This window comes from Vigna radiata, chromosome 1 (assembly GCF_000741045.1).
Source record: "Vigna radiata var. radiata cultivar VC1973A chromosome 1, Vradiata_ver6, whole genome shotgun sequence".
Lineage (NCBI taxonomy): Eukaryota > Viridiplantae > Streptophyta > Magnoliopsida > Fabales > Fabaceae > Vigna > Vigna radiata.
The window spans coordinates 2,055,146-2,199,324 of record NC_028351.1 but is presented as its reverse complement, the minus strand read 5'-3'; the positions used below and the strand labels follow the sequence as shown (position 1 = coordinate 2,199,324).

The window sequence follows — 144,179 nt, the reverse complement described above, 5'->3', positions numbered from 1 at the left end:
AATCATTACTAAACATATATGAAAGATTTTAATTTAGAAATATAATGCAATTTATAACTAATCCATATATAGTGACAACTTATAAATCTAAACAACGGTCTTTTTCAATAAATAGAAATATATATTTTTAAAATAAAGGGATTTATTAACTACTAAAAATGTTATATTATTTTTTAATCATAGAATTTGATTGAATATTTTATTAATACTGAAAAATCAAGGGTTAAATATGTTTTTCGTCCTCCAACTATTGGGCGTTTTTGTGTTTAGTCCCTCTTTCAAAGTATAGTACAATTTAGTCCTTCAACTTTAGAAAACTATGGTTTTAGTCTTTTTTACCAAATTTTTTAAACTTTATTTGTTCTTTCAAGCACGTTACATTATAGCATTTGAATTGTTTACACATTTTGACACATTTTTGCTTCAATGTTAACTGAAAAACGTGTTTGAAACAGCAAATAAAATTAAAAAAAATTGGTAAAAAGGACTAATACCAGAGTTTTCTAAGGTTGAAGGACTAAATTGTACTATATTTTACACAAAAACAGCCAATAGTTGAGGGACGAAAAACATATTTAACCCAAAAATCAATAATAGAAAAACAGTAATCTACCAAGGGACTATTATCAATTTTATAATCACCGTTTACATTTATTATATCCCAGAAAAAGAGTAACAAAAGATAGCCACGAGTTATGAAAGATATTTATCATAATTTTATTTTATGTTTTTGGCACGTAACTGGTTATTTAAACTCTATTTATTGCATATGTTGGTATGCTTTTGTTTTCAAGTTAGATGAGCTTTCACAGTTTTTAATTATTCATTTGGTTATTCACAGGAGAAGATACGAAAACTTCAACTAAGGTTGAGACATTTAAAGAATTTGTGCAATCATATTAATTCTAATGGGTTGAAAAAATTGAAAAATAAAACATATTGTTAATAAAAAAGTTTAAAAGCTTTGTGTTGCAAAAATTGATTTTGTATTTTCTTATTTCATGTGTTTTGAGTTGAAAATGTGTTCAAAGATTTTTTAAACTTGCAATAAATTAGTTATATATGAACACCAAATCATGATAATATGTACTATTTACGTTAACTAGTTAACTAATATATGTACTTATGATATTCAACAATTTTCAATTAAGTTATGTTTTTTAATAATTTAATATTTATATCAAAATTCTTTTTAAATATATTAGGTTTAATACATATTTTGTTCCTCATTTTTATCTATTTTGTTTAAAAGTGATTATAAACTTTTTTCACCATTGTTTAGAGTGGTCCTAATTTTTGTAATTTTTTTTTAATTTGATCCTTTTCTTAGACATTTAAATTAGGATTATTAATATATTTTTATCTCTTAATTAAATCTACATAATTCTAGAAATGAAAAATTAAATTGGTCCAAAATTTCGAAGAGGGACTAATTTTAATTTTCACTTAAAATTAATGAAGTAAGAACATATTTAACCTTAAAAATTATATTATACTTGATTGAAATAAAAAAACAACAACTAAACTAATAATAATTAAAATTTAGCATAGATGTTTTATCTTTTAAATTTCAATGTATGTTGGATAATGATAAAGAAGATTCATGACAATGATATTAGATTATTGTATTATAGTAAATAATTTTTTTAATACAATTGTATTGTAGTGATATAATTATACCTATGAGGGAGTAAAAATAAATATATTAAAAATAATAAAAAACAAAAAAAAATAAAGTATAATAGAATAAAGAAAATAAATTTTTATATTATCTTGTAAATCAATAATATTTTGTAACATTTCAATTATGAGAGTCACTTAACCGTGGCAAATATAATTTTTTTTTTCATAAACCAGTATTGACTATTTCATAAGTTTATAAACTTAATTACAACTTTAAAATAATAAATAACTAACTTTGGACACAATATAAAGTGTTATTCCCACACATTGAACTTTTACACAAATATAACAAATCTTTATAAACTCTCATAGAAGGTTCCAACTCTCATGGTTTACATAGTTCCAGAATCATCTGCATACCTATCTGCTCTCATATAACACATACATTATACGATCATGGCAGTAAAACACAACTAAAACAAACAAATGTATGGGTAGACTAACAAAATAAACATCAAAATACATACCACAATTATATCTCAAATGTTTAGTCTTTATCCCAATCCTATAACACTTATAACATGTTTAATATATCTAACACTTCCATCAACACATAGTAAGACTTTAACAAGAAACACAATGACCACCCAAACATTCCCTTATAAGGAATCATGACCAACCCACTAGTTCTACACATGTCCATGAAAGGTAACTCGTACCAACACTAACCATCTATATAAACATGTGTCTTTTTCAAAACTTGACTGCCTCATCCCTGTTTATCAAAACAGGACAATTTGAGTGGTCCTGCACCACAACTTTGGACTTAATCTCCCATACTTCTCAAGCTGGTCACATTAGCTCTAACTCAACTTGAGTTGGAACCTTATGGGCAAGACATCCATCCCTTTCTACCTCATTGCAAGAGGAAAGGACAACACTCGAATCCTAGTCTCTTCTACCGCCCTTCATGGACGAAGAGACTAATCTCTTCCATCGTCTCTTAAAGACGAAAAGATTCACCTTTCTACCTCTTCTCAAGTGGAAATGTGACTACCTTTCTACCCCCTCAAAAGAGGAAAAGTACAACCTCAGATTAGCAGAGTATGACAATAAGACATACTAAAGAAACGTAATCACCACCATACGGCGTGTTTGGTTCAACATCGTGACTCGCTCACTAAGCAAAACAATGTTCATGAAAAACCATTATCGCTCTTATCGTAACCTATTTTCTTCCTTAGCCTCGCATGGCATAAATGCCTCTTCCCACTTCATCGCAATAACAAAAGAGAGACCCTAGCTTCAAGGGTATCACTGCCAACCATGCTAGATCACTTCCTACTCTTGACTTACACAAATCTATCTATCTCCTATCCGCTCTTAACCCTTTCTACATGAGTATACCTAATGATACTCAAGTAAATATACTCCCATTATCACTTTGGTCAGTCTTCAATCAAACACATACCATTACAACACACATCCAATTAAAATCAACATCTCGACAACTTTCATTCATTTAAACACCTACACCGCAACCCACGTCCTATCATATCATTTTTGAAATGATAACAATATAATTCAGACCGTTATAAGTCAACTCCGATAACATTACATAGACATATTCCACAAGCCCATTACAAATTTTACATCTTTATTAATGCCCAAACAGGATTGCGTCACAATTTTTGACCTACAATGATTCCCACCAGTTATACAATACTCACACCATAAAGCTACCTTACAATATTAACAGTAGTTATTGTCAATCAAAAGATACTCCAAAACAACCATTGATCACAACTTTTGTCCTACAATCACACTACACGTCTGATTCCAAGAATGTACATCAAGTGTTAACAATCACAACAATCCTTAAAATCGGTATCCCATATTACATAGTCAATTAGAACTTATAAAGTTTATCCCAAGAATACTTAAGGATTGTGGGTACCTTTCCCTGAGTCCAATTATAATTTCATAAGATAACTCAACAACTCCATTCTTTTACATCCATGACAATACTACATATAAAGCATCATAAAGTGAAATAAAATGCTACCAATCCGCTACCTCTTTCATGCATAATTCTAACTCCAAAATGAAGCATACATTATGCAAAAGTTATAAGCATTTCAACCCAATTACCAATTTATTCTCATAATAAACAAAGAGCGAAATAATCAATAACCAAATCAATCCATTATCAAAACCAACAAACCAATTCTAGATCACAAGTTATCTACCAATGTCGTGTTGCATCAAGAATTGCACACTCAAATCGTTAACAACAATACAAACAAGTTAGCTCCCCAAACCTAATTTGCTTTCCATTTTTCGACTCACTGAAACTCAACCTCGAAACCCTAAATCCTAAAAAAGGGTTTACTTTGCCACCCTTCCTACGCTGGAACTCTCTCCCTCACACTGCTATTACCTTTCTCTTAGAGTGAGGGAAGACGAGGGTTGGCTCTTAAAGGAAGAGGAGAACGAGTTCTCTCCCTCACGGGGTTTGGACGTAATTTTGACTTTACCAAAATTCGAGCCCTGATCCTGCATGCCACACACAACAACACACTGGACATACCACTAGACCTACTCAAAGTTGATGATGATATAACCATTTAATGACATTTTAAGTTATTATATTTTACTTACACCATATTTTACACATTTTTTAATGCAAACCACCTACAACAATTTTACCCCACTCCAACAACCTCTAACTAATTAAACACCTTATACTTAAATAAAATAATTCTTATTTCATTAACCAATTAGGATACTAACTTATGTATGGAATATATTAATTTCTCATGTCTTACACTTTTACTATTAAACATTTAAATTGATAGTTAAACATTCTCACGTGAAAAATAAACATATTAAAAAAGAATAAAAATATTCAAATATGAGACATAATTTTTTTTTAATTTATATACATTACTTGAATATAACTTCTAATAAGAGAAAAAGTATCTTTGAGTATCATAGTAAGTGAAATAATTAAAAAAGAAAAAAAAATATAGCTAAAAGAAAAAGAAATATTATAAGACTAAAGATTGAGGATAATATATATAAAAGAAATGTTTATTATATTGTATATCATATATATTAGAGAAAAATTGGGTACAGTGAGAAAATCTCATGAAAAACGTATTTTTTTTATTAGGTTGTCTTCTAATTCTTTTATAAATAAAAATATATGTATTACTATTGTAAAATTTTATTTGTCAGTATGAAAAATAAGAGTTTTATTATACAAGATTTATATGTATTGAAGCTATATTACAATTAAAAAATTTAATTACATAGAACTGAAAACTGTAAAACCCTTACAGTTTATAGTTTAAGTAGAATGTAAACAATTATAATATATGGGAAGTCTTTTCCCATCATTTCTGATATTTTCTTATATTTTTTCACTGTTTTTTACTTTTTTTATCAGTGTTTTTTATTATAAATTTTGTATTTAAACACTAAAAATATTGTAAAAAATAAAATAAAAAAATAATTTATTTATGTTAAATAAAGAATTTCTATTTTAATTGCTATAGATTAAAAATATTATTAAAGAAAAAAACAAAAAATAAAATTATATTATTTCTATTATACATATGCATAAGTGATCAACTGCGTGCATATAAAATAATGAAATTATAATTATAAAGATAAATATAAATAATATTTACCATTTAAATTTAAATGTAGCAACTTTTATTTATTTTGTAAATGATTTTTTGAAAAAATATTAAATTTAGAAAGAACAATTGAATAAAAAAGTGACTTGAAAGACAAAATTAACAAAATGTGAATAGAAATAAATCAGTGAAAACACATTATCAAATTTTTTTATGATAAAAATAATAAATTATTATTAAAATTATAAAAACAAGTATAAAAATAATACAAATATAAATAAATTTATAATTTTATTGTAAATATTTTTTACCTTTTAGATAATTTTTTATTACAGGTAATTATTTTAATTTAAAAAATATTAAATTTAGTAATATAAATTTGTATATTTATTTATGAATAAATTACCGTAAAAATATTTCACAGACCAAAATATAAAAGCTGTAAAACCAAAAAGTAAAACCCATAAACCAGAGAACCAAAAAGGTGAAGAAGAAAAAACTATGGGCTTGGATCAACCCACAATAAAGTCCAAAAAAAAAAAAAAACTCAAAACACTGAAGGAGCCTCCAACAATTGGAATAATAACAACATAAAAACACGAACACTTCCCTCGGTCTTAACATAAATCACCATTTCCTTTCATATATTTTCTCTTCAGCATGTTTTTTTTAATTTTTGCCTTCTGACTCAAATTTTGAGTTTTTGAGTATTCAGAGTCTGCTTCTTCTCTTTACCCGAATTCTCTCTTTCTCATTCTCTATGTGTATTTTTGTCTCAATTCTTGTTCCAACTTAACTCAAGAGAGGAGCACAAACACACCCAACCGAACCTATTGTTTTCTTTTATTTTGTCTGATCAAACTCCTTCAGTGGTTTTCTTTCTCCTTGTCCTCGGAGATCTAGTCAACTTGTTTTCCAGCAACTTTCAGAGGAAAGCAATCTGGGAAACTCTGTAAGGTTCAATTTTTTTCCCTTTTCACTTTCTGGGTCATCTTTGTTTTTGCTCAATTCAAATGGTTTTATGCCAAAAACCATGCTTTATTTTTGTTCTTGTTTTAATTGGATTGGTTTTGATTTTTCAGGGATGAAGAGGACAAGGGATGATATGTACTCTGCCTCTGCCTCTCAATTCAAACGCCCCCCTTTTTCTTCATCGCGTGCTGATTCGTATGTTTTTTGTTTCTTTTTTCTTTTTCCAATTTTTTGCCCTACCTTTTTGTGTGTCAATTTTGTGTTTATCCCTCTGTAATTGGTAGTTTGCCCTATTTTGTGCTGCCTAAATGGAACCTGGACTTGTTGTTAAGTTTGTGTTTCACTTGTTGGGTTGAATTCATGCAGAGTTTACTTAGGGTTGTGTTCAATTTAACCTGAATTGACTTTGAAATGGACTATCTTGTGGGATCATGGGTTACAAGAAATGGATGTGGTAGTTAGGTTATTGCTGAGACAAATTGATTTGTTAAAGCTGTATTCGAGAATCTTATCAGGCAAGTAGTATGAGTAGTGTTGCAAAGTAGTATGAGTAGTGTTGCAATTGTAAATTACCTAATTTTTAATTTAGAAGAGGCATAGATATGTGGGTTCTCTTGTTTCAACATGATGATTAAGATATCACAACTTTGGTCAGATAGTTTGTATGTTGAATATGTGGAATGTTTGATATGTTGTAGAGATTAGCATGCCCTGATTATTAGTATTATGGGTATCTGAAAGTGAGTTTGTGTTCTGTGCATGAAGCTATGGACAAGTCCCTGGAAATGGAGGGGGAGGGGGTGGAGGAGGTAGCAATGGAGCTGGTGTTGGTGGGGGAGCAACTACATCCCAGAAACTGACTACCAATGATGCCTTATCCTATTTGAAGGAGGTCAAAGACATGTTTCAGGACCAAAGAGAGAAGTACGACATGTTCCTTGAGGTCATGAAAGATTTCAAGGCTCAAAGGTAGATTCTTGTCCCATTCTTTGGTGTTTGCACTGTATGATGATTTTGAATTGCAGAGTTTTGTAGATAAAAAACTATTTATCTCAATCTTTCTTTTGGTTATTTCCAGGACTGACACAGCTGGTGTCATAGCAAGGGTGAAGGAATTATTCAAAGGGCACAACAATTTGATTTTTGGGTTTAACACATTCCTGCCTAAAGGTTATGAGATAACATTGGATGAGGATGAGGCTCCTCCCAAGAAAACAGTTGAATTTGAAGAAGCAATCAGTTTTGTGAACAAGATAAAGGTGAATGAGTTATTTTGGTGGTTTTGATGATATGGTTTATTCCTATCTGTAATCAATATTTTTTGCTTTTACAGAAACGGTTCCAAAGTGACGAGCATGTTTACAAATCATTCTTGGACATTTTAAACATGTATCGCAAAGAGCACAAGGACATTGGCGAGGTTTATAGTGAGGTAATATGTTTTATACTTTTTCAGAGGCACATTGATGTTTTTTGTGTTCTCTTTAATAGAATATTTTGTTGGAAATTTACACTCTTTCTTTTAAACAAAATTTCTAGGTTGCCACCCTCTTCAAGGACCATCGAGATCTGCTTGAGGAGTTCACTAGATTCTTACCGGATACTTCTGCTGCACCTTCCACACAGCATGCTCCATATAGTCGAAATTCATTGCAGCGCTTTAATGAGCGGAGTTCTACAGCCCCAATGATGCGCCAAATGCCACCAGACAAGGCAGTAAGATTGATCCTATCCCACTTATATATGAATCTTGTAACCTGCCTTTTTTAATGAGTGGGTTGTGAGCATTTTTCTACAGCAACGTTATCGAAGGGACAGACTTCCTTCTCATGATCATGATATGAGTGCTGAACGTCCTGAGATGGATGATGACAAAACAATGTTGAACATACACAAGGAGAGGAAGCGAGACAGTAGGGATAGGAGAATGCGTGATCAGGATGAGAGAGAACAAGATCTTGATAACAGCAGGGATTTGAACTTGCAACGCTTTCCGGACAAAAAGAAATCTGTCAAGAAGGCTGAAGGTTTTGGAATGGCTTCTGACTTTCCTTCTTATGAAGACAAAGATACCTTAAAGAGTAAGTAAGCTTCTGCATTTCCTACTTAGGATGACATAGATACCTTAAAGAGTAAGCAATAATGTTATGCTTTGTGCAAATGCATATGTTTCTTGGTTTTAAATTCATATCTTATTTTAACTTGGCACTAAGATATGGGTTTCAATATATAGCAGACTTTTATCTATTTAACTAGTGTGATAATATGCACAATATTGAAGCAAACTTCCACTTAAGAAAACCAAAGAGGATAGGAAACTATAATAGCTTTTCTCTGGTGTCAAACATTCAACTGTAAATACAGAGTAAATCAGTGTAATTATTTAAAATTGGTTGTAAAAGCATCACTAAAAAAATTGGAATTTGAGTTGACCAGTCTGTGCAGTGTTGTAATATAAGATTTAGTGCTTATTTATAAACCCTTAAGTCTGGGAAAATAACTGCTTATTTTTCAAAAGTTTTTGCAGGAAGCTAACAAAAAAATAAGTGATTGCTTCTTCAAATCAGGCTAAACCTATCATGAACACAGTTCAAAAAATTCTTAAGCATGTTAAATTTGATCTTCACCAATTGATCGGGGTTCATATAGTTCCTTTCTTAGGATTTATATTTCTCGATAGCGTCTTTCTTGCTTAAAAGTTTTTCTTCCCTTTGATTTTAAATAGACTTGGGGGAATGAATAGCACTGGGATGATCATATTGACCTGTGGTTTTCTAACCTGTTATTATTTATTTGTTTATTTTCTATTCATGCCAGGCATGTATAGTCAAGCATTCAGTTTCTGTGAGAAAGTTAAGGAGAAGCTGAGCAGTTCTGATGATTACCAGACATTCTTGAAATGCCTTCATATTTTCAGCAATGGAATAATTAAAAGGAATGATTTGCAAAATTTGGTATGTGCCTGCTTCTGTGAGTCACATGCTTAAAAAGTCATGCAAGAAGGCATCTGTCTGCTTTTTCTCGTATACTTCAATTTGGGTATTCTTGCTGACATTGAGTTATTTTAGTTGTTACTTTCACTATTTATTTAGGAATTCCATAATGTTTCATTAATTGAAGTATGAAGGTTAGTTTGTGTTAGTTTTACTGAGAATTCTTGAAGACGGTTTAAAACATGCTTATCAATTCTCATGATAAACTGTTCAATGCTTTGACTGATGGTATATGGTGTTTCAGACAGTTAGTTGTTATTCATATTTTGAGTTATGTATATGCTTATTCTTCGGACCAGTGTTGGTATTTTTTGTTGCCAGTATTGACATGAAGGATTTAGCTGAAAATGAAATGAAAGGGATTTAGGAAGCTTTTGGTCCAAGAAAAATGCATGTTTCATGGTAGACAGTTAGAGATGACAGAATACAAAATGGTTGTATCCAAAACTCTTAGGACTGTGGAAAAAACGGGGTTAGTTGATACATTTAGGGTATTGATTAGTTAGTCTCAGGGTTAATGTGTTAAATAAATAGGTGGATGTAAGGGGAAAGGGGGACGGATATATGTAGATTGATCATTAGCTCTCTGTGAAAGGGAAACCATTGGCAGAGAGACTGCTCTTCTCGTTCTTCTCATTCTATTCAATAATTTTTTTCCTTTCTCCTTTCAATTCTTGTTTCCTGAGAAATTGGTCTGGATTTTGAGTTGCATGGTGGAAAGTCAAATGTGCACTGTGGAGAAATGGGCCGGCAAGCATGGGAAGATGCTTAAAGATTTGAAAACAATCATGGTTTTCATAAAGGAGAGTTTGTTTCACATTTCAATTTGTGGTTCCTAGTAGAAGCGCTATATATTTTTAGTATCACGCAGAATAAATAATCAATTCATTTGTATGATTGCATTAGAAATACAATATGCAGAAACCATTTTCATAGTCTTAGCTTTTGACCCTTTCACACCTTCCTTAGTTTTTTTTCACTTAAATAATAGATGAGATCTAGGTGGGAAGGTTTTTTCACATGCTCTCAAATGCTTTCTTATGAGTTTTTGTTGCCTCTTCTTGTCTTAATGTATATCATTTCAAATTTACATTTTAGGTAACTGATTTACTTGGAAAGCATTCAGATCTTATGGATGAATTCAATGATTTCCTGGAGCGTTGTGAAAATATCGGTAGTTTTTTAAATTTTTTCTTTTCTTTTTCTTCTCTTAATATTATTATTTTTTATTTATTTTCTCAATACTTGAGATAATATTTGTTTTTGCAGATGGATTCCTTGCTGGTGTCATGAGTAAAAGTATGTTTATATACAGTATATATATCTTATCCTCCTTGTGTTTATGCATTTTTTTCATTTCTTGTTTTGAGGAGGACGGAATTACCATTATCTTCTTTTAAGAAACCTTTCAAATTTGAAACCTAATGTTGAATCATGCTGAGTATTTTAAAGAGTTGGGGGAAGGGGAGTGTTGTTTCTTCCCATATATTAATGGTCAATATTGATGTTTCGAGTATTTTGATTTCAGAATCACTATCTACTGATGCTCATTTGGCAAGACCGTCAAAGTTGGAGGACAAAGACAGAGAGCACAAGCGTGATATGGATGGAGCCAAAGAGAAGGAAAGATACAAGGAGAAATACATGGGAAAATCCATCCAAGAACTTGACCTTAGTGACTGCAAACGTTGTACTCCCAGCTACAGGCTTTTGCCTGCAGATGTATGTAACTTCTATTTGATTCCTTTACTTGTTGGCTTTGTCAAAAATGTATAATGTTCTATAACTTGGTTTCTCCCCTCACATTTTGCAGTATCCAATTCCTACAGCTAGTCAGAGATCCGAGCTTGGTGCTCAAGTATTGAATGACCACTGGGTATCTGTGACTTCTGGAAGTGAGGATTACTCTTTCAAACATATGCGGAGAAATCAGTATGAAGAAAGCTTGTTCAGATGTGAAGATGACAGGTAAAACTTATGCAGGTTTTTTGTGTGTTTATCTCTTACTTTTGTTAGCACATTAACTTTTTATCTTCCTTTTCTGGGATCCAACTAATTTTATTTGTTTTTGTCATCTCTCCTGCCTCCTGGTTTCAGTGTTCCTTTTGGAGTTATTACTTTGTCAAAGATTTGTGTATTGAATCATAGGATGATGATATATTTTTTTATTTCTGATGTAGATATGAGCTGGACATGTTACTAGAGTCTGTGAGTTCAGCTGCTAAACGAGCAGAGGAATTGTATAATAACATTAATGAAAACAAAATCAGTGTGGAGACTCTGAACCGTGTTGAAGAGCACTTTACTGGTATGTGTGAGAATAGCGTCAATCGAAAGTATTATAGAATTATAATCTCTATATATATGTATGTATGTATATATATAATTACTGGTATGTTATTAGATCTTTATGAATTGATTTTGTCTGAGGTTACGAATTGCAGTTCTAAATTTAAGGTGCATTGAACGACTCTATGGTGATCATGGTCTTGACGTAATAGACATATTGCGGAAAAACCCAACCCATGCCCTTCCTGTAATATTGACTCGACTGAAGCAGAAGCAAGAGGAGTGGAGTAGGTGTCGTTCAGATTTCAATAAAGTATGGGCTGAAATTTATGCTAAAAACCACTACAAATCACTGGATCATCGTAGCTTCTATTTCAAACAACAAGATTCTAAGAATTTGAGCACAAAATGTAAGTTTGTTTGCTTTTTTTTTTTTGTTTATATTTCATGTTGAAAAGGTGCTTATGAAATAGTAAGCGCTTATAGCTATATCATATGCGTGTCAGAAAGTGCATGTAATTCTTAAATCGTAATTACCTACACATACTTCAACAATTACCAATATTGTGACACTGGCTGCTTTAAATAAATAATAATATTTTGAAGCTAACCATTGGCATTGGCATAAGCATGAATTAAGTGCTTATGCAGGAAGTGCAAAATTGATTCTAAAATGATCATTTATATCATCTACTCTTCAACTTTGGCTTAGTCTTACCCAAGTGTTATTTAGAAAGTTTGAGATTGGAATATCCTTAGCGCCTTCTGCTTAATGTTCTTTGAAACTGTGTTAAATTAGAAATACTAAATCATAGGCTGGGTCTGAAAAAGTAAGAGATAGATAGAGAGTGCATATAACTGTAACTCATGGCTGTATTAGGCTGCAAACATACTTCATGAAAAACGTCTAATTACCTCCAGGTATATCTAGCAGTTGCTATGCTTGTTGCAGATCTCACAGGATTTTTAAATAAACGAGTTATAAATTGTTCTTGTCAGGCAGCTTTTTTTAAATACTCACACATCATTGCATGTTTCAGTGTTATCTTTTTAGTCAGTTCTAAGATTCTGTGTTTGACATTATACAGCTTTGGTTGCCGAGATTAAAGAAATTAAAGAAAAACAGCAGAAAGAGGATGATATTATTCAGTCTATCGCTGCGGGAAATAAACAGCCTCTAATTCCTCATTTGGAATTTGAATATCCTGATGCTGCTGGGATTCATGAAGACCTGTATAAACTTGTTCGATATTCATGTGAGGAGTTATTCTCAAGTAAAGAGTTGTTAAATAAAATTATGAGGCTGTGGAGTACCTTTTTGGAGCCAATGCTTGGTGTTCCTACCCAGTCTCATGCAACAGAAAGGACAGAGGATAGAAAAACTGGGCATAATGTTCGAAATTTTGGTGTACCAAGCATAGGGGGTGACAGAAGCCCTCACGGAGACTCTCTTTCAATGAATTCAAGGTTACCAAAATCTGATAAGAATGAAGCTGATGGTAGACTAACTGACACAAAGAATGTTCACCGGGCTAATATGGCAACCAACGATAAAGAAAATGGATCTGTTGGTGGTGAACACGGTTGTAGGGATGATCCATTGATGGAGAAAGGACTGAAAAATGTAGAATGCAATGACAAAGCCTCCGGGTTTAGCAAACCATTTACCTCTGATGATCAAGGTGCTAAAAACAGTGTGTCAATTGCAATTAGAGGAGAAAACAGCCTGAACAGGACCAACTTAGCTGCATCACCAGGTAATAAACTTGTTAAATCAATGTACTCAATTCAATTTGACATTTCTGTTTTGATTAATGTTATTATTGTAAGAATCCTAAACTTGTTTATTTTTCTAGCGCGTGCCCTTACTCCATCACAACCAACTGATGTTGATGATTCTGTAGCCAAGTCTCAGGTTGCTAATGTACCATTGGTGGAGGTATGGGTTCTCAATTGAGGCAGATTTAACATGCTTTAGATGAAACGCGCATAGTCAGTCTTTGATCTATTTGCTTTCTATTTCTTTTTTTTCCCTCTTCTTTCTACCTTTTCTGAACCCAAGGGTTTTTTTATTTTTCTCTAATTGATAATTCATGTCTCTGTTTATCTTCGTATTTCAGGGATGTGACATGGCAACTCCAGTACCTGTGGCCAATGGTGTTTTAAGTGAAAGCATTAAAGTTAAAAATCACGATGAATCTGCTGGGCCTTGCAAAATTGAAAAGGAAGAGGGAGAATTATCACCAAATGGTGACTCGGAGGAGGATAACTTTGTTGCCTATAGAGATTCAAATGTGCAGTCAATGGCTAAAGCAAAACACAACACTGAAAGAAGAAAGTATCAGTCTAGAAACGGAGAGGATGAATGTTGTCCTGAGGCTGGAGGTGACAATGATGCAGATGCTGACGATGAGGACAGTGAAAATGTTTCTGAAGCTGGTGAAGATGTCTCAGGCAGTGAATCTGCTGGTGATGAATGCTTTCGGGAAGATCATGAAGAGGAGGAAGATATCGAACAAGATGATGTTGATGGTAAGGCTGAGAGTGAAGGTGAAGCTGAGGGGATCTGTGATGCACAAGCTGGAGGAGATGGCACATCTTTGCCATTGTCAGAAAGGTTCCTTTCATCTGTGAAACCTCTCACAAAGCATGTATCAGGAGTTTCATTTGTTGAAGAAATGAAGGATTCAAGGGTGTTCTATGGAAATGATGACTTCTATGTGCTTTTTAGACTTCATCAAGTAAGGATAATGTTTTTTCCTGGTGTTTGATATTGAAATATCTTCCTTGGTTCATGTCATAAGCTCTTTTTGAACTCGGCAGACTCTTTATGAGAGGATCTTATCAGCAAAAACAAATTCAATGAACGCAGAACTAAAATGGAAAGCAAAAGATGCTAGCTTACCAGATCCTTATTCAAGGTAAGTTTTCACAACTTATTCGAAGTCCCCCCACCAAATCAGTGTTCATTACCCCATTTGGATTAATTGTTCGTACTCTTTAGATTTATGAATGCATTGTACAACTTGTTGGATGGATCTGCTGAAAATGCAAAGTTTGAAGATGAATGCCGAGCAATTATAGGGAACCAATCATACGTGTTATTCACCTTGGACAAGTTAATATACAAATTGGTTAGACAGGTATATTGCCTTATCTTATTTTCTACTTTCTTTTGACTTGTTTTCCTTTGAAGGTTCTAATTTACCTTTTCTGCAGCTTCAAACTGTTGCAACCGATGAGGTCGACAGTAAGCTTCTCCAATTATATGAATATGAAAGGTCTCGGAAGCCTGGGAAGTTAAATGATTCTGTATATCATGCAAATGCTCATGTCATCCTTCACGAGGATAATATATATCGGATACAATGTGTAGGTCCTTTGTGCCAAGTCTGAAACCAAAAAAAGAAAAAAAGAAAAGTCAGCTTTCTTAACAGGAGCTTGAGTTCTCGAGGTTAATATTAATTTTGTTGTCATCTTATTGCAGTCCTCTAGCCCTTCACGACTATCCATCCAGTTTATGGACAATATGAATGAAAAGCCTGAATTGTTTGCCGTTTCTATCGATCCAAATTTCTCCTTTTATCTGCACAATGATTTTCTATCTGTCTTTCCCGGCAAAAAGGAACCCCATGGCATCATACTGCACAGGTACAGATTCTCCAAGATTAATCTTTTTGGTTTATTACTTCTCTTTTCTGTAATGATAATTGGGGTATTTGTTTTAGTAAGCATGAATAATCTTTAGCGACATGATAATATTGCCTACCTTTTCAACTGTGTAACGCTGAGTTTCTGCTTCTAATTTTGTTATGCTCAGAAACAAACGCAAATATGGAAACTTAGATGAGCTTTCTGCAATATGCTCTGCCATGGAAGGTGTTAAAGTAATTAATGGATTGGAATGCAAGATATCTTGCAACTCATCCAAGGTATGCTGTCTTTTAATACTTTTTGGTTTTCTCTTTTTGGAAATTACTGCTATATTTACAATATCATGGACATAATCTTTCCTCCTTTATGCTCATCTTCTCTCTCTTGATAATGATATAGTCCCACCAACGGTTTAAGTTGTAGTTAGTGTTGCAGTGTGGTTGTGCTGCAATCAGAAAAAACAATGGTGTGGATTTAAGAATTTTGTCTGTCTATCTAGTGGCAAAGCACCACACACTGACAAGGCTATTGAATTTATTCTTCTGCTTTGTAATTTCTGTGAAACAATGGTTAGAACAATGTTTTGTTTTTGCTTATTGGCAAGTTTCATCTGCAGATTTCTTATGTTCTTGACACACAAGACTTCTTCTTCCGGCCGAGAAAGAGGAGACGAATGCCGGCAGGGACAACAACTTCCCAGTTTCGTAGGGACAGAGAGGAAAGATTCCGCAAATTGTTGGAATGCTCGTAATTTATATCTTCATGAATATTTGGTCTCTAACATCACTATTGAAAACCAGCTGAAGGGACTCACATAATTTGATGTTTATAAGAGTCTTGGTGAAGCAACTTAGGAACCCTTTGGGTTCACAATTTTATCTGTTGTTATAGGAACTTGAATTTTCACATGTAAGTTAAGGAGGGGAATATAGATGGGATGTGTAATATGTTTATGAGGTCTCATGTCATGTGCCCTTCTTTGTAAATAGTTTGCTATATATATCTGTAGAATATTTGTTTATCAAATTGTTCATTAGTTGTAACAGTTACTTGGCCCTAGTTTTATACTTGATACTGTTCTTTCATTTCTCATGTTTTGTTCTTTGCTGTTTTGCTATGTTAGCCTCAAAATGTGTTTTTGCACTTTTATTTTTGATCATTTTGTTTGTAACACCATTTCTTCAATTGTTGGAGAATAAATTCTAACAGTTTTGGCTTGGAGAAAGACTACACAATTGTGACATTTTTGTAGTTAGCTTTAACAGAACAGGGTTTTAAGTGTCTTTGTTTTAAAATCCAGTAAGTGATTTTGAAAAAGATTAATTTGAATCATTGAATATCACCTCGATTTTAAAATTTGAAGTGAGTTGTTAACAAGATTTAAGATATCTATAAAAAATTACTGAACATAGAAAAGTTATTTTCTTTTCAATAAATTAAATGTGTGTTGATCTCTTTTTTGTAAGACAAATCAAACCCGATTATTTGTTATTAGTAAAAGTAAAATGTTTTTATTCTGTCCTAATAATCCCTTGAGTTAATGTTTGTAATTTTTTTATTATTTTAATAATATTTGAACTTTCTTTTTTATTTATCATTATATTTTATTTATTATATCAAATCAATAATTTTTTTTTAGTACAATATGGTAATCGACATAAACGGTAGTGTTGATGTAGATAATAACAAATAATTAAATTAAAATATTTAATTTATTGGGTACTCAAGTTTATAAAAGAATATTAAATATCGATAATAAAAGTCGATACAAAAAATAAATTACTCATTTAAAATTTATCACCTTTAATAGCAAATGAAACATGTCACTACTTTTCAGTGACAAAACTGACATTCTCTGTACCTTAATTTGTGAATTAGAATTTGACAGTACATACTTTAAAAATATAAGTTAATCCTACTTTAAAATATAATTTATAAAAGAATTGGTTTTCTGTATGATATTTTATTACTTCTTTCAAACATTATTATTTTTTTATTTATTTGATAAAGGCAAATAAATATTAAACCTTAATAATCAGGATAACTTTGGCAAACTGAAAATATTGTTTTCAAAAGTTAATAAATATTATTGGACTTTGAGATTTTTTTTTCTAAAATAACCCTCTTGGAACTTAAATAGATATTTCTTTTAGCTGAAAACAGAATATCCCAATTACACAAAATGTGATAGACACTTATAAAAATAAAATGGTGACCGATAGGTTTTATATTAGGATAATGATATTTAGACAACATTTGAAGTCAATCTGTGATTGATTAACACAGATTGACACTTAGTCAATGTTCAAATGTTGTAAAAAAAATATTGTCTAAATATCATTATCCTTTATATTATTATAATTATTATACTTGGTTATTGATCGATAAACTGACTAGTCTTGGATAAAAAAAAAATATTTTATTAATTATAGTATTTCTAAATTTCAGTCAGCTAATTTACCAACTATAAATTTATAGTTATAAAATGAACTTCTATCAAGAGTATATTATCTGTTCATCAACTGAATTATCTGTCATCTGAGAGTATCTATTGTCAAATAGGAACTTAGTTGCTAAATGTTGCCCAAAAGAACCTTAAACAACACAAAATCAAAGTTGTACTGTTTTTTTAACAAGAACAAAATTTTAACCTTTTTGTTCCAATCAAAGTTCTAATATCATATGGAGGTTATGGTGATTACTAAGCCACGTTGATGCAAACACAGAAATAGAAGAGAATCAAACCATCTATTTGTAACTTCCACTCCCTCCCTATCTTCCTCACCTCTCTCTTTTTCTCTCTGTCCTTCCTTTTATCACAATCTATCTCATTCATTTTAATGGCTTCTGCTTCCATATCCGATCCTTCTCTCTCCACGAAGAAGAAAAGGGTAACCTTTATTCCTCTCTGACTATCCCATTTCTCTGTATTTCTTCAAACAATTTTCTCACCTAATATTTGTAACCTGTTGGATTAAAGATATGAATTTTTTTTAACCCATGAAGGCATTGATACATTGCACTGCTTTCTCTTTTGTTTGGCTTAAAAGGGTAGCAATTTATTCATTCATCTTTTTTTCTAGTTTTTGGGGAAAAAATCTTTTTCTTTTTCTTTTTCATGGTTTGGAAAATCTTAATTTTACCATTTAATTGGCCTTTGGCGTTGTGAATGTTCAGACAAATGGTATCAAAAGTGTAGCAATTTACTTTCTGGCATTTTCTGCTTTTGAAATTTTTATTTTTTTAGCGTGGTTGTGATTTTTGTTATGTTTCAATTTTTTGTTGGTTTATGACACTGTGATTGATCAGACAAATGGGTCTGCGAAACTGAAGCAAATCAAGCTTGATGTTCGGCGTGAACAATGGCTTTCTCGAGGTACCTCTATGATCTTCATTTTCACCTGCAAATTTTTCATCTAATGGATGCTGTTTTCATGTTCATAATTAATCCATCATTGATATTGAATTTACTGTATTGTTTTTCTCCCTCTTCTAATGCTGAATGTCTGAACAATTTTATACAGACAGAATCAATTTGCAGATTCTTTTGTTTCTGTTAATTCTCTACAAGTGACATCGTTTGTCTCTTTTTCTTGCTGCTGCTTTTGTCTTTAATTTATTGGTTTCATCTATGGTTTCTTAATCTGGGATATGTTTGGATTAAAGTTTGCAAAGTACCTTTTTGGCCTATTCAAACTTTAATAAAAACATGCAATCGAGGCTGATACAAAAAGAAAAAAATCACGTAGTGGTGTGCAAATGTCCTGAATTGTTTAAAAATATCACCAAAGTACTTTTAATAAACTTGGACGTGTTCCATTTCTTATAGAGTAAATTACACTAAACACTACAGATGTTTCATGAAATTATACAAACTTTTTCTTCGTTTTGCTACCATGTAGCTTAAGTTGGAGGTGAAGATAAGTGGATAGTGTTGTATTTCATTTCCAACAACTTTTTTGCTCTATCAATCTTCAAGGTTAAAGTTTTTTTAATGTAATTACACACATATAATATAGATAGATCTTCTTTGTATGAACTTTTAAAATGTAACCTTCAAACTGAGAGGATCTTCATAGCTTGGCATGGTTAGGTTATGCAGGGCTGGTGCATCTTATCTGACATATTTGAAGCATCATGTGACCATGTTTCGTATTTCACTATGAATATGAGTACGTGAAATCTAAACAAAGTAAAGCTAGACTGAATTTTATTCATTAAAGGAGTGTGAGAATGTTCATATTATTATATTTTATCTTAAAAGAAGGTATAAACAATAATTAATTAATTGTTTCGAAATCTTTTGGAAGATACTAAATTTTATTGTTCATCTGTCTGTCATTGTTACATTGTTCTGTGTTAGTCAAAAAGGGAAGTGAAGTTGACTCAAATGGAAGGCTTGATCATTGTCCTTCATCAAAGAAAATTGTCATTGAGGAGAATAAATCATCATTCAAGGAAAATAGAAGGAAAAGAGGAGAGGACATTGAAGGTTCTTGCATTCAGGGTAATGATTCAGAATCCATTATAAATAGCTCCGTTCAAAATAGTTTTGATCTTGATGAGTCAGGGAGTGATTTTTCTGGGAGTAGCAGCAGCAGCAGCAGCATGAATGCTTGTTTATCAGGGAATGTCAGTGACAAAGAAATGGATGGAAGCCTAGATGACTGGGAGGTTGTTGCTGATGCTTTATATGCAAATGATAATCTGTGTTATGTGGTTTCAGAATCTTCTCCAGTTCAAGAGGCTGCCAAGAATCTCACAGCAGATTTCACAAACCCAGAGTTCAAATCAGCAGTTCCTGAATCACATCCAAACCGTCGAGCGTGGAAACCTGACGATGTTCTTCGGCCTCAGGGTTTGCCAAACCTCTCAAAGCAACATGGTTCTCAGTTAAACACAAACTGGCATGGTAACCACAAAACTGTACCTTTTTCATGGCAAACAATAATGTCACAACCTCCTCAATGTCCCATCTGTTATGAAGATTTAGACACGACAGACTCAAGTTTTCTTCCTTGTTCATGTGGGTTCCATCTCTGCCTATTTTGTCACAAAAAGATTGTTGAGGCAGACGGCCGATGTCCAGGCTGCAGAAAACCGTATGATCATGCAGATGGCAATGTTGGATTCGACATGGGAGTCAAGGCTTTCCCCTTTGCACAATCTTTCAGTATGAGTACAGGGTGCTAGGTTCTAGATGACAGATTTTGTTTCTGGAAATCATCATGTAAATGTTATGTTTCTCTTTTCACTTGATTTATAAGATCAAGTTTCATCAATCAAGAATATGAGTATAATAGTCAATAGGTAGAGGTTTAAACCAAGCAGATAAACGAGTTAGATCTTTGGGAAGTTTGATTTGCATTACCATTGTTTTTGTTATATGCTAATGCAGAAAACATAGTTAACTTTGAAGATTGAAATTTGAATGATTCTTTCTTTCTTATTTGGTTGTAGAATTGTAGTGTTGCACTATGTACCCAACTTCAACTTATATGAAAAATAGAACTTTTTTTTTATTGAGTTTATGTGAAGACCGTGCTTAGTTGCTTACATATTAAACATTATTCTTCAGTTATTTGTGTACCGTATGACCGTTAGAGATGTTAGAACTGGATGATCCCACATGTTAAGAACCCGGTCGATTAAGCATCATGAACTGAACGATTTCATCAGTTAAACCTTAAACATGGTTTAGAGCTAAAGACGATTATATTAAACTAAAACATAATTATTATAAGTTGGGTTGTAATTAGAACGGTGTTAATCTAAAGTCTACTCTAAAATATATAAATATAGATTTGAGGTATTGTAGTAGATTGGTTATATTTAATACACGTTTATTGCTGAACTATCGAGTATATGCTGACTTTGACATTGGTATTTGGTCATCTGAATGGAAATTACATTCGTAGNAATATAAGCTGAAACATCTCCCGATTGAGTTTCAACTATTGGTATAGCAATCATACTTTCTTCGCCTAACTAAGAACTTAATTTAGCAGCTCTTTTCAAAAGACGCGAATGTAAATAAAAAACATCCCGTGGATAAGCTTCGCGACCTGGTGGTCTTCGTAATAGAAGAGACATTTGCCTATAAGTCTGTGCTTGTTTGGAGAGATCGTCATAAATGATTAAAGTGTGGCGTTCACAGTATATAAAATATTCAGCCAGAGCTGCTCCTGTATAAGGCGCGAGGTATTGTAACGTAGCTGGAGAATCCGCTGTTTCAGCTACTACAATAGTGTATTCCATTGCTCCTCTTTCTTGTAAAGTAGTCACCACTTGAGCCACAAAAGATGCTTTTTGACCAACAACTACATAAACACATTACATTTTGTCCCTGTTGATTGAGAATTGTATTTGTGACTACTGCTACCTGTTTGTTTGTCTCCAATAATTAATTCTCGTTGGCCCCGTCCTATGGGGATCATCGAATCAATAGCAATAAGTCCTGTTTGGAGAGACTCATATACCGAACGTCTTGAAATAATACCGGGAGCAGGAAATTCTATTAATTGAGATTTCGAAGCTGAAATTTCTCCTCGACCGTGAATTGGTTTAGTTAGGGCATTTATAACACCACTCAAATAAGCTTCACTTACAGGTATCTGAGCAATTCTTCCTGTTGCTTTTACTGAACTTCCCTCTTGTATCAGCAAACCATCACCCATTAATACAACACCAACATTTTTTGATTTCAAATTCAAAGCAATGCCTATAGTACCTTCTTCAAATTCCANCAATTCACCCGCCATTACTTCATCAAGACCATAAATACGAGCAATACCATCGCTTACTTGAAGTACGATACCTGTATTTACACTTTTGACTTCTGTATTATATTGCTCAATGCGTTCACGGATAATTTTACTAATTTCATTTGCACGAATGGTTACCATGAAAATATCTTGAGTTTATTTTTTATAAGAAAAAAATGATGCCTATACTCTATTTTATAATAGAAAGCCTAATCAGTTATTTTTTTATTTCATCATTCCAAACATTCCAATATTAGCACTAACAATATGTAAATGTAGCTCGTTGTTCAAGCAACTATTTAGAGTTCCTCGTTGTTCAAACAACTATTTAGAGTTTCTCGTTGTTCAAGCAACTATATAGAGTTCCTAGAACTCCCTGTAAGGCTTGTTGTAAAACCCGTTGTCGAACTTGATTAATAACTCTTTGTTGTTCAAAATCAATGGCTTCGTTTTTGTAATTTTCTAATTGTTCCAAAGTTGTTTGAATAAATTAAATTCAATTTTTCTCGTTTGATCTCAGAATAGCCATTCACCCAAAAAAAATCTGCTTCTGTTTCAACTTTCCTTAAGCGAGCCTGGGCTTTTTTGAGCTGTTCAATGGCGTTTTCCTGTAATTCTTTTGAGTTTCGAATAGTTTTCCAGATTTTCTGTTTTTGATTATCTAATAAATCACGTAATGAAAGTAAACTCTCTTTCCATCCATTTCAAAATGTCTATGATCTCTTCCCGAACCAAACATGAATCTTTCGATTCATTTGGCTCTCACACTCAATTACTTATCGAAAATTTACCAATTTTTTATGTAATGAGTCTATCCTCTCTTCTCTATTCAAAGTGAAAACAATTACCAATATAAGACTAGAATATTCAGAAAACTCTTTTGACTAAACAAAGTTATTTGCAGGTAACTTTTAAGTTTAACCAAATGGTAACGCAAGTGAAATGAACAATAAATAATGAATAATGACTTGTGCAAAGAAATTAAATGAACGAAGTAAAATGCACGTAATCTTCACTCCACAAACCGAAACAATTTGTATTAAATTAACATTGGCTAATAACAAGAACTATTTGTGGGCAAAAACAATCAAAATGGAGAAAGCTATAGTTTCAATTCAAGAAAGTGGGGTTGTTAGTCTGTTTGGGGTCTTGTTATAAAATTTTAAAAGAAAAACTTCATTCCAAGTCTAACACAGATTAGTCTATTCTATCGCTTGATTAAATTTCTGAAATCATGTAGTTAAAATATTTAATCATGGTTTAAGACCAAACATGATAGTTAATCTTTCTACTACCATAGTTTTAGACAGAAATTCCATGTTGCAGCTGCAATTTTGTCAAACATATTAGTTAAAGAATAAACTATATTTTCACCCTCTTTATTTTGAGATCCAACAAACATTCTAAGAATGAAATTACACTTTTAGATTTCTTTTCATTTTTATCTATGGCTTTTGTTTACTATTTTTTTTTTCATAATTTTATTTTTCTAATACTAGTTAAACACTTTTATTACGCATAAATATTGAGTTTACAATTTGAAATTTTATATTATTATAACTTTCAATAATTTGTACATTACATTTCAACTTTTCATAAATATATGTTAATAGAAATATTCTTTTTAATATAGACAATGTATATTAACAAACATTCGAACTATATCTTCACAAATATGATTTAAACATGATAGCTTCATAAATATATTTTTCATATGCAAATAACTTAAATATCTACACAATTTTAATAATAATAATAATAATAATAAGTATTTAAATTATATTTTTATTACAAAGAACATGTTTCTATAGTGAAAAAGATAAATTAACTATATGACATTTTATTTTCTATTATTACATAATTTACTTGTATGACTTTATGCATATACATTATTGATGTTATTTTATACAGTTTTTTATCACAGTGTTTATTTTAATTTAGGATAATAATATTTTGACAATATTTTAACATTATTCATGTGTCATTCTCTTATTCATTCATGTTAGTATTTATAATTATTATTATTAATTATAAATTAATTTTAGACCAATCATCTAAGATTAGGTAGATAATGTTAAAATATTATAAAAAATATTCTCCAAGCTACTGACATTTTTATAATATTTGATAAAAGCAAGCACACAGCACGTCGAAATGCACATGTACATAAAATTAGTCAGTCAGACAAGTACAAAGGTTTTCTCATTGTACATAGTTGACTGTTATGCTTTGACATTTGACGAAACCTATGAAATTTAACTTAAATTCTAGAAAAAGTGTAATATAAAATAATAAAACACGTTTTCATGCATTGCAAACTGGCATGAAGAGAGACAAAGTTATATATTATTTTAACACACTCAATCATTCCTGTAAGTTTAAATTCAAAAATTTAAGGACTTTACATTTCTTTTCTTTTATTTTTAAGGTTACTCTCCAAACTATCATTAATATATGAATTATTTAAAAAAAGAATTTCAATAAGCACTTCCAAAAATGTATTAATTTTATAAGGTTAAATTATACTAATATTAAAACTATCTAAAAATTATTATTTTTGGAACATTTATTATTTGTAAATCATTATCAAGCAAACCATTAATATTTAGTATCATTTTCAATATATATATATTTATGTCTCTAAGAAATATATTAAAGTTTTGTATGGTCTAAAAATAATTTTAAATAATATTGTCTAAGAATGTATAAACATATACAAATCTCAGTTTTTCATAATTGATTAGAATTAAAATGTATTTTTTTAAAACTGAGATAAAAACGTGAAGATGGAGAATGAAATCTGAAAATTCTCTTACATTGATTTGCTGAACCTAGACATGTTCCTTGTATCCAACCAAGAATATTAAATTAGATACGAATTCTGGAAAATAATAAATAAAGTGATGAAAATTCAAAGCACGTGGTCACAGTGGTATCTGACTTCAATGCATTATGAACCGAACCGAATCGAAAGTGGGAACCGGTTTTTGTTTTTCACTCAAAAAGTGAAAACGTTTTAGCATCGAAGGTGAAACCGATGTTTTTCTTGTTCACCTTTTCGATCATAGAATAATTCAAAACACACACAAAGGTAATAATGTTAGAAACTCACATAATAAGAAGGTTCCTTGTACAACTTATTTTACTCTGTCACACCACATCACAAGAAAACGCGTTTATCTGTCACAAACGCGTTTCAGTTCTTGTGTTCCATTTGTTTATATATGTATATAAAAACACACTCTTTTGCCTTTTCTCTTGTTTTGTCAGATCCAATTCTCTCCAGTTTCTCTTTTCTCGATCCGTTTTGTTAAAGGGTACTGCTGAATTGTGAATAGTGAATAGTGAATAGTGATGTTTCTCTCTAGATTTTTTGTGCTTGTGTTCTCAGCTTGCTTTCTTCTGTTTCCAGCCAATGGAATTAGATCTTTTGCTGGTTATGAAACTGAGGTTGAAGTTGATACCTTTGTGCAATTCAGAGAGGCCCCAGAATACAGAAACCAGAAAAAGTGTACTCTGCTTGATTCAAGCAATGTTCCAATGGCATCTTCATGTGATCCTTCACTTGTGCATATTGCAATGACCATTGATTGGCACTACTTGAGAGGGTCCATTGCTGCAGTGCACTCTGTGTTGAAACACACTTCCTGCCCTCAGAATCTGTTCTTTCACTTCATAGCATCAGATGCAAGATTGGAGAGCAGGGATGAGTTTGAAAGGATTGTTCAAACCTCCTTTCCTTCCTCGAGGTTTGAAGTTCATGTGTTTGAGGAAAGTCTTGTTGGCAACCTGATATCTCCTTCCATCAGGGAAGCACTTGACAACCCTCTTAACTATGCAAGAACTTACCTGGCTGATTTGCTTGATCCCTGCATTGAGAGGGTTATATACTTGGACTCTGATGTTATAGTTGTTGGTGATGTTCAAGAGCTTTGGAAGGTTCCATTGACAGGGTCAAGGGTGATTGGTGCTCCTGAATATTGCCATGCAAACTTCACCAGATACTTCTCCTATGAGTTTTGGTCCAGTGCTGAGTTCTCTGAGGTGTTTGAAGGGAAAAGGCCTTGCTACTTCAACACTGGGGTGATGGTGATGGACTTGTTGAGGTGGAGAGAGGGTGATTACACAAGGAAGATCGAGAAGTGGATGGAGATTCAAAAGGAGAGAAGGATCTACAAGTTAGGGTCACTCCCTCCTTTTTTGTTGGTTTTTGGTGGTGATGTTGAGGCTATTGACCATAGATGGAACCAACATGGTCTTGGAGGGGATAATGTTAGAAACAGTTGCAGAACTTTGCATCCTGGTTCTGTCAGTTTGCTGCATTGGAGTGGGAAAGGGAAGCCATGGACAAGGCTTGATGCTAAGAAGCCTTGCTCGGTGGACTTTCTCTGGGCACCTTACGATCTCTATATACCTTCTCGGCATAAAAGAATTGCTGCTGCTACAATGCATTCGCCATTTTAGCACATGAGTTTATATTGGTGTATCTGATTCATCTGTTCTGATCTTTTTTTGTACAGACAGAACAATCAACAGATTTTGTAATGTTTGTTCATAGTTTTTCAATAGTGTAGTTACTGAGAATATATCACAGGGAACATGTCGATGCAATTGGATATACTGAGTTTAGTTTTCAGGAGTTAAGGTACTGATAAGCACTGTTTAGACAAAATTTGATGTACTTTCTTCCAATCAAAATTGAAGTTTTAATTGGATTTTCATTAAAGGATTATGTAAATTATAAAGAGAAAAATTTTACTTGAATTTTATTAAATTGCTTGTGTTGTTTTTCCATCAAAAATTGAAATTTCATTTTCATTAGTTGTGTAATAAATGTTGTATTAATCGTTCTCTCAAATTTCATTTTTATTATAAACAATTTCTTTCTCATTCTAGTTTTATCCTTTGTTTCAATTTACTTTTCCTCATGTTTTTCTGTCACAATCATGTTTTTCTCTATGTCTTGATAGCACTTTCTTTCGATTCTCTTTCCCTTCACCATTTCACCCCCATTCAATCTCCTTATGTCAATCTATTTTTAGCTCTTTCAATTTGATTCATTTTTTGATGTCTTCAACACATTGATATAGTTGTCCATGAGTAAAAGTATTTTAAAAGGAACATGATTTGCTCGAAATCTCTTTCACAAATAATTCTCATCTAACTTTTAATTAAAATAGTTCAAAATGAAATACTTATTCAATTTGAAAGAGAATGATTTATTTGAAAAAAAAAATTAATTGTCCATATATAAATAGTATAAAAGAGTGAGAAGTGAGAATAATTGAAAAAAAAAAAGAACAAAAACAGAATATCAAGAGGAGAGAATTAGATAAAAGAAAAAAAGTTTTAAGAAATTGTTAGAAGACAAGATATTTTGTAAATCAAGCTTCTTTTATATATATATATATATATATATATATATATATATATATATATATATATATATATATATATATATATATAATCTTCTATTATTTGGATAAATTAAAATGACTTCATCACTTTTTTTTTTAATTTAAATATTAATTAAAGAATACTAGATAAAAATGTCAAGGAGATGTAATTATTTTTCCAAAATTACTAAAATAGACAAATTTTAAAAAATTATGAAAATAAACAAGTTAACTTGGTATAACTTTTTTACTCAATTTATATTATGATACATTCGTATCAAATTGACACGATTTTTTTATAATAAAATTGTACTAAGTTAAGACAAATATTTATTTTTATAATTTTTTTGAAATTTATCCATTTTATCAACATAGTGCATTTTTTTCCAAATTATTAAAATCAACAAATTTAAAAGAAAATTATGAAAATGAATAAATGGGAAACGACTTCAAAACAATTCACCTAATGATTTTAAAAGTTAAGAATATATTTAAGATGATTAGTTGATTAAGTTCATGTTCTTAATACAAAGAGTATAATTCCATGATTAAATAATTGATTAGAATGTTTGTTAAAGAATTATTTCGAAATTATTTAAATGAATGCAAAATAACAGGAATCTCGGTAATTATAAAGGTTTAAATGGGAAAAAATAGTTAAAGTTGAGTCCCATCATTCGTTATCATTACACTATAGTTTGTCGAGACCACCACAAAAACACCTTTAAATAATATTAAGCATTATATCTGTAAATTAAATTATCGTATTTAATGTAATATTTCTGTAAAATTTAATATTTTGATAAAGACAAAATGTGAGAAATATTACCTAAAATATAAAAGTTAAAATGTAATTAAATTGTAAAAGTATTATAAGAGGATGTTGGTGTAAATTATTGGTCGATGTTACTGAAAAAAAGATATTTATTTTATTGTGGGTGACAATCGTTTTGTCTAACAGAAAAGATGGTAGTTATTACTTAGCTGTAAGTCATAGAGAAAAGAGAAGATATAAATGAGAAGAAGAATTATGATTATATGACAATAGGACCCTCCAATTAATAAGTATGGCACATGTGAAAACATAGAATATAGGAACAATGTCTTGCTGGCTAATGTGTCTGCTTCCACATAACAAAAGCTAAACAACATTGGCCAAACCAAATTCACATCACGTGCTACATTTGGAAAATGTTTAATTATCACGTGCTACATTTGGAAAATGTTTATTTATAATTGTAGTTGTGATTTTGATTTAGATACTCCAAATTTAAAACCATTTTTCAGGTTTTTTAATATTGAAAAAAATACTTTAATCTTTTAAATAAAAAATTTTACGGGGAAATGAGTTATATTAAAAGTAATTTTAACTTTCTTGTATAATTTGTATTATTATTGCCTTATATTTGTGATGAAACCTCACTATTCATTCTTTACATCAATGATTTAGATCAGTTTAACTTAATCTAATATTAATTATTTAAAAAATATTAATCACTTCATACAACCTAAGTATAGACTAAGACCCATAAATGAGTATTCACAATCAAGAGAAAGAGAGCCAGGAGCAAGGAGAATATTCATTTGACACTAAGACTTTTTCATTGAACGGAAAAAAAAAATAATTATGAGAAGGGAGAAGGGATATAAATAGAAAAAGAGGAAGAAAAGAATATACATGTCTATGAACTTCTCTACAACAGTCCAACGACACAACTCAGATGCAGTCTATTCTCCAACCCTCTCAAGTGGTGACCCAATAACATGCACCTGCCAACATAAACAAATCTCCAGATCATTACACACAAAAACACATAATAGGCTCCACTCATTAAGAAAAGTTATGTGCTCACAAAATGTATGGACGATTTTAAGAATCATGCATATCATTGTTCATAAATTGGGTCAAACTTTAAGAATCATGCATATCATTGTTCATAAATTGGGTCAAACAGGCCCGTTCAACCAGTTTAGGCTAAAGTCACCAATTCATAGGGTTGAAAAAACAATGGTCAAAAACCAGTAAAAGAAATGGTTTTGAACCAGGTTTTTTAAAATTGTAGGACAGTACTTTGACCCTTTTATGCTTTCATCTAACATTTTTCTAAATTTTATATTAGTTTATTAATAATATTTAAAAGATCATTTATTTATTATTGATTCGAATCTTATTTGAAATGTGAATGTGGTGTTTTCACCGGTTCAATGGATAATCCAGTTTTGATAACATTAATGTATGTAATTAATTTTAGAATACGAATGCTCGAATTTACGCTAACAGTTTAAAAAGGACAATGAAAATAAAATGTACTAACCAGAAAAGCAACTTTGCTAGGTAATCCCGAGAAGCATTTAACGTGACACTAAACTCCTCACTACTGTCTGAGTGATTGTCCATGTTTCCTTCAACTGATTTTTCCGTTACATTAGAGCTAGCATCATCTCCAAAATATCTTCTCAATATGCTCCGAACAAGTTGGTTAATTATATCCTCCACTTCTGCTGATGAAGGCAGAGCCATTTCATTCACCTGCCACACAAGTTACACAGCACAAGATTCATAAAGTGAAACACGTGACAGTGCCAAAATTAATGGAAACAAGGGAGAGAGAGAGAGAGAGAGAGAGAGAGAGAGGAGGGAAGGGACTTCATAAAAACTTTCAATTGCATGGAAATACAAAATAAATACCAGCAGCGAGACATTACCATATCAGGATCTAGAGACCGAAGATATTCCAACAAATCGTTCCACTTTCCCTTCTCATGTTCTAATTGCATCATTTCCTTCTTTTGGGCATTCAGCTCCTGAAAACAAAAGGCAACATATCTACGTCAACTTTCATTCTTTGAGCTTTCCTTTTAAATGGCCCCAGAGTTATAAAACACTTCTTCCGTCCATTTGGAGCACGGACTAAAGAGACTGAAAGTAAAGCCAATCCTTAGACTACCACAAAGGGAGCAGTGCCTTCTTACCCATTAATTAGACTATGCCATTGTAAGCCTTCAAAAGCCAAAAGAAGCATTCCTTTTAATTCTTGCTGAAAGAAATTTCCTTTGTATTATTGTCTTACCTTAATAACTCTCGAGGTACTTGAAGCAAGTCTCACTATACTTAGGGCTTATTTGGATGGAGGATTTTAGAGCAGAGGCGTAGGAAGCAAGTTTTTCTTCATTTTTACGTTAAATTCCCCCTTGATTGCGAAATTTTATAAAAAAATGACAAAACAAGTTCATTCATTATTCAATTTAAACCATCATCATTTCATAATTCTCTCAACTTAAAAATGAAAAATTATCTCCTTCCCTTCCCCTCTAGAATCCCCCATCCAAAACAAAAGTGACTATCAACAGAAACCATTATGTTACCATTATGTACACGTATATTTGGCAGGAACAGAAGAAGATATTTTACATGTTCTAAATAATAGTTCATTCATCAATATGAGATCCTTGTTCCAAATTCCAAATACTCCAACTCAAAATCCAAGTTACCAGGCGCACACATAAGAAGAAAACATTTATAAATGCAGCTAATCAACAATCATTGTGTTTAGAAAATTGGACTAAAGAAAAAGAAAAAGGGCTACCTTTGTCACACTTGTCAACTCAGACTGCAACTGCTGGATGTAACTCAAAGCTTGAGGAGGCAAATCACCAAACTCTTTCAGGCTACCGCTGCAATTTTCAAAATGATTAACAACCTCCATTTTCTCATTACCCTCTGTTTTTGCTCCATCCTTCACCTCCAAAACCCCCGAATGTGTTCCACCATCCGACCCCTCATCCCTGGTAACAGATATATCCAGATTCCTTGCCAGAGACATCCTGTACTCTGCATTCCACAGAGTATACCTAACAAGGAAGAGAATAAAAGTTCAATGAAAACAAAATCCTTCAATCTAGCACATAAACTATCAAGTGATTGCCCCTCCCAAAATCACATTTTCACCGTGAAATTATCTTTAAAAGCATAATAACTAAATTTATCATACATTTTTTCATTGTGTCACTGTTTTGAATGTTGGCGGATAAACTTCTTACAAGGTACTTAGAAGGGGAAAAGAACAAAACAAAATTAACGAAGCTTTTCCCATGAGTCGAAATCAATTTGGCCACTTTAACTTCTACAAAAATTCTCTTACCTAACTTCTCCAAAATTCAAGGTGCATAATTTCATTTTAAATTCTAGGAAAAGTATAAATTTTTGTCTTAATATAAGTCTCCATAACCACTTATAGAATAACAAAAAAAGGTATGCATTGATCTTCCCCAGTTTTTTTTATGCAAGAAACTCAATTTATAAAGAAATTTAACTAAATTCGTTTTCCCCTTTCCTTCATAAGTGCTTATAAACTATTTTTTCCAAACAAAACAAAGACTTAGAGAAGAAAAAACACACACAAGAAACTAAATTGAATTGAACCTTCCGTGAGCTAATGAATTAAGCTCGTGATGATATAAGAGAAGTAGTTCAGTTCATGTTACCTTCTTATTTTATGAGGTACATCATAAAATGATATTTGTTCTCTTGTAACCTAAAATCAATTCGTGCAACTGTCGTTTACAAGATTTCTCACTTCTAACTTCTTTGAACATGAAGTAAGCAAGTTGATTTAGCCTTGTTAGCTCACAAGAACGGTTCAATTAACTTTACCTTCTTATTTTTTTCTCTTACAAGTGCTCAAACATGAAATCCATAAAATGAATTAAGCTTCTATCTCGTAATCTAAAATCAATTCATGTACATGTCAATTACAAAGTCTCGCTAATCAAACTTCTTTGAAAGATGAAATATCTAAGTTGAGTTTAGCTAGTTAGCTCACGAGAAAAGTTAAATTCATTTAACTTGTGTTCTAGGTCTACGAATGTTTAGGGAGAAATTAATCGATAACAACAATTTTATACTTGAACAGATTTGGCCACGAAATTGGTACTAGAGTGGCAATTGAATTGAACGAGAAAAGAAATCTCAAACAAATTAATTAGAGAAGATAGTTGTTGTTCGTTCGTTACCCGGTGACGATGGAGGAGAAGAGGAGGCGGTGGAGGGGGTGTTTGGAGACGGTGACGGTTACGGCGAAGTGGTCGGAGGGGAGGAGGCCGAGCATGGTGGAGATGGTCTGCTTCATGGAGTCGCGCGCAGCGGAGGACACGCCCTTGGAGATGGCGGAGTTATCGAGGGGCTCGACGCGGCTGAGCATGGCAGCGATGACGGTGAATCCGCGGTTGAAGTTGCGCGTGGATACGGCGTCGTCAGAGAAGCCGTCAACGACGCAGTAGAGGAGGAAGCGGCGGCGGCGTGTGAGCGGAAGGAGGTGAACGGACGGTGGCGGAATAGGAGGAGGCTTGGGAGGGAGAAACTGAAAGAGTGACCGGTCGGTGACGCGGGGGTGGATGACGGGCCGAAAGGAGAGTGCCATGGAATCGTGCTACAGGCGGGTGAGGTAAAGCCAGCTTATCTTTCGTTCTATTTGCGATTTTATTCACAGAGTGATCTTCTGTTCTGGTCTGTTATTATTTGCCTACTCTACCAAACGGTTCGATTCGGTTCGATTCAACCGCTCTAAAACCGGATTTGCAATCGTCCATTACTGATTTTAAGAAACTAATTAACTAGTATGTACCAATTTAATCTTCGAAATTATCTCTGGCAGAATTATTCATTATTTCTTTGAAATAAGATTTTTTTTTATTGTTTCTTTGAATTGTTAATTTTAACATTTTTAAAACAAATTATTCTATAAACAAATAGTTTAACATATTAATTAGAAACATGTATTAATAAAAAAAATAGTTTTGTGGTTTATTTTTCTTTTTATCAACTTTATTTATTTTATTTTTGGTCATGATCTATTATTTTGCTTGCGCAACTGTAATTGGTTAATGTTTGTTTTGATTCGTTTTGTGTTAATGAAAGAAAATAGTATCAGTGAATTCAATTTCAATAAAATTTGAACTAATTCAAAATTATTAAGAAAATAGCATTTTAAAAAATAACAAAATAAAAAGAGTATAATTTGTTGTTTTATTAAAAGTGTTATACACAAAAAAAAAAATTGTTCTATAATTTTTATACAATTTCATACTTTTTGATATTATTTATTAGTTTTCATTTATAATATTTTTTGCTTTCCGTTGTTTGCTAAACAAATAAGTTTTTGTGTAATTTTTCATTATAATATGAAATAGAATAAAATGTTCTCCATTATTGCAAGGTGCCCCTGATATTTGACATAATTACAGATTGCCCTTTTTACACTGATTGTTCTAAATTTGAGAAGAAGAATCTTCTGATGTTGCTCTTTCTTGCCTTCCCAACCCCAAACTACAACATCCAACCCAAAAAAATTAACCAAAAAAGTACATAGAAATTGAAAAATTATAATAGTCTATTTTGTAAAATTGATTTTAAAATAATTTAAATATAATCATTTTTAAATTTTTAAGTAAATTATAATTTTTTCAAAAGTATAATATTTTAATTTATTTTACTAAATTAATAAAACACAATAATCATAAATATTATTAACTTGTCACACAATTTCAAATAATACTTTCCTAGTAAGCGTTTTCGTCAATTTAATTTTATGTGAAAAACTAAACAAACCTATTTGCATGAATTTAAAAATAGTATGGCAAAATTGAAATCTTAAGTAAAATTAATAAGATGAAATAAACTATTAATCCAAATAAATTATGCTAATTCATGTAAAAGTAGAAACAAAATAATATTATATTACTCAGAAATTTTGGACATATAAAGTTCTATAGGAAAAAACTAAAAAATGTTTATAAAGAAATTATATGCGATTTTAATATTAGCATTTTAAATTATATATATATATATATATATATATATATATATATATAATAAATAATTAAATGTGTTAAGATTATTATATTTTATTAGTTAATTTATTAAACTAAATTTGTGATTAAAGATATATCTGTTATTAGATATTAATTGTATAAAGAAGAATATTTTAATTTAATAAAGAATGAAATTAAAAACATTACAAATTAATAAAATAACTGACAGAAGTTATATGGTTTCGTGAATATTTATTATTACTATTTCTTTATCTTCGTTCTTATAAGAAATAAAAAAAAAAAAAAAACGTTCTATAACTAAAAAAATATATACTATTATTTCATTTACATTATCTTTAATATCAATTAAAGTTATGGTTTTTATACTAATCTTAACTGATTTTAATATAATTAACGATAATTTATTGTATGATAGAAGTTTGATTGTTCTTTATTGTTTTGATTGATATTCTAACATAAATATAATATTTTGTTGGAATTTATTAGTTTATAATATCTATTATAATAATATCTATTAGACATTTTATATCACTTTTGGGATAAAAGGAAATTAAACACCAATTTTATTTTATTTTTTAAAAAAGAAGGAAAATGTTAGTTATGTATGATAATCATGAAATTGAATACTAAATTTTCAAGGGTTGAATGATTGAAAAAAAGAGGGTATATCTAAAATGAAAATGAAATGACATTAAAAGGAAACAAGAAGTATGCATCTAAAGTAGGTCCCTTTCAAATTCCAAACACCAATAAAATTCATTAAATACTTCAAAATGGACCACTTTTCGAATCTCAAATTGTGGCTTATATTCATTCTTCCCTCCAAACATCACAAATAAAATAAAACCATTTTAATTTTTAATAAATAGTAAATTTAATTTATACAATTTTAACATTTTTCTTAAAATTAACTAAATTATTCAAACTTATTATTACGGTTTTTTCAATGTCTACAATTAACTCTTATTTTTATTTCATTAATCCCAAGATTTAAGTCACAATTATATCATGAGAAAACTGTTTATTAATTAAAATTTAATAAAAGTTAAAATATTTAAATCCCACTTGAATCTTTTTGGTAATCGTACACTTTTCAATAAATTATACCTTATGAGACAAAGTGCTAGAAAAAAAATATAAATCTCGAAAATTAACTAAATGAATTTCTTAATTGATTTTAAAAAATTAGTTAAATAAATTCTTTAATCCATTTTCAAAAATTAATTAAGAAAATTTCTTAACCAAATTTAAAAAAAAAATGTTAAGATTCCATATTATCATACAACTATTTTTAATAATTTTCTAATAATAATTTAATTAAATAACTCAATTTAATATTTTATTATTAATATTCTTTATTAAATTTCAAAAACTAATTAAATAGATTTCTTAAATGAAAACTGGTTAAATAAATTCTTTAACCGATTTTCCAAAATTAATTAAAAAAATTTCTTAATCAATTTTGTAAAGAATCGTTAAGGTTCCATATTATCTTACAACTATTTTTATTAATTTTTTAATAATAATTTAATTATATAACTCGATTTAATATTTTTTTAATAATAATCTTATATTTTTCTTTTTTTTCCGGTATTTCCAAAATTTTAACTCTATTTTTCTATTAAAAATCAATCGGCTTTCAAAGTTGATTAAAACTTTTATAGATTTTAAAAACTATTAAAACTTCAATCGATTTTAAAAGCTGTTATTAACTAAATTTCGAAAACTAATTAAATAAATTTTTGGTTTTTGAAAACTGGTTAAATAAAAATTTTAATCTTTTCGAAAATAATTAGTTAAGAAAATTTATAAAATTCGTTAAGGTTCTCTATTATCTTACAACTATTTTTATTAATTTTGTACTAATTATTTAATTAAATAACTCAATTTAATATTTTATTATTAAAAGACATTTCTGGTTTAGTTGTTTAGAAAAAAAAAATTGGTTATAATAATACAAGATGATACGTTTCTATAATAATAATAATAATATAATTTCATGTGCTAGATTTTAATATGCGACTCTTCTTCCATGGGAACCATCCCTCGTGATTTGACCTAAATGACAATTTCAGCCAAAAAGTTTGTTTTATTTCCTTTTCAAAAATTACAGGTCAATTAGGTAACATTAATATAGCTGTTAAAACTAAAAGTTCATAATTGTTTTTTATTCTATACTTAATTAAATTCTTAAAGTAATGTTTATGAAAAAAAAATAGACGACTTAAATTCTTGTTAAATATCTCACATATAAAATAAATTTATTTATAGAGTATAAACATCATTTTATATAAGATTAAATTAAATTTAAAATTCACTTTATAAAATTTTCTTCATTAAAATTTAAAAAATTAATATCCATTAAATGTAATAAATTTTGGATAAGTGTTAAAATTCCCTTACTTAGTTATTTATATAAACTACCCTATAGGAAGCTTAAAACAACATTTCATAAAAAAAAAAAAAACTAATATATATTTAAAAAAAAAACTTGATTAAGTTTTAAGATTTTTATAACTTTAATTATTTATAATTGAGTATGTATTAATTTTTTTATTAAATATTTATAATTTTCAATTGCATTTTTATTAAATATAAAATTGTGTCTCTAATACAAAATGATACTTTGTTAATATATAAATAATATTTATTATTTTTATTAGAATGTTTTGGATAATATATGATTTTTTTTTACAATAACAATATAGACAATCATCGTGGTGACAATATAACGTGATAGTTTTATTATATATCCAACATATTTTTAATAAAAAAAATATAAGTTTTACTTTAACTTAAATATAAAATCTCACATTTTTAACTCATACAAATAAGTAATTAATATAAAAAATAAAATAATAATCACATTAATTACTTAATATAAAAATTTAATTAAAAATATGTATTTTAAATATTCAATAAAAAATTAATTAAAAATACTTTATCATATAATAGACTTTGAAACTTATAAATCTGCATTGGTTTCTTTTTCATAATTTACATACTTCCAATTTCATTATCGTATATTTTACGGTTGTGCAGCAAGCTGTTAGGCCCACTAAAAAGTTGTAATTAGACTTTAATTTGAGCACATTCGACAGTGTTATGATAAAATATAACATGATGGGACAATAAGTTCATGTGTTACCGTTCATAGTGTTTTCAACTAAATAATTGTAAGTAGTTGATTATCAATGTAATTATAAATTTTATAACATGATTAGAAGAACAAAATTTAACATAGTGGAATGTTTGTGATATCGATCTCCTTTAATCTTGTCCATTGTTATGAAAAGTTGATTTAAACTTGGAAAGTATTTTATATCTAATTTCTTAATCAATTAGTTTTATATACTTCGACACTTATAGTGATTAATTTTGTGTATTTCTTGTGAGATATGTTTTTAGAGAAACACATATTTGATTATAACTGTGAATGTTATGTTACTTATGATGAATGTTAATAGATATGATAATTTATGAACTTAATCGTGTTTAGAGTTTTATTCTTCAAGAAAGTAATCAAGCTTGTTAATGGAAATTTAGCTTTCAATAGCAAAAAAAAGTTCCTTTTAATATTATATAAGTTAATCTTTATTTGATTTTTTTGTTATAAAGTAAAAGGGATCAAGAAGAGAAAACGGTGAGATTTGAAAATAATTACTTTTATTTTATAAAATGTATGGTAATTTTAATTTAATCATAAACTTTAAATAAAGTTAAAGTAATTTTTGTAAAAAGTAGGTTATAATTTTTATATTTATATTTCTTTTCAAGTAAGTCTCACCATATTATTATTAAGATTGTAATGTTGTTATTTTTATTATTAAAATTAATAGTTATGTTGAATTTCTTTTTATATCACACTTAATTTTATTTAGTAGACATAATTAAACAATTGCATTCATATTTCTTTTCAAAAATACTTTACTACCTACCTCTTCATTTGTTCATACTATTAAAAAGATTATCATTGTAAAAGACTATTAAAAAGATTATCATTGTAAAAGACTATTAAAAAGATTATCATTGTAAAAGAAAAAAAATAGAAGAAAATCAACCAAACATATGATAGTAAGTTAGTATAAAGTAAGATTATGTATCATTTAAACATGTTGCATTGACATACTAAGTAATAGAAACAATTTAAAACACAAGTCACATCAATAAAGACTATTCTAAACTTATTCATTCAGATAAATGCATTGATGTTGAACTATTTGGAAATTATGCTCTTGTAATGGATATCCTCTTCTCATAAGGTTAGTCATTTTTCTGTCATGAGAACTCCAAATTTATTTTTAGGCAAGTACTTTTTGCTACTTTCACCACCTAATTCATCATCTCTATGATTACTAGAGTGTTAGGATAATTCCATTTTGAATTCTTACTTTAATGCATACCCTAAAAAACATAATTCAAAAGGATTTTCTCCTTGGAAATCCATATCATTGTCACCCAACGCATTTCAGCCAGATAAATCCTTGAAGAGTAACACCTAGCGCTAGCTAAGTGGAACCTAACATTAACCTCAATGCCTAATGAGCCCAATGGTCGCATTGAGAGCACCCCTGGAACTCTCATGTTTTTATTCAATCTTATGGTACCCAATGGCCTTGGTTAGTGCCAAACAACACCAAGTTAGCGAGCTCTCTAGTGTCCTCTAGTGAGAAGAACTTTTGTCCAACGACAACCAAATCAGAGAAGCCATTGTCTAAATGGCACCTCACGTTATCTCAACACTTAGAATCTCCCTTTTTATGCTTTGGATTAGTTAATTTGGCACTCTTTAAGCTAATTCTCACTTAATAAACCTTTTGATGATCATAAATTTCATAAATTTAAATAGATGAAAAAAGAATAAAAAAGAATAGATAAAAGATAAAAAACTTTAGAAAAGTGATAATGTAATTTAAAGTAATGAAACTTTTTTATAAAATTTCTATTTATATCAAAATAATCACACAATTTTAAAGATATTATCAATTTTAAAATATTATATTTTTTAAACCTTTACATTAATCAATAAATTAATATGATAAGAACAAAATCATTATATATGAAATTTGAGACTAATATAATTTTTATTTTTAATTTCTTAAATTGCAAGTATTATATCTATAAACTCTAAACACTAAATTTAAGAAACTGAAATAATTGTTTAAAATCTTAAAGAACAAATCTTTTAAAATATTTAAAAGAAAAGAAGAAGCTACAACCTTTTAAAACTATTTCTAAGTAAGAACTTAAAAGACTAAAGCAAGATTCGTTCTAAATTTAAGATGCTGAAGAGAAAATTAAGTTAAAATACAATAAAATATCTTTACAAACAAACAATATATAGATTCAAGAAATATCTTCTTATCTAGGCTTTTGGGTCTAAATTTTATTTTCTTCACCGTAGAATTTGTAATGATTAAAATATAAGAGGGTCTTAATCTGATTATAACATAGGTGGAAATAAAATACAATATGTAGTCAAGGATCGAGTAATAGAAAAAATGGATTTTTTTTTTATCAAATTCAGAAAATAAAGCTATGTAAGAAACACATAACACTCTAAAAATTGTTTTTGTTTTATCTTTTAAATATTAGTGTCAATCACAACACTCATTTACTTGATTTAATGTAGACTGAGGCTAAATTGACGAAAAAATTAGATTTTTTTTTTTTAAATTAGCACAAACTTGATTGCACTGTTCATATGTTTGGGTGAACCTGGCCCTAGCTACTAGTAGTTTACGGGGCTTTTGTTAAATGCACCCCCTTTTGCTAAACACACATCTGAAAATTTCAAAATTTCATTCCACTTTTTTTATTCGTTCGTAAAAGTAAATTTACTTTTAATATGTCAAGATTAAAATTTGTATGCACATGAGTCTAATCTTTGTTTTAGAAAAGAATCAACCAATAAGTTTAAATATTTTAAAAAATACCTATTCAAATGTAAAAAATAAAAAATTTAAATGAGTCTAAGTGATCAATAAAAGTAAAAAAAAAAATAAAATTGAACTACGTATAAGAAATAAAACTTATAAATCTACTATTTTAAAGTTTTAAGTTGAATTTCATATTGGTTTTTTATATAAATTTTTAAAGAAAAAAAAATTAAAACAATATAAACTTCAGATAAAGTGGCAAGTAACCTTGTGTGTATTTTTAACTCTATTATCTCTAAATAAGACAAATCCTTTTTGTTTTACATGAAAAGGTCTTTCATGAGAAATTAGAATAGGAAAAATGTAAAAAGAAAACTTCATTAGGATGTGATATGTGAAGTAATTTAAACCAAGTTTCCTTCTTAAATCTTATCTTTCAGTCATTCTTTGAATTGACTAGACTTTGCATTAACTTTTCTTTCTTTAAGAAAATGTTGTGATTTCCGAAAACATAATAAACTAAACATATGTTAAAAGACTTATAATTATTTTCTTCTTTTTTTCCTTTCTATGTTAGAGAAATTTGTCCAAACATATTAAAAGTGTCAAAAACTAATAGATTGTATATTAAGAGTAAATTGTAATTCAAAGCTTATTTGCTTAAGTTGTCCTAAGTTTCAATTTTATTTAATGACTTTTGGTTTTGGAAATAATTTATTTAGATGTTATATATGTAACAATCAAACAATATTGTCACTTCAGATCAAATATAGAAGCACTAAATAAGAATGCATGTATATAAATAAATATACATCATATAAAATAATTACCAAACATATGGGTTTTGTTTTTTCCAAAAAGGAGAGATAAATTTACCAAAATCTAAATATATGTGTCTCATCTAAATGTGTTAATATATATTCATCAATATTACTAAAATAAACACAGACAAAACAAAGTTACAATAGAAGTAATAATGTAAAACTATGTATAATTAATTTATTTGTTTAGATTAACGCACATATCCCATCAAAGACAATAAAACGTAAAATATTTAATAATTATAAGATCTTATTATTAGTATCAATTTAAAATAAATTTGAATAACAATCATATTTGATGCGTTAATTTTTCTCGAATAGAATGTAATTTTAAATATAATTTTCAATAATATTATTATATTTCTATTTTAACATAGTTTTTCTTTTAGAAAGAGAATTTTTTTTTTTTAAAAAAAAATATGGCTTAACTACTATAATCTCAATCAAGTAACAGAGAGTAACTATGTAAGGATTCACCGCTTAAGCAACTAATCATAAATTTATTACCTAATGTGAGTTATAAAGTAAATTATGAAGTGACTAAATGAAAATTTAAGAGTTAAAACTAATTCAAAACATTGTAGTAAAGTCTCTTTGTCCATTACAATACCTAAGCCATGAAGAACTTTGAGAGTCCAATAAAAAGATCACTTGAGCAATTAATTAACATTTAATTGATATGCACGTTCCTGGTAAGAAAGAAAGATTTTGCTAAAATAACCACATCAAGTAATTAATTAGAACTTTAATGGCAAGTGTTAGTTGTAAAGTAGACCATATCTCATGGTTTAAGTCATCAAATGGAAGTTGAAACAAAAAGTAAAACCTATTTCAAAACATTGCAACAAACCTCTTTGTCCAATTTAATGTTGAAGCATAAAAGAACCTTTAAATCCACTATTTCAAAACATTGCAACAAACCTCTTTGTCCAATTTAATGNTNAAACATAAAAGAACCTTTAAATCCAAGCAAAGAGATAGCTTGAGTTAACAACCAACATTCAAGTGTCATGCACATTCTTAATAAGAAAAAAACATTTTATTAAAGGAACCAAAATATTAAGGATAGTAATGTGGGACAGGTCAACCCACAGGTCTACAAGAAAAAGTATACGACATACTCGGTATTTTAGTTTGTTAGTCCGCTTAGGTTCGTCCCACATAACCTCAGCCTACGCATGCCAACATTTGACTAACCCTCATTGATTTAATTTTCTATAATTTGGTAGTACCAACACAACATATCATGTGTGTTTCTTTTAAGCAACTTGCTCATTCATATTTTTTTCTCTAGTTCATCCAAAAGTAGTTTGCTCATTCGTGTCGAGTTCATTCAAAAGTAATTTCCTCATTCACTTTTTTCCTTTATTTATATTTTCAATAGGCTTGTACTTAAAAAGTATAAATTATAAAATTATGATTGTTACTTATTTTAAGAAATGAGTTATAGAAATTATTATTTTTACTAATTTAATTAGATAAAAATGAAGTTATTAAAATCTTGTACCCTAGTATTTTATAAAAGAAAAAAAATTACAAAACAAATAGTTTTTTATGCACGCTGTAAGTCGGCCCGAGGCCAAACATTATGCAGGATAGGTAGGAAAAATTAGCCCACATTTCTTATGTGAGGAAAATCAATTTGACCTACTTTTTCACTGGCCAAATGCGAGACGAGTCAAAATGAGACGGACCAGCCCGCATTACCACTCCTACCAAATATTTTCCAATGATGCATTCGTCATTTCTTTGGTCCCTTATCAACTCATCACTGTAAAGTCCATGTCATTGAGGAAGTCCTCATATCTACCAGAGAATAAATCAGACAAGAGATGAGAGAGAAGACGAACGAGATTAAGATTGAGTATTGTGGTATGCTAGTGCAATTGTTAGCAGACGTGCGAGCATAGTTAGTTTCTCCCTTAGGCTAGCCTAGGAATCCCTCTGAACAATCTTCTCCTATTTGTATAAGCACAAAGGGGAATTGTGATGTTTTCCCTAAAGAGGTTTCTCCCACTGTTTATGTGAACTATGAGCTATTTAATGATGATGTCATCAAGTGTTTGGTGGGTAATTTGTTTAATTATATTGTATGACATGTACTTGTTTGTTTAATTATATTCTTTGACCTATTTTACACATATTATTTGGTTACCTTAGGTAAAATGTATACATTGGATTTAACCATACACCATGAAATCATTACAACTAATATGATGAGAGTGGTGGTTGTAGACGTTTGAGAGGCTATTGCTCGAGTCCCTGTGCCCACTCAAGAGGTTAAGACAATTGGTATGTTCTTAGAAATTTTATCCTTTCACCAATTAGATTAGCAAAAGAAATTGTAAAGGAGGTAATTGTCCTTAGTTGTTTTCATTACTTTTTTTTTATTGGTGTATACTAATATTTTTTAAGTCTTTAAATATATATACTAGGTTGAATGAATCACTGCCACAATCACCACAATACACAATTTCTAGAACAACTTGGTGGATTGACAACGAATATCTCCCTAACACCTACATTAAGTGGACATCCCACCTTCTTGCTTTTATATGTCATAATGATATTTATGAAGTTTTCTCTAACACTTATATGTTATGTATATCACTATTACAACTTTGGTTGATGTAAGTAAATTTTTACTTTTCTTAAGTTTGAATATACTTAATATATTATTATAACATTACTCATTTTCAATGTTTAAGATATTTACATCATATATGCATTAAGAGAAAGAAAGATCACATTGATAGATTTATTGACCCTATTACTATTCAAGAAATTGGGAATAAAAATAAAGAAATATAAAAATATCTATTAAAGACCTTTAAAAAGGGGAAAGAACAAATTTACTTAACATCTTATTTGATATAATAATAATTATTATTATTCGATTACTATTTATCATAGTAAATAAATATTATTCCAATAAAAAAATCCATGTTAATTATATATATATATATATATATATATATATATATATATATATATATATATATATATAGACTAATATTATTTAAGAAATTCTCATTGCATTCTATCATAAACGCTAATATATTCAATTATACAAATATATTAATTCTCAACATAAAAAATAACTTAAAGAAGCATTATTAAGATTTTATCACCTATTTGCATATTCATGAGTAAAAATAATTTTCTATAATTCTAAATACTATCGTACATCTATCTCTATATAAATATTAAAAATTAAATATAATTATTTCAAAAATTGAAAGATGAAAACTAAAAAAAGTATTTTATTGACACGCAAATAAATTTTACTGTTATTTAATAAGAAACATAAAAGCTCAAGTTATAATAATTTTCTTAAACTAAACTATTTTTATTTGTCATTCTTGAACAAAAGTTATTTTGGTTCATTTTTTCAAAAGGAAAGAGTTTTCTTAAACTCTTATTTCTTTTGAAATGTTATATTACCAACAGACTGCATAACTTTCCAAAGTTCCCAAAGTCTTGCAGTACAGAAGACAACACAACACAACATTGGCACCTTCCAAAACCAAAACACATTGACAATTCCAAAGTAAGCATCAAAATATCCTATGAATTCCATTTCCATTTCCATTTCCATTTGCACACACTTCACTCCACAACACAAACACACCCCAAAAAACACACTCCCAGGTTTGAAAACTCCCATGATTTGAATTCATTTCCTTCCAAACCCTTTCTTCATCTTTTTTCTCACAGATCCCCACCAAAACCAACCCAAAACCTCGTTTTTTGCACAACCCAGTTCCCAATTCACCAAACCAAACATGCCCTTCTCCTCTCGCCGAACACCCTGGGCCTCATCGATCCTCCCATCCTCCAACCCCAAATCCAAGGTACCCAGAAAAGGAAGACGACGCGCCTGGCTCACAGACTTCATCTTTTCCAATTTCTTCACTATTGGCCTCGTTATCTCACTCTCCCTGTTCCTCCTCATCCTCCTCCGATTCGGGGTCCCCAAACCCATCGCGACGCACTTCCGCACGCGCTCCTCACGCGCCCGGAAGCCCTTTGGACGGAAGCCACTTCCCAACGTCTTGAACACCAGCGCGCTCGCCGGCGCCGGCGCTGTTGACATCACCACCAAGGCGCTGTACGATAAAATTGAGTTTTTGGATGTTGATGGTGGCGCGTGGAAGCAGGGGTGGAGCGTGACGTACCGGGGGAACGAGTGGGATGCGGAGAAGCTGAAGGTGTTCGTGGTGCCCCACTCGCACAACGATCCTGGGTGGAAGCTCACTGTGGAGGAGTACTACGATAGGCAATCAAGACACATACTTGACACCATTGTGCAAACACTGACCAAGGTCAAGTCATATCTCATCCTTGCTTTTTATGGGCTTTGGAGTTTATATTTTCTGAATTATAAATGATTGATTAAGTTACACTGTTTTTCAAATATCAAGAGGTGTAAGTGTAACGTTTTTTAAACAAATCCTTGAGGGTTTGTGTTGGGTTACAAAATGGAGGGTTGTGAAGAGAAATTTTACTAAAACTCAGTATTAGTATTAATCCTGTATACACTGTCTTTCAATTACAAGCTGGCTTTATTGATTTGTTAAGCTATTTACAGACAGTGTAAAGAGTTCTTATGTCGACGACTTAACTTAGATCACCATGTATGATAGGTTTGTTAACTCTGTATACGTTGGCGTTCAATAACAAATTTTGTGTATGACAAGTTTGTTGACTTTCATAGTAGAGTGTATTGTCTATGTATCTGTGGAAATAAGCCTGTTGACACTTTATAGCATTATGATCCAATTACAGATTGTTATGTTTGACAAGTCTGTTGACTTTCATAATAGAGTGAATTTGAAAGTCATATTAAGGATGATTTCTGATTAGTTGGCGATATAAAAACTTCTTCGTTAACAAAGCATGATTGTTAAACACTTTATGTGGGTGTCTGCAGTTGGTTAAGTGAGTTTGAATTTCGGTTCATGAGACGGGATGTGATGTGCGTGTGGATATAGCTTTAGTTTATTTGTTGAGTGATTTGCCATGACTAAGTAGATTTTGTGTTAGTGGTTGTGACTTATGTTGTCAGTGAAACTGGGGGAGGTTATATAGTACAATTTTTTCTTGGTTGAACGTTTGAACTACTTAATTAAACACTTTAAAGCTGAGAATGAATGATGGGGCACTGCATGTTACGACTAAAATGGTATGTGTTGAAATTGAATATTATAATATTATTATTTAAATGTTTGATTAGATTATGGTGATTAAGTTAACAAGTGCTCTACTTGAATGAACAACAGAGTAGTTGAGTAAATTGGTGTTGCTGGATTGAAGTAGTTAACTTGCTGCTTTGAAACAGTAGATTACGCACTGGTTGTGCATGTGATAACAAAAGTGGTAGATATTGATAGTACTTTTTTTTTTTTTTAATTTGATTACATTTGCATGTTAGGATGTAGAGCAGAAAAATATAAGGCTCAACGAAATGGGGCTTATAAATCTGTCAGTTCCATAGGTAGCTCCTTTTATTCTTTTGTGTTTTGGAGAAAGTTCTACTATAATATTGACTGGATGGTCGGGGTATGTAGGATCCTCGCCGGAAGTTCATATGGGAGGAAATGTCATACTTAGAGAGATGGTGGAGGGATGCATCCGATGAGATGAAGGAATCCTTCATCAATTTGGTGAAAAATGGACAGTTAGAAATTGTTGGAGGCGGCTGGGTGATGAATGACGAGGTAATATTATGTTGATTTTGACACTTTTCCTGTTTACTGTTAATAGCACATATGTATATGTTGATACTTCATTCTTGGTGAGGTAATTATTATGACATGAGAATTTGTGGAAGGTAGGTTTTGTGATACTTTTCTTTTCATCATATTGTTTTGTTCTTTAAGCTTTTAGAATTTAAGGACCTTCAAGTTTGCTCTCTTTTAAAGGAAGTTTATGCTCTAGGGGCATGCAAGTCTATGGAATGTCCAAATGAAAATTCCTGTAAACAAATATGATTACAGGTGATTTTATTGCTTGTGGAAAATTGACTTTTTAACGGTTTTCTCATTCCTGCAGGCCAATTCCCATTATTTTGCTATAATTGAACAGGTATGCTGAAAGTTTTGTCTATTTCTACAACTTTTTATTAGTGATTTATTTCTTACTTGTTTTTCTATAATTTTTTTGTAGTTGATAATTAAGAAAAAAGGGCAGTCCAATTTAGGTTTTCCTGTTGTAATGCATCATTATTATGATATTGGGCTGGCAGGCTGATGGATGTAAATGCTTCTAGGCCTTTTCAGTTGTTCAGTAAATTTACCTAAAAGAACTGACTGGTCATATAAAAGTAAAGTTGTGTTCTATTTTGTCTAAAAGGTGATTGTTCTTGTGAAGATTTTGTGTTTTGTAATGTTATTATTTTAAAACTTGAACTTTTAGTTAGTTTGTTGGAATGCATTTTATCATGTACCTATAATATAGTGGTAGTCTAAATTTAAAACCATTATTTTTCTCATTTTGTAGTTAACTTAATCAGGTCTTATAATGTGCTTATGTAGATTGATGCAAAAGCATCTCATTTATACATACACACTCACACACACATATATAACCCAACATGTTTATTTACGTGCAATATTCTGTTGTATGAGCTGTATTTTATGAATTTAATTTATTATTATAATTGCTATCTCAAGCATCAAGTTAGAGCTTGTAAACAGTGATGTCAAATAAGTTTCAATAACACATAAAGCCTAGGTTACTTTGTATACTATAAATTTCCAGTGAGCATTCCTCTTCTTAATACTCCCAAATTCATTATTATTGGACTGCATTCTCAAGTATGGGCAACATGGTATTCATTCATTAGAAGAGAAAATTATGTTTCCTTGTTTCAGCTTGTCCATGCGTTTGTGATTTCATGTCCATATCAAACTATGATCCTTTTGCTTTAGCGTGTATTTTGTGTGTCCTTAATCTTTAGACTATTGTGTAACAGGTAACAGAGGGGAATATGTGGTTGAATGACACCATTGGTTTTGTTCCAAAAAATTCTTGGGCTATAGATCCATTTGGTTACTCATCTACCATGGCATATCTTCTCCGTCGCATGGGTTTTGACAATATGCTTATACAGAGAACTCATTATGAGCTGAAGAAGGAGCTTGCATGGCATAAAAAGTTAGAATACATATGGCGTCAAAGCTGGGACACAGATGAAACCACTGATATATTTGTCCACATGATGCCCTTTTATTCATATGATATACCTCACACATGTGGCCCAGAACCTGCTGTTTGTTGTCAGTTTGATTTTGCACGCATGCAGGGTTTTGTTTATGAGCAATGTCCATGGGGGCAATATCCTGTGGAGACCACTCAGGAAAATGTTCAGGAAAGAGCTCTTAAATTGCTGGATCAATATAGGAAAAAGTCAACTTTGTACCGAACCAATACACTTCTTGTTCCTCTTGGAGATGATTTTCGGTATATTAATGTCGAAGAAGCAGAAGCACAATTCAGAAATTACCAAATGTTGTTTGATTATATCAATTCAAACCCCAGTTTGAATGCAGAGGCAAAGTTTGGTACTTTGGAAGACTACTTTGTAACTCTGCGAGAAGAAGCAGAGAGAATAAATTACTCATTTCCTGGTGAAATAGGATCTGGACTGGTTGAAGGTTTTCCTTCTCTATCAGGTGACTTTTTCACTTATTCTGATCGGCAACAAGACTATTGGAGTGGTTATTATGTTTCACGACCCTTCTTCAAGGCTGTTGATAGGGTACTAGAACAGTCACTTCGTGCCACTGAAATGATGGTAGCTCTAATTCTTGGTTGCTGTCGGAGAGCACATTGTGAAAAGTTTGCAATGGGGTTTTCCTATAAGTTGACAGCTGCTAGAAGGAACTTGGCTCTTTTTCAGCATCATGATGGTGTAACTGGTACTGCAAAAGATCACGTGGTTATGGACTATGGAATGCGCATGCATACTTCTTTACTGGACTTGCAGATTTTTATGTCCAAGGCAGTTGAGGCTCTTCTTGGAATCCGCTATGATAAATTAGACCACAGTCCTTCCCAGTTTGAGCCAGCAATAATCAGATCTAAATATGATGCTCAGCCATTGCATAAAGTGATTGGTGTTCATGAGAGTTCTTACCAATCAGTGGTCTTTTTTAATCCTTTGGAACAAACTAGAGAAGAAGTTGTGATGCTAGTTGTTGACAGTCCTGATGTTACTGTTGTTGACTCTAACTGGAGTTGTGTCCAAAGCCAGATTTTACCTGAGCTGCAGCATCATAATAGTAAGATCTTTACTGGGAAACATCGACTTTACTGGGAAGTTTCTGTTCCTGCTTTGGGATTGGAAACTTATTATATTTCCAATGGTTTTGATGAGTGTGAAAAGGCCAAGCCTGCAAAGTTGAAAATCTTCTCTAAGTCTAACTCAATTGCCTGTCCTAAACCCTATTCTTGTGTGAAAATAGAGGCTGATGAGGTTGAAATTGAGAATCAGAATCATAAACTAACTTTTGATGTAAAGTATGGTTTGTTACAGAAGATAATCTCAAAAAATAATTCCCCAAATACTGTAAGAGAGGAAATTGGTTTGTATTCTAGTTCTGGTGGGGCATACTTGTTCAAGCCCAATGGTGATGCCCAGCCAATTATTGAAGAAGGTGGGCAATTGCTGGTCTCAGAAGGCCCTTTGATGCAGGAAGTATACTCTTATCCTAGGACAACTTGGGAGAAAGCTCCCATTTCTCATAGCACCCGAATATACAGTGGAGAGAGTACAGTCCAAGGGTTTGTCATTGAAAAGGAATATCATGTTGAGCTCCTTGGCCATGAATTCAATGATAAGGAATTGATAGTTAGATATAAAACAGATATTGATAACAAGAAGATTTTTTATTCAGATCTAAATGGATTTCAAATGAGCCGAAGAGAAACCTACGACAAGATTCCTCTTCAAGGCAATTACTACCCCCTGCCCTCTCTTGCATTCCTACAGGGATCAAATGGTCGCCGGTTTTCCGTCCATTCCCGGCAATCATTAGGTGTGGCAAGCCTTAAAAACGGATGGCTAGAGATAATGCTTGATCGTCGGTTGGTAAGAGATGATGGTCGTGGTCTCGGACAAGGAGTGATGGATAACCGTGTGATGAATGTTGTCTTCCATCTAACAATGGAGAACAATGTTTCTGCCACATCAAATTTGGTTTCCACCCCATTCCCTTACAGCCCTTCTCTTTTATCTCACTGTGTTGGTTCTCATTTGAACTATCCATTACATACATTCATTTCCAAGAAACCAACGGACAAGTCTGCGAAGCCACCACCAAGATCATTTTCTCCTCTTGCTGCTCCCTTGCCGTGTGACTTGCACATAGTGAACTTTAAGGTTCCCAAGCCTTTAAAATTTTTGCAGCAACCACCTGAAGGTCCTAGATTCGCTCTAATTTTGCACAGACGACATTGGGATTCTTCATACTGTCGCAAGGGAAGATCACAGTGCACTAATCTGGGTAATGTGACTGTGAATCTGTTCAGCATGTTCAAGGATCTTGCAGTCTCAAAAGCCAAAGCAACTTCCTTGAATCTCTTGCATGAAGACCCTGAAGTGATGGGATTCTCAGAGCAATTTGGAGATCTTGCACAAGAGGGGCATGTGGCCATATCTCCAATGGAAATACAAGCTTACAAGTTGGAGTTGAGGGCACAATAGAGTACCCATTACTGAGTGGCTGCTTCTGGTTTAAGCTGAACCACAGGGAATTCTTGGACTCCTTTAAGATGAATTTTTTGCTGAACTTTACACTACACTGCCCCATTGATGATGATAGGGGTGGATTATTCTTGGACTGCTTTCTCACTGGTGCAGGTAAGAGAATGTCCAAGCAAAGAGGAGCTACATTGGTTGAGGAAGCGTGACAGTGGACTTTTGTTGAGTGCTGTTATGATAACATGAATGAGATATTGTAGCATCTGCGGCTCCTTGTCTGTTTTGTGCTTTGCTGTAGCATTTGTTTACTTTTTTTCATGGACCTGAAAGATGAGTTTTGCTTTGTCCACTTATGTTATTGTATAACATGTCTCTAACAGACTAGGTACATGTACAGATTTTTACCTCTGTGCTGGGGTGAGTGTAATCTTTTTTTGACTTGAGCTCAACATTTTGCAAACACATACTTGTTATCCTTCACCACTACTAAAATAATCTAATCTGGAAAAAAGGATGAAATAACCATTAAGGACAAATTTCAAAAGTCCACTGAGTACTTGTTTGTCAGGTCTTGTTATCTGGTGTTCGTCATGGAATCAATAATAGAAAGTTTTTATTGAATGTACCTTGCATTAACCATCATGGTAAGGTATACTATAATGTTTTTTAGGGTTTTAATTTTCATTTTGGTGTTCTTAATCAGTATTTTATGACATTGGTGTTGAGTTTCGTTTCTTGGAATATTTTGGTAAGAAAGATAAGGCAGAAAGGCATAATTTCTCATGCTTGATTTGTGATGGTTTTTCATATGGTCATACATGCAAATGATAGGTTTACCTTTGTCATTCTTGAAATCTTTTATCAGAGTAATAAACACAAGAAAATTATAACAACTAATTCAATCTGTTCATCTAATTGAACTAGACTGATTGTGACGATTTGAGAGATGCTGTATTAAAATAACAAACAAAACAGAAAGAAAAATCAGACAATACCATCCCACAAGACACGGTAACATAACATTCCGGTTACAAAACATAAACATTCTTCACCAACACAACCAAACAAAAACATTCACAATTGGAATACAAAAAATGTAAATTTTTTTTTCCGATATTAATTATTACCAGAAGAATTGTTTTGTTAAAGAAACAAACATTAATCCATAAATTCATAGGTCACGGTTTTTTACTAATTGATAATATAAAAAATGATAAATATGTTGGATCCAATTTTTTTGAGAAATGAAAGCAATAACTTTTTGATAAATATTTTTTGCATGTAAACAAAATATTAAAAATATTTCACTGATTAGTTAAAAGAAACAACTAATATTCGAAACACAATATAAATAAATATTTTTAGGAACTTACATTGCCTTTAGAATTTATTAGATAATTAACCAGTCATGGCTTGTATTAATTCGTGTTAATGGATTGTTTTCCATACTAATTTGGCTATTCTCCAAGTAAGATTTCATATCCAAATGTTTTATTCCCACTTTTCGATCTCCCTTAATTCTCTTATCTTATGTTTACAATTGAAAATTTGAGTACAACCTAGGGAACCTACTACAATGAAAATATCACTAAATATTATTTAATTCCCAAATAACTTGTGTATAAAATCATATAATACGATAATATAGTTTTGTAAAAATAATTGTTTATAATTAAATTAAAAGATGATAAAAATACTATAAAAAATAAACAATATCTAAATATTTTTCATTTGAAAAGAAAAGTTAATATAAATATTTCTATAATAAAAACTACAAAAATAAATAAAAATTATATGCAAAAAAGAGGTGTAACTATGTCATTAATTATTTTCACAATAATAGTACAGATTTTTCCGAATATTTCCCAAACGAGTAGCTTGAAAGCTTTTTAATAACATTTCAGAAATAATTTCTTAGAAGAAAGTATGACTATTTGAAAAATAAATCGTTTTTGTCATTACGAAACAAAAAGGTGCACAAAAGAAAATACGGGTGTACAGGAAGCAATTATCATGTAATATCAGGAGATTCTTTTCCACATTTTACAAGTGAAAGTTTCTTCCTGCACCCCCATTTAAAAAACATTCCATTTGATTATTTTAGAGTGTATAATCCAGAAATTAAAAATGACTTACATAATTCAAAAGTCAATAACTTTAAGTTATATAATTCGAAAATAAAAATAATTTTGAAATTTCATAATCTGAAATTTATTTAATTTCTGAATTTCATAATTTGGAAGTCATTTTTTACTGCTTTGTACGTACAATCAGAAAGTCTTTTTTAAGAAAAAAAAAGTTTATTGGATTGCATAATCCAAAAATAAAAAAATAACCTAGTATAATTCAGAAAAGACAATAGATCTCTCTTTGAGGGTCTAAGAGGAAACTTATGAAAGTGCAACAACGTTTCACTCAAAACCTCAATTTTATAGAAACAACATCAATAGTTTTTAGAAACTTTAAGTCAAACATGTACTAACTGTTGGAGTCATGTTCTAACTGTAACATTTAAGTTTATGATGTAAAGTAACAGTGTGATTTACACATTGGTCCATTTGTGTACATAAAATAAGGAAGGGAAAAAACATTGCAATGTACATAACTCCATAATTAAGCCAAAATTCCTTACTCTTCTTGTATGTTGTATCTAAACTTAACTTGCATTCCTAGATCAAACAAATTGGAGAAAGAAATGGTAAAACCAAAATGCTCCAAGCCTCTCTTTTTTGGAGTAACCAGTAAAACTCACTTCTTCAGATTACAAGATGATTTCTTCTTGCACACTGACATTGAGAGTTTTGTTGGGAAGAACAATGCAGTTGAACACTACCACTTCATCTTCAACAGTTACAGCTTCCCCTAAATGATCATTATCACAAAGGAGAAAAGGAAAAAGGTCACAACTGAAATGGTGTTTATAGGACACAGTTCTTTAACTACTTTTGGCATTGTTTTCTAGTCCAGATTAGAGTTTTACCTCAGTAATTTGCAAAATGGAAGTTTTCATTAAGATGAACACAGATTAATAAGTTAAAACTTCAATTTTATATGTTTAACTGAAGAACATCACCAAAAGTACCTACGAAAACTTTATATCAGTTTTCTTCATAAACAGATTAAGAAAGAAGTTTGTACCTAGAATGGTTGTGCCAAGTCTTGCATTATAGTTACCATCAGCCTGAACCATTCAAATGACTATAGGTGAGCCACAGAAAGCAAGAGTGCTTGTAAAAGTTAAAATTTAAATAACTTAGACATGTTGATGGCTAAAATGAAACTTTTCTTTTGTTCAAAATTTTCTCTATCTTTTTGCTTTATGCTGTTTCACATTTGAACCAGTTTAATTAAAAATGTACTGAACTTACTTGCACATGTGACCATCTTCCAAGTGATGACTTCCATCCAATAATCGAGTTTGTGACGAAAGCATTTTCCTGTCAGAAGAACAATCGCATTTGCTTATACACTGTAAATACTTATTCATATCTAACCTATCTAACCTTTCAGTTCCTTACCATAATTTCAACATCATCCAAGATGATACAACCGCTTAACCTGACGCCAGCACCTACACGAACATTTGCTGAGATAGAAACATTGGGTCCAATCTGTTCAATGAAGAGAAGAAAAACTTCCTTTATATTTCATGTCAAGCATTTGTTTAGGATCCAATTGCAAGATATGACGTGTGAATCCCATAAAATAAGTATTGTCTTCATAAGACTAGGGGTTCTCCAACTATTACTATAGTGCTACTATCTTTTGTGGTGTCTTTCACCTAAAGTTCTTATCACTATTCAGGTCCATATAAACAGAAATTTTGGTTTTCTCCACAATTTGTTTTCATTTTACTTGCAGCTAACATTTTATAATTGCAATAATGCAATGGGCACTGTTTATTCAATCTTGGATTGAAAGTCTGAATAAAAATCTTTCCAACATCATCTGTCCAACAAACAGTTTACCCTAACAAATAAATTCCTAACTTGCAATGGAATCAATGCACCCTTAAAACCATTATTTGGAAATATTGTATAAATTCTAGTCAAGTATTTTTTCCCTTCAAGAACAGATGTATATAATCTTTAGGACTTTAGCAGAAAATCATTAAGGTACTACAGCAAATTTATTTTTTGTCTATAAAAGTAAAGTATTTACAATTTTGAGAAGGCAATGGAGTTACCTTCGCAGATGGATGAACTTTTGCAGAGGGATGAATATATGCATTGCCAGAAACTGTTGCACTCTTAATACCATCTCCACTGGCCAAAAGATCAGGTGAAGTATACCGGAATTGAGCAAGATACAATTCTGAGCATTTCAATGACATTCTGTTCATGTAAGTGTATAATATAAGTTAAACCTAATAATGTTTCCTATATTAAATCTTGAGACAGTGTTAAGATATAACGCAACCCTACCCTGGAGTTTTAATTTGCTCCCAGAAGTCCATTGTCTCATACGTATATAATTGCTTCTTCCCAGCTAGAGGTGATAATATATTCTGATCCAGTCTTACAAAATCTGCAGGAATATTCCTGAAGGGAAAATGTGTCCATGAGCCTCTGAAGATATTGTAGTTTTCAACGAGGAAAAGATGTGCAAAGAAAAGGGTGAATTCTTTGTAGCCAATGTGAAAAGTAGAGGAAGAAAAGCAAAGAGAGCTAGATATTTGTCTTATGCTGAGCAAGATTAACTTAACTCACATTTTTCACATTTAACTCACATCTGAACCAATATCCATGCACCCTATTAAAAATAGTTTTGAATTCTTTTCAAAATAAAATAAAAAAAATGGTAATTAGTCAACCTTGAGGCAGATTGGAGTGTTTCAAAGTTGGATAGACGACGTAGATTAGCTGCAAAGGTGTCAATAAATCAAGTCAATTTCCAACGGTGCAACCTTACTGCATATAGCAAACAAAGTCGATAGATGTTAAGAACTGGTCTTTTAAGTCTCAATCTTACAAAACTGACTTGTAAGATGAGATTTGAACATGCCGAGGCGTATAGAACTTAAGCGTGAGATTAGATTAATGGGTGGTCCGATAGTGGGTGAAACAATAGACTCAATAAACAGCAAAACTCACTTGGATATGCTTTAACCATGACTTTAATATCATGTTAAGAAATGAACTTTAAACCTAACTCAACCTTTCAAAATCAGTTTGTTAGGTGAAGTTTGCATCCACTTATATATTATAAATTAATCTTATCTTTAGTCTATGTGAGATTTCCAATAATAGATATAGTGAAAAAACCAAAGGTACGAAAGATTTTCAAGTTCTTAGACATGAATGCCATAAATAGATGTTAAAAATATGTAAAGCTACAAATACACCATATATAACGGAGCCAAGTTAAAAAAAAATGTTTGATTGTTTTAGCATGCAGAGGACCTTCTCATCATATTACATAGAGGACCTTCTCATCATATTCCATTATGAAGCATCCCAATTTTTCTTTTAAGTAATAACTATAAGAAAGATAATAAATGACAGAATAAAATGGGTTAAACTAAGTATTTCATCGTTACATGGGTCACCTTGTCACAACTTAAATTTGATTTGTATATCTTTTTTGTTCCTGTAAGTGCAAAAGTTTTCAAAATAGACACCAGCCTTTGTTTGCCATAACACCCCATCATAACACCATCCTCCCCTTGTTGGTGTGGCTAATAGTTGTTGGTGACATTACATGGTAGTTACACACTTTTTTATTAAGATATATATTGGTCTCTAGACAATTCGCACAATTTTGATTTAGTCCTTGTCTATATATTTTTTTTATGTAGTCCTAAGTTGCACTAAAGTTTTCAAAACCTATCAGCATAGTTCTTGCAATGAAAAGGGTATGAAACATCTGGTAGGTACTAATAAAAGACAGACCCTTACAAATTCGTAAAGAAAATTATTTGTAGCGAAAAGTTATATGGGTTCACCAATTACAGGAGCTGGTCATATGCTACCAAATGTGTGTGAGTGTGCCTATAAGTGAACAATATAAACAGTGACTGAAAATAGAATCATTATTACTAAAATAACATTTCTCAACTTTTGCAAGTTTTTATATTGTGCCTATATTGTCTAAAGTCTAAAGGTTGAAGCCAAGTTAAATCTTGTCTATTAAGGAACAAATTGATGGAATACAAGCCTTTTAACGGTGAAGCTTTTTAAATTATGATAAAAATAAATTGTCTTCTCAGTTCATAACATATACCTGTTTATACAAATTTGTTTAAATTTCTTAAGGTTAGAACCAAGTTAAATCTTCGGTATCAGGAATCAATTAATGAAACACAAGCCTTTTATGAGTGAAGCTTTCTAAACTTCAATTGACATAGATCACCCTATGCCTTCTTGGTTCATAATATATACCACTTCTATGCAACACTCATTAGTTAAAATTCTAAAGGTTGAACTGAGTTAAATCTTATGTCTTAGAGAATCAATTCATGCAACACAAGTCTTTCAAGATTGAAACTATATACAAGGTGATTGAAAGTGACCAACCTATGCCTTCTCGATTAATATATACATCATCAATTGCAGTAAAAATGTCAGGGGTGAAAACGTACACACCACAATTTATCAAATTGCTGACCTGCAATTACACAGTGATTAGTTTTGTTAAGGAGTAATAGCAGAGCACACACACACATATTATACCAATCAAGATAATAAATTGAATTGTGATTTTTTTTTCTTAGTAAAAAAATGAGAGAAACAAACCAAACTGAATACTCACAAATGTCTCAGGTTTCTCAGTATAATGCAGCAACTCATTAGTGGTTGGATCAGCAACCAACTCACCGAATTGGTTAGCAGATTCAGCTGAAACCTACACAAGACATCCACAACCCCAAAAAGAGAATGAAAGTGGTTTTGTAAAGAAACACAGCAATGATCATTATAGATATGTATCATCTGAATGTATTTAGAAAACCCATAGACAGAACAACAATGAAGCCCTTTTCCCACTAGGTTGTAGGTGAAGTTGTTATAATAAAACAAATGTTCTACTGTGAATTGTGTGTATAGAAAAAGCATTGGTATCTAAATCCCTAGTCTGTCTCTGCCTCTTTTGATAGGGAGATTTTACCACTTTTTTTTTTTTTTTTAAACAATAAGTGCTATTTAAGTATACCCATTTTCTTATGCACCAACCTTGATCACCAACATTGTCCCCATCCCACCATATCTTTTATGGGCATCTGCAAAAAGAAAAAAAAAAGAAATATTTCAGTAGCGACATACTTCTGAAGAACTACCACAGTTTAAGAGCGACATACTTACCAAGCATTGCTGGTAGTGGAAAACTGCAGCAAACATCACAGTTTAACAGAAATATATGTGACTGCAATAAAAATATGGCCACTGTGTTAGAATTTATACATTTATCATTCGAAAGTTAATCAACAATATAACATAAAAAGGAAAAAACAGATAAGAGTAGTGTTTCTAACTGGGCTGTCTTCCATGATAATATCTCTAAAGTAGTAAAGGCCACCTGCTGAACCACGCGGTTTATCTTCTTTCAAATATCTAGATTGATATCAGTAATAAGCCATGGTCAGGTCAGGTCCAGAATTTAACAAAATTAACACGCATACTTTCTCTTATTAAAAGCTGCATACTAATGCACTAGTCACCTTACTGGTAATTTCAGCTCATTTGAGATTGAAGAGACATAAAGAGCGAATTCTCGCTCCTCATAGAATCCAATAAGATATATTTGAGCCAAATTGGGTATCTGTAGAAGACAACACTAGTAAGTAAAAACACTTCACACCTTGTAAGTCACACGTCCCTTCTCCTCTCCTTTTCATCAGTTTTTAAGCTGATCTTCAATTTGAATTTTCAACTAATGGAAACCATGTACATTTATACACACACAGAAAAATATGCATGTCAACATTGAAACTGAAGTTACTTCTAGTTTTCTTTCCCTCAATTTGATCAAATTTGAATTTTAGACTAATGTAAAACACACACATTGAAATTGAATTTCGTTGTGGTCTTTCATTCTAAATTTGATCAAATTTTAGTACGCAAACATCCACAGCATAACAACCATATAGTCTTATTATCTCATTACGAGATTGGCTACATGGATCATACACTGGCCTGCCTGAGCACACGCACACACACATAAATTGAAGTTCCTTCTAGTTTTTTTTTTTTTTTTTTTTTTTTTTCCAACTTGATCTAATTTGAATTTTAGACTATAGATTAAAGCATAGCACATACACACATTTGAACTTTAGAGTTTAAACTAATGAAGACCATTTGTAGTTACACACACACACACAAGTATGCAAGTCAACATTGACATTGAAGTCCTTTTAATTTATTTTCTCCTCAATTTGATGAGAAACAGTGAGAAGGTAATTGAGGTGAGGCAAAGAAACAAACCCTTTTGCAAGCAGAAATAGGATGGTGAACCATTGGCTGGCCAGCCAAAGGGAAAAGGGGTTTGGGAATATTGAACGAAAGAGGTCGAAATCTGGTCCCTGCAGACACAATCGAACAAAGCCATGTAAGATACTAAGAGAACCCCAAAATTCAAAACTGGAAAAAATACACTAACTATGGTCAGAAAACATGCAAAGATTTCAAATACCTTTGGTTGGCCCACCCACCATGATCACAGCCACCACCTTCTCCGAGTTCTCCATGGCCAAAGCACAGATCTTTACACTCAAAATCCGAGCTTGAGACTGATAAGAACAATGGGGTTGATTGAATTATGGAATTTGAGACACAGGTGAAAGTGTTGGATCCAAGGTTGTGCCGTGTGACTCAAATTTCCACGTTGGACTTTGGACTATTAATGAGTTGGGATCAGATCAACATAGAATTACGATCATAAATGAACTATGAATGCAATTGAATTGAAGTTTGATTTAGTTATTTAGTTATACATTTTGCGAGATAGACAAAACAAATAAATTATGTTAATGTTTGTATCTTTGTCATGTAAAAATAATGTAATTATAAATGGAATGGAATTATTTTAAATAATTAGTATAGTTATTATTTGATAGAATTCAAATTATTTTTCTAAAATTAAATCAATTAGTAATTAATTTGTTATAATTAAACTGATAAAAAATAAATATGTATACATAACAATACAATGTAATTGTAGGATATTTAATAATTTAATTATAAAAACTTAATTTGGAGATTATTTACTAATTGGTTTGATTTTAAAAGAATAATTTAGTTTCTATCACTATTGATCTTAGTAAAAAAAAATAGAAAATAACAACTTTTTTTAAAATTTTTTATGGAGGATGTATTTAAAATTTATACCAATACTGATTTTGTAAAATTTGTAATGTATACTTTTCTATACACACAAATATACGGGTGGAAAATTACTATATTTTAAATTTACTTTGAAATTGTAATATATTCTTAAAAAGACGAAACTCAATTTAGAGATAAAAAAAAAAATAGTAGATTGAAAGTGATAAGCCATCAAGAAGAGTAAATATATAGATAAATATAAAACAAAGTTAATTAATTTGATAGTTGAGATAATTTTTTGACAAGTAACAAAGTTAGTACGAATTATACGCTTTCAGAAAAGAAAAATAAACAACATTAAAAATGTGTGGAATATTGTGGTATGAAAAAAATATTATCTCTTTTTATATTATATTAATGGAAATAATAATCATATTGTTAGAGGAATTTTTTATAATGATCCTTATTTTTATATATTTTTTTTATTTCTAACTGTGAATCTCTCTTATAATATAATAAAGTAGAATATCTGAAAAATAAATTACATCTTAAAATTTCAAACTCGAATTTCGTTATATTAAACTATTAACATAATTTTCTTAATGTTTATTTTACATTAGGAATGAACTTAATATTTAAATTTCGTGATATTAAATGAGTTTTCAATATTAAAAGGAACAAAAATAATAACTTTTAATTTTTAAAAGGTTTATCTTACAAGATTAAAATTAATATTGTTGCAATCACTTAATTTCCAACGAATGATTTTCTTTATATTTTTTATATTCTAGAAATTATTTTGAAATACGTTTTGAAAATTAAATTATCAATATAAGAAAAGGAAAAAAGATATGAAGTGTAAAAAGAAAAAAAAAGATTAAAGTAATGTGTTTATAATTTCTGTACTAAATTCAAAAAATAGTTTGGTCTTTAAATTTTAAAATTAAATGATATAGATCTTTTAGTCTAATAATTAAATTTTTTTTATGTGTTAGCTAATATTTTAACTAATATTTGAGTTATTGATTTAATATGTTTAAATTCAAATATCAATCTTATTTAATATGTAAAAAAAAATTAACATCAGTCTAAAAAGATATTTATATATTTTTAAAAATTGAAGACTAAAATTTATCAAAAATTTGAGATAAAAATAAATTTTAACTTCATGTCCAAGTAAGTTTAAGAAAAAAAAAACATATTTAGAAAAAAACAATAAGCTGCAAACAAGTTCGACCTTCAAATGTTGACAGTTGGTCAGCTCAGAAACCACCTTGAGCCCAATAAGAAATTTCATTTCAACAAGTCTTAGCCCGTTACACCTTGTTGTTACTAATACACTCCTAACATTGATATGGATAAAATAATAGATAAAGCTGTTTTATATAAAATTATTCAAAAATATAAATATTTTTTTTATGAGTGGTTATAAATTGATCAAATTCAATTGAAATTGAAAACTTGTTTAAAAATTTGAATAAACTGAAAATTGCAAAAAGAATTAGGTTGGATCATATGGTAGATTTTATTTGGACAACTAATAAAATACTAATAGAAACTTATTTATAAACATATGTCTTTATTTTATATATTTATGATATCATTTATTTTTATATATTTTCTTATTATCACAAACTTGATTTTATTTGTGAAAACTTCATTTAATTAAATATATTTTCTTATTAATAGGTTTTACCTTATCACACTCAAGGTTAACCTTATTTGCATCTTAAGTAAAAGAAAAGCTTCTAGGCTAATACTTTTTGTTATTTTCACCACATACCACATTTTACTTATATGATTATGAATGATTATTAAAGTGTCATATCTCCTCACTTGAATTTATACATCAATGTATACACTAAAGACAACACAACACTAAGATTTTTTGCATGAAATTCCTTAAATCATAACAATTCATATCATTATTAGAAATTAACTTATACAAGCAATTAAAACCAACAAAAACTATCAAAAATTAAGATTTTACAACACAAACCACTACTCAACGTTCTATCATGAAATTGGTATGTGACTTTGAAATTTAAGACTTGAGGAGGATTTTGTGACAATTGAAAAAACATCTTATGTTGAAGAAAAGGAGAAAAACTTGGTTAAGTCTATAAGAGAATAAGGTGAAGGGTTTTCGAGAGTAGAGTATATGAGAGTGAGTTTTGTTTTAGCCTTGGAAAAAAAAAATGACAAAAGAGTTTGATTTTCTAAAATAAAACAAGGCTTTAGTGTTATAATAATTATTTGAAATTCCATAATTTGATTATAATATTAATTCTTCAAATATTTTTTTAAAAATTATATTTGATAATAAGAGTGTAATTTTTTTACATTAAGTGTAGTAGTATATATGTTATAATTTAATTTACGTGAATTTTTATTGGTTAAATGATAAAATCTAAAAAAACAGTTGTCTAATAATAAATTATTATGAAAAACAACAATAATGTGAAAGTGGAGAAGTGAAGAGGTCTCCTTTATTGGTATCTCCAAACTTATAATATACAACAACAACATAATGTTGTCTACCTATAAGGTTGATTATAATATGAATCAATATAGTATTTTTATTAACTAATTACAAAAATGCTATTATGTTCTTTTAATGATGTTTATGTTATAAACAAATGCAATATAATATTGTTATTTTTCATTTTTATAAGAAGAAAATAGAAGAAGTAAACATAGGTAGACAAGAGAAGGAAATCATAATTAAGGTATGTAACGAAAATGTGTTTCTTCATTAAGAAAAAAAATAACATTATATTCTGTGATTCTAAACTTTTATCTTTCTAAATTTTGAGTTTTTTTTATGAGTTTTTTTTTAGTTTTTTTTTGAGTTTTTGGAGGTTTATTTTTTAATAATCTCCTTAATCATTACTACAAATGACACCTTTTATTTATGTTAGAATTGAGCTTTAAAGGAAAACTTCTAGATATGCTTCTATTAAGAGATATAAAGGCATTTTATTGTCATTAAGACATTAGTAAGAGAAATGAGAAAAATGTTTTAGTTCAAGTTTGTAAGCTGGATGAACCTATTTGTACAAATGAATATGATTATGTTGAAGAAAAGTCCATCAGCCTAGTGAAAGTTGTCTTAGATAGAAGCACGGTGACTCTACTTAGAAGTTAGAAGATGATATGAGGAAGTCAACATTTGTTCTCTAGTAAGTTTGATTTTCGATATCGAAAATTTTTATTGTTTAGAAAAATGTAAAATCTTGTTTTATTTTAGAAAACAAAACTCCTTTTGCCCTTTAAAAAAAAAAATTCACTAACAACTTTTTAGCCAAAGAAAAAATGCTGTTCTCTCTCTCAAATAGCTTTCTTTCCAAAAACCTCCATCTTTTTCCTTTGTGAAGTCACTCAAGTCCTTTTCTTTTTGAACAGAGAATGTTTTCTCAATTGCTGTAAAGCCCTCGTCAAGTTTAACCGAACAGATTCTCCACTTAAGTAATTCGAAATTTTGGTTTCCTTCGATGTCCAATATGTTTTTCCATTTCATGCGACCTTTCTTGGGTTACATGTGATTTTAGGGTCTCTGATTTCACTTTTTGCTAACCAGTGACTCTTTCAACTCAACCAAACGTGTTTACGATGTCTCTTGCTTGAGGTAGAGGGTTTGAGAGTTTGAAGGCAATTTAGAACTTTCTAAGTTGATGGATTGTCTTCTAAGGTAAGGAAAGCTATTAGAAACTTGTGTTGATTTTTTTTGTCATTTTTTGTTGTATGTATGTTGAATACATTCTGTGGGTATGAGTGGTATGATGTATGATGGATATTTTGATGTGATGTACTGTGAAAGGTGTCAAATTTAGCAATTGTACAAAATTGAAAATCTAATTTCAAAAAATCTATTGACAGACGTTGAGCGATGGTTTTGTAGTATTGGGTACAAGTCTTAAATTCTAAGTCAGAGAGCCATGTGGTGATAAAGCGTTGAGCGGTGGTTTTGTATTGTTAATCTTAAATTCCAAGTCAGAGAACCATGTAGTGATAAAGTCATGAGAAATGGTTTTGGACTGCTAAGCATCGATCTTAAATTTCAAAGTTAGAGAGCAATTTCATGAGAAAGTGTTGAGCGGTGGTTTATATCCTTGAGCGCCATATAGTTTAGTCTTTCTGTTTGATGTAAAATCCTTATTTTATTTTTTATTTTTATATAGTTTTTGTTGGTTTTAGTTGCTTATATGAGTTCATATCCAATAGTTGAAATGATGATATCTATTGTTATGATTAAAGGAATTCCATGGAAAAAATCCTGGTGTTGTGTTATCTTTAGTGTATGCATTAATGTATAGATTTAAGTAGGGAGATATCTTGACATTCTAACAACCACAAAGAGTAGAATGAGGTATACGGTGAGAGTAGCAAGCTATCCTAGTTTAGAGGTTTTTCATTGCCTTAAAACGCGAAATGGGTTAACCTTGTGTGTGGTAGGATGAAACAATTGACAATGACTTTGCAAAGCAGTAAAAGCCATTACAAGTTCATGTCTCTAATGAATCCGATATCTATGCATGCATACGGGTAATTGAGTTTGTAAAAGTCTTTAATGTGTGGTTCATATATCATTGACTATTTGAGTTGTATGACTTTGTTATGAAATATGTGACTTACTATACGCATGCTCTTTTTGTAAATTAGCTTGCTTTATGTTTGTTGTTTTTCTTTTGCAATAATCAGATTAAGTGTGAGCAAGTGAAAAAATAAGTATTGATCTTATTTAAAAGGGAGATGATAATACAACTCTCTAGCTCTTTTATTAGTAGTTTGGGATTTTTTTTTTTATCTTTTTGAAAAGCTCTTTAATTATGATTTAATCTTTATGTTCCTTTTATATGAACGTGCACTTACTTCCGTTTGATATTATCTTTTGGAATGACTATAACGAAGGAATCATATACTTTCTTTATGTTTGATGAATAACGATGATATAACATTCTAACCAACACTATTACACTATTATTCATTTGAGATGATACATTTAATATATTATTAAACTATTTAAATATTATCAAGTACTTAGAGGACACTGAAAATGAAAAGTTTTTATTTACAAACGTACTATCATAGTCAACTCTTATAATATAATATCTTTTTGTTCATCAGTTTTTATTTAATAGTATACTAATATTACCATTTATATGTGACATAATTCATTCCAATATTCAGCTAACACATTTAATAAGCTTTTATGTTGTTTACTTTTTTCCGATATTAAATTGACTGCATAAACACACCTTGAATTGATTATACTTTATGTGCCCAATTCTTTGGGATTGACATTAACTCAATTTTTTGACTTCTCTCTCTAACTTCATTTCTGGGTAATCTTCATCATTATCTTCTTATCACATCCAAGAACATGCGAGTAAAATGAGAGGTAAATTAAATAACCTAAATTCTTGTCAAAAATCAAAATGTAAAAGCTGAAACTAGTTAACAAAATGGAATTAAAGAAAAAAAAATAATGATATTTAGACAATATTTTTTTGACAATATTTGAACATTGATTATGTGTCAATATGTGATTGGTCAAAAATTACTCCATAATAATGTTTATGATTATTATTATTGATTGTGGATGACCAATCACAGATTGACACATAATCAATGTTCAAATGTTGTCAAAAAAATATTGTCTAAATATGATTGTAAAAAAAATCTTTGATAAGAAGCACTTTGCGAAAGTGATTATGTCATTTCGTAGACTATGTAAAGTAATTAGAATAAAGTATGTTTTGCGGTTGAGAGAAGCAAAATTCTCCCTATGCATAATTAGGCCTGCAATTTATGGAGAAGGATATTTTTTCCTACTTGTATTTTCATGGAGAAATTTAAGATACGACAAAATATTAATTTTTTCCAATAACATATGTTATTTCAATTCTATAATATGCTTTTATGTTTGTTTTTTACTATTTACTTTTTAACTATCTATTTATTAATTAAATAATCTGTGTGTTTTTTATATATATATATATATATATATATATATATATATATATATATATATATATATATATTCTCCTTTCCCCTACATATAAAACAATTCTTATACAATTCCATCAATCATCTATACTTAAATCCAACATTTTTACAAAAAGAAAAAGAGCTTTAAATCCAATATATACTCCATTCATGGTAACAAATAAAAGTAAATACATTCACTGAGTGTGTTTATTCCAATAAATAAGTGGTTTATGATTCATTTATTCTTCTCCCCAGATCATTTAATGATAAATTAAATCACTAAAACTATATAAATATTATTTTGATACTGAAATTTATGTTTTACACATCATTTTAGTTAATTTCTAATTTTTACTGATTAACTTTTTTAACTTTATTAGTATTGTTGGATAAGCAAATATTTGTAACATTTTGTAATATTTTTTTAATGTTACTTTAGCAACATTGTTGTAAAACACTAGTTTCTAAAATTTTGTATTTTATACCTTCGAAATATTTATCAAATTTTCACTTTTATCTTTTTTTATCTGAGAAGAATTTTTTACATATGTTTTTTTTATTGTTCATCCCCTCATAAGCTGAAGTGCTATTGTTTTTACTACTTTTATATAAAGTAGGTTTTTATTTTATTTTATTTTATTTTATTTCTATATAGATAATGATAAACATATCTATTTATGCCGTTTTATGCTTATTATTTATTTTAATGAATAACTTTACTGAGAAATTATAAATTAAAAGTTAACTTAATAACTTTTACATTAAAATTTTAAAAAAATTTCTACAATATTTCCCTTATAATTTTCTCAATTCTATTTTAACTTCACAATTCATGAATTTTGATTCTTATATCTTCAATATTGACAACGCGTCACAAAGAAGCTATTAATTAACATATCGGGCAAGAAAAAAAAATATATATCTTGTTTTATACTTTCTAAATTAACAATAGAGAATCAAATTTTGAAGTGATAGGTTAATATTATATGAGAATTCAATCTCATAGGGTTTGTCATGATGTTAAGCTGATTTTGTTTTTATCATAAAAATACGAGATATATTTAAAGTATTTCAACCCTTTTAAATAAAGTCAGTACTGTACAAATACATTGTCACTTTGCAACACTATTATACTTTTAAGTTGATTAGATTTGTTTAACAAATTTCATAAACCAATTAAAAATTATTGGTCAAGTAAGATTTGTTAAGTTTTTTTAGACAGCACAAACTGATTGAGTGGTCATATTGAATATCTAGAAAACAAAATTTGAGAAAGAAAAGTAAAAGGAATTTTTTTTGAAAGAAAATAAACATTCCATCTCAAAAGTACATACATATACATATGCAAAGGATAAATAAATCAAATTAAAACTAATAGTAATTAAAATATTAATTAATTTTCAAATTTAAGATTTAATAATTACTTGAAGTTAATCTATTTTTAAATTAATTCAAAATTGTAAACTATGAGATAAATGTGCACATTGTTTCTTCGTCGTTGAAGATCCAAATCAATCGGGTTTGACAATGATACAATTCATACCTGAAACTGTGAGTTACTATAGGAGTTCAACTTTTAACTAAACATATTTTTGTATAGTTAGAGGAATTATACGCTTAATTAATATTTTAATTTCTTAAGATATTAGTTTCATGACTTTCAACTATGAGAACACCTATGGTCCAATGTTGAATTTATAAAAAAAATGTCAACTCCTCACGACAGAAAATGGCAACCACAACAATTTATTATTTGTTTAAGTAGATAGAGAGGTTTGAGAAAATAGAAAAAAAATCATATAATTAATAGATCTTTTAGATCGTGTGGACTAAAAGAATTAGAAGAGATGTTTATAAAGAAAACATAAGTTTCTATCCATTTGATTGGTTGGTTAGAAAAATGAAAAGAATAAAATTGTGTTTTTGGTTGTAAAAAACATATATTCAACCTTAATTTCAAAATTATTATGTTATATTATGTTATTCTAACAAAATCTAATGTTTTATTTTGTAACATATTATTTGATTTATATATATATATATATATATATATATGAATGCTAAATAAACTTTGAAATGAAAGCCCAAGAGTTTGTTTGAATAAATATTTATATAACGAATTTTAAAAGGAACAAATTTTAAAAAATAAATAAATTTTCACGGTTAAGATTAATTTATGTATAAAGAAAATACAAATTTAGAGAAGTTATCGAAAAAAGTTTCTATAAATTAACTTATACGTAAATCAATTTTAATTTTGGATTTTTTTTATTTAAGTTTATCCAAACATAGTCTCGAAATATAAATTGGTATTAATAGTTAAAATTCATAAAAGGTTTTCACTTTCTTACAAGGTGAAGCCTTCTTAGGAAAATCCCTTTTTAGTTTCCAAAAGTGTTTATCTTTTTATCACTTTCCTTTTTATAAAGAAAGAAAATTAAACACTAAAATATGGAAGGTTTAATAGTTATGGAAATGCATGGTCATGTTTTAGAACTTCTTTTACGTACGTTTTTTCTTTATTCTTGAATACCTTCACATTAATAGTCATTATGATCAATCCTGTGCCATTCATGCAGCAAACATTGTTTTTATCAACTACTAGTAGCTAAGCATTAATTGTCAAATATCAATAGAGATAAAAACAAAAAACCTTTATAAAAAATCAAGGAATTTAGGGAAAATCATTTCAATAGAATCACTACAAAACATGTTTAATAGAATTATTAAAATATATATATATATATATATATATATATATATATATATATATATATATTTATTTATTTATTTGTGTGTATAACTTGGATAATCTTAATTTATTCAAGATTTGGCATAATAACATGATAATTTTTAACTAATCAAGAAAAAAAATAAAATTTTATCAGAGTCAAACTTTTGTATACATATATTAAATAGATTAAGTTAAATTAGTTCATATTACTTATTCTAAATCACATACAATATTCTAAAATAATTTGTAAGACCTTTAAATAAGATATAATAAGAATTTTATTTTTTTTGATCTTTCTTTTACTTTTTGTTTCAGGTGTGAGATCGAGTTACTCCAAAAACCTATACAATTTCTCTTGCGGAAACGTCTGATAACGATATTCAATTCTTATCTTTAATCTTCGTATGCAAATATGAACATTGTTTAGGACCGAACATTCTATCATACTCTGGCCGATCGTATGCGTTGATTCTACTGTGTTAAGTCGTTTTATCGTGTTTCTGTTGTTTCGAGATGCTCGGTCTGGTTTGGTAATACTGTGGTAGTTTAGGTTACACGATACACTTTTAAAAACAAAAAATAAATAAAAAAAAATCAATTGTGATATTTAATAATAGAAAACATCAGAAATGTTGCATATATATACTATTTAGTTATCATCATTAATTATTGTTATTCTTTTTAGGATTAAGTATGTTTTTAGTCTCATAACTTTTACTGAAAATTAAAATTAGTCCCTCTTCAAAACTTTGGCCTAATTTAGACCTCCAACTTTAGAAATGCATAAATTTAGTCATTTTAACCAAATTTTGTTAACTTTATTTGATATTTCAAATACCTTTCTCAGTTGACATTAAAGCAAAAATGTGTCAAATAGTGTAAACAATCTAAATGTGAAACATGCTTGAAACATCAAATAAACCTAATAAAATTTAGTTAAAATGACTAAATTCATATATTTTTAAAGTTGTGGAATTAAATTAGACCAAAGTTTTGAAGAAGTACTAATTCCAATTTTTAGTGAAAGTTAAGGGATCAAAAATATATTTAATCCTTTTTTATTCCTACTAATTTAAGATGTAATATAGCTTGCTAATCACACCTTCTTCATCCTTTTCATGTTTAAGTTGATTATGCGAATTTCTAATATTTCCCCCATTATCTTGTAAAAATTTACTGAAACAAATTGAAAAATTTAAGAACTTGTGCCAAATTCAAATGAAAAAAAAATTATTAATAAAGTGTCACTGTTTTAAATATATCAATCCTCGAACAATTTTTTAATTAAATTAACTCTTTTGGTTGAATTAATAATTTATGTTAGTTAGGGCCAAGATTTTTCCCTGGCTACCCTGCTACGCCAAAGCGTAACAATTGTAAAATTAATTATTCATTATTAGTAATAGTAAGTAAGACTATTTTAAATATGCATNTATATATATATATATATATATATATATATATATATATATATATATATATATATATATAACTATTTACAAATATAATAATACTATGCCTGCAATATACACATCCCATGCTGAACTTTTATGGGGATAAACCAAAACATTATTTCATTTCATTTTTTCTTTCTATAAAGGAAAAATTAGGTAGTGACAAGAATTACTATATTTTTGTCGAAGTATTCTGGTATGGTGCACCATTAATTTAGCAGCAAATAAGGAAAATTGAAGTTGGAAGAGGTTAAATCAGATCTCTGAACCACTTTCTGCATTCCATAGAGATACTTTAGGATTGGTTTCCAAACAGAATTTTTGAGGATGAATCTTTGTGCTTGTGCAGAAACCAGAGAACTACCAGTTTGCATGGATCTTTTTGATTTCTCAAAACAGTTCTGGGGATTCAAAAGGGAGAGCATTCTTCCAAGTACTCTCTAGAGGTAACAGTAATCTCTTCATTATTAACAAATACTCATCAATGTCGTTTACCTGTTTGTAATTATGTAACAGTTAATGTTTTCACATGTAAGATATATTTACTACCCCAAATGAAAACCATCCGTGTCATGATTAAAATAGTGTGAAAAACTGCAATATGTGTAATAAATTGACATGTAGAAAGTTAAATGGGTTACTTTTCATGAAGGATTTATGGAAGGTCGGTGATGATGTAGATTATTGAAAGACCTAGGCCAAAAATTTAGTGTTCAATGCTGGGATCACTCACACAAAGTGGAATCAACTCAGATATTCTGATCCCTTTTTGATTCTTTCAAAAATAGCCTAATTTGGAACAGATTGCCAAATTAAAGACCTCCTAACTGTCCCTTTTGGTGGAGATTAAAGTTGGTGCAGCCAGAACACCACCACCTTTTTGAACATCTCTTGATAACACCCTTCACAATTATTTGATAAAAAATCCTAAGGGGGCATCACTTTCTGTCCCAAAAGCTTTTCCATTACATGCTTGTTCCATGCATCCTAGTCTGCTTTGTCAGAAAAGAAAGCAATGCACTGCTCTCATTGCTCTTTGTGCAGAGATACAAGGCTTTGTCTATGGCTTTCATATTGCCTAAGCAATTTCATTCATTCACGACACAGTGTTTGCATTGTTCAAAACTTCAAACAACGTCCAATGACATCAAGACTATGTGTGTTTCCTTTTCCGAATGTTTTTTTTTTCTATGGACAACACTGCTCTTAGGGATTAGATTAGATTAGATCTACCAGAGAAATAAAGCATTTGTTTGTGCATGCTGCATAAACTTGGAAAAACTGTTTTGGACTATGCAGCTTTTTCTTTTGTTTTTCCAACACCTTTTGCTTTATGGAAAAGAAAATAAGTAATGGACCAGTTGCGTAATATATGCTAATTAGTTGCATTTTCTCTTGTGATTGAGTTCAGCCAGGACCATGAGTGACAAGAAAGATATAGAATTTTCATCGACACAGAACCAAAAAACACATACATAGTGCAGAATTTTGTCTCTGCAAAAAAGTTTGGCTGAGTTTGGTCTGAAAAACTAACAAAATGAGTCTTACAGTTTACAAATTACTAGATGATTAGGTAATTCTGTAGATGTTTGTTTAAATTTTCACAAACACTTATCAGAAAAACAAATAAATATTTATGAAAGAGATTATCTGAATCATCAATACTTACTGAAGTTTTCATATATTAGGTAACAAAACCATTCAAACTTGTCCACTTTTGAGAGATGAATCCTATCCATTGGCAACCTCAAGGAACATTCCTTGGCACATTCATAAGATATACTTCTGATTTCCTTAAAAATATTCATCCTACAGTTGCAGAGGTGTATGGTTTGGTATAATGTTCACAATTTGCAACCTTAATTTCATCAATAAATTAAAACTTTGATGTATAAAGTGTCATGTCTGTATGCTAAGAATGAGACTCATCATTGGACAAGAAAAAGAAATGGCATTTTTCTTCTCTTTTTACGTTCAATTTGCTGAAGTGAAAAATGGGTTAGCGCACTCATGCCAACATAGTGTTCCTTTCCTAGGTGTCAACTAAGGAATTTCTGCTTAAATAACAGTAGCAGTCGCATGGTGCCATGGTCAAATAAATCTTGGTTTCCACTTTTTGGGTAAAAATTCTATCATACAACCTTTTTTTTTTTTTTTAATTCATATATAATCTAAATTTAGTTGAAGTAGAAACTTATTATTATTTATTTATTTATTTTTCCTCTTTCATATATTTATGAAAAAGTATATCTAAATACACCCATATACCTTATATTGCTGTCAGTAAAATAACTTTATTAACTTTGGTTAATAATATAATTTATTTCATATATATATATATATATATATATATATATATATATATATATATATATATATATATATATATATATATGTTCTCTTTGTGCTTTAAAAATTATTGTAAATTTGTCTTATCCAACTCTAAGGGTCTGAGTTGATTACCTCACCCTAAGTTTATGGAGAGAATATAAGTTTTGATTTTTATACAACATGTCCTATGAAAGGGATATATAACAAACATTAAATTTGGCCAGTTCTAGATTGAGGGTTAACTCTAAAAAAATATTTAGGTCTACAGTTCTAGTTTCAATTAATTGAAACTTGTAAAAGTATCTAAGTCTACAAAAGGCATAAACCTGTTAAAGAAAAATCCTAATGCAATAGAATTTTAATTAGCAAGGAATAATTCTAAGATGAACTTAATAAAAGCTCCAAATAGCACTAAAATAGTATATATATATATATATATATATATATATATATATATATATATATTTTTTTTTTCTTTTCTTTGGAGCAAACCCAGACGAGTTTCATAACTAAGAAATGAAAGAAGAATTAATTGTTAAGTTTGAGAATCCCTCAAGTAATTAACTTTGGTTAGAAATATTCTCAGTACTATAGAATAATCTAATTGAGTTCCCAAATCCATAAGCATATTCATTGAAGTATGGTGAATTTGGCATAACAAGATGGATAGCGACTTGAAGGTTGTGCTTCAAATCAATTAATAATCTTTCAACTTGTGAAGACAATGATGTGCTAAAAGAAACCTTACTTTATCTTTAATGAAAATTCATTTCGTGTATGAGTTTCATAGAATTGATCTTTGAAAAGGAAAAAACGGGGAGAACAAAATTTTAATTTTCAATGATTATTCTCTAATTTCATAATTTTTAAAAAGTTTTAGTCGCTAATTTTGTCTCATAATTACAAAAGCTTTAACTTTGATCTTTTTACTTCAACATATCACCATCTCATTTCACTTTTAATCTTATGATCCTTTTTTCTTTTCTATACTACGCAATCTTTTTCACTTTTAGAAAAAAAAGATATTGTAATTCATTTTCTTATTTTTATTTTTTGAAAAACTGAATTAATCTGCAAACTTTGGTTGGACCAAACATTTTATGACGACAGTAGTTGTTGCATGATGAGAAGGTGTAAAAAACAGAAACCCACTACAGTTTCGTATGATAATTAAACAAAGTGGTGTCCATCTCACTCAAGCACCAACGTTAAAGACACGAATAGAGATAGATGCATGACGATGTTATATCTTTCGGATAAAATTCTGAGTAACCAATTTAAAAAAAAAAAATAGAAAAAGTGGTATTATAAAACATTTAATGTTAAAAGAAACACTTTTTTTTCTCTTCTAATATTGTGAAAATTACAAAATAAATACTATAAATTATGAGTGCTTTAATAATTAAAAAAAAAAGTAAATATAAAATGGCGACACAAGAATATAACAGATAATTATTCTCTATATAAAAAGTCAAATATTATTTAGATTTACTTCATATCAATCTTATTAATATTAATGTTGGAAAATATGTGCTTTATGTAAAGGTGCATGTGTTTGGTAACTCGTGAATATTGTATGTGCATATGTGGTAACATTTTTTTAACTAAAAATAGGGTAATTAATACATTATTAAGAACTTTATGGTTCAATCACTTTATTTATATATATATATATATATATATATATATATATATATATATATATATATATATATATATATATATATATATATATATATATATATATATATATATATATATATATTAGTTATACAAATAACATATTAAAAGAAGATGGGTGGGAATGTTTTTTTATGGTATGGTATTTGAATAATATTTAAACTTGTATTACTTATATTTACATGTATTATATATTTGAATTATCATTCTGATATATAAAAGTGATATATGATATTTAAATTGATTGGATGAGTGTGAGTACAATAATATTGGATTTTTTAGTTAGTATGTAAATTTAATTTTCTTTTAATTATTAAAATAATTTTAATTCATTAAATGTTTTATTTTAAATTTATTTAATTATTGTATTATATGATCATCTGGTCAGTTAAGAATCAGATGGTCAACTATCCAACAACGAAATGATCGAACAGTTCGGAATAGTAATTAATTGATAATTAATAAGAATAATAACAACTATTAATGGACAATTAATAGAAATAGTAGTATTAAGTGGAAGTTAATAAGAATAATGAAAGTCATTTACTGCTAATTAATGGGTCAAACTTAGTTGTAAGCCCACTGTAATATTTATAAATATATGTTTGACAAATAAGGTCAGTTAATTACTTTTAACAACTAATATTTATGACAAAGTTATTGAGCAAAATCACTGACTTGAATGTCAAAGTGCCTTTGACAAGTATTCACCTATACGGCTTGGACAAGAAGGAGAGAGAGCGAACAACATAACTTGGATGATGGAGAACCATTAGGGAGCTCATTCAGTGTTCAGAACAACTTGGAATGCTTTGAGTAGGGGACCTCAATCTCATATCCAAAACATTTTGACACCCACCGTGAGGCCAAACAACATGCCATTGTAGCCACAAGGAACCAAACGAGCAATACAGTGGAAAACAATCACCTAGTCGCCTAACCTCAGCATTGTCGCTGTGTAATGTGCACAACATTGGCTTGGTGATCTTGCGCATCTTCGTACATAACAACTTGTTGCATGACCGAACATTGTGTCTTTGTTTAAACCTTGAAAGTGTGGCCAATAATCTTAGACGTTAAGTTTGATCACAACTTAATATGACTATAATTTTAATTGGTCAGCTTGGTACAACATTTCATCCTGATCAAAAATTAGCGACGAGATCCAACGGTCTCGTCTTCAACATCACGACTTACCCCAAGCAAGGTTATCTTAGGCCATGAGTTTTTCTCTCGTTCGACACCCACCGGATGGTCTCAAGCTTATAGTTGTTCATTTCCAACTAAACAACTGACCGAAAGTTTCTACCTCACATCTTGGCCTTATCCAAGTGTCAATTGTTCACCATATGCATCAATCGATCGACCTCATGTGTTCGACGTCGAACCTAATCCTGGCCTGACATTCACAGTCTGATGTGCTTTTCCACATCGATGACCTTACCTCATCTCTACGTAATTAGGCTCAATATAAATGGTGTAGTCACCTCTGCCCTCAAGTCTTGGTTGTTTGGGCATCAATCACTCAACCCAAACATCGTAGTTTCGCCCAAAGCCTTAACCTAGTCCAATACCTACAAACCTAACTTATGTTCGGCCTCGACAACATGGTCACTGCTTGCCTCAAGCTTTGATAATCTCTTTGACCAAGGTCCTAACTTTGTACATTAGCTTGTTCGGTCCAATCTGCTTGATGGCCTTATCTGAGCTCAACTTTGTCAGAGCGACTGTAGCGGAATGGTTAGCGTGAGATAACAAACAAAGAGGGGGTTGAATTGGTCTTTAATAAAAACGCATGCCTTTTAAATTTCTACTTAATTAAACTTACTAAGAAAATAATAATAACAAATAAAGATAATAAGGTTGAGAGAAATTTGCACAGATGATTTTATCCTGGTTTGGATCTTACCAATTCTACGTCCAGTCGCCTATCTCAAAACAAGATAAACAATTCACTAATTACAAAACAATTACAAGCTACAATCACACAGATACAATTTGTAATAGTTTAGAAAACACCTCTCTTGAAGCCACAAGAGATGAGACACACTTCCCTTAAACACTCCAAGGGACGAACACCTCCTCTGAATACTTCATGAAGGATGAACACCTCCTTTGAATCTTCACAAAGGATGAACACTTCCTCCGAAAACTTCACGAAGGATGATTTCCTCTTCCAAACACCTCCTTAAATGCACCAAGGATGAACCGGCTATTCCTCTGTCACCATAGTAGCACTTCACCAGCTCCACAGACGAGAGTTTCTCAAGCCGAATAAGAACACACAAGTCTCAAAGGTTTCTGAGTATTAGAGCACAAGGGAAGAATTGTTGTTGAAGGAAAATGAGACCCTATTTATAGACTCAAGCAAAGACTCTTCCATTTTTCATTTTTTGCCATTTGACGCTTTTAATCGATTAAAATGAGTACAACGACTAGTTCAACGACTAAAAAACTCCAACGGTCAAATTTAATTGATTAATCTACTTGTTAATCGATTAAAAGATAGTTTAATCTATTATCCCAAAGACAATTTTAGTTTTCATCTCTTACTACATAAAAGAAATATAGTCCAAAACAAATGGCAGAAACCTTAAGGCCTTAAGATTAATCTACTTTAGTCTCTCTCCCGCTCAATCAGTTAGACCTCATATATTCATTCTTGTTAGGCTCCAATGGCTTAGATCTCGTTTGAGCCTCAACTGGGCACCACAACACTTGTTTAATGTATCTTGAGCAGTGCCTATCCATACAGTCACAGTCAACGTCCTCAACTTTTCTGCAAGTCACAAGGCATTAAGCACTAACATGTCGGTCGTGACACATCCTAATATGGATTACTCATTTTTTGCCTTCAAACGTTCAACCGAAGACCGAACGGTCTTGCTTGCTTAACCATCCGACTTTATAGCCTAAGATAACTCGATATTCATTGGTTAACCTCATAGATGTGTTGGCCTGATTGGCCACACTTTTTCTGACTGTGTAAAATTGAATCGTTCCTTTTTTTCTGTGTAGATGATAAGACCCTGCATACAAACCACTTGGCCAACTTTGAGCAATTAGTCGATAAAGCATGTTTTTCAACTCCTCTCAAGCTTTTCATGGGTGGTCTAGGAACGCTTTTCAACTTTTGAACTTACCTTCAACCAACCGTTAGGGAATGTTTTTCAACTCTTGTTGAGCCCTACACGGGTAGTCAGGGAATGTTTTTCAACTCCTAACTTACCTTTAACCAATTGGTCGAGAATGTTTTTCAACTCCTGCCAAGCCATCCATGGGCAGTCAGAGAACGTTTTTTAACTTCTACCTTACTTGCAACGAGTGGTTGATAAAGCTCAAAATCTTGGTCAAACGTACAAGAGCAAACAAAAACAAACCCCCTAACACAACGTGAACAACCTTCATTGATAACCCTGCACACCTTTTCCAATGAAGCATTTGCTTGAACTTGGGAGGCATATGTACTGTATGAGCACCTGGTCGGCCAAGAACCGATCGGTCGACTATCCAACAACGAAATGACTGACCAGTCCGGAATAGTAATTAATTGATAATTAATCTAAGCAATAACAACTATTAATGAACAATTAATAAGAACAATAGTCATTAAGTGGAAAATAATAGAAATAATGAAAGTCATTTATTAGTAATTAATAGGTCAGACCTAATTTTAAGCCCATTATAAGATTTATAAATATATGGTTGCCAGGGGAGGTCACATAATTACTTTTGACAACTCATCTTTATGACAAAGTTATTGAGCAAAATCAATGACTTAAGTGTCAGAGTGCCTTTAACATGCACCCACCCACACGACTTAGACAAAAAGAGTGAGAGTGAACATCGTAACTTGGATGATGAAGGAACATTAGCGAGCTCATCCGATCTTTAGGACAACTTGGAGTGCTTTAAGTAGGGGACCTCAATCCCATACTCGAAACAATTATTTTTTTTATTTGACACAAGAGAATAATATGGATAACATTTTAATTTAGGAGTTTATAATTGATAAAATAAGACATTAAAAGAGGGATAATAAAAAATAGGTTGTCTTAAACTATAAATATGTGGTATTGATATACAACTATCTAGAAAACGATAATCATAATAATAAAATATATTTAAGAAAACTAAGGAAAATTACTAGACGACTAGGAAGAATACTCTACAACAACATTTACCCCACCCTTTATCCATTCATGCCAATAAAGTAATCATTGAAAAAAAAACAAACAAACAAATACACAAGAAACACCAAACGATAAAACAGGATTAGCTAATGCGCAAATGAGTTATTTTAAAACAATTAAATCGTATCAAATATAAGTTAAACATCTATTAAATACAATTATATATATATATATATATATATATATATATATATATATATATATATATATATATATATATATATATATATATATATATATATATATATATATATATATATATATATATATATATATATATATATATATATATATATATATATTGGCTTTATAAATTGTTAATGAAGCTAAAATTGGACTATGTATGTTCTTTTTAATCTTAATTTATATGAATTTCTTTTAAATAATACAAATAAATAGGTTAGTTGAATAAATATTTTATAACCCTAATATTATGTGTTTAACAGGTCAAAATAAATGTAGCATTCCATTAAAATAGTTTAAAAATACTATTTAGGAAGTATCACAAATCCAATATGATAAAATAGCTGACAAGAAAAGGAAACATAAAGCTTTACAGTTATTCATATCTAATTATAAATCAAACTTCATTTACAAGATCACTAGACCAAAACTATTTCAAAACAATTAGACTAAAAAACACACTTAAAAGGAAAATAGCTACACCTAAAAATGTCTATGCGTCAGGGCCATCACTGTCCAGAGTTTGCTTCAAAGACACCTCATCTCCCTCTACTTTCACCAATCATGTGATCAAAACCAGAACACAAAGCAAACAAGAAAACACAACAAAGGTAAGCTAATTTAAGATAATTAAACATAATTTTCACAACTAAACATATCACATATTATCTATCTTGAAATAGCATTACGCCTCAATCAAATTATATCTATAGACTTAGACTATCTAGATACATGTGTTATTGTAGAACTATGGCGGTTTATGCACTTGTACGTGACACAGTTAGCCAACCCCAAGCTATCACACAAGGTTAGTCCGTTAACCACGCTTAAGGTCAGGTAAAATCTCTAAATTAGGACCTCCTACTACTCTCACTACATGTCCCATATTTTTCTACTTGAGAATGAATGACCATTAGAGTGTCAAGATAGACTCCAAGCTAGAAATTTTACAATAACACATACACTACTTAAAACATCTAAAAAAATTTAACCTTAGAAACTCTTGATAAACCATGCTTGTAACCCTCTTATGTTCGAACCATACCACTAAATATACAATAAAACATCACACCAATTATATCCAAACACAATAGAGAAAAAAGAACAAAACAACTAAAACCACAAAGCCTACTCGCCCAACGAGCAGGTCTACTTGCCCAACGAGAGCTCCACTAGTCTCTCCAGCTCAACGAGCTAGCTCACCCAGCCCCTACAGCCCACTACCAAAACCCCTAACAATTCGCCCAACAACTCACAACATCGCCCAACGAGTCCAAAAACAATAAGCTTCGCACGCTAAGCGAACTGGCTCGCCCAACCTCAAAAACTCCTTGGAAAAACACTTTCTTAGTCACCTAACGAGCCATTTGCTTGCTTGACGACTCTGCATAATCCATAGAACTTTAAAACTTCACCATCTCAACATCACTTGACCTCTCATAAGTACTTCTACCACTTTCAGTCACTTTTATTTGGTAATCTAAGCTAGAATTGACTTATCTAAGCATATATGATTCAATTATAACTAATTCTAAACTCATTTTGTAAAGGAATTCTAACTTAATCCAACTAAAACCTCAACCTATAGACCATAACTCAAATCTACCACTTTTAACCATAACTCAGTCACTTAGGGGTCTGTTAAGTCACAAATGACCTAAAAAGAGACCCTAAACACTTCATTTTGCTTCAGCTCTCTTGACTACCTCTAATTCTGTAACACATATCAGCTAATTCTCATTCCAAACAAGTTACAATTGACCAAATTAATTGTTCTAAACCACAAATTCTCACCTTAGACCAGTATTTAAGAAAAAAATCACCTCTCAAACTCTAGTTTTGACCAAAATTGTACTATAACTATATTCACACCTTTCCTCTTAACATTTCAACCAAAATTAAATACCATCATACAAACTACTTTCACAAGGTTACTCACACAAAATTCTCACAAAGAATCAAGCCTCATACCATTCATTATCCTCAATCAAACACAAGTAACACTAAAAGGAGCATTTTAGACATAGCTAACCGTATACAATAACATATATACCTGCAGTCAAAATTTCCTACGACAAACACTAACTTCCCTTACATTATACCGAAGCTACTTAGCTCTACATAAAAGTCAAAATTCTTGCTTCCGACTCAAGGAATCCTAGAAACGCTTACAAACTGCGAAATTGGAATCAAAGTGAGTCCTTAGGACCACTAAGCAACAAGGAACAAGACAAGAGTGGTGAACAACACTTGTGTCACCCCTAAATTAGAGATTTTAGGAACAAAACAACGAAAGGAAAAATGAGCAAAAACTTACTCTATAGGAAAAATTGATTGGGTAAAAACGTTGACCTTTCTGTTGTGGTCATTTAGACACCTCCTGATCATAAAACGGATTATTCAAGAGTTAGAAAAGGTAGATAAAAGGTAGGAAACTCAAGGAAAGAGTTTTTAGAGAGATGGTTTGTGTTCTAAGTAACGAGACAAGTTTAAAAAATTCTATTTATATTACTAAATTATTTTAAAACTAAAATATTCAGTCTCATTATTTTAAAACACATATCAACTCTAATATTCAAATTTTTCTTACAATATATAAATCAGTTTAATTCTCTTTAGACCTCCATATTTTTTACACAATATTACTTAACTTATCAATTCATAAACACCACTAATTAAATTTATTTTCTCAAATTATATAAAAAAAATATCATAGGTGACTAAAAGTAAGTTTTTTATTTTCGATTTAACAATAAAGAATGATCATCATTTTTAATAATTTTAATACTGAATAGACTGTTATTTTAAAATTTGGAAATTACTCTAATGCATTAAAACTGAGTTTAGTGACAATTTCATTCATTAATAAAAAGTCATATAAAGAGGTAATAGACTATTATAACCCTTATATAAAAAAAGAAGAAAGAAATAGAGAGAAGAATAGATATAGAAAACACAGGATTACCACTAAATAATTGATACTTACCATAAGGAAAACAACATTAATGGTTGGATTTGGAAATGCAATTTACTTCATAAAAATGAAAATAGAAAAAGATATAGGGAATTGTCATAGCACAAAAAGTAGGCACAACACTTAGGAATTTCTCTGTTTTTTTTTTAATATAAGTTTGATGATGATTGAGATATGCATTTTTACACGGAATATAATATATGCTTTTATACAATTGCCATTTCTCTAACATTCCTTGAATGTGCATACTTGTTCAAAGTGATGTCATTGGAACAAATGTAAAGAAAATGGGGTAGGCCAAACATTGATTAGATTAAAAACTAAAGAATAATATTGTTCTTTCTCGTTCGTTTTACCCTATCAAAATAATGTTTTTACGAAAATATTTAACTAAAAAATACATTTAAAAAAACCCTTTTAATAAAGTTGACAGTTTGGCTCATTTATCAAAGAAAGTTAAATCAGATCAAAACAAAAATGATTTTTTTTTTCTAACAAATGTTGTCTTGTATTTAGTAAACAAGTTAAATCTATTATCAATCATCTCTTGCTAGTTTCCATTGCCTACATTATAATAACTTGTAAGTAGTTCGAATACCTGGAGAGATGCAAAAATAGATGTTATAGAAATTACTATGGTTAATACTAGTTCATTTTCCACGTGTAATAGTTGTGTTTTGAATTATGACAGTAGGCTGTAACATACATTATAATATATAATATTCACATAGCACAGGGTTTGGTTGCGTGTATCAGGAACAGTGATTTTGGACGTGTTGAAGCATGCAGCAGTCACGTGTCGGAGAGGAGAAGAGAGTGTGTTTGGAAGAATCCAGCCGATGTTAAGCACGATTGGTTCCAACCATTTAATGCAAATCGTAATGCCATTCTCACAACAGAAAAAGTCTGTAGCTTTTGGCACTTATCTGCTGTGTTTATGACAGTTAATAAAAAAACCTGCTACATGGAATAAGGCTACAAACAAAGAGTAAAGTTTTGATGTGGCAAGTGATTTGGTTTGGCATGCTATAGGTGCAGCTGCAAAGTGAAAAGCCTAGTGTCCCATTACAAGAAGCTAAAGACAACAAAGATCCATCTCCATCTGTTATATATATATGTGTGTATATAATATGTGTGATACAATGTCCAAAAGAGTTTAAAGCTGTGTGGTGGTGGGGGTTGAGCTGAGTGCACAGTGATTTGAGACTGAAAGTGCCAAAACATGTTCATGAGGAAGCAAAACCCACTTTGCTTTGTGGTTCTCTTGTTGTTCTCTTAGGCTCTTTTGGAGAAGTTCAGAGTGCTGGTTTGGTTGGTTAGTGCATTATTTGGTGTATCTCTTTCTCATGGCAGGTGGACAGAGACAGCAGAGGCTCAATAAGTCATGCATTCTTCTCATAGGTAAGCATTTTTTTGTCCACTGTGGTGTTTTCAACCATCTTATTGCACTTGAATTTGCTTATGATTAAGCATGATAGTTGCTCTTGAGAATCATGCTTGGATGAGAAGAGGGAAGTATCATAAATAATCCCAATGATGGCTTTCTCTCTGGTTCTAAATAAATGTGTCTTATTCACCATCTTTTGATAATAACTTACTGAGACGGATCTTAAAGGGATTGATTTGTGTTGTGATTCTTGTCTTGGGATACTATATCCACTCAAAATATATTTTCTGAGTATGTGAAAAATGAAAAGTCCCTTGAAAACTGAGAAGATCAGAAAGGAGTTGTATTGTATTCTAGCATCTTATAAAATATCAGAGAAAAGACAGGATCAAGAATCTAACAAATATTAGAAGTCTAGTGTTCTTGCCCTTTCTGACTTTCTATTAGGCCAATTTTATTTGGGGTTAAAACTTAACTTTTGACATGTTTATTGGTGCACTTTGACAGCCATTGCAGGAATAGAGAGGTTTGCATTCAAGGGGGTGGCATCTAATCTGGTGACATACCTAACTGATGTTGTGAACTTGAGCAACTCATCTGCAGCAAAAATGGTTAACAGTTGGGTAGGCTTTACTTCCATAATGCCTTTGCTGGTGGCACCCATTGCCGACGCATATTGGCACAAATATTCCACCATAATGGTCTCATCTTTCCTGTATTTTGTGGTGAGTCACCCTCCACAAATTTTCTTTCACCCTTTCTTTCACATTTTTATGTATTTTTGTATCAGGACAAAACTTAAATGCACTCATCTAGGTGCTTTTATGTTTCTTTTCTAATTACAGTTGAACTTTCTCTTAAAAAATTTGCATAACAAAGGTTTCAATTAAAGATCACATAAGTCACTAAGGTGCAATTTCAATTCTGAGTAGAGAACAGTCTGAAAAAAACAAATCTAAAGACATGCATATAACTTTTGTTCTTAGTTATATATGGGAGCTTTATCATAGCTCTTGATTCTTTTGCCTCCTAACTTTATTGGCCACTTCTGAATTTAAATATGAAACATGTATGTGGCTGGTAATTTAGCTGACCTACTCTGTGTAACACATGATTAGGATATCCATTGATTCTGTAAATTGGAGTCCGAGTCATATGCACTCTTCTCACATAAGGATATTTCAGTGTTTTGGACCCTTCTCAGTTAATTAACATTTCACCTTCTGTCAACCTTAGTGCCACACGTTTTACTACCTTTGAAATCTGATTCTCTACACCCCACTAAAATATCTATCCAAACTTTGATTAAAAAAGAAAACTGATGGAAAGAGTTTCATTGGTGAGGAAGAACATGTGATACTTCATCATATTAAAGAACTGGTATTTTCTTCTGCATCAGTAGAACAAACTTCACAACAAACAAATTATCAAACACTAAAATGTCTGATGGAATATTCCAAGCATAGCTAGGAGTAAATGCCTTAATTTGAATACTATTTTATAGCTCTGCAAGCTGCAGCAAGCTATCTTAGGTACTGAATTTGATATGTTTAGCCACACGTGATAGATAAATATCCATTTATAGTAATTCACACAAATGGTACACGTGGACAATCTTGTTTTTGTGTGCATCCACTACTGGGAAATAAATATAATATTCTTGTTACCTTCACTGTAGTAACTCAAAATTGATACAGTATGTTCTTATTTAGAAGCTTATCATTATTTATGTCCTCTATTGACTAGGAGAACATCTCAATAATTGAATTGAAATAGTTACTGCCTTCATTTCTGTTCTCATTCTTATCTGTTGAGTTAGAAGGATATCACACAAATTAAGGAACAGGAGAGTTGTTATCATCATTTATAATAAAATTATTTTTAACTTACTAACATGACATAACATGTGTAAAGTATATTTGAAAAAGTTATGTTGAAATAAGGGCATGATTAAAAAACAGTAATTAATACTAATGGAATGGATAAATACAAATAAATTTTTATTTCAAAAGTGGACTTTGAAATGGGAATCCATGGCATGCAACTTCATGGAAGTAACTCAAGTGAAGTCACCAAATTTACAGTACACAAAGTTATATTATTATAAATTTTTTGTCTTACTTTAACTTTAGAAAAAAGCATAGCACTACTCCTTTTCTTAAGTTATTAAATTAAGAATTATAGCACCACTAGCTAAAAGGCGATCATTATTGAAACAAATCCCTCGGTGAAATAACCTAAAGTTATTTACCAATTATGGTGTCATGCAGAACTGATTTGATATCTTGAATTCATATCAATAGGGGTAACTTATTCATCGGAAAACAAAGTAAGACCAATGTACACAGTGGTTTTGAAGTGCTTGACAAATTTTCATATTATTAGTATGTGGTTTTGTTACATTATGAACATGTACAGTGACATGGCAGCATTTTGTGGATGCATCTGCTAGTAACTATATTTTGTTTTGTGTTCTCTTCTTAGGGACTTGTAGCATTAACAACAACAGCATTAGCAAGGTCATGGCATCACAGAAACAGAACAATGTCTTCTTCATTTCTCTCTCTGTCTCTCTACTTAATTTCATTAGGCCAAGGTGGATATAACCCATCTCTGCAAGCCTTTGGAGCAGATCAACTTGGCGAGGAGGAAGAATTGCCTTGTAGCAAAGATGATAAAAGTTACAACAAAAAAACTCTATTCTTCCAGTGGTGGTATTTTGGTGTTTGCAGTGGAAGCCTTCTGGGTGTTACAGTCATGTCCTACATCCAGGACACTTTTGGATGGGTGCTAGGATTTGCCATCCCTGCTATTTCAATGATTATGTCCATTTTGATTTTCTCTGGTGGAAGCCCTATATATCTATATAAACAGCATGAGGTCCTTGAAGCTAAGAAGCCCATCATGAACATTTTTCAAACCATAAAAGCTTCTGCATTGAGATGTTTCCATTGTGAAATTACCCTACCTAATGACAAGTCTGAAGTTCTGGAGCTAGAGTAAGTTCCACTTTCACAGAAAGTCACATTTAGACTTGATTGCACCATTCATTCCTTATTATCACTGAAGTTCAATTTGATCTCCCTGTTTTATCATGCAAATTTGGTCATCTACTGTTTTAATGGTACAATTTTGGTTCATCTTTTAACTTGACATCCAATATTTGACAGAAATGTAGATGTGGCAATGCATGAGAGGTTCAAGTCAGCATTTACACATACTAGATATTAACAGATGAATTAAAATTGCACAATTAAAGGACCAAAATTGAATTTCATTAATAATAGGAGTAGCATAAGTACAATTAAGCCTTAAACTTACTACCATGACATACTCAATGTACTTAACATGAATATTTGTTTTTCTTGTTTTAGGCTTCAAGAGAAACCCCTTTGTCCTGAAAACTTGGAAAGCCTGAAGGATTTGAATGATGATTCTAGAAGTGGCATGTATCTGCTAAAAAATGTCAAGGTTATGGTGAGGCTTTTGCCCATATGGACAATGCTTCTAATGTTTGCAGTGATTTTCCAGCAGCCTGCCACATTTTTCACAAAACAAGGCATGACCATGAAGAGGAACATTGGTGCAGATTTCAAGATCCCACCAGCCACACTCCAAAGTGCTATAACATTGTCCATAATACTACTGATGCCACTGTACGACAAAATATTCATACCAATCGCTCAGGTGATTACTAGGCAGGACAAGGGTATAAGTGTGATGCAAAGGATGGGAATTGGAATGGTTCTCTCAATCATAGCCATGGTTATTGCAGCTCTAGTTGAGACTAGAAGGCTTGAGATTGGAAGGCAAATGAGAAGTGCAGGATTACATTCAGAGACAGTGCCTCTAAGCATTTTCTGGCTGCTACCACAGTACATTCTTCTTGGCATCTCAGACATTTTCACTGTTGTTGGCATGCAAGAGTTCTTCTATGGGGAAGTTCCCAGGACAATGAGAACAATGGGAATTGCCTTGTACACCAGTGTTTTTGGGGTTGGAAGCTTTGTGAGTGCACTGCTGATCACACTAGTTGAAGTTTACACAAGTTCAAAGGGAATACCAAGCTGGTTCTGTGATGATATGGTTGAAGCACGTTTGGACAATTACTATTGGCTTCTATCATGGTTAAGTGCAGTGAGTCTGCTACTGTATGCACTCTTGTGTAAATATTACCTCAAGAAGAGCGATTCAGATAGTGAATATTGAAGGGGTTTTTTTCCCTTCCAGGTTTTATCTTCCTTCTTAGCAATAGTTTGTTGAACTACTTGACCTTATGTGTTGAATAACAGTAATTATCATCCCTGTGTGTTTCGTGTTACCCAGAGTGAAAAAGATAAAAACTTGCTGAAATTTTCAAGTTTTGAATGGGAAAAACAAAAATTATTCAACTTTCATAACTCATTTTTGAAAATCTAAGTGAATCTAAGTTTCATAGAGTAAATTCCACATGTATAGATTGGCATTATGGAAATGTAAGATCCCATGTAAACTACCAAACCTTCCAATACTATCAGATTTCTTCTGCATGATTGAAACAACTATAGTGTGGATATGCTTTGAAAGTGAAGAAAAATAATAATAATAATAATAGAAAAAAGCTAAGTGGGTATGGGAAGATATGAACCCCACAATGTCCTAATGGGGATTGTCCAATGTCCATAATGGCCAAAGTTAGGATTCTCAGAGTTTTGTCGGTCAAATGTTTCTAAAGATTTGAATAGAATTTAACCTATTCAATAAAAGGAAGGTTCCTTAAGTACACATGCTCCTTTCATCAAGGTTGTTACTTCATTGTGGATTCCTTCAAAGCTTCCACAAATAATTATTTAAAGCCTTAAATTTTTATTCTATCACTTTTCTTTGTTACACTCATGCCTCTTTTAATCTTAAAGTAAATAAGCATTTTTTTTTTATCTTTATCTATCTATTTAGATCAATATTTATCTTTTTAATCCTTGTAATAAATGACATATATCTCGTTGCCTTATTTCATTTAAAAGCAATATATTCATTACAATTTAGAGCATTATATCACATTCAAAATATCATAAAAAATTGAATAATTTAATTATAGAAATATTATTCTTGTGTTTACAGTTCAAATCATACATATAAAAAAATCAATCTCTTATAATCTTTATTTTTTATTTTAATTTAGTAGAACATAGCTGTTTAAGTGAGCTTTACCTATTTCTGATTCACCAACAAGACAAACATGACTAAAAATATCAATACTCAATTGAATTTTTATTAATTTTTTTTTGTTCTTTTAAATGTTTAAAATATTTATTTTATCTTTATCTAAGTGCTTACTAATTCATTTTGTCGTCAACAAATAATTTTTTTTTTCATTTCTAATTTGTGGATCAACTTTAGTTGACTAGTAAGTTAAACGAGACTAGAGATGAAAATAACGAAGTGATAAAGCAAATTAAAGACTAGAAGAAAAAAAGTAATAAGTACATACTTCATATATATATATATATATATATATATATATATATATATATATATATATATATATATAAACATTGATACAAATATAAAAAAAATATTTTGAATGTTTAATTAAACAAAAGTTATAAAAAAAAATTAGAATTTCAGACAAAAACTTTCTAGTAATAAATATTTGACTAAAAATACCTAAAATTTATGAGTTACTTAAAAGTTAATTAAACGTAAAAAAACATAACATACATTTTATGGATTTGAAACGTGAGATTGAGAAAGAAACTGTTTATATGTTGAATAAGTTGATTTGTTTATGGTGTGTGATGAAACATGGGATTGAAGATGATGTTTTTTGTTTTTGGTTTGGTAGGTTTAATGATGATAGGAGGAAAGGGAGAAGATGATGATAATAAGCATAAAGAATACTCAGCAATTTATAACTTTGGAGACTCAAATTCAGACACAGGAACATTTTCTGCAGCATTTGCAATGGTTTTTCCTCCCAATGGTCAAAACTTTCCTGGAAAATTCCCTACAAGAAACTGCGATGGCAGACTCATCATTGATTTCATCAGTAAGCACAAACCAAATCTTCTATTTTATCTTTTTCCTAAACAATATTTAACAACTAAAAATCACTTGAAACAAATTATAAACCTTTCCAAAATATATTCTAGGACCCAATTATACAGCTTTAATATTTTAGCCAATTAAATTTTTAGTTAAATATATTTTTAGTTTTTAAATTTTTACATGAAATTTATAATTCGTTTTTGTTCGAATTTTTGATGAATTTAATCTTCAAACCTTTTGATATAATTTTTAAATAAAAAAAATATATAATCTTTTAACTTAAATGTAGTTAATTTTTACATATTATTGGACCTAATTATACGGTTTTAATATTTTAGCCAATTAAACTTTTGGCTACATATATTTTAAGTTTTTAAATTTTGAAGAAATTGTAATTTATTTTGTTTCAAACTTTAATACAATTTAATCTTCAAGTTTTTTTTAATGCAGTCTAAATATAAAAACATATAGTCTTTTAACTCAAATATCGTTATTTTTTATATATTAAATAGTTTTTAAACCGACTTTTGAACAATTTACATGATTTATCATGTTTAACTCAAATGTTTGTCTATAATAGGGTTTAGCATGTAAAATAATTTAAGTATTATTGGATTAAGATGATTACTTCTATTTATTTTTAAAGTTTATGAATCAAAATTTATTAAACATTAATATTTCAATTTTGTGTTTAATTTTATGGAGGGTAAACATATTTAAACCTTAAATTTTAATAAACTAGGTTGAAACTCAAATCCAGTAATAAACCCATGATTAGTTTCATAAAGAAAACTAATTGTTATCACTTATTTTATGTTTTTTTTTTATATATATAATGTGTGCATATTTAGGTGAAGAGTTGAAGATGCCATACTTGAGTGCATATTTGGATTCCATTGGGTCAAATTTCAGTTACGGTGCAAACTTTGCAGCTGGTGGTTCATCCATACAAAAGACGGGCTTTAGCCCAATTAATTTTGGGCTTCAAATATCTCAATTCATACAGTTCAAGTCGAGAACAATGGCCCTTTACAACGAAACCTCTCACACCAGTTTCTTCTCCTTCCTCTATTTATTTATACAAATCTAAATTAGTTCACATTGATTTTAATTTTTTATTTTGCATGAAAATAATTCATTTTTTTAATAATATTATTGATTAATGTATTTTGCATAATAGGGGTGGATGCATCTTTCAAGAGTAGGTTACCGAAGTCTATCAATTTCTCCAATGCCCTCTACATCATTGATATTGGTCAGAATGATCTAAGCTTTGGTTTCATGAGCTCAGACATAAAATCACTTAGATCAACGATCCCAAATATACTGAGCCAATTTTCCCTTGGATTACAGGTAAATTTTGTTAGAAGTCTCACATCAACTAAAGATAAAACTAATTTAGAATATATAAATGGATACATACCTCTTTTTACAAACCAGTTTTGTAGGATTAAATTAGGTTTAAAATCGACCCTTATGTTGATTTTTGCTTCAGGAACTTCTGAAAGAAGGAGCTAGGTTCTTTTGGATACATAACACAGGTCCAATTGGATGTTTGGCAAGAAAAAACATGATGAACGAAGTGACGTATGAAGAGTTGGATTCTGCTGGATGCAGAAAAAATGAGAATGAGATTGCTGACGAGTTTAACAAGCAACTTAAGGACATTGTGTTTGAGCTAAGGAGAAACTTAACCAATGCCATCTTCATCTATGTTGATGTCTACTCTGCCAAATATGAACTAATAAAAAATGCAAGGAACCAAGGTGAAGATTATAATTACTTTTTTAACTTCAATATAAAAAGAATGAACTTTGATTTCAATAGTTTGAATTGCATGGGTAGGTTTTGTTAATCCAAAGAAGTTGTGCTGTGGGAGTAGGAGTGTAAGGTATTTTGACTGTGGAAGAAAGAAGATAAAAAATGGAGAAGAAGAATACTACAAATGTAAAGATGCATCAAAGTACATTAGTTGGGATGGTGTGCACTATTCTGAGGCAGCAAACAAATGGCTTTCCACTCTCATTCTCAATGGCTCTTTCTCTCATCCATCACTTCCTATAGGGATGCTTGCTTCTCAATCTCTAAAACAAACATTAGGACATTAGAAATGAGGGAGAGAGTTGCAAAAAGGAGATAAAAACTTTAATATCCTTAATTATTTTTTATTGTCAATAACATTTTACCTTTTTTTTATAAAGTTGAGGAACATAATTGATATATACTTTAAAATCAAAACAAAGTACAACTTTAATAAATAAATTGAAAATGAAAAACATATTTAATTCTTTAAAATTTAGCACATTTATTATAAACATACATGGTAGATTATAAGTAATGAAAGTTATTAATGAATGTTTGTCAAGTGTACCAATCGTAATTGTATTAACAAGACATTGTCCTCTAAGATTGAATTAGTTGAGTACTAGATTACTAATTCACATAATTTTGAGCAACAAAAAATTAATGAAATAATTAACATAAACAAGTAGTGGCGAGAATTCAATTAATATAATCAATGTTAGAGAATTGATTTCATATGCTTTCATATAAATTCTTACCTTTTTTAATTGATTTACGAATTGTAATTATTCACTTGAGTTTATTAAGAGCTTGTTTACCCCTAATTCTTCAGATAGGAAAACTTATTCATTGAATTCTAACCCTCAATCACAAAATTCAATAAAATCATGAAGAAAAATTATTATCTCAATTGCAAACTAATTAGCTATGCCCATTATGACAATATCTAATATGTTCTATTTATAATTGCAAACAATAATCAATTTTCCAATTGTGAAACTGCTTATAAAATAGACATTAGAACATAAATAGAACATTAAGATAATTAAAATAATCTAAACATCAATTGAAAAGGTTCAAAGATAATATTCCACAGTATTACATTAATCCTCTAACAAAAAGGAAAATTAGTTTTTCATAATGTAAAAATTCACGAAAAACTAAAAGAAGAAAAAGAAAAGTAGAATGAATTTCGTGTTCCTCTGATCTCAGTTCCCTCTTTAATTGTCCAAAAAAATCTCCTATTTCCTATAAGTAATTGTCCTCTTTTTCTTCTTTTTCCTTAATCTTTTTAAGTTCATGTAATGTTAGAAGTTAGTAATTGCTTTAAAAAATTGAACTGCTCATGAAAAATCCACAATCTACTTGTGCACTTCTCTGATTTCAATTCCTCACTCCTAGAGTAAATCCACAAGTTGTGGAAAAAACCACAACTCAATTGTGAAATTGACTGGTTTCCATTATGTTTCTCTCGAGACAAATTCACAAGTTGTGAAAACGTTCACATCTAAGTTGTGGAGCTATTTGATTTCAACTATGCATCTTGAACACGAATTCTTCCCGACTTGTGATTTTAACACTTAAAAATACTTATCTATAAGAAAAACAAAAAATCTAAATATATGATCCGAAATAAAGATAATACATAATAAAATCATTCAATAAATGTAATTATGTATACCTAAACTAATATATGATAATGACATTTTATTCCCACATCAGTAATGATGAACTTCTTTTTGTCATACAAGTCTTTTTTTTTTCTTTTTAAGGTTAAATATATGTTTTAGTCCTCATATTTGTTCCCCATTCTCAATTAGGTCCTCATGTTTTTTTTTTGTCCCAATTGCATCCTAATATTTGTAAATTTGAGGCAATTAAGCCCTCTCCGTTAACTGGCCACTAACGTCGTAGGCCAATTGAGAGGGCTTAATTGCCTCAAATTTACAAATATTAGGATGCAATTGGAAAAAAAAAACGGAGAGGGCTTAATTCCTCAAATTTACAAATATTAGGATGTAATTGGAACAAAAAAAAACATGAGGATCTAATTGAGAATGGGGAACAAATATGAGGACTAAAACATATATTTAACCTCTTTTTAATTCAGGCCAATGAATTTTTGAACTTGATTGGATCGCAATAATGCGGCAATGAAAGTTATAAACTTCATTTTGTCATACAAGTCTATTTTTTTCTTTTTTATTTGGACTAATAAATTTTTTGGACTTTTGGTTGGATACTTGACATGAAACAATGGATATTAATATAAAACTATTTATTAATGAAAGATTCCTATAATGTTGTAAATATGCACAAATACAATTTTCTTAATGATATTTTATATATTGAATATTTAATTTATTTATTTAAATTAATACTATTTTAAATATTATTTATAGACTTAAATGTTTACTTCGTCTCCATGTTAAGAGGAGAATTTCTGTTTAGTACCCGATTTTAAAAGTGTAGACATTGGGTCCTAAAGTTGTTAAAATTGTATGAATGAAGTCATGTCTGTTAAATTGACAACAACGACGTTAATTTCGTTTGACGTGGAGCACTTTTTCCCTCCCTCCTTTGCTTTTCCTGTAACACCCAACTTTTTCTCTCTTCTTTCTTTTCTCTCTCTTCTCCCTCTTCTCTCTCTTTTTTCTCCTCATAATGCCACCAACCCAACGATATGATAATTTTTCTTGAACTGGGCACTGGCATCTTGTGCAGTTGCCATCATATGATAATTATGATTACTTTGCATGATTGAATGATTTTTGTGCGATAGATGAGAGGTCAAGACCAGGGGGAGCAGAAGCTCCATTAATGGGTGCAAATGACATGGCAAGTGCAGGAGTTGTTTCACCTCAGCCTTTGGACCAGGGTGTTGTTGGTCTTGTTTTTCTCACTATGACCACCATTGTAACCTGCACCACTTATTGAGGTAGGTGTCATCAAAGCAAAGTTTGACGTCTGCATATGCAATGCAAAATTTGGCCCATATATGTTCATGGTAGCACGAGCAAGACGACTGTCAATAGTGGATGGATTGTCTTCACCACTCATCTCATACTCAATTTGGCGAGCTAGATGAAAAGTGTTATGATTCGACCTCTGTTGAGGTTGTTGTTGCAACTATAGTGGTTGTGATGGCTGGTTTTTGGAGACAGGAAAGCCTTGCAAGCTTCCAACCACATTGGATCCAATAGCATTATTATTAGGCTTCTGTTGTTGATTTTGGGCACGCTGCTTTTGAGAATACAATACATAACAAAGAATACAAGCACAACACAAAAACATCATCTCACTGATCCACTTAACCACAACATTGAATCATGCTTCATCATTCACTCAAAAGGTAGACGAATGAAAAATTACATCTCTTTTATCCATCTCGAAATAAACTAATTCATAATGATCACGGTCGTGAATTGCAGTTCAATTACATAATCAAAACAAGTCGATTGTAGAAATTATGATTGATATACCTTAAGCCTGTGATTGACGGTGGGGTGAATATCGATCTAAGACTCTTCAGTGGTGGCGGAGTCACCGGATTCCTTCTCGTGCTCGTGGTGAATGTACTTCTCATGATCAGAGAGTGCCACGTTGAAGTCGAAGGTCTCGTTCCTCTCATTGAAGCCTAGCCTAATGAAGGCGTGCTTACCGCGACCGTCCTCGATCTTGAGGATGAAATAGCATGACGAGTCGAGGACCGGCTCCACAGCGCTCTGACGCTGGCCAGGGTACACAAAGCACACAACGAAGAGGTCACCGAAGTTCGGATCTTCAAGGCGGATCTCGCAACGGTCTCGACGCGGATCCGCCCCGACCGAATCTTGTCGAACTAGAGCCACTCGCCGCACTCGTATCCACCGGAGGAGGTGCGCGGCAGGATCTTGTAGACGGAGACCTAACGCACCACCAGAAGCATGTGCTCGAAGGCCTCCTCCTCCTCCACCTCGAACGACATCGTTTCCGTGGAGGGTATTTTGATGGACCTGTTGGTTCTACTGTGACTGAGCAGGAATTTGTTGTTGCTGAATCTGTGAAAGATGTATCATTTGAAAGAATAGAATGAGCCATTGAAGAGAGAGAGAGAAAAAGGTGGCAGGAAGAGCCGAGGAAAAAGAAAAAAAGTGCAGCCACGTAAATGTGAAGTTAACGTCGTTCCTACCAATTTAACGGATAGGACTTTATTCATACAATTTTTACAATTTTGGAACTCAATATCTTCACTTTTAAAACTGGATACTAAATAAAACTTCACCTCTTGACAAAGGGACGAAGTAAACATTTAAACCTTATTTATACATTTTATTTAAATTCCACAAATCAATACATGAAACTTAATTCATTATATTACAATTAGTTAAAGAAATGTGAAAAAAATGGTCCATTTAACTTTAAATGTTTGATCTAAAACATCTGTTTAAAAAAAAAAAACACAATCAATATAACTCACGAAAATATCAAAATACACCAACCCACCGTTATATATCTAAGCATGCATATCTATCCAAATCAAAACCAACATTTATATTTTTGATTATTCATGATTCTTGAAATTTGTAAATGCAACCTTGTACACAACACAACCTTAAAACTAAAACCTTTTGTACCAACAAACAGATGTTAGCTAAGAATGATGTGTTGTTTAATGAATATGGGTGACCAACAACTAAGCCATGTGCACATGAAGAAATAATGGGACATGTATGTTTAAAAGGGATGTAACAACAAGAAATAATTTGATGTGTTTCACAAATTATCTCAGCCAGAACTTCAAAAAGGAATGTTAAGATGATAACATATAAATATCTATTAATTTATAAAAATTTTCTTTAAAAATTTATAAATATCTGTTTTAAAAAAAAAAAGAGAGAATGAGATATTTTCTAAAATATAAAAACAAAAATCTATTAATTTATAAAAATTTAGGGAGTTTATTTTCTTGATCAAGAAATTATGTCTTCTTTTACACATTGAGCATTCATTTATAACTTTTATCTCTTTCAAATATTATCACCTACTTTTAATTTAAAATATTAAATTAAAATGTTTTCCTGCTAGGAGGTGTTAAAAAAAACACAAGGTAAAATTGAGTACAAAGGTGAAGTCATGAGAAAGTCAAATATAGTGGGTGACTACTCATAAATATCTTAAATGTTTCCTCTTTTACACATGTGAAAGACATGGTAACATGTGTGCTTCTATTAATTTTTTCTTAGAAATATTTTTTTAAAATTTAAATGATATTTTACATTAAATTTTAATATATATTATAAATATAATAAAAAATTAAATTAGCTCATCGAAATCAAAACTATAATTGTTTTATTAAGACAAAGTATTTAAAAAATGAAAAATTCATGCTAAAAAGTTAAATGTCAAATTTCTTGAAATTATAAAATTCCTCACACATATTATTATTTAAAACGATTGTTTATTTTAATTTTATGAACTTTGCAATGCCTTCTCGATTTAAGTATTTTTTTTTTTCATAAAATTTAATATTAAAGTTACTAAAATAAGTGTTTATTTCAATTTATAGTTGATATTTCACCCCTATAAAGTAAAGTAACAAATTTTGTGTACTATAAAAGTAGTACACACTAAAATGAGCCAAGTGTCCAAAACATTCATGATGAAAGGAAAGAGAGAGAAATCTCTTAGACATAAGAAAAAGTTAAAGTAATTTTGCCCCCACACTAAAATCACTTTGATATTTGCAACAATCTAAAAATTTAAATCTCAATTATACAATAATCAATCATGTCTAACTTTATCTTCTCCATATGAAGTCAGACTTTTATTGTTTTACTTTCCTTTCTTCAATTCCTTTGCCACCATCAAGCACCTAATTATTAATTAATCTACATACTCTATTTTTTTTCAAAAAGCTAACCAATATTTTTTATATTTTTATCACATTATATTGCACAAAAAATACTTATATATACATATTAAGCCTTTGGGTGTCTAAATATTATTTTTTTCCAATTATGAATAATGATAATCTTCTCTTACTTACTCGAGCTTAAGCTTAAGTTATATTATATTATATCTTTAAAACCCTTAGTTTATCATTTAATTTTAGACAGATTTTATATATGATTTTTTTATATCAGATGATGATCAACTCGTTGAACATTTTGTATGAATTTGAAATGGAATATACAACAAAATTTGTTTAACCGAAGCATTTATCTATTTTTACATTTTTATTTTATTTATTTGTTCAGCTTTATTATAAATTTTATTGTAAATAAAATGAAAATATGTAAAAAGTGAAAAGAATTAGAGACCTAACTACATAATTAATGAATATAATTAGTATATATGAAAATATATATATATATATATATATATATATATAATATTATATTATAATAAATATTATATTAATATAACTTATTGAATATAATTAGTAAGTTTATTCGGGTGGGGATTAGCTTGGTGGAAGATTAGCTTATGGGAAGGATTAATTGGTAGAAGACCCTCCTTCAATAAATATTGTTGGGTATCTTTCAACCAGCTTTCAGTCCGTAGAGCGAGGTACCCGTTTTCTTTAGTTTTTGCAGCAATTTCGTTAAGGATGACCTTATTTATATTTTTGGTAACACGATCCATATAAATTTTTGTCATCTGCTTGTCCTACTCATCCATATTTTCACTGCTTCTAAAGTAGATGTTTCTTTTTTTTTTTTGTAATTTTAGATTTTGATTTTGAATTTGAATATATAAAGAACGTAATCATGATATTTATATGATTGACAAAGTTATATTTATATGGGTAAGGATGGTAACAAATGTGTTTGATTGATGTTGAAAGAGTAAGCAATGTATACTATATAGAATGTACATAACCTGCGTATATCAATTATTTAAGACAGAATCAACTATGCAGAAACTAAATAAAGTAATCTATAATCAAATCTATTATTTTCTATTAGTATGATTAAAAAAAATGAGAGTAGTTAAAAATTCAAATATGTATGTTATAACAATATTAAAATATTATTATTAAAATGATTTATTTTATTATTAATTTTAATCTATTTATAGATATAATTATAAACATTTTTAACGGTGATATATATATATATATATATATATATATATATATATATATATTATGGAATAATATAAAATAAACAGTGGAAACAATTTTTTATATTTTCTTTTCAAATTTTAATATTTCTATTAATTTGAATTTTATTATAAATAATTAAAAATTTATAACTAATAAATTAATAAACTCTTATATATATATATATATATATATATATATAAATATATTTTTTTTTTCTATGTTAGTCGATTTAATTTAGAGGTTAGAAAAATCTAATAACTGTTTTTTTTTTTCAATTTATTTATGAATAATAGTGTGCAACTAACTCATTATGTCTTAACCATCCACCTTTGTTTCTTAAATTATGTTATAAACTTAAAATACAAAATACAAAAGAGAATCACATTTAGAAACTTGTTTATCAAACAATTCTAATTATGGACATGCTCATTTTCATATATGAAATATATCATTTTACAATTAATCTGTAGTATTTAACATGAGAATGGAGTATCTCTTATAAAAGTGTAGTTGATCTTGTCAAGATCCTAAGCAATCACAATGTTTAAGATCCTCCTATAAAAGGCGTGTAACCCATCTGGATTTCATATATTCTTTTTAATATCTATTATAATATGTTTTTATTATAATTTCCAGCTTACATTACATTTATATAATGATACCGTATAAAAAACATAACATATCAATCCATTTTAAGTAATATATATATATATATATATAATATTATATTATAATAAATATTATATTAATATAATTTATTGAATATAATTAATAAGTTTATTCAGGTGGAGGATTAGCTCCTGGTGGAAGATTAGCTCTTGAGGAGAATTAGTTGGTGGAAGATCCTCTTTCAATAAGTATTGTTGGACATCTTTTAATCAGCTTTCAGTCCATAGAACGAGGTATCCGTTTTCTTTAGTTTTTGTAGCAATTTCGTTAAGGATGACCTTATTTATATTTTTGGCAGCACGTTATATATAAATTTTTGTCATCTGCTTGTCCTGGTCATCCATATTTTTACTGCTTCTAAAGTAAATGTTTTTCTTTTTTTAATTTTAGATTTAGATTTTGAATTTGAATATATAAAGAACATAATCATGTTATTTATATGATTGACAAAATTATATTTGTATGTGTAAGGATTGTAACAAATGTATTTTATTGGTGTTGAAAGAGTAAGCAACGTACACTATATAGAATGTACATAATCCGCGTACAATAATTAACGTACAATAATTAACGTACAATAATTAACGAAAGAATATATCAATTATTTAAAAAAGAATCAATTATGCAGAAACTAAATAAATTAATCTATAATCAAATGTATTATTTCCTATTAGTATGATAAAAAAAAATGAGAGTAGTTAAAAATTCAAATATGTATGTTATAACAATATTAAAATATTATTATTAAAATGATTTATTTTATTATTAATTTTAATATATTTATTTTATTATTAAAATGAGAGTAATCGCTCTCCGTCTCCGAGGAGGGCTCGTGGTGGGTCTCGGTCTCCGAGGAGGACTCGTAATCGTAATCGGTCTCGGTCTCCAAGAAGGGCTCGTGATCGGTCTCCGTTTCCGAGGAGGGCTCATAATCGGTCTCGGTCTCCAAGGAGGGCTCGTAATAGGTCTCGGTCTCGGTCTCGGTCTCCAAGAAGGGCTCGTGGTCGGTCTCCGTCTCCGAGGAGGGCTCATAATCGGTCTCGGTCTCCGAGGGCTCGGTGTCGGTCTCCGGTTCTTGATCGTCATGAAGATCGCACTCTGATTCTTTTTGAGGAGCCGCTCCCTCCGGTTATTCCTGAGGAACACGGCCGTCCGGAGAACCACGGACCACAACAGGATCATAGGGAGTACCGACGGCGTCTTGGGGAGCCGCGCCAGCCTCATCGCCGACCGAGGCACTAGAAGCTTAATCAAAAGCAGGCCAAAGTATATCGTGTTCATCGTTTTGTTTTCTTTCTATATTCTTTCTTTTCTTTTTTTAGGATTTAGGGTTTACACTCTTTCATATATTCAAAATTCCAATCTTTTGATTCACTGTATAGGATTAGATGAGATATCATGTGCATACAGAATCCAACTTTCTCCCAGAGTGGCTTTGACTCTTATTTTTTGACATTTAATTGTTGGCAGTACTTAGTATTGAGATTAACATTGTTTGAGATTGTATGAGATTTGGACTGGAATATCTGATTGTCTTAGTTGTAATTGTTTTCTTTTTTTTGTACTCAATTAAGCTGAATATCCGTAGACCTTATAATATTCTTACCCTAATTGTGAGAAAGATATAAAAGCTTTCTACAATCTCTCTCTCTACACACATAAACACACTCACACATATAGAAGTATATATATACCACCCAATCAAGTTTTCTTCGAAATCCTTGTCCCTAATTTCTGTTTCAATTCATGTGTTGGTGCCATAGCTTGTTTAGTTCAGTTCACCTTCTCAGCCTCTGCCATTGCCGAACAGTTCACTTTCTTTAGTATCATGCCTTTCTATCTGGTCATAACCCATAGCACAGTTGCCTGCTCAGCCGTCTGACACTCACATGCAGCTGTTTGCTGATGTGCTGCCTTTTTGGTGCTAGAAGACTGCTGCTTGCCTTGCCTGGTTTGTTGGTGCCTCTTTTTATTTTGTTATAGTTTGGACTTTGTTTCTCAGAGAAATAGTGGTTGAAGCAATGACTCAGATCTACAAACCAGGATGAAGCCCTAAAACAGTTGTAACATCATTTACACTGTATTCGTTTGAAGCGATTTAACTGTTCACACAGTATTGCGAGCGAGGAATTAAGTTTTTGAAGTCGTTCTTTTGTGTTGATTTACGCTGATTTGCTGAGGATGGGAAAGCGGCGATTTGCGAAATTGCACTGTTTTGAGCATCTCGTTATTTTGGTAAGATTTGCGATGATTTAGACCGAAAAGTCATATATGTTCCTCTACTATTTGTAAAATTCCATGACAATTCTTTATCTGAGGTAATCTTTCTGTTGAGAATGAGCAGTTTTGGAAATCTTCATCTGTGGTTTCTTGCAAATTTTGATGTGTTTGTTGCATGTTGGGGTTAATGGACGAGGAAGAAGACACTTGATGATGAAGAGGCAACTATATGAAAATGACGAAAGCTTGAAGCAGCTGTTGAAGAAGAGATTCTCGTAGTCGTGTATTCGGTTTCATTGAAGAGCGTATCTGGTTCCAGCTTTTCGATAAATTTGCAAAGGAGGTGTATTGGGTTACAGACTTGGCGTATGATTCCAGGCAACGTTGAATTGATTTTGTCAGTTCTGCGTTCGTATCCGGTTTTGCGTAACTTGACTACCTTATGAATTAGCGTGGGTGGGAATCAGAGGGATTATCTTTCTGAATTTTATGTCCATGCTTCTCGGCGAGCTGGTCGATAGCGGAGTGTAGGGCTTCGCGTCCCCGATAAGCAGTCGATTTACGATTTCCAGGTCGGTTTCGAAGCGGGTTTGTTCGAATTCTATTGGGGCATTTTGTCTGAGTACGTCGCGCCAAATGACGCCTCTGGAATCAGGCCACATGAAGAATCGGGTGGCCCGAAGAATGTCTCGGTACAGACTGAGAGCTTCGCGGCGAGTGCTGGTGAGTTGCCTCCGATTCTCGAACTCGTCGTTATCGTTTTTGTTTTTGTTTTTGACGAGGTGCCTGTCGAGAAGCTCCTCTACGGTGTCTGGGCCGTCGTGCATGAAACGCTGCTGACTGCATCTCCAATTACGGCGATGAATCCCATTCCACACGCATAGCCATTCTTGTGCCTTTCCTACCATTTTTGTTCGCTCTTTCTCCCTTCCAACACACTGTTTATTTATTTCTCATTAAATTAATAAAAAAATACAATAGAACTAAGAAAAATGAATAACAAAAAAAACCGCTAAAATAATTAATAAAACATCTTCTAATACACGTACTATATGATAAATGATTTACCTAAACTTAATACCAGTAGATGTTTTTTTAATAGACTATCTTTAGTACTCTTCGTATTATTAACCATTTAAATTCAACACATCATATTTTAATATTAATAGCGAATAAATAATATTGTTTAAAATTATTAATTATACGTAAGATCAACAAAACCAAAATAAATGTTTTATTTAAATAATAATAATGTATTTTTAATATTATTTTCCTCTTTTATATTATTTTAAAAATTAAGGGCATTTTGGTAATCTTTAATTTCTACTAATTAAACAAAATTTTTAAATCTATCACATCAATCAAATCCTACACTAATTTTCATAAACTTTACTTCCAAATCTAATCTCAATTACCCACAAATCCACTCAAAAAAACAACAAAAAAAATTACTCTCAAATCCATTCAAATCATTTCTCCTAAATCACCTCAAAACAACAAGCGTCAACAAATAAATTTTTTTTTTTTAATTTGTGGATCAACTTTAGTTGACTAGTAAGTTAAACGAGACTAGAAATGAAAATAACGAAGTGATAAAGCAAATTAAAGACTAGAAGAAAAAAAGTAATAAGTACATACTTCATATATATATATATATATATATATATATATATATATATATAAACATTGATACAAATATAAAAAAAATATTTTGAATGTTTAATTAAACAAAAGCTATAAAAAAAAATTAGAATTTCAGACAAAAACTTTCTAGTAATAAATATTTGACTAAAAATACCTAAAATTTATGAGTTACTTAAAAGTTAATTAAACGTAAAAAAACATAACATACATTTTATGGATTTGAAACGTGAGATTGAGAAAGAAACTGTTTATATGTTGAATAAGTTGATTTGTTTATGGTGTGTGATGAAACATGGGATTGAAGATGATGTTTTTTGTTTTTGGTTTGGTAGGTTTAATGATGATAGGAGGAAAGGGAGAAGATGATGATAATAAGCATAAAGAATACTCAGCAATTTATAACTTTGGAGACTCAAATTCAGACACAGGAACATTTTCTGCAGCATTTGCAATGGTTTTTCCTCCCAATGGTCAAAACTTTCCTGGAAAATTCCCTACAAGAAACTGCGATGGCAGACTCATCATTGATTTCATCAGTAAGCACAAACCAAATCTTCTATTTTATCTTTTTCCTAAACAATATTTAACAACTAAAAATCACTTGAAACAAATTATAAACCTTTCCAAAATATATTCTAGGACCCAATTATACAGCTTTAATATTTTAGCCAATTAAATTTTTAGTTAAATATATTTTTAGTTTTTAAATTTTTACATGAAATTTATAATTCGTTTTTGTTCGAATTTTTGATGAATTTAATCTTCAAACCTTTTGATATAATTTTTAAATAAAAAAAATATATAATCTTTTAACTTAAATGTAGTTAATTTTTACATATTATTGGACCTAATTATACGGTTTTAATATTTTAGCCAATTAAACTTTTGGCTACATATATTTTAAGTTTTTAAATTTTGAAAAAATTGTAATTTATTTTGTTTCAAACTTTAATACAATTTAATCTTCAAGTTTTTTTAATGCAGTCTAAATATAAAAACATATAGTCTTTTAACTCAAATATCGTTATTTTTTACATATTAAATAGTTTTTAAACCGACTTTTGAACAATTTACATGATTTATCATGTTTAACTCAAATGTTTGTCTATAATAGGGTTTAGCATGTAAAATAATTTAAGTATTATTGGATTAAGATGATTACTTCTATTTATTTTTAAAGTTTATGAATCAAAATTTATTAAACATTAATATTTCAATTTTGTGTTTAAGTTTATGGAGGGTAAACATATTTAAACCTTAAATTTTAANAAACTAGGTTGAAACTCAAATCCAGTAATAAACCCATGATTAGTTTCATAAAGAAAACTAATTGTTATCACTTATTTTATGTTTTTTTTTTTATATATATAATGTGTGCATATTTAGGTGAAGAGTTGAAGATGCCATACTTGAGTGCATATTTGGATTCTATTGGGTCAAATTTCAGTTACGGTGCAAACTTTGCAGCTGGTGGTTCATCCATACAAAAGACGGGCTTTAGCCCAATTAATTTTGGGCTTCAAATATCTCAATTCATACAGTTCAAGTCGAGAACAATGGCCCTTTACAACGAAACCTCTCACACCAGTTTCTTCTCCTTCCTCTATTTATTTATACAAATCTAAATTAGTTCACATTGATTTTAATTTTTTATTTTGCANGAAAATAATTCATTTTTTTAATAATATTATTGATTAATGTATTTTGCATAATAGGGGTGGATGCATCTTTCAAGAGTAGGTTACCGAAGTCTATCAATTTCTCCAATGCCCTCTACATCATTGATATTGGTCAGAATGATCTAAGCTTTGGTTTCATGAGCTCAGACATAAAATCACTTAGATCAACGATCCCANATATACTGAGCCAATTTTCCCTTGGATTACAGGTAAATTTTGTTAGAAGTCTCACATCAACTAAAGATAAAACTAATTTAGAATATATAAATGGATACATACCTCTTTTTACAAACCAGTTTTGTAGGATTAAATTAGGTTTAAAATCGACCCTTATGTTGATTTTTGCTTCAGGAACTTCTGAAAGAAGGAGCTAGGTTCTTTTGGATACATAACACAGGTCCAATTGGATGTTTGGCAAGAAAAAACATGATGAACAAAGTGACGTATGAAGAGTTGGATTCTGCTGGATGCAGAAAAAAATGAGAATGAGATTGCTGATGAGTTTAACAAGCAACTTAAGGACATTGTGTTTGAGCTAAGGAGAAACTTAACCAATGCCATCTTCATCTATGTTGATGTCTACTCTGCCAAATATGAACTAATAAAAAATGCAAGGAACCAAGGTGAAGATTATAATTACTTTTTTAACTTCAATATAAAAAGAATGAACTTTGATTTCAATAGTTTGAATTGCATGGGTAGGTTTTGTTAATCCAAAGAAGTTGTGCTGTGGGAGTAGGAGTGTAAGGTATTTTGACTGTGGAAGAAAGAAGATAAAAAATGGAGAAGAAGAATACTACAAATGTAAAGATGCATCAAAGTACATTAGTTGGGATGGTGTGCACTATTCTGAGGCAGCAAACAAATGGCTTTCCACTCTCATTCTCAATGGCTCTTTCTCTCATCCACCACTTCCTATATGGATGCTTGCTTCTCAATCTCCATTGGGACATTAGAAGGAGATCCACTCAACAAACATGAGGGAGATAAAAACTTTAATATCCTTAATTATTGTTTATTGTCAATAACATTTTACCTTTTTTTATAAAGTTGAGGAACATAATTGATATATACTTTAAAATAAAAACAAAGTACAACTTTAATAAATAAATTGAAAATGAAAAACATATTTAATTCTTTAAAATTTAGTACATTTATTATAAACATACATGGTAGATTATAAGTAATGAAAGTTATTAATGAATGTTTGTCAAGTGTATCAATCAATCGTAATTGTATTAACAACATATTGTCCTCTAATTACTAATTCACATAATTTTAAGCAACAAAAAATCAATGAAATAATGAACATAAACAAGTAGTGGCTCGCCCATGTTTTTATTGAGCAAAAATAAATATAAAAGATGGCATTCTCAGTCAGGCCAAAAAAGCAAGACTCATATAAGTCAAATATCGGATGGGATAAAAAACAAGGAAGCTGTTCGGCCAAATATTTGCATACCTCTTGTTCTAAGCGTTCGGAAACTGTCTTTTTGGAAGATAAGGAAGAATTTTTTCCCTTGTTTGTTGTCATTACCAGTCACATTGCATGATTAATCCGTTTCTTGCCGCGTTACCAGTTTCCACTGATATCAAGAAGCAGAGAGCTAGAAAGTTTGATGAGAGAAGTACCATGCAACCTGATAAGTCTGTTTTGGAACTGAATGGTCTACTGGAGGAGCCAAGGCCTTTTTGCATGTTGCTAAGTTTTGTTATGGTGTCAAAATGGAGTTGACTGCATCAAATGTGGTTGGTCTCAGGTGTGCAGCAGAGTACCTCCAAATGAGTGAGAACTATGGAGAGGGGAACCTCATCATGCAAACAGAAAAATTCCTTAATCATGTGTTTGGTTACTGGACAGACAGTATCGTTGCTCTTAAAACATGCGAGGAGGTTTTACCTATGGCTGAAGAGCTTCACATCGCTTCACGTTGTATAAACTCTTTGGTGTTGAAAGTAGCAGATCAAAGTTTGGTTAATTTGCCTGTCTCATCAGGTCCAAGAGTTGCTCAGAGTCTAGAGGATGCAGAAGTGTGGAATGGAATAAGCCTAAACCAAAGGCATCAGGTGAAGATTGGTGGTTTGATGATGTATCTTCTCTTAGTTTGCCATTGTATAAAAGGTTCATACGAAGTGCTAGTGCGACGGTGAAAACGCCATCCTCGGTCTCGGTGCCGGAGGAGGCGTCGCGGTTGACGGTGGACGACGGGGACGACGATGGTAAATCTCGGAATTCCATGTCGAGATCGAGTAATCGGATTGCAAATCGTTTTGGAGAGGGTTTTGGGGAAGAGAGAGATGAAAAACCCTAAAGTTGAGTGAAGAGGTGCGAAGTGAGATGAATATGAATGGTATCTGGTTTTCCTCTGATAGAGAGAGGAAAGAGTGATAAAAGGAAATGAAAACCTATTCGCCGAATCGGGGGAGGTTCGAACTGATCGCCACACGAACACCAGTGCGAGGCGCTGTGACTGAGAGTGAGAAAGGCGATTTCCACGAAGGGAGACTGCTAGTGAGAGGGATCTGTGAGCGAGAGGGAGAAATCGCGAGTGCTTTGTGAGGGAGAGGGAGAATGCGAGTGTGAGAGAGAGTAAGGTGAGAGTTGGACTGAGATTTGTGGAATAATGAGATAACTTCTATAAAATGTGATAACTTTTATCAGTGAATGCATTTCAAATTAGTGAATACATTTCAAATTACATCACATGCATTCTGATAACATATCAATACAATATTATTTTAAATAAAATATATATATATATATATATATATATATATATATATATATATATTAATAATTAATCTTATATTATAATAAATATTATATTAATATAATTTATTTAATATAATTAATAAGTTTATTCAGTAATAAGTTTATTTAGGTGGAAGATTAGCTGCGAATGGAGGATTAGCTGCTGGTGCAGAAGCTGGTGGGAGATTAACTGCTGCTGGTGGGAGATTAACTGCTGGTGGGGAGGCTGGTGGAAGATCAGCTCCTCCAATAAATACCTCCTTCGATAAGTGTCTCATAGCATCATTCAACCTGTCTATGACACGTACAGCGAGATACCCATTCTTTTTAGTTTTGCCATTCCTTTCGTTCGCCGAGATCTCACGTATATATTTGGCAGCATCTTCCAGACAAAATTTTGCCATCTCCTTCTCATAATCATTCATATTTTCACTCCTTTTAAAATAGATGTTTCTCTTTTTCTTAATTCTGATTTTGATTTTGAATATTTAAAGAGCACAATCATGGTATTTGTATGATTGATAAAATTATATTTGTATGATAGAGAAAGTTATATTTACATGATTAATAAAATAAGAGTGGTCAAAAATTTAAAGTATGTATGTTCTAACAATATAATATTATCATTAAAATGATTTTATTTTATTATTAATTTTAATCTATTTATAGATATAATTATAAACATTTTTAAAAGTGATATATATATATATATATATATATATATATATATTAATTATGGAATAATATAAAATAAATAATAGAAATAATAAACATTAGGTTAGCATTGCATTTTCTCTACAATGCAGTAGATAAGTCGGGATTCGAAAAAATAGCGAATGCTAAATCAGCAAAGGAAGCCTGGGAGATATTAGAGGTTGCGTATAAAGGTGACAATCGCATTAGACAATTCCAAATACAAGCTCTTAAAGTTGAAGATGGAGAAGGTGGCCAACCAACTCGGCAGGAATGGAGAACAAATGCCATCTAGCCAGGTTGTGGGAAAAATTTTGAGATCCCTTACAAAATATTTCGAAAGTATCGTGTGCGCCATCGAAGAATTGAAGGACTTGTCGGTTCTCATAGTGGATGAACTTGTTGGGTCATTAGAAGCCCATGGACAAAGGAAAAGGAGTTGGGATGATCAGATTGAACCCGACGATCAATTACTACAGGTACAATTTAACTCGAACAAAACTTGAATTACTCAGAGCCGAGGTCTTGGCGACAGAGGCCGAGGACGAGGTGGACATGGCCGATGTAATTTTGAGAATGATAGCAAAGAGCAAACTGGTCAATAGAATTGAATTGACCGAGGGAAAAGGAAAGGCCGAGGAGATTGGTCAAGAGTTGAGTGTTTTAAGTGCAACAAGTATGGCCACTATGCAAATGAATGTAGATCAAATAAGTGCCACAAGTGTGGTAAGGCGGGGCATATTGCAAAGTATTGCAAAGCTAAGACAAATGGGGAGACTAATCTCCTTATTGAAGATGCAAAAGAACTGTTGTTGGCAAAGAGCTCAAATGCAGTGGACATGGAGAGCTCGGTCCCAATAATGGATGAAGTGATCTCGGTAAATGGTGCGATAAATGTGGAGAAAGCAAACATGGAGAAGGAACTAAAAAAAAAAAAGATGAAGCGGATAGGGAGACTTCTAGATGAAGCTAATGGAATTATGAATAAATAGAGGATTGAGCTTGTGGAGCTGAAGAAGAAGGCTCTTGAAAAGGAAGAGAAAACATCTAGCGTTCTTGAACCAGGTAAAAATAGGGAAGAAGAGGAGAAGAAGAGATGAAGGCTGATGAGATTTCTACCAACTCGTATGGTAAGCAATCATATGTGTGGAAACGAGAAATTTTTTTATAAACTCACCAAGGTGAAGGCCAAATTTATGTCTTTCAGATTTGACTCCAAGGTCGTTGTGAAAGGGCGTGTAACAATCTGACATATGTAAAAGAATGGACAAGTTGGAGAGATTAAGGATGTTTACTATGTTTCAGAGTTGAAGAGCAATATTTTAAGCATGGGTCAGATAATTGAAAAGGGTAATTTAGTTTTTATGAAAAACCAGGTATTGTATTTAAAGGATAAGCATGGTCGTCTAGCAACCCAGGTAAAAGCAAAGAAGAACCCCTTGTATGAATTGGAGAAAATCTTGGAGAGAAGATGTTTGAAACAAGATATGACTAAGAAGAGTTTGGATAACTCTAACTCAAATATGATAGAATGAAGCAAACCCGGTGTGGGATGATGCACATGGAAAGCCGAATGAAGGAAAGAAGAATTTAAGTTTATGGGGGAGTTTGTTGGGAGAAACACAAATTTTGGGGTTTTATGTCAGAGCGGCTACAATGGAATGGTTAGCGTGGAATAACAAACCAAGAGGGTTTTTAATTCAAACGTGTGCCTTTTAATTTATACTCAATTTATCTTACTACGCAAATAATAAATATAAATAAAAGAGTAAGGTTGAGAGAAATTTGCACAGATGATTTTTATACTGGTTCAAATATTACCAATCCTACGTTCAGTCGCTTATCTCAAACCAAGATAAACAGTTCACTAATGACAAAAAAATTACAAATTACAATCACAAAGAAACAATTTGTAAGAGTTTAGAAATCACCTCTCTTGATACCACAAGAGATGAACATGCACCTCCTTTGAATCTTCACAAAGGATGAGACACCTCCTCCGAATACTTCATGAAGGATGAAACACTTCCTCTGAATACTTCACGAAGGATGATCCTCTTCCACACACCTCCTCAAACGCACCAAGGATGAACTAGCTATTCCTCCATCACCATAGTAGCAATGTACCAGCACCACAGACAAGAGTTTCCTTAGCTAAGCAAGAGCACGCGATCTTCAAAGAGTTCTGAGTATTTTAGCGCAAGGGAAAAGTTGTTGTAGAAGGATAAAAAGAGCTTATTTATAGACTCAAGCAAATACTCTTTCATTCTTCAAAATTGGCCATTTAACACTTTTAATTAATACAAGTGTTAATCGATTAAAATGAGTACAACGACTAGTTTTCAAAAGTAGAAAACTCCAACGATCAGCTTTAATCGATTAAAATGAATTTTAGTCAATTAGCTAATAGATTAAAATGTCTTTTGATATATTAAAACAGAGAAAGTTGAGTTTTCAGCTTTTACTCGTTTTAATCGATTAATACTAGTTTTAATAGATTAAAACAGTGCGATTTTGACTCTTAACATCAATTACAAAGTATGAAAGTACATGGAATCAAAACCAATGAAAATCTAAGTCCTAGACAATAAACTACAATTATTGCAAAAGCTTTCCAACAAAATACAAGTCTTCATAAGATATTTGAATCTTGATTTCTCTTGACTTGATTTGGACATCATCAAAACTTCATCTTCATCATTTTGCTAACATTTTATTAATAATTTTGTTTAAATTTTGTTTTATTAGTTTTGGGTCTAGTAGTATTTAGTTTGATTTGATAGAGATAAAATAAGGATAAATAGTTATGATTTTCTGTTTATCTAGGTATAATATTATTTTATGATAGATTAAGTAGATTTTACTTTTAAGGTAGTTGATATTTTATTTTCAGTGTTTATTTTTATTCCCATAATATTGTAAGTATCACGACTATTTAAAGCCCTTCAATTATCAATGAATAACAGACTCAATTTTAGGAAAATATCAGAGTGTGTAACGTGAGATCTCTTAACAGAGGTACAAACAAAGTCCCACATCAAATAAAATGAGAGATGAACATGAGTTTATATACACATAAAATACCTCCATTGGTAAGAGATCTTTTGAAGTGGTACCAAAAGCAAATCCGTGAGGGCTTAGCCCAAAACGGACAATATCCTACAAGTGTGGAGATCTATGTGAGTGTGTGTTTTGAACCTCCCTACAAATGGTATCAGAGCCCATGGTTCAGGTCTGGTGACCGGGCTCAGACGAGTACATCCCTTCATGGTAAGGTGAAGCCCTGACAGGTAACCAGTAGCAAATAGCCAGATGAATCATGAGAGGTGAAGAATCATAGTCTGCCTTTTAGAGTGGTACCAAAAACAAATCCGTATGGGTTTGACTCAAAGCAAATAATATCTTACCAGTATGAAGATCTATGTGTGTGTTAACCTCCCTACAAAACAAACATAACTGTCCATTGTTAAAGTAAGGGATAGAATTGCAAAATAAGAAATAAGACTTTATCATCCTGAATTATTGTTTATTATCAATAATAATTAATCTTCTTTTATAAAGTTAAAGAACGGAACTGATACATACTTTAAAATAAAAACAAAATAGAACTTTAATAAATAAATTAAAAATAAAATAAAAACATATTTAATCTTTTAAAATTTAGCACATTTATTATAAACCTACTTTATAGATTATGAGCGGTAATGAAAGTTAGGGCATTGATCCCTGCACCTCCTCGTTTTGGCCCTCCACCCCCACACTATGCTTTCTCCATTTTCTAAATTTTTTAATTTCAATTTTATCCTTAATATTTTTACTCATTTATTTTTTTCTGGCAGCTACACCCCCACCCATCTTTTACGGATCTCATTTTCTTCTTTCATTTCCGTTTCACTTCTTCTCCTCTCTCATTTTCGTTTCTCCCCCATTTCACGACTTCTCATTTCTTCCACCTCTACACAATACTCCCTGCACCTTCTCATTTCATTTTTACCCTTCAATTCAATAAACGGATGTTAACATTCGTTGTTGGACAACAGATCTTATTAGGTAACGAAATCCCTGTGCTTTACCAATAACCTCTGACCCAAACTCATGCCCTTCTGTAATTTCATCGTCAATAACCGTTATTCTTCCGAACAAAAACTTGTCTGGTGATGCTCCTAGTGGATTCCTATCGATAACAACCTTGTTTTTGTCAATGTTTTTTATGAACATGGTGGTGCTAGAATGTGTAGGATAAGTGGTAGTGCTTGTATCAACTAATGGTAGTATGGCACCTTTAAAGGGGAAGATCCTGTTGTTGGGTTTTGAGAAAGGATGTTTTGCTGTCTGAGTGTCTACAACGGTGCTAGCAACGATTCTTTCCGAAGGGGTTGATCCACCAATGATGTCATGCATGAAGAAAGTTACTGTAGGGGCTTGAGCATCCCCCTGAGTGACCATATTTGTTTTGGCAGGCCTTAGGATGATGGCAAAGACGAAGAGATGAAGTACTAGTATGGTTTTCAGGGAAAAAAAAATATGTGAAGGTGAGCTTTTTGGCCATTTTTCCTTTTCTGTAAATTGTGATTAATATATATCTTGGCGTTGAATAATGGTGCGGTTGGTTGCTTTGAAGAAGGATGAAGTTGTAATAAGATTATAGTAGTAGTTTTATAGGAAGATTTGGATTGCATAAAGGGCAGATAAAAGATTGCATGCAAGGGAGTTTTGTGTAGAGGTGGAAGAAATGAGAAATCGTGAAATGGGGGAGAAACGAAAATGAGAGAGAGAAGAAGTGAAACAAAAATGAAAGAAGAAAATAAAATCCGTAAAAGATGAGTGGGGTGTAGTTGCCAGAAAAAAATAAATGAGTAAAAGTATTAAGGATAAAATTGAAATTAAAAAAATTTAGAGAATGGAAGAAGCATGGTGTGAGGGTGGAGGTGAAAACGTGGAGGTGCAGGGATTAACACCCTGAAAGTTATTGTAAACTTCTTTTTGTCATATAGGTTTTTTTTTTTTTTTTTAATTTGGGTCAATGAATTTTTGGGCTTGATTTTAATGAAAGTTATTATAAGTTTTTTTTTTTGTCATACGGGTCTCTTTTTCTTTTCAATTTGAACCAATAAATTTTTTGGACTTAGTAGGATCGCAATAATAACGTTAACTTGTCATTGGATATTAATCTAAAATTATTTATCAATGAAAGATTCCTATAATATTGTAAATATTAAAAAAATACAATTTTCCTTAATGATATTTTATATGTTGAATATTTAATTTATTTATTTATATTAATACTATTTATTTATATTAATACTATTTCGTAAATTTAATTTATCTCATATTTAAACTTATATTTATATATTATATGAATTGTCAATTTTAAATACTTTACATCTCATATAGATGACAACAACAATTTATTTTTATTATCTTCTTCACAATTTAAGAAATTCTCTTTAATTTATTTTTATCTAACAAAAAAATCATTTATCATTACCGTGAAAATATTTGCCATTCCTCTTAATTTGCTTTATTTATACATTTTACTTAAATTCCACAAATCAATATATGAAACTTAATTCATTATATTACAATTAGTTAAAGAAATGTGAAAAAAAAAAATGGTCCATTTAACTTTAAATGTTTCATCTAAAATATCTGTTTAAAAAAAAAAAACAATCAATATAACTCACGAAAATATCAAAATACACCAACCCACCATTATATCTAAGCATGCATATCTATCCAAATCAAAACCAACATTTATATTTTTATTAGGAAAAAATTTCTTTAACAACTCTTTTTTTATGACAACACATACGTGATAGCTTGTGATTGATCTGTTTCAAATATTTTTATAAAAATAAATTCAAACAGATCAATAAAATGGTAACTTTGTAAAAAAATTGTTAAAAAATGTTATTAAAATATGATCGTCCTTTTGATTATTCATGATTCTTGAAATTTGTGAATGCAACCTTTAACACAACCTTAAAACTAAAACCTTTTGTACCAACAAACAGATGTTAGCTAAGAATGATGTGTTGTTTAATGAATATGGGTGCTCAACAACTCAGCCATGTGCATATGAAGAAATAATGGGACATGTATGTTTAAAAGGGATGTAACGACTCAAACAAATTCACATGAAAAAATAATTTGATGTGTTTCACAAATTATCTGAGCCAGAACTTAAAAAAGGAAAGTCAAGATGATCACATACGAGGGGAATGAATAAATATCTATTTAAATAGAAAAATAGAGTGAGATATTCTCTAAAATATAAAAACAAAAATCTATTCACTTATAAAATATTTATAGATTAAATATGTTTTAAGTTTTTGAACTAATACAAAATTAAAATTTATTTTTATCTAAATATTTGATTCATTTTAATATTCAAACTTTAAAAAATAATAGATATAATTATTTTAATCAAATTAATTATTTTTTTATTTATCAAACACACATTTTAGAGTTATTTATATAATTTTGAGAATAATATCTTAAATATCGGTATAAAATTTTATTTAATAAAAAAAATATTGTTGAATTAAAATGATTATATTTACTTATTTTTATAATTTTAAAATTAAAATATATTAATATTTGAGATATTAATAAATTTTAATTTCATATTTAAAGAACTAAAAATATATTTAATTAAATTTTTAATTTTTATAAGCTAAAATCATATTAATTTTTCTTCTACATTATTACCGCGAACCACCAGTCGTGAACAAGATAGCTTTATGGAGTGTATTTTCTTGATCAAGAAATTATGTCTTTCTTTACACATTGAGCATTGATTTATAATTTTTATCTCTTTCAAATATTATCACCTACTTTTAATTTAAAATATTAAATTAAAATGTTTACGAGGTGTTACAGAAAAAAAAAAAAGGTGCAAAAGTGAAGTCATGAAAAAGTCAAATAGAGTTGGTGACATTATTACAAACATATTAACCTATTTTTCAACCATCAATTAAATGACTACTCATAAACATCTTAAATGTTTCCTCTTTTATACATGTGAAAGGCATGGTAACACCTTTGCTTCTATGTTATTTTTCTTAGAAATATCTTTTTAGTGAATAATCTTTTATTAATTTAAATGATATTTTACATTAGATTTTAATATATATTATAAATATAATAAAAAATTAAACTATCTCATCGAAATTAAAACTAGAATTATTTTATTAAGGCAAAGTATTTAAAAAATGAAAAATTCATGCTAAAAAGTCATTATAAAATTAAAACGATTGTTTGTTTTGATTTTATGAACTTTGCAGTGCCTTCTGGATTTAAGTATTTTTTTTTTTTTTATAAAAAGTAATATTAAAGTTACTAAAACAAGTGTTTATTTCAATTTATAGTTGCTATTTCACTCCTATAAAGTAAAGTAACAAATTTTGTGTACTATAAAAGTAGTAACATATATTAATTATTATCCCTAACCTAAAACTCAAATCAGCCACGTGTCCAAAACATTCTATGATGAAAGGAAAGAGAGAAAAATCTTAGACATAAGAAAAAGTTAAAGTAACTTTGCCGACACACTTAAATCACTTTAATATTTGCAACAATCTAAAAATTTAAATCTCAATCATGTCTAACTTTATCTTCTCCATATGAAGTCAAACTTTTATTGTTTTATTTTCTTTTTTTCAATTCCTTCTGCCATCAAGCACCTAATTATTAATTAACAGCAGACGTGTCAGGTGTCTAACATCTGCTGATTTGGCATTGTTAATTGTTTTAAAATATATATTTAATGCTGAGGTGGAAATGTTTATAATTAAGGTTGGATTAGTGTAGGATTTAGGTGTAATTTTTAGTTTGTGATTAAGTTAACCATATGTTACAGTGATTCATGGTTATGGTTCCCAAGTTTAAAAGCAATGGTTAGGGTTTGTGGTCATTTGCTGCAGAGTTTTGGAAAGTCTAAAGGTTAGGGTTTAGAGTGTTGAATGGCTTCTTCACAAAGNGGTTGTTCTTGTTCNAAGACAACGGCCAAAGGAGNTTCGCATTCATCACAGGGTGCTGTTTCGAGGGGTGGTGGGATAACCCCCACTTGCTACTGTGGTGATTTTGCCATACTGAAAGTTGCGAAAACTGCAAGGAATGCTGGGAGGCAATTTTGGGCATGTCGTCATTATAAGGTTTTTGTAATAGCAAAGTGACTTTTATGTTTAATTGATTTCTTATGTTGACAGTTTTTTGTGTTTTTTGTGAGTAATAGGGTGCATTTACAAGTGGGATGTCATGTAACTTTTTCAAGTGGTTTGGTGAAGAGAACGGTGATGATAGAGATGGTACAAATGTGAGGCAAAGCAACAAGAGGACCACTGATATGGAAAGTGCTGTGAAAGACTTGCAGAGAAAGATGAAGTTAGTAGTTGGAGTTGGGGTTGTTGTTATTGTGCTTAACATCATAATATTGGGGCTGTTTTTAGGTTGATGTTAATGTCCAATTTATGTTGTGTTCATGTATTTTGAGTTCATGTTATAATGTTTTGAGTGCCCTTAGGTTGATGTTAGGTGGACAATCTGGAAGCAATGTTGTCTTTGTGTATTATGTGTTGCTACTGTAATATAACTTGAACCATCTGGGTTAGTTAAATGAAATTCGTAATAGTCCTCAGTTTCGTTATAAGTTGTGCAATTTGGTCCTTACTTTTGTTTAAAAATGTTCATTTTGGTCCTCCTTTTACTTAAAAATTGTGCATAATGGTCCCTTAAATTCAACATAATTCCAAAGCCTGGTAAGGAAACCTAATCGTAAAAGAACATTCAAACACAGTTTTACACAGAATATTCAGTACATCCAGTGAAACATTAATAGATTCAAAGAAAGATCCAGTGAAACAATAACACCAAATTCATACAAAACATGTCCAAATTCAAATACCTTGGTGATAAAATGTCTAACTTCAAATAAACATACATAAAACCTTAGCTACAAAACATGTCCTACACACTCTCANTACACTGTCCTATGCAACTTTTCTTCTAATTGTTAACTTGTTCCTTGGTACTGGTGGAGTTGGTTCTGTCATGGAATCTTGTGTTGGTACTGGAGGCTGAGTTGGTTGGTCACTTGGTGGTTCTTGTGGCTGGGTAGGTTGGTCAGTTGGTGGTTCTTGTGGGTGAGGAGGTTGCTCAGTTGCTGGTTCTGTTGGCTCTATGATGGGTGGACGTAGAGGACAAATTTTTTTGTTGTGCCCCACTTGACGACAGATGCTACATTTCTTTCTATGCCCACCAACAGTCATCTGGGTCCCATCCTTGGTTAGCTCCCATGGGTCCAATCTTCTTTTCTTCTTTGGCCTCCCAGGCATCTTCCTCTTTACTGGTGGCATTATATCAGGGAAGCTTGTTTTTTCCCATATGAGGTGGCCATTCACTGGATAAATGATGGATGCATATGTCTCCTCGTAGGTGGACTTCAAGAAGCAGGCTGGTATAAAATTGTCTGGGTCTAAATTTATGTAGTGCATGGCTGCTACTGCATGGCAACATGGGATGCCACTTATCATCCACTTCCTGCAGCTACATTCATGAGTATCCAAGTCCACAACAAACTTGTTCCCAACAGCTGAAACATGTCTAACCTCAAAAATTCTTCTTGCAGACCAGCTGAAATGTATAAACATAAATAACAATGTTCAAAATGTTGATATAAACTTAAATAAGACAGAAAAAGGTTATTACCTTGGAATCCAATTTCTAGACAGTTGACATTCCTTTGATAGTCTCTTCTTGATCTTTGGACAAACATTGAAATTCATACCTGCCACCTTGGTTCTGTTGGTGGCCCATCTTTTCATCAAATACAATCGGATATCTTCCAGCAATGTCACTATTGGTTTTCCTCTAGCAGGAATAAGGACACTATTGAAACCTTCACTGATGTTGTTATCTAGACTATCACAACTAGCTTGAGCTGTGAATCTAGATCTTGACCAATACCTGCACCAAAAGAAGGAATTTATTACATTGAACTATGCATCATGAACTGCAGCATAAGAACGAATTGAATATATGTGGTATTTATCATACGTACCTTGGGGAAATAGCTATAAGGTATTTATAAGCATCCTCATTCACTGCTCTCATTTTCAGCATTTCTCTCTCCCAAGCCTGGGGGTAAGTGCTTGTTGCAGCACTCCACATCAAATTCTTCAAAATTTGACCACTAAATTGCTTCCTGAAGTTAGCATAAAGATGTCTGATGCAGAATCTTTGTTCTGCCTTAGGCAAAAGCTCATCAACAACATGTACCAACCCCTGACAACACCAATATTTAATACCAAAATACATAAAGCATAAAGTAAAGAAAAAAAAACCAAAAATAGTAAGTAGTGCATGTACCTTTTGTTGGTCAGACATCCACGTGCATGCTCGGCATATGTCATACCCACCAAGGTCTTCAATCAATAATTTCAAAAACCAACTCCAACTATCTTTATTTTCAACTTCAACTACTGCATATGCTATTGGAAGCATTTGGTCATTTGGGTCCCTACCCACTGCTGTAAGCAACTCTCCCTTATATAGACCTTTCAAGAAACATCCATCCAAAAAGATGATTGGCCTACAACTTACAAAACTTTTCTTACATGCGTTCAGACACACGTAAATTCTTTCAAAGATGGTCTCACCATTATCACTGTTGACCTTAATCTTAACCGTTGACCCTGGGTTACTCCTCAACAACTCATGCCCGTAGTCGTGAAGCCTTCTAAATTGCTCTTTAAAATCTCCTTCACGTTCATTTGTAGCCATTAACTTGGCCCTTCTTGCTTTTGAAATTGATACCTTGGTGTTCCATTTTCTTAGTGCTTTATTACGTATATCTTGTACCTTAATAGTAGGATTATCATGCAACACCTTATCTACTTCATTACTCAACCACTTACTATTCATCATTTTAATGTTTAGTTGTCTGCTGCAACAATGGGTATCAAGAACCTTCCTTAACTGCCAAACCTTTTTTGATGGCAAATATCCTAAGTAAGCAACCCATTGGCACTTTTTTTGAGCACCCATGCATCTCACCCGAACCCTACGCTTATCATTCTTTACAAACTTAAGATCCCTCCCAGCATGAATAGCATAGTTTCTTATAGCTTCCTTAAAATCCTCCTTATCATTAAAAATGGTACCCACTTCCCATTTGTAATCTAACATGGACTTTTTCTTTCCAAATGTAGGAAAAGGACATCTACTTGGTTTGTCTTGAATCTCATCCTCCTCACTATCACTATTTCCTGGAGTTAATAGCTCTTCTGCCTCAGAATCATCATCAGACAACCCCCTTCCAACCATGTAATCTTCAACATCCTCCTCACTATTGTTTTCAATTGAACTTCATCCACTTCCACTTCATCCACTTCCACTTCCACTTCTTCCACTTCCACTTCTTCCTCACTGCTGATTTCTTCTTCCTCCACTTCCTCACCTGCATCCACCTCCACTTCTTCCTCAACTGCATCCACCTCCACTTCCTCAACTGCCACTTCCTCAACTGCCTCCACCTCCACTTCCTCAACTGCCACTTCCTCCACCTGCACTTCCTCCACCTCCACTTCAGCATGTGTGTCCAACTTATCACCAACTTCCTCCACCACGCACTGGTTTTCAACCTCCTCATTTTCCTCTGCATCAGCCTCAAACCCAATACCATCACCACTCTCTGCACGCCCTTGGCAGAGGTAAAGAATTTCATTCTCAGTTTCCACAAAGTCTGGTTCGCTAACTTTATGCACAATATATAAATCCAACTTTAACAATGCCACGTGTAAGCTTCCTACTGGGCGAATTTATTTTTTAAAAAAAACAACATTTTGACGTCATCCAGTTGGAGTAGATTTGAATAATTTTTTTCCATCTTTGCCCTTGACCAGATTCATGTGAGTGAAGTTATCTTTCTTCGCTGCTTCATCAGAAACCACCAATTCCTCCGATACGTTATTTCTCTTGGGTAACAGTGCTGGGAAATCGTTTTGGGGTTCTTTTTCGCCATTTGAGTGTCGTTGGTCGTTGGGGTTGCAGTGGAGGCCTTCGTTATCGGTGTGAGTGTGGTGGTCATTGGCTGTTGTCATTGTTGGTGTGTTGGGCTTGCGAAATGACGACTTCTTCGACGAGGGTAAGGGCATTGTACTGTGGGTGTCGTTGTTTATGGTGTGGTGTATGGATTTTGGGTTTTGTATGTATTTTATGATTTAGGGTTTTTAAGTTTGGGTTTTTGCAATATGTGTGCAGTTGACGGTTCGTCACTCAGTTTCGACAAAATTCATCTCTAGTTTGAACAAACGTTTGAGTAAGGAGCAACGTTCATTGATTGCCGGGACTCCGTTTGGGTGGTTTTTAGATTTGATTGGTAATGTTAAAGTTGGTAGGAAAATGTTGAGTGAGTTAGTGTTTAAATGGGTGGATTCAAGCAGTGGTTTCTTAATTGCAGACAAAGTTGTGCCTATGAATGAGAAAGATTTTTGTTTAGGTTTGGGTTTGAGTTTAGATAGGAAAGAGATAGATTTAAAGCTAGAAATGGGATGTAGTAGATGTGTGAAATACATTGGCAATAAAACAAGAAATTTGACTTTGCTATACAAATGTTTGATGAAGAAAGGAAAAAGCATTCCTTGTGCTCCTTTTTGTAGCTTGTACATATTGGTTGATATTTGTGAGATATTAATTCCACAGCGTAATGGAAAAGTGTTTCCCATATTATTTGAAATTGTTGATAATTTAAATGATTTGGGAAAATATTGCTGGGCTAGTTTAGTGTATAGATGTTTGGTACGTGGTTTGAACAAAGCTTCAGATGCATTGAAGAAAGGAAAAGTCACAACGAACGTTTATGTCGATGGTTGCATTTACATGTTGCAAGTAAGTTATGTTTATTCATTGACGGAGTGGAAATTCAATTTGGTGTTGTTGCTTCCATTAAGTTTTTGAGTAACAGTTAACATTATATATTTTTGTGTAGGTTTGGTTTTTTGAGAAATTGATTCCTCCCAAAGGTGCTATAGAAAAAAATCCAAGAATATTGCATTGGATGAATTTGAAATTGGGAGAGAACCTAGTAACAAGAGCTTTGGAAACTGGTGTGGTAAGTTGTTTGAGTGTTTATTGTTATCATTAATAAATGTCTTCTTAGTATGGTTTTACTTGTTCAATTTCAGGTTAATGTTGATGTTGATGTTGATGTTGATGTTGGTACAATGAAGGATGAGAAAGACTTCAAGGATCAAGCAAGAGNAAAAAATAAAGATGAAAAGGCATCAACAAAGAAGGAACTTAAGAAAAATCGCAGAGAGCAGTTTTTGGAAAGTTTACACGAGCAACAAAGTCTTGTTGCAGAACTTAAAAGGAGGGTTAATCTGTTGGAGGAAGAGGTGGCATTCGAGAAACATAGACGAAGAAGACCATAGGATGGTGGAGACAATGTGCCACATGAAGAACCGTCCATATCCCCTAGAGGCATGTCCCCGGGAGGCATCAGTCCGGGCGGGATCCCGTTGGGAGGCCACTCCCAAGAAGGCATGTCCAGTGGTCGTCCTGCAATGAAGACATTTGTGAGGATGGGGTCACGAAGGCGTTACAAGAGTAGAGCGCTTAGGACTCCTTATGTAGGATTGCTTAGGAAAAAAGTTAGAGTGAGATTTGTAAATATTTTATAAGATATTGTAATATGCAGATTGTGTAGCATGAACAATTATTTTGTAATCTGGATTGTCTTTTGTTCAATGTTGTAAACATGGAAGTTGCCTTTATTAAGATATTTGTATTTTAAATGGGATTTGAGGTTGTGTTTAAAATTTGATGTTTTTATACAAGAGGTTCATAAGATATAATAGGGAATACTTAATTGTATTTCATTCATTCGATGTAACCATAAACAATGTTTTATTGTAATATAAATATAAATATAACATAAGTTGAACAGAAATAGAAGTTATGTAGTCTACTTCACAGCGATATATAGGTGTTAACATTACAGATATTGGAACGTGATGTGCGCATCATCAAGCCTTTCATGGTATACGTCTCTCATGGAAGTCCATCCAGTTGTAATTCTTGGATGTAAGGTGTTCATGTTGTAAGTAACGTAGTGAGTTCGACCATGATTGTAAGTAACGTAGTGTCTTCGTGCTATCGATTACGAAGACAAGTCAGAAAAAATAAATTTCATTCAGTTATGACGAACAATTTAATGCTATACATATTTATATATATACAAATCATCAGCAATGTGATGTTCTACATAAATTCCTTTCTAAAGGAAACAATGTTATTTGAATTACAAACAAAATATCAACAATCTTCCAAAAACCCATAGACATGCAGCGCTTCTATTCTTGCAATGTTTTCTTAGTCCAGAATCCACTCCTTGACGTAGTTCTTTCTTATTTCTCGCAACTCCTCCTGAAACAAAATGTTTATTGCTTCAGTTATAAACAACACCATCATTTGAAATGTATAGGAGCGAAATTTATGCTTACATTTGTGTATTGCGGCAAGCTCTTGCCGTTGTACCTGTCTTCTCCATCCCAAATTTGCATTGCCTTTAAAATAACATACATTAAATACTAACTTTCAAACTTTATACATCATCCATTCCAATAACAGATAAAATTTTTATCTTACAGTAGGTTTTGTTGAAGCCATTGGACATGCAGTGATAACAATGCCCACAAAATAACTTAGGTTTCGCTTAAAAAAAAATACCTCTTTATTAAAAAGCAGATTACAAAAACTCCATTCTTGCACTTACCCGAAAAGCAAATAACCACCCAAACCACTAAAGTGATGGTCCGAGAACGAGAATGCTCCGACGACGATAACGACACGAAAGAGGTTTCACGAGACACCCACAACGACAATGATGGTCCGACAACGAGAACAACCTTTCACAATGACAACGCCTGAGAAAACTAGGAAAGACAGCGCCAAAACTAAAACCCCACACCAGATTTGACGTTGGGCAAAGATGAGAGAACGAAAACAAAGATGAGAGAACAAAAACAACCTTTCACAAGGAGGTCGGCGAAGGAGCAGATTTGACGTTGGGCAAAGATGAGAGAACCGTCGGAGAGAGAGCACGAAAATGAAAAATGAAAGATAGCGCCAAAACTAAAACCCCACACCATACATTCCATCTTTGCCCCTCACTTATTCCATCTTTGCCCCTCAGTTCATTTAACAATATCATTTTTAAAAATTAAAAAACCACCCAATCAGACAATGACACTTTGCCTGTGTCAAAAGAGTGTCAAATTTGGGTGTTAAAATAACATTTTCCTATAATCAAATCCAACACATATCGTTGATATTACAACATCATACATTTTGCTGCAACAATTTATAATAAGTTAATTCAATGAAATTCATTGATTACCTATATGGTAACCCTGAAATGAGGTGGTTTGATATTTTGAGAATCACTTATTTTTCAAAATTAATTCCCCTTCATTAATAGCCAAATTGGACCATGTTGGTATAAACTAAATACCATTTCGATTGAAAATTAAGATACTAAAAACGTAATTAATTCATAATAATAACTAAATATTATGTACTAATCATATATATATATATATATATATATATATATATATATATCCCTCTGCAGAATACATATAGTTTTTTCTGATACAAAATCAAGCTAGCTGAAAGCCTGAGACACACTATTCATGGATCTCTAAAACCAATACATGAATGAGTTGCTAAACATTCCAAGATCACGATGAAACACAACACAAACCTACACATACAAATTTTTGGTGGTCACATCGACTTGGTGAACGCAGTTGCTACATATATAGATATATATATATATATACACAAATGGATAATTGAGTTGGCTTATTCAGAGAAGTGGAGAACCACCATGTGTTCTGCACAACCCCTCTTATTCATGATTGAAGCAAAAGCCACACCAACACACAGGTTGGATTTTTCTGTGAAGAGAAAAACACTGACACAGCAATCGTCATCAGCCACGGCGGCACATGTAGTAATATGGAGCACACCTTGCCCAGTTCAGCAACTTCCAACATTGTCCCTTTTTCTTATTGTTGCTGTTGTTTTTGTTTGATTCATTTCTGTTCAGCATCTCCCACATCACTTGAATGTCTTCATACTCACATGCCCTCACATCATGCCTTAGTTTCAGCAACCCTGCAATTTTGTTTCCCAAACATTCATCATAAATTTTGAATTTATTTATGACAGAAAATTTCAAAAACTTTTTTGTTTGAGTGAACTTGCTCGGGTCTAATTTCTGACATTTATTTCCAGAAAACACATTTTACCCTAAAATTATTACTCAACAAAGACATTACTGTTATACATCATACCCGATTAGAGATAGAAAAAAGTAGACATTGATGAAAAGAAATTACAATTATCAGAGAAGTTTACCATTTTTGCGAAATCTGAAACGCGTGGCGACACTGAACCAAACCCGTCGAAGGGGGTACATCATGTTCCGCCACCAATTCACCCGCCGAGAAACCCTCATCTCCATATCTTCACAATGCTATAATATAATTCAAGAAAAATGAAAGAAATAAGAATGAAAAGATTATGAATTCCTTTACCCTTTTAAATGAAAAGGACGAAAGTGAATTCAGAATCGAAAGGGTCGCATTTGACAAAGAGATAAAGAAAATTAACGAAACACGGAATGTGTTAAAACAGAGAGGAAGAAAACACTGACTGAGAATGTCGAGGTGGTGTTTTTGGTTCCTCGGCGAAACGGACGGACAACGCAACGAAGGTTGTGAGGAACGGAACGCGGTCTGTTGTGTTCATAAAGTGGTGTTTTCAACCAACTGTTGCAACCGACAGAGCCATCGTGGGTGTGCCACGTGGCCAACCCTGCAACCGGTGCTGAGCTGTGAAGTGTTTCGTTAGGATTGCGACATTTGTGTGTATACGGAGAGCACCTATTGGTGGTTGTTTCCTTTGTTTCAACAACCATGTGACGATATTATTCCAACTGGGCCCCACCCGTATTTTTTTTTACTAATAATGAAGAATACGCGTATTAGTAATAAGCAATGAGATTAAAAAGAAATTAACAATTGAAATACGTATTTGATATTTTTTATTTTTTACATTTGTTTATCAATTATAGAATAATTTCAGAAAATTATTACGATATTGAAGAATATTATTTTGAATCTGTTGAGTGCGGCAAACGTTGATGGGCCCAGCAAGTGAGATTTTTATTCCGTGATTTTGGGCCCAACGGATGAGTGAAACAATCACCAAAACCAAACATTTGCTATCCGTTACGAAATGTTTCATCCAAATAGGATTCAAACAAAATGAGTGGAGAAAAAGCAAGATTCAAAATTAATATGTGTATCACTTTTGATGGTTTGTTTTTTGTTTTTCAAATATTTAAATATTTTATTTAAATACATGTTTTCAAATTTTACTGATAAAAGTTAAGTATGTTAGCAATTAACATTTATTAAGAAAATTGTATATTTAATGAAGAATAAAATGTTCAATATAAATTCTAATTTGGATCAAAGGATGAGAGAGATAGATAATATAAAATACGCAATAGCTAATGTATATGATAAATAAATGTAAATTAATTGAAAGTAAGATAATTATAGCTTATGATAAAAGTTTTCTATAAATACGTACATGTGACATTTTGTCTTTTGTATACTTTAAGATGAGATATTTCAAATAGGCTAATTAACAATTTTGCTTTCTCGTATAAGTTACTTTATGCAAGTTTGGATAACTGTTCTGATGAAAATTATTTATTTATAAATAAAAATATCCTCGGTATAAGTTAAATTTTTTTAAAGAAAATAATATAAAATTCTATATAATAAAAAAATAATTTTAGTTTTCGTAGAAACCGATTTCATTTTCTATTTTCTTTCTCTTACGAGAAGGTTTTATAAGAAAAACAAACATTTTAAGTCTATTAAAAATAGATTTTTTTAAGTTTGTTTTTAATAAACTTAGATTTGATAGAATTAAATTGTAACTCTTGATTTTGGTGCGAAATTTGTCCGTTGTTACTATTTGGGACCAACCAAACAACTGGACAATCGGGTAATAATAATGCTTTAAATAGAGTTTTTTTTTTTTTTAATTTACCCATTTAATGTGAATTTATTATTGTATTAGTGTTAATTTATTATAGGCTTTTAGGCTGTGCTTTTTCCTAGAGAATATTTTTATGTAAAAAAATTGAATATTCACGATTTAATATATAAATTCTAAAAGTATATTTTAATATGTCTATATAATTTTTTAATTTCTAATTTGGTATCAAATTCGATAGGAACTACTTCATTTTAAAAAAGAAAGTTAAAACTAAATTAAATCAAAATTTTAAACTTAATAATGATATGTATGAACAAGGTGTTACAATTAATCTAACGAAAAACAGCCAATCAATTTAAAAAATAGAAAAATTAATTGAAAAAAAATTCAAGACGAAATTGAAACCAATCTAATAAATAGGAAGACTAAATGTATAATTAAGTTTAATTAATATAAAAAAATTAATCACAATTGAAAATTGACTGAGTTTAACTAAATTGATTCGAATCAAAGGTTGATCATGTTGACTAAATTAAACTACAATTTTCAAGACTGATGAGTAGAAAATATAAAACTAATTAGTTTTAACTTAACGAGTAATTAACTTTATAGAAGTTCAATTTTATAAAGTTAAACAATAAAATCTTATAATTCAATTTTTATTATAAATAATTCAAATTTTTTCAATATAATATAATAAATTAATAATGTAGTACTATTTAATTAAATTTGTCAAACTCTAGAAATATATAGATATATTTAATAAAAATATCGAGTGTAATGATTTCAGGAATCTTATTCCAAAGCTTTCCGTCATTATTAAAAGGACGCCAACTCCAGATTGAACTTTATGCGTATATTATTCATCTTTTTATTATTCATTTCGAAAACACGAGAAATTGTGTTCGTATTTAAGTTCCTTCAAAGACTATTTGTTTTTCCATTCGTTCTTTCATATCTAATATATATTTTTTATATTTTTATTTTATTTAATCCAAAATTTTGATAGTATAAGAGTTTAAGAGAAAAAAGAGCTGAAATTACATAAACAAGCCTAAATGTACTTTAAACATAAATACAAATATAACAAATATACAACCTTTCAAAATAATTTATCAGAGAAACTATAAAGATATAGCACCAAGTAATTTGAAGAAACTAGAAGGAAAATTACTAAACAAAAATCCAATGTGATTATTTAACTGACACAAGGATTAGTGGTTTTCATAACAAGTAAACGATAGACGTGGTTTAACAAGAATTTCAAGTGGAGTGGTTTTGGTGTTGGTTAATCCAAAGGTTTCAGTCATATCAATAGGATCAGATGATGCACTTAGAATTTCAAAAGAATGTAAAAAAGAAGCAAGAATAAAATGCACCATTTGAAGGCCAAAGGATATTCCTGGACACATTCTTCTACCACTTCCAAATGGTAATAGCTCAAAATGTTGACCTTTGATATCAATATCTTTGTGTGTTGTTAGAAACCTTTCTGGTTTGAATTCCAACGGCTCTTCCCAAACATTGCTGTCTGTCTGAATCTTCCATAGATTTGTAATTAGACGAGTTCCTTTTTCTATGTTATAACCACTTAAAGTGCAATTCTCTGTGAATTCACGAGGTCCCGAAAGAGGACCAGGAGGATACAATCTCAGAGTTTCTTTGACTATGGCTTGAAGATATGTTAACTTACTTATATCTAACTCACTCACCAATTTCTCTTTTCCAATTTGAATGTCTAGTTCGGTTTTAACATTTTCCAAAACATGAGGATTTCTTAGTATCAAAGATATTACCCATGTAAGAACAGTATTACTCGTATCAGTTCCTCCTGAAATCACCGACTGCAAATCAAATAAGTCATCCAAAAGAAATACATCAGTGAAACTAAGAAAATTAGTTCTAATTTACGAAAGAGGTTATTTAATTTCTAGGAAATACTTACATAAGTTGTATAACCATTCTATATTTCCAAGATGTAAAAGGTAAACAATTCTAAATTACTGATGTAGAATTTAAAAGTTTTTTTTTTTCTCAAAATCTAACTATCCTTCTCAAAATCCAAATCAGAGTAGAAAAGTAGAAAATAAATTCTAAGTGGTTCATTGATTTTCATTCTTTCAACACCACAAATGTCCTTTTCCACAACACCAAAATTTCCACTCCCAACCAAAGAGTACATTGCTCCTAGGCATAGTATGTCCCTCTCTTAGCCAAAAAATAATAAAAACTCAGATCTCTCCCTCGTATCAAGTGAACCTTATACTACAACACAAGACACCGGCAAACAGTAACTTGGTTGTGTGAGAGAATAAGTTGGTGTTTGTAATGGTTATACATCATCAACTACAACTTATATTTTAAAACCAATTTTCATACTACTTATGGTAAACCGACGAAGTAAAATATGTATTTTAATTTCTAAAATTATTTAGGAAAATATATAAAATCTGATTGCAGAACTATGTTATATTTGTATGGATAATTTTGTTGAAGTTTCACATCTCGAAAGGACTGAAATATGTAAATTAAACATATACATACCAGTACAGTGGATTTGATCATGGTATCTGCATCAAACCCATCAATTGTTTTTCCATCAAACAAGGAAATCATGACATCCATGAAATCTTGAAATTCATCAACCTTCTCACCCAAACCCTTCTTTTGTCTGTGTTCCTCTAACTCCTCACCTAAAATACTGTCCAATTCTTTGGCAGTTTCTTTCATTGCCTTCTCAACGCCTCCAAAATCAAGCCATCTCAACCAAGGAATAGCATCTCCCACTGCGAACACACCCAACAGACGCAGGAATTCCTCCACAGCTTTCACACATCGCTGTGCCTTCTCATCGTCCAAGTTTTCACCGCCAAAATATCTCTTCCCAACGACCATGCGAAGGACCATGTTGAAAGCCAGGCGAGAAAACCATTGTTTCAGGTCCACTAAGGCATAGCCAGACTCACCCTTTTGGCTACACCAAAGATTATACATCTCTTTGATCGAGCTTTGAAGTTCTGAGACTCGAACATGCTGCAGTTGTTCCACTCGACGAGAGGAAAGGATCTCTAAAGTTGTAATCTTTCGTAGCTCGCGCCAATAGGGACCATAGGGTGCAAAGCCAAACACGGCGTTGTTGTAGCCCATGAGTTCCATGGCAAGAAGCTTGGGGCGAGAGGAAACCGCCGTGTCGTTTGTGGTGAAGCATTCCTTTGCTATTTCCCAGTTGTTGATTACCAAAGTCTTTTTTGAACCAAGTTGGATGGTGAAGATGGGTCCATATTTTTCAGCCAAATCACCCAAAGTTCTATGGGGTGTCTTTGAACGACTCAACAATGGAAGGTGACCAAGTATTGGCCATGCTCCTGCAACTCTGGGAGCCTCTTTACCTTGTCGAAATTTGAAGGGATTATACAGAAATAAACAGAAGAGAATTAGAGACAGAAGTCCAACGGTAGTGGAATTCAGGTAATTTAGAACAAAATCCATTTGAGCTTTTGTTAAGGTTGTATGTTGTTGTTGAGTAGGAGGCTTCCCTTAAATAGAGCATTCATTGCTACAGTGATGAGGAAAAGGCGAAGTTGATAACTAAGTGAAGTGCTACATTTTTGTTTGGTATAGAAAGTTGATGTTAATTATTGAATTATTAATTTGGGTAGGTTAAGTGGTCTTTGTTTAGACGTGCTAAATCTTTTAGCGATGATCCTAAACTTAAGTTAGTGTTATAAAACTGAGTTAAACTCTAAGGGAAACCTCACATGATTGAGTTTTAAAGAAATTATAATTTTTGACACTAATCAAAATGAACCATACCCATTAAGGACTTGATTTATCTGAGTTAAACCAGTGTAATGATTTAATTGACTCACCAATTCACTCGTAGATTTTAATCTATATTAGAAAAAGTGAAAACCTTAAATCTAAATCTTCTTAACGTAAATATATCTATTCAAGATTCTAATATAAATTATTAACAAGTGAGTTAACTTAAATTTACTCGTTACCAACTAGTCCAAACCAAATAATTCATTTTAAAAGTACTATATATGAAGTTTCTGGTAGTGATAAAAAAAATTAGTAGAAGTTGAATATATAATTATTATAGGTTAGTGGGTGATGCTGAATTTACTTAAGAAAAATATTTCAACACCCAACCTTATCTCTCACCTTTAAAAGAAGTTGAAGTAAATATCGTTTTCTTAAGATATTAAAGATACTTCAAGTAATAATTAACAATTTATATACTCATTAACTAATAATTAATTTCTGTAAAAGCAAAACCTCTTATTCCTATTAAGTCTTTTTATATTCAAAATCTAAATTCGATGGCTTATATAAAGAGCGCGAATCTAATATCAACTTGTTAATAAAGTAAATATCTTATACCGAAATATCAAGGATTTATATCTTAAATCGATGATGCTTATTGATGAAACGTTTTTTCTTCGGAGATCTTATAATTAAATTAGAGAAGTTGGAAACTAAATTAAAATTTTGGAAACTAATATTAGATATCAATTTAGATAAATTTATAAATTAATTATACATTTTTATATTAAAAAAATTTGTTAGGAATTACTATAATTTTTCACATCTTAACATCTCAAAAGCCTACCTTTAATTTGTTATATGAAAAGTTATTAAAAAGTCAAAACAATAAAAAAAATACAAAGCAGGAAATTTATAATAAAAAATACACTTTACAAAATACACACAAACTATACCTATTATTAAAAATCTAATTATTATGAATATAAAGTTTAAATAAATACATGGAGATAAGAAACTAAACCACTTATATTATTTTTTATGAATTAAAAGTAAATTAATTAGCTTATTGACACAATGCTTTTCTTTACAAAAAAAAATGAGAAACTATAAACTATATATGCTTATAAATATGTAAACATCCATTGAACTGAACTATTATTTAAAAACCGTGAAAAAAATAAAAATTAACTAAGTAGATAAAAAATATTTGTCTTTACTTAATCGAAATAGGTCGAGACCGAAATTTGATCAAATTCAAAAGGTGTTGTTTCGGTCAAAAATCAATCAAGTCAGTTCGAACCCAAAATTAACTTAATTAGGTCGAGAAGTCATAAAAAAAACTCAATAAAGTCGGTCTCAACCGAAATTTGACTGAGTCAACCCTAGTCGAAAATCTACCGAATTTGATCGAAACTACCACATCTGAAACTCGATCTAGGCGATCCTGATTGAAAATTGACCAAATTTAGTCTAATTTTCCTTGGCGAAATTCAGCTAAGATGTCCATGACTGAAACTTAATTGATTTGGTCTCGGTCAAAATTCGTTGAATTCGATTGAATCAGGCCTTGTTGAAAATCACTGGAATTTGGTGGGACAACCACAAATGGTTGGATGGTCCTGGCTGAAAATCGATTGAATCTGGTTAAGTCAATCTTGGACAAGAATTGATGAAATTCGATCGATTTGGGCATAACCAAAACTTGGTCAAGTTAATCTCAATTGAAATTCAACTGTGTTAGCTCTTATAAAATATTTATTAAATTCTACAAGTCAACTCCAATAGAAAGTCAATCGAATTCCACCAATCAATTCTAAACAAAGTATGGTAAAATTAGTAGTAGCAAAATTGAATTGTAATTTTAAAGACTTTTAAATAAGTAAAAAGTATAAAAAAATTAATTTTAAAATAATAAATAATTAACTGAACTATAATTTTGAAAATTCGGTTTTGTAAAACTAAATTATGAAATATTACAGTTGAATTTTTATTGTAAATAATTCAACTTTTTTTCATTCAATACCATGTAATTAATTAATAAAGAGTGCAATGTAATTAATTTGGTCATAATCTACGTATAGACGTGTTTTAATAAGAATATCTTGTGTAATGATTTCATGATTCATGACTTAAAAGCTTTGCGTCATACTTAAAAGGACGCCAACTCAAGATTGAACTTTATGCGTATGATATTATTCATTCTTTTTACTATTCATTTCGAAAACTCGAGAAAGTGTGTTCATATTTAAATTCCTTGAAAGACTATAAACTAATGTTAGAATATTGTCACTTACTTTTGTAATAGTAAAAATTTATAATACTTTTACATATTTTAAAATGCAAAAGAAAGAAAGAAAATGTTTTTGATATAAGATCTAATGTAATGAGTATGCTATAACAAACCATAAAAGAAAATTTTGAATTTATTGACGGATTATCATGATCAACAATTTTAAAAAAGAAAGTTATTAATAAATTTTACCGACATATTAGTCAATATTTGTCGAGAATCAAATGTAAATATAAGAATCAAATGTATAGTTAAATCTAAAAAATTTTAAATTTTTTAAATAAATAAATTATTTTTCTAAATTACGTAATCAAAACATAACATAAAAGAACACTTTTTAATATAAAATTTCTTTCATCGATTCCTTTTAAACTATAAATAACTCTTTCGTTACTATTTTTTGTCTATTTTTTTTTTTCATATGGAAGAATTATTTTTATTTTTTATTTAATTTAACCCAAATTTTTGATAGCACAATGGTTTATGAGAAAAAGAGCTGAAATTACATAAACAAGCCACAAATGTATTATGAACAGAAATACAAAGATAATAAGTATACATCATTTTGAAATAATTTATCACACAAACGATAAAGATAACAACAAGTACTTTGAACAAACTATAGAAAGAAAATTACTTGGAAGAAAAATCCAATGTGATCATGTAGTTGACACAAGGATTAGAGGTTTTGATAACAAGTAAAAGATAGATGTGGTTTAATAAGAATCTCAAGTGGAGTGGTTTTGGTGTTGACTAATCCAAAGGTTTCACTCATATCAATAGGATCAGGTGATGCACTTAGAATTTCAAAAGAATGTAAAAAAGTAGCAAGAATAAAATGCACCATTTGAAGGCCAAAGGATACTCCTGGACACATTCTTCTACCACTTCCAAATGGTAATAACTCAAAATGTTTACCTTTGATATCAACATCTTTGTGAGTTGTTAGAAACCTTTCTGGTTTGAATTCCAACGGCTCTTCCCAAACATTGCTATCTGTTTGAATCTTCCAAAGATTTGTAATTAGACGACTTCCCTTTTCTATGTTATAACCACTTAAAGTACAATTCTCTGTGAATTCACGAGGTCCCGAAAGAGGAGCAGGAGGATACAATCTCATAGTTTCTTTGACTATGGCTTGAAGATATGTTAACTTACTTATATCCGACTCAGTCACCAGATTTTCTTTCCCAATTTGAATGTCTAGTTCGGTTTTAGCTTTTTCCAGTACAGAAGGATTTCTCAATATCAAAGATATTGCCCATGTAAGAACAATATTAGTTGTGTCAGTTCCTCCTAAAATCACTGTCTGCAAATCACATAAGTCATCCAAAAGAAATATATTAGTGAAACTAAGGAAATTACTTTTATTTATTTTCTAGGAAATACCTGCATCAATTGTATAATACCATTATATATTTGTAAGATGTAAAAGGTAAAAATTTCTATACTGGTGTAGAATTTAAAAGTTTTTTTTTTCTTCTCAAAAACCAAATCTGAGTAGAAAAGTAGAAAATAAATTAAGAGTGTTCCATTGATTACTAAAACACAAGACACCAGCCAACAAAAAAACTTGGTTGTGTGAGAAAATAAGTTGATGTTTGTAATGGTTATACATCATCAACTAAAGTGTCACAACTTATATTTTAACATCAGTTTTCATACCACTTATGATAAACTGACGAAGTAAAATATGTATTTTTATTCCAAAAGTAATGAAGGAAAATATATAAAATCTGATCGTAGAACTGTTATATTGGTATGGATAATTTTGTTGAAGTTTAACATCTCGAAAGGACTGTAATGTGTAAATTAAACATATACATACCAGCACAGTGGATTTGATCAAGGTATCTGCATCAATCCCATCAATAGTTTTTCCATCAAACAAGGAAATCATGACATCCATGAAATCTTGAACTTCATCAACCTTCTCACCCAAACCCTTCTTTTGTCTATGTTCCTCTAACTCCTCACCTAAAATACTGTCTATTTCTTTGGCAATTTCTTTCATTGCCTTCTCATGGCCTCCAAAATCAAGCCATCTCAACCAAGGAATAGTATCTCCCACTGCGAACACACCCAACAGACGCATGAATTCCTCCACAGCTTTCACAAATCGCTGTGCCTTCTCATCGTCCAAGTTTTCACTGCCAAAATATCGCTTCCCAACCACCATGCGAAGGACCATGTTGAAAGCCAGGTGAGAAAACCATTGCTTCAGCTCCATTAAGGCATAGCCAGACTCATTCTTTTGGCTACACCAAAGGTTATACAACTCTTTGATCGAGCTTTGAAGTTCTGAGACTCGAACATGCTGCTGTTGTTGCACTCGACGAGAGGAAAGGATCTCTAAAGTTGTAATCTTTCGAAGCTCGCGCCAATAGGGACCATAGGGTGCAAAGCCAAACACGGCGTTGTTGTAGCCTATGAGCTCCATGGCAAGAAGCTTGGGGCGAGAGGAAACCGCCGTGTCGTTTGTGGTGAAACATTCCTTTGCTATTTCCCAGTTGTTGATTACCACAGTCTTTTTTGAACCAAGTTGGATGGTGAAGATGGGTCCATATTTTTCAGCCAAAGCAGCCAAAGTTCTATGGGGTGTCTTTGAACGACTCAACAATGGAAGGTGACCAAGTATTGGCCATGCTCCTGCAACTCTGGGAGCCTCTTTACCTTGTCGAAATTTGAAGGGATTATACAGAAATAAACAGAAGAGGATTAGAGACAGAAGTCCAACGGTAGTGGAATTCAGGTAATTTAGAAGAAAATCCATTTGAGATTTTGTTAAGGTTGTGTGTTGGTGTTGAGTAGGAGGCTTCCTTTAAATAGAGCATTCATTGCTACAGTGATGAGGAAAAGGCGAAGTTGATAACTAAGTGAAGTGTTACATTTTTGTTTGGTATAGAAAGTTAATCGATGTGATGAAGTCACTGTCAGATAATTTATAAGGAACAAAAGTATGAAGGGGAAGAACTTGTCACGATGGTAGTGAGAAAAATCTTTCTCAATATATATAAGGTATAATAATTTTGGAGTACTTGTTTATGCATAATTGTCTCAAATAACAGGATTAGGTTTAAAACTAAAATTAATACATTTTTATATTAAAAAAAGTTATGTTAGGAATTACTATAAATTTTCACATCTTAGCCTTTATTTGTTATATGAAAAGTTATTAAAAAGACAAAATAATAAAAAATACAAAGCAGGAAAGACCACACAAAATTTATAATAAAAAATACACTTTACCAAATACACACAAACTATACCTATTATTAAAAATCTAATTATTATGAATATAAAGTTTAAATAAATACATGCAGATAAGAAACTAAACCACTTATATTATTTTTTATGAATTAAAAGTAAATTAATTAACTTATTGACACAGTGATTTTCTTTACGACAAAAAATGAAAAACTATAAACTATATATGTTTATAAAAATGTAAATATCGATGTAATCTCTCTTTACGATCTCAATGAATTACTCATTGATCTAAAAAGTTATGACAGATTAAAAAAAATTATTCTCAAACCAAAGAAAACTCTCCCTCAAAGCATGATAAATTCCACATAAATAAAAGTTTGTAGTTTTAAAAAGCGATGAAAAACTAACCACAAATTTAACTTGATTTCCTTTAAAAATAACAAAACATGTCGAATTAGGACAACTTCTAAATGCACATCTTAAACTATGAAACTTGTCATATTACTCTCATAAATGAAACTATTCTATATTTTTTAGTTTGAATATTAAAAAATTTCTAACACAGAAAAAATTAAAAACAATATTACTCCAATAGTTCATATATTTATAATTTCTAGTTATATACTAATATTTTTGGTTTATAGATTGATATTTAAATTAGTCAATAATTATTTTTGATAATTAAAAATAAATTAATATTTAATGATTTTTTTTTTAAAAGAAAACAAAGCAGATGAACCATACCTAAGTTTAATTTCACGTTAGAAATTCAAATAAAAATGGAATCACACCATGTGTGATTAAGAAAAGGATTGACAAAAAAATATAAAATTATAAGAAAAGTAATAAAGAAATGTCATAATTAAAATACAAATATTTCCATCAAACTCCTCGACAATTTCATTTAAATGTTTAGCAACAGCTAAAAAAAACCATTTATGTCAACCATCAATCAGATTATTTTAAAAATTTATGATTTTCTTTTCTTTTTTATCTTTTTTTTATAACTTGTTCATCTTTCCTTACGTTTTTTTTATGGATTATAAAATGTCTTTTCTTTTCAATTTGTCCAACCTTTTATTTTTTTTCATATTTTACATTTATCTGATTCTTTATATTATATTCTTACATTAAGGATATATTTAAGTTTGAAAATGATATTTTTGATGGGACTTTCGGCTCCGTTTTCCGTTTATCTGTTTTTTCAAGTTTTTTTTCTTTCTATCTGTTGTTCCATTTAATTTTTGTTAATTACAATTTCCTAGAAAAATCTCTATAACTAATAATTTCTAGAAACTAAACTGATATACACTGAAATTTTAAAACCTAATTTTATATAGAATAAATAAATAAGAATGTGATGTTTTGTATCGAGTTTATATATTTTATACTTTGCTACCTGGGTACAGAATAAAAGGTTGAAGGACATCCCTTTCTCTATTTACTATTCCAAAATTTGTATATCTTGAGATTACGGATTTAAGAGGATGATTGTGATATGTTTGAATTAATTGATTTTAGGTTTGTTTTTTTACTTATTGTCTATATATAGATTTTGGGACCATTATTGAGTCTGAGACTTTTTATTGCATGGAAATCAAGTTTTGGAAGAAGAAATATCTTGGTTTCACATATAAGGATGAATAGTTCTATTATTATAATGTGGAGATTGACGTGGTTTAATTAGAATATAGTGTGTAATAATTTTAGAGTTCATTATTCCAAAGCTTTCAGTCATACTTAGAAGGACGTGCAACTCAAGATTCAACTTTATCCTTTTTCCCATTCATTTTGAAAAAAGAAAGTCTGTTCATATTTAAATTTCTTGAAAGACCGTAGGAAAAACGGTAGGTAAATTCGGTTTATCACGGGTTTAGGTTCGAAAAAATTATATTTTTTTATGTGGATCAAATTTCAATCCAGTTTATGTGGGTTAAATTCGTGGTAGGTCGGGTTGGTCCACCAATCCACTTATCTAATTTTATTTTATAAAAATTTAATTTTGATTTTATAAAAAATATTTATTATTACTATTTTCTTGAAAAAATGATTTAAGTTTCCTATTTTCAAAATTAATTAAACACTCATATTGGGAGTGAAATTTAAGAGGAAAATTTGTTTAGATTTGAATTATAGAAACTTTGTAAATTTTTTTATTTAAAATAAAATTGTAATTAAGTGAGACAGTGAGTCAACCTGTCTACCTACCAACCTGTGGTGCGTCGGACCAGATTCGAATTTTTTTAACTCGCTAATAAATAATGAACCAGTTTGAGTTGGCTAACTAAGTGATCAACCTATGGTGAGCCGGATCGGGTCGAGTCGGAACAGGTAACCCGTTTTGACAACTCTAATAGGAATATTGTGATTTTTTAATAGTAAAATTTATAAATACTTTTTACATTTTATAAGGAAAAAAAAAAACGAGAAAATTTTGGATATAAGATGTAATGTAACTTTAAAAAATAGATAATCAGAAATTATTGAACGACATTATTTGTCGTTATTAAGTTATTATGCCCAGTTACAGACATATATTTTTATTAGTATTTGTCTGTCGGATATTTGAGATTATTTTGATAGTAGATATGTTTTTAAGAAACCTACATACACAAAACCAGTATATATATTACAATCAATCCAACATTCACATTATAATCAATCCAATAACCAAATCAACATTTACATCACAAGCAAACATTTATTTAATAATACCATATAAAATTTGTCAAAGTTATATATAATATAAATATAATATGTAAAAAAAAATTCTAATTGTATAAATTCATATTAACTACAAATTGAAAAATACTACATTATAAAATGTCTAATAATTACCAAATTCAAGGGAAGTTACATCCTGTGCATTTTCATCCCTCATTAGGTTGAACCTGCTGTAATTGGTGCTGTGTTATTGGTCTTGGTGTTGGGGTTACTGCTAGTGCCACGGAAGAAAAGTTCGTTTAATAAAAAAAGAGTTGAATATGTTTTTATTTTTAGGTGAGAATTATTTTTATTTTTAATTTTGAATTAATTTAGTATTTTAATTTTAAAAATACATGAATTTAATTCTTTAAATCAAATTTTATAAATTTATTTGAATTTTTTAATTTTTTTATTAATTAATATCGAAACAAAAATATATTAAATAATATAAAAACAATTCAAATACGTTATAAAATTTAATTAAAAAAAAAACTAAATTTCATATATTTTTTAAGTTAAAAAATTAAATTAAATCAAAGTTTTAAAATATTATTAATTTTAATTTTTAATAAACAATAAATATTTTTATTATTAGTGAAAACTTTATGATTTCTAGAATTTATTTAGAATTAATCAGTGCATATAAAAAAGTATTAAATCGCAAACTCGATTTTGACCGATGATTACTTGGAGAAAGAAGAATTCGAGTTTTGAGAGATGAATAAAGTTGTTCTGTGCAGTAGTGACAGAACACAAACGAAGAACAAAACACAGACATTGAGGATACCATTTACACATGTATAATATGTACCACGTTATTGACGCAAGAAACTCTTGTTTTCGTTTTTCCACTAACATTTTCAACCTACATTAAATCTTGATTGTCTCTTGTTGTGTTGGGTCAGTATTGTTGTGCTCTTATTGAAACATTAAAGAACTTCTTCCTAGATCTTTCACATACAAAGTGCCCAATCATCTATCTTTATGGATTTAGGTTTATCGAAACACCTCATCAACACATACGAATGGTCCCAACTCTTATAATAAATGTGGTTCGTTAAAAGACATAATACAACATAAATGTGGTTGAAATATTTAACACACAATACACATGATAAAGTACAACTTAAGAGAAATTGAATTAGTTTGATAAAACAATCACGTAACATTTGTTTTAATGAAATAAGAAAAACCAAGACAGTATAGTTAACATGCACAAAAATTTATATAATTAACATGAATTTATGTCTCAAATTTAATGTAAAGATTCTTAGTCAACTTTTCCGCTTATGCAACTTATATAAGAAAATTCATAATGTTCTTAAAGTTTGAAACACCTTTAGCACAAGATATTGAAAATATATATTCTTATATGACTGAAATGTACTCGTAAAAGGTATCACATTAAGAACTTCCCAATTATCTTTTGCTTCTCCTATCCTTTTTTAATGTAGATGATGGGAAGGCTAGAGTCTTTATCTATATTTGTTTTAGTTAATGGGAATAGGAGAATTTAAACGAAAAAGAAGACCAATAACTCCATTTATGTTTCTTAATTATTATGACAGAGGGGTGGCAAAATATACAAGGGTATTTTACAATGGGTAAAGGAAGGGCAAAAAGACATCTTCTTAAGCATGTTGTAATTTGCAGATGATATGTTTTTTTATGTGTATAAATCAACGACACCAAACAATTTGACCTTAAAAAGTATTCTAAAATGTTACAAATTGACCTCGGAGTTAAAAGTAAACTTTCATAAAAGTAGAATAAGAAGTTTAAGAGTGAATTTTAGTGTTATAGAAAGGGTCTCACTTATTTTAAATTGCATTACTATGACCATACCATTTACTTATTTAGGAGTACATGTTTGGGGGAAATCACAAAAGAATATATTTTTGGAAAGTGATAATGAGAAAAATAAGAAAAAGATTAGCTACATGGAAAGGAACACACATATCATTTGCAAGAAGAAGAGTTACTTTAATTAAATCTATAATATTTTCTATTCCTTCATACTTCATCTTATTTTTTTAAATGCCATACAGCGTGTTGAAAGAAATTGTTAAAATACAAAGAGATTTTCTATGAGGATAGGGTTTTATGGGAGGAAAATTGGATGAGTGAAGTTGTTGGGGGACAATTTCTAAACCTAAGGAAGAGGGTGGACTAGGTTTAAAAGATCTGAGATATTTTAAATATGTTTTACTAGACAAATGTATATGGAGGCTTGTGAATGAAAAACCAGGTATGTGGAGAGATATTATAATATCCAAATACAGTTCTTGGAGAGCCCTAAATGAGACAAAAGAAGGAGCATATGACTCTTGGTAGTGGAGAAAATAATGGGGTAATTGGTTTGATAGTAATTTAGCATGGAATAGACGATTAGGAAATAAAATAAATTTTTGATAAGATATGTGGATAAGAGATTTACCTCTAAAAGATATATTTTCTAGACTCTTTGCTAACTTAATTTTAAAAGATGGCACATCGGGGGAGGTTGAGTTTTGGAATGAAGACCAATGGATATGGAATTTGCTGTGGAGAAGAAAATTATTTGAATGAGAGAAATTACTAGTGGAAGAATTGATAAAAGAGATTAAAAGAATGTAAACCTCCAAGGGATGAGAATGATGAATGGTTATGGAAAGTAGAATAATAAAAAAAGTGCACGGCAGCCTATAAAAGGCTTTTTAATGGAAATAGAGTGTATGACAATGACTTGCTTGCAAAACTGTGGAAATGCAAAGTATTACCAAGAGCTCAACATTTTGCTTGGCAAGTTTTTATCACTAGAGTTGCAAAGTTAGATAATTTGATTAGGAGAAGAATGACACTAGGAAACAAAATGTGTGTGATGTGTGGAATTAAACAAAAATCAATATCACATATGTTTTTTAGTATTCGGTGGCTAGTCAAATTTAGCACAATTGTGACCTTTAGTATGGGATGAATTTAGTTTACCATAAATATGCTAGGGAACACTTTTCACAGTTTTATCTTATAGGGTTGAATAAGAAACAAAATAATGTTTGGAGATGTATGTGGATGACAATTATAAGGAATCTATGGAATCAATCTCAATCCAGTGAAATAAGATGAATGATCAGTTCATCCAACAATATATATACACAAACATGTAATAAAAACAAACTTTGATAAATAAAGCAGTACCAGTACAAGAAAGTTTCAAAGGACTACACATTTGCTTCAACAGTTAAAGAGATTTAGCTCCTTATAATAGATAAAATAATAAAATATATTGAAGAATCATCCTCTCTTATAGCCTCTAAATACAAAGGTAAGTGTCTAAGAAGTTCTCTCAAAATCTCTATAAAGAACCTCTCAAAAAAGTCTCTTTAAAACAGGGGTGCAACTCTGTTTTTATAAATTGTCTAGGGCAGTGCTCAATAGTGCACTTATGGCTCTAACTGCAAAGGTTTTCTTCCTAGTTGGGTTTGCTTTTGTGGCCTAAGCTTGATGCTCTAGTGCTCCAACCCCTGAGATAACTTTTTTGAGAAGGAGTCTTCATGACTTAGCTTGAGCTTTAATACTTAAGGATTTTCTTTGCAATGAGTTTGCTTGTGTGGCTCAAAGCTCAACTCTGCCGCTCAATTGCATCAGTGTTAGTTTTTTCCAGAATTACTTGAATTTAATCTATTTTATTTATTTTTTCACTTTGACTCTTTGTTGATATAAAGAACTACAAAACAAGCTAAACTGAAGTGATTTATATAAAATTTTAACAAAATAAAAGTAAGATAAGTTTCAAATTCATCTTATAATTAACTCATATTTAGGAACTAACAATTAGGTAACAAATCCAGGAAAAAAAAATATGAATGATGTCTTTCCCAGTTGATACTTCATGTTTGTAAACAAGCTTGAATGAAATCACTTCTCATATTGGATCAGAAGTGAATTTAGATTTTGGATGTTCAACTCATTTTTTCATGTCATTTCTTTGGTAGTTTTATGAATGACTTTGTATGTATGGACACATAATGTTTCTAACTTTTTTACTATATGGAAATGTAAGGTTTGTGCACAGTGGACTTAGTACGAGAGAGGAGCCCATAATACTCTTGTTTTCTTTTGTTTATGTTATGTATATGGGTTGAGATAACCCAATAATCATATTAATTTAGAAACTCACTACAAAGGCTAAAATTGTCTTTTTGTGTCCTTATATGTCTGAGTGATCAGGATATATGCAAAGACACTATAACACTGAGGTCAACTATATGTAGGGATGACAAACATCACAAATCATTTAAGTGATATTGTGACAAGAAATCATCTTTCTTATATCCCAATAGTAATAAAAGTTTGATCAAGTCAAAATACTTTAACATTAAGTTTCTAGTTGTCAATGAAAAGGTACAAAGTAGAAATATTCCATAAAACATATAGTGGTACACTTCATGGTAGTGGATCCACTTACAAAGGACCTGCTACCCGAGGTCTTTCATTAACGCACTATTTGGATGGGTGTTTTACTGTTTGAGAAATTTTTACTTTAGTGAGAGTTGGTCATTTATGTGATGTGATTTATGTTCTACGTTTGTTGTTATGAATGCATACTCTTGTATTGGATGATTTCATTTTATCAAATACAAAGTTTGATACGCAATCATTACACATAGTATATTAATGTTGTTGATTGATATAACTAAGGTAAAGTAGAACCAATTGAAAATTGATATGTAATAGAACATTCATGTAATTTTCAAGCTACACATTTTATTATGAGTGTCTGTATTTTGGTTTTATCAATATTAATGATCATTGGTGAGTTTTGTTATGATTAATATGACAAAAACCATTTTGGTTCTATTTATTGATATAATTAATAGACAATATTATTTCGTTATGTCCAAGAGATATAATGACAAGTTTTGAACTCATAAAGTTCTACATATTCCCAACTATACATATATGACTACAGGGAGATTATTAAAACTTTTACGTCACATATATATTATTATGTGTTAGGGTCATTATTTGGGTAGTCAAAATTTTAAAGTGGTTTATTAATATTAAGTTTATGATTAAGGACATAATTTGTTGTATAAATACTCTAAAGTAATATTCTAATTTGATGAGAGACAAAATTAGAATTTAGAATATAACTTTAAATAATTATCAAATAAGTTACATTTATAGAGAAGGTAGGTAACATGACACTATGTTAGGGTTTTATTTTCTCTTCTTCCTCGTCAAGAGAAATAACAAAAACTGATACCTAAGGTTCTCTAAATCTAGAAGATGACTTGCACTTAATGTTATCATCTACATATTTTTAATGACAAACCCGAATATACGTTTTTACATTTTCTTTTCATCATGAATTAAATTAGAAGTTAATTAAAGATTATTATATAATTATATTATCAGATCTATAGATAAAAACACATGATTAGACAGAATTATTATTTTTTAGAAATTTCCTTCATTTAATACTAAATAAATAATTTATTTTTATAAACTTGGTGCATATGATATGATAAGCTGTTAGTGGTATATTGTTGATAGTGAAACTATCTATGTATGAGAGCTGCAATATTAACCATTGAAATATCATTTGCTTTAAATATTTGAACAATTTTTAAATTTTACATGTGAGATATTTTACTCTTTTACCAATTTTAATGCGTATTTTCAAGAAAAAAATATATACTTAAAATATGTTTTTAGAAACCAAATTGATACAAGTTCATCTGTCAAAATCTACTTCTATATTGAATACAAAGTTACTAAAACATCGTAAAAATATCCCGTGTTTATAATTTTTCTTATTAAAAATAAATAAATTTGGATTTTCTTTCGAAATATTGTTTACGGTAACCTTTAATTTTGTGGAGTATTTTTTACACCTTTTGCAATATTGATGGAGAATGATATCTTAACCTTATCTATAGATTTGAGGACAAAATTTAGCGTTGCACTTTTATCTGTTTTGTTTGAATATTGAAATTTTTATAATTTGTGATTAATTCATTTCAAATATTTTTTAAAAATAAATTCAAATAATTAATATAATAATAATATATATGACAGTTCTCAAAATGTTATTATAAAATAATTGTTAACATCAAGATCCTTAAATATTTTGGTGGTATAGAACAAAACAAATCATTATCAACTCCACATTTCATGTGACTAGAAGCAAAATTAAACACGGCGGTTTTATTACTTATTCAACGCGATCAAACAGAAAAAGACGTGTTCTGAAGGATTAGTTTGAATGAACATTTTGGATATTTTACGTGGTAAAACAAAAACAATGTGCTTGGGAAACCATGTTCATGTACAAACAATAACTCCCTGTTTTTGTTTGGTATTTGATTTATGTGAAAAAATTATATGTAGGCCAAATCATAACATTATCAATTGGTTGCGTGATTTAGGGTACATTCAATAATGGTTTATAAACATTTCCACATAAATTGTTAAAAAGCGTATTGATTTTTAATTTTTGTGAAAGCTCTTTACTTTATTAATAAAATGATTAGATACGATTGAAGAGTTTGGAAGACTTAAAATAAACTTAAAAATAATGTTATTTTATTTATTAATAAAACAATTTATGTTAAAATATGTTATAATTTTATTTACAATTTTGATTTGAATATTTTGAGACAATTTTTTTTTACCTAAAACAATTAATATTAACAAAAGAATTTGAAATGTTTTTTTATGGAAGTCTAAAACAATATATGGTGTCTGCTTCAAATCATATATGGTCTTGGATAATCTACGTACATATTTTGTTTGGTTGA

General features: G+C 30.6%; 13 protein-coding genes, 1 long non-coding RNA gene and 2 pseudogenes across 16 annotated transcripts; 10 read left to right on the top strand and 6 right to left on the bottom strand.

Annotated features, from left to right (window-relative positions):
* Window positions 1-5,879: 5,879 nt before the first annotated feature.
* On the top strand, window positions 5,880-16,267 carry LOC106769582 (paired amphipathic helix protein Sin3-like 2). 2 transcript variants are annotated; one of them, XM_014655270.2, is made up of 23 exons: window positions 5,880-6,219; window positions 6,350-6,434; window positions 7,005-7,208; window positions 7,318-7,498; window positions 7,573-7,671; window positions 7,779-7,955; window positions 8,038-8,320; window positions 9,057-9,193; window positions 10,331-10,406; window positions 10,502-10,531; window positions 10,761-10,954; window positions 11,046-11,200; window positions 11,413-11,540; window positions 11,677-11,931; window positions 12,610-13,278; window positions 13,378-13,460; window positions 13,642-14,262; window positions 14,345-14,442; window positions 14,526-14,664; window positions 14,741-14,893; window positions 15,009-15,172; window positions 15,342-15,453; window positions 15,792-16,267. In XM_014655270.2, exons 2-23 carry the CDS (start codon window positions 6,352-6,354, stop codon window positions 15,924-15,926), a joined length of 4,176 nt encoding a protein of 1,391 aa, XP_014510756.1. In that variant the 5' UTR covers window positions 5,880-6,219; window positions 6,350-6,351; the 3' UTR covers window positions 15,927-16,267. The 2 variants fall into 2 exon arrangements, with proteins under 2 accessions (XP_014510756.1, XP_014510747.1); XM_014655261.2 differs by having other exon boundaries at window positions 5,880-6,224.
* Window positions 16,268-17,830: 1,563 nt separating this feature from the next.
* Window positions 17,831-20,701, top strand: LOC106764742. The gene is made up of 3 exons (XM_014649109.2): window positions 17,831-18,066; window positions 18,485-18,551; window positions 19,539-20,701. The coding sequence occupies exons 1-3, from the start codon at window positions 18,016-18,018 to the stop codon at window positions 20,366-20,368; spliced, it is 948 nt and encodes a 315-aa protein (XP_014504595.1). The 5' UTR covers window positions 17,831-18,015; the 3' UTR covers window positions 20,369-20,701.
* Window positions 20,702-25,113: 4,412 nt separating this feature from the next.
* LOC106764235 (probable galacturonosyltransferase-like 10) lies at window positions 25,114-26,578 on the top strand. The gene has a single exon (XM_014648491.2). The coding sequence runs from the start codon at window positions 25,294-25,296 to the stop codon at window positions 26,401-26,403; it is 1,110 nt and encodes a 369-aa protein (XP_014503977.1). The 5' UTR covers window positions 25,114-25,293; the 3' UTR covers window positions 26,404-26,578.
* Window positions 26,579-28,848: 2,270 nt separating this feature from the next.
* On the bottom strand, window positions 28,849-32,829 carry LOC106760688. Its single transcript, XM_014644123.2, has 5 exons — window positions 32,349-32,829; window positions 30,923-31,187; window positions 30,042-30,140; window positions 29,651-29,865; window positions 28,849-29,105 (listed from the first exon to the last, which is right to left on the bottom strand). The coding sequence occupies exons 1-5, from the start codon at window positions 32,753-32,755 to the stop codon at window positions 29,030-29,032; spliced, it is 1,062 nt and encodes a 353-aa protein (XP_014499609.1). The 5' UTR covers window positions 32,756-32,829; the 3' UTR covers window positions 28,849-29,029.
* Window positions 32,830-44,320: 11,491 nt separating this feature from the next.
* On the top strand, window positions 44,321-51,034 carry LOC106770832 (alpha-mannosidase 2). The gene is made up of 4 exons (XM_014656653.2): window positions 44,321-45,191; window positions 46,437-46,586; window positions 46,921-46,953; window positions 47,843-51,034. The coding sequence occupies exons 1-4, from the start codon at window positions 44,652-44,654 to the stop codon at window positions 50,573-50,575; spliced, it is 3,456 nt and encodes a 1,151-aa protein (XP_014512139.1). The 5' UTR covers window positions 44,321-44,651; the 3' UTR covers window positions 50,576-51,034.
* Window positions 51,035-53,071: 2,037 nt separating this feature from the next.
* On the bottom strand, window positions 53,072-59,473 carry LOC106770844 (mannose-1-phosphate guanyltransferase alpha). Its single transcript, XM_014656709.2, has 15 exons — window positions 59,198-59,473; window positions 58,990-59,087; window positions 58,227-58,327; window positions 58,041-58,119; window positions 57,871-57,931; window positions 57,742-57,788; window positions 57,323-57,415; window positions 57,088-57,178; window positions 55,386-55,434; window positions 54,997-55,113; window positions 54,759-54,906; window positions 54,091-54,183; window positions 53,941-54,009; window positions 53,711-53,753; window positions 53,072-53,434 (listed from the first exon to the last, which is right to left on the bottom strand). Exons 1-15 carry the CDS (start codon window positions 59,250-59,252, stop codon window positions 53,334-53,336), a joined length of 1,245 nt encoding a protein of 414 aa, XP_014512195.1. The 5' UTR covers window positions 59,253-59,473; the 3' UTR covers window positions 53,072-53,333.
* Window positions 59,474-70,120: 10,647 nt separating this feature from the next.
* On the top strand, window positions 70,121-72,175 carry LOC111241816. 2 transcript variants are annotated; one of them, XR_002668092.1, is made up of 3 exons: window positions 70,121-70,257; window positions 70,358-70,454; window positions 72,045-72,175. It is a non-coding gene; the product is annotated as an uncharacterized LOC111241816 (long non-coding RNA). The 2 variants fall into 2 exon arrangements; XR_002668093.1 differs by lacking the exon at window positions 72,045-72,175 and adding an exon at window positions 71,697-72,010.
* Window positions 72,176-82,149: 9,974 nt separating this feature from the next.
* Window positions 82,150-87,077, top strand: LOC106774576 (protein NRT1/ PTR FAMILY 5.8). Its single transcript, XM_014661613.2, has 4 exons — window positions 82,150-82,770; window positions 83,264-83,481; window positions 85,241-85,755; window positions 86,131-87,077. Exons 1-4 carry the CDS (start codon window positions 82,716-82,718, stop codon window positions 86,963-86,965), a joined length of 1,623 nt encoding a protein of 540 aa, XP_014517099.1. The 5' UTR covers window positions 82,150-82,715; the 3' UTR covers window positions 86,966-87,077.
* A 1,454-nt stretch (window positions 87,078-88,531) lies between these two features.
* On the top strand, window positions 88,532-90,891 carry LOC106755556 (GDSL esterase/lipase At3g27950-like). The gene is made up of 5 exons (XM_022785935.1): window positions 88,532-88,784; window positions 89,635-89,835; window positions 89,964-90,251; window positions 90,298-90,549; window positions 90,629-90,891. Exons 1-5 carry the CDS (start codon window positions 88,541-88,543, stop codon window positions 90,889-90,891), a joined length of 1,248 nt encoding a protein of 415 aa, XP_022641656.1. The 5' UTR covers window positions 88,532-88,540.
* A 3,128-nt stretch (window positions 90,892-94,019) lies between these two features.
* LOC106755548 lies at window positions 94,020-101,473 on the bottom strand (annotated as a pseudogene).
* Window positions 101,474-102,492: 1,019 nt separating this feature from the next.
* Window positions 102,493-104,908, top strand: LOC106755492 (annotated as a pseudogene).
* Window positions 104,909-105,613: 705 nt separating this feature from the next.
* LOC106755408 (BTB/POZ domain-containing protein At5g03250-like) lies at window positions 105,614-106,200 on the top strand. The gene is made up of 2 exons (XM_014637596.1): window positions 105,614-105,948; window positions 106,011-106,200. Exons 1-2 carry the CDS (start codon window positions 105,614-105,616, stop codon window positions 106,198-106,200), a joined length of 525 nt encoding a protein of 174 aa, XP_014493082.1.
* Window positions 106,201-111,335: 5,135 nt separating this feature from the next.
* LOC106755329 (dirigent protein 9-like) lies at window positions 111,336-111,779 on the bottom strand. Its single transcript, XM_014637498.1, has one exon. The coding sequence runs from the start codon at window positions 111,777-111,779 to the stop codon at window positions 111,336-111,338; it is 444 nt and encodes a 147-aa protein (XP_014492984.1).
* Window positions 111,780-119,256: 7,477 nt separating this feature from the next.
* LOC111242407 lies at window positions 119,257-120,766 on the top strand. The gene is made up of 3 exons (XM_022785847.1): window positions 119,257-120,221; window positions 120,322-120,417; window positions 120,518-120,766. The coding sequence occupies exons 1-3, from the start codon at window positions 119,736-119,738 to the stop codon at window positions 120,764-120,766; spliced, it is 831 nt and encodes a 276-aa protein (XP_022641568.1). The 5' UTR covers window positions 119,257-119,735.
* A 5,848-nt stretch (window positions 120,767-126,614) lies between these two features.
* LOC106775164 (cytochrome P450 82A4-like) lies at window positions 126,615-128,955 on the bottom strand. Its single transcript, XM_014662276.2, has 2 exons — window positions 127,962-128,955; window positions 126,615-127,261 (listed from the first exon to the last, which is right to left on the bottom strand). Exons 1-2 carry the CDS (start codon window positions 128,904-128,906, stop codon window positions 126,632-126,634), a joined length of 1,575 nt encoding a protein of 524 aa, XP_014517762.1. The 5' UTR covers window positions 128,907-128,955; the 3' UTR covers window positions 126,615-126,631.
* Window positions 128,956-132,116: 3,161 nt separating this feature from the next.
* LOC106767897 (cytochrome P450 82A4-like) lies at window positions 132,117-134,344 on the bottom strand. The gene is made up of 2 exons (XM_014652865.2): window positions 133,307-134,344; window positions 132,117-132,787 (listed from the first exon to the last, which is right to left on the bottom strand). Exons 1-2 carry the CDS (start codon window positions 134,249-134,251, stop codon window positions 132,158-132,160), a joined length of 1,575 nt encoding a protein of 524 aa, XP_014508351.1. The 5' UTR covers window positions 134,252-134,344; the 3' UTR covers window positions 132,117-132,157.
* Between the last annotated feature and the right edge of the window lie 9,835 nt (window positions 134,345-144,179).

Excerpts from the sequence above, each read along its gene's own strand:
- LOC106769582 (XM_014655270.2), top strand. The coding sequence starts at position 6,352 with ATGAAGAGGACAAGGGATGATATGTACTCTGCCTCTGCCTCTCAATTC. Across the intron at positions 9,194-10,330 it reads GGAATGATTTGCAAAATTTG|GTAACTGATTTACTTGGAAA; the intron begins GTATGTGCCTGC and ends TTTACATTTTAG. Across the intron at positions 14,443-14,525 it reads TTACCAGATCCTTATTCAAG|ATTTATGAATGCATTGTACA; the intron begins GTAAGTTTTCAC and ends CGTACTCTTTAG.
- LOC106764742 (XM_014649109.2), top strand. The coding sequence starts at position 18,016 with ATGGCTTCTGCTTCCATATCCGATCCTTCTCTCTCCACGAAGAAGAAA. Across the intron at positions 18,067-18,484 it reads TCTCCACGAAGAAGAAAAGG|ACAAATGGGTCTGCGAAACT; the intron begins GTAACCTTTATT and ends GTGATTGATCAG. Across the intron at positions 18,552-19,538 it reads TGAACAATGGCTTTCTCGAG|TCAAAAAGGGAAGTGAAGTT; the intron begins GTACCTCTATGA and ends GTTCTGTGTTAG.
- LOC106764235 (XM_014648491.2), top strand. The coding sequence starts at position 25,294 with ATGTTTCTCTCTAGATTTTTTGTGCTTGTGTTCTCAGCTTGCTTTCTT.
- LOC106760688 (XM_014644123.2), bottom strand. The coding sequence starts at position 32,755 with ATGGCACTCTCCTTTCGGCCCGTCATCCACCCCCGCGTCACCGACCGG. Across the intron at positions 30,141-30,922 it reads AGTTGACAAGTGTGACAAAG|GAGCTGAATGCCCAAAAGAA; the intron begins GTAGCCCTTTTT and ends TTTTGTTTTCAG. Across the intron at positions 29,866-30,041 it reads GGTCTCTAGATCCTGATATG|GTGAATGAAATGGCTCTGCC; the intron begins GTAATGTCTCGC and ends CTTGTGTGGCAG.
- LOC106770832 (XM_014656653.2), top strand. The coding sequence starts at position 44,652 with ATGCCCTTCTCCTCTCGCCGAACACCCTGGGCCTCATCGATCCTCCCA. Across the intron at positions 46,587-46,920 it reads GCTGGGTGATGAATGACGAG|GCCAATTCCCATTATTTTGC; the intron begins GTAATATTATGT and ends TCATTCCTGCAG. Across the intron at positions 46,954-47,842 it reads ATTTTGCTATAATTGAACAG|GTAACAGAGGGGAATATGTG; the intron begins GTATGCTGAAAG and ends ATTGTGTAACAG.
- LOC106770844 (XM_014656709.2), bottom strand. The coding sequence starts at position 59,252 with ATGGAGAACTCGGAGAAGGTGGTGGCTGTGATCATGGTGGGTGGGCCA. Across the intron at positions 57,416-57,741 it reads GGACAATGTTGGTGATCAAG|GTTTCAGCTGAATCTGCTAA; the intron begins GTTGGTGCATAA and ends TGTCTTGTGTAG. Across the intron at positions 53,435-53,710 it reads ACTTGGCACAACCATTCTAG|GGGAAGCTGTAACTGTTGAA; the intron begins GTACAAACTTCT and ends ATGATCATTTAG.
- LOC106774576 (XM_014661613.2), top strand. The coding sequence starts at position 82,716 with ATGGCAGGTGGACAGAGACAGCAGAGGCTCAATAAGTCATGCATTCTT. Across the intron at positions 82,771-83,263 it reads GTCATGCATTCTTCTCATAG|CCATTGCAGGAATAGAGAGG; the intron begins GTAAGCATTTTT and ends GCACTTTGACAG. Across the intron at positions 83,482-85,240 it reads CATCTTTCCTGTATTTTGTG|GGACTTGTAGCATTAACAAC; the intron begins GTGAGTCACCCT and ends TTCTCTTCTTAG.
- LOC106755556 (XM_022785935.1), top strand. The coding sequence starts at position 88,541 with ATGGGATTGAAGATGATGTTTTTTGTTTTTGGTTTGGTAGGTTTAATG. Across the intron at positions 89,836-89,963 it reads CAACGAAACCTCTCACACCA|GGGTGGATGCATCTTTCAAG; the intron begins GTTTCTTCTCCT and ends TTTGCATAATAG. Across the intron at positions 90,550-90,628 it reads AAAAAATGCAAGGAACCAAG|GTTTTGTTAATCCAAAGAAG; the intron begins GTGAAGATTATA and ends TTGCATGGGTAG.
- LOC106755408 (XM_014637596.1), top strand. The coding sequence starts at position 105,614 with ATGGAGTTGACTGCATCAAATGTGGTTGGTCTCAGGTGTGCAGCAGAG. Across the intron at positions 105,949-106,010 it reads GGAATAAGCCTAAACCAAAG|GTTCATACGAAGTGCTAGTG; the intron begins GCATCAGGTGAA and ends ATTGTATAAAAG.
- LOC106755329 (XM_014637498.1), bottom strand. The coding sequence starts at position 111,779 with ATGGTCACTCAGGGGGATGCTCAAGCCCCTACAGTAACTTTCTTCATG.
- LOC106775164 (XM_014662276.2), bottom strand. The coding sequence starts at position 128,906 with ATGGATTTTGTTCTAAATTACCTGAATTCCACTACCGTTGGACTTCTG. Across the intron at positions 127,262-127,961 it reads TGATCAAATCCACTGTACTG|TCGGTGATTTCAGGAGGAAC; the intron begins GTATGTATATGT and ends TTTGATTTGCAG.
- LOC106767897 (XM_014652865.2), bottom strand. The coding sequence starts at position 134,251 with ATGGATTTTCTTCTAAATTACCTGAATTCCACTACCGTTGGACTTCTG. Across the intron at positions 132,788-133,306 it reads TGATCAAATCCACTGTGCTG|ACAGTGATTTTAGGAGGAAC; the intron begins GTATGTATATGT and ends TGTGATTTGCAG.